The sequence below is a fragment of the Pleurodeles waltl genome, chromosome 10, assembly GCF_031143425.1.
Source record: "Pleurodeles waltl isolate 20211129_DDA chromosome 10, aPleWal1.hap1.20221129, whole genome shotgun sequence".
Lineage (NCBI taxonomy): Eukaryota > Metazoa > Chordata > Amphibia > Caudata > Salamandridae > Pleurodeles > Pleurodeles waltl.
In genome coordinates, this window is record NC_090449.1 from 20515157 (window position 1) to 20659335 (window position 144179).

General features: G+C 46.8%; 1 protein-coding gene across 6 annotated transcripts; it reads right to left on the reverse strand.

The window, feature by feature from the left end:
• Positions 1-411: 411 nt before the first annotated feature.
• Positions 412-82528, reverse strand: EMD (emerin). 6 transcript variants are annotated; one of them, XM_069209475.1, is made up of 9 exons: positions 82393-82528; positions 74557-74672; positions 70503-70595; positions 69138-69227; positions 59204-59305; positions 32606-32695; positions 26217-26284; positions 10099-10130; positions 412-6507 (listed from the first exon to the last, which is right to left on the reverse strand). In XM_069209475.1, the coding sequence occupies exons 2-9, from the start codon at positions 74636-74638 to the stop codon at positions 6249-6251; spliced, it is 816 nt and encodes a 271-aa protein (XP_069065576.1). In that variant the 5' UTR covers positions 74639-74672; positions 82393-82528; the 3' UTR covers positions 412-6248. The 6 variants fall into 6 exon arrangements, with proteins under 6 accessions (XP_069065576.1, XP_069065577.1, XP_069065578.1 ...); XM_069209476.1 differs by having other exon boundaries at positions 82319-82399; XM_069209477.1 differs by lacking the exon at positions 59204-59305.
• Between the last annotated feature and the right edge of the window lie 61651 nt (positions 82529-144179).

The window sequence follows — 144179 nt, forward strand, 5'->3', positions numbered from 1 at the left end:
AGGCAGATATGCATGGTCAGAGCTGTGTGCAGGTCTAAAAACTGGAATAAGATGGGTGCTGTAGTTAAGGACTGAGGTGCAAGGCCGACTGAGTGTAAGACTCTGTACAAGAGCAGTGGGCTGTATTGCAGGTTATGCTTGAAGTGCATGGCAAGGCTGTGTGTGCATCACAGCACTGACATAGCAGAGCTTGTATCGGGTCAGTATTAGAATGGAGGGGGCTGATATTCATGCAGCTCAGTATTTGCACATTTCTTCCAGGACAGAAATAGCACGCAAGGGTTGGTGCTAGAAGGGAGGGGGTACCCCCAACTCAGAGTTGAGGTGCATCACATGCCGGTTAATGTTCAGAAACAGCATATGGACTGGCAGAGAATCCAGAAAAGAAAGTATAAGGAGAAAACACCACCATTTAAAAAGGTTAAAAACATTTTATTTGCTTAAACACAGTATTCGACATTAAGAAAGTAGGATTTCCTTATGAAATCATTGTATAGGTAAAAGCTGCAGACACCACCGTCCCGCTCCCAATCACCCCCCCGCCGAGCTGGTACCCTAAGTGGATGGACCGCTTAGGGAGAAAGGAGTGCAAAATCCTTTAAATTAAGCCAAGAAGTCACCCAACCTTACATCTGGCCACAAGCCCGATTACGTCTAGTGTCCATAAGGAGGTGCTTTACCACAATAAAATATGAGTTTCCCCTCAAATCATATCATTTAAAAGAGAGTAAACCCTGTCCCATGACCTCGTGCCTCATTGGAGCAATGTCAGCCGGTGGACTAAGGCCTTCCAGGTAAACCAAATCCATCCTGTGTAGTTCCTTTTATTTTTGTGACCATATATTATATATACACACATATGTATATATTATTATTATTTTAATTTGCCCTCGGCTGATGTTCTGTGCTGGTAACAGCCACAGTACACCAGTTCTGAGCCCAGTTGTAGCCAGACTGTGTTCCCAATACAGCTTTGGCACAGAGGAATTCCAGGCATCCCTCGTGGCAGCTTTCATTTCTGTGTCATGAATTTGTAGGGCCAGAGGCTCCCGGTGTCCCGCGTCATGGTAAGGTGTGCCAGGTGAGTACCGAGATCTCTCAGGGTAATTCAGCAGCAGAGGACAGCCATCCTATCCTTCCACTTCCTTTGAAAGTGACATCTTCTACATCTCTCTCCACCCCCATCTAGTCTGCAGGGAAGGCAGCTCATTAGTTCTTGCACATTCAGTCCCATAGGGAGGACCCCAGCAGAAGAGGACATGTTGGAGGGCTGCTTGAATGAATGGTAGTATTTGTAGAGCGCACAGCTTCTCAGGGTGTCCCGGGGCTGGAAAAAACAACAGAGATTGCAGAAGACGATCCACTATGCTGATTCAAAAAGCCAGGTTTTCAGCAGCTTACAGAAGTGCAATTCATTATTGATGTTGCAAAGATTGAACGGACAGCGATTCCAGGTTTGTTCAGCTAAGAAGGTAGAAAACCCTTTCTTTTATTCTGATTTTTGAGATCACCACCAGAAGTGCGTCTGCTGAACAGAGTACTCTAGATGGCCGATACGGAATAAACCTGCCACGTGGATACTGCGGACTCAAGCCTAAAAGGCTCAACAAGTCCGCACCAAGGTACCATTTTCTTGATCAGCAACCACTGTGGGGCCGAGAGGTGATGAGAGATAGAGGCGAAGGACTTTTACTAAAAGGCGGGTAGCTGCATATCTGTACCACCTGCAGGCGTTGGATCAAACAGCCCTGTAGACCCAGATACAAGATATTTGTGTAGCCCAGTCTTGAAGTGATAAGTGCATGGACAACGGTTTTCCTCGATAGAAGTTGCAGAAGAAAATTACTTTTTTTTAAAAGCCTGTATCAATGCCCAGCAAGAACCGACCCCGGCAGCCACTTGAGGGTGAAATGATAGCTGATGGTCGATCGTCAATCTCAGGCTTCTAGCCGCTGCTGCAGGTGGGGAGGTGGCAGCAAGGATGGCCAGAAGTTCATCCGTCACTTGGAAGGAGAAGACCTAAACAGTCAATTTCCGTCTCGTCAGAGGTACACTGAAGGTTGCTAGCGCGCATCCAGTTCAACACCAGACTCCTGAACAGCAGACTACCCATTCTCAAATGAGAGGAGCAGGTATGCCATCTTAGTAAGAGACTATCTTAAAACCAAATGACTCCACTAGGTGGGCCAGTGGAGACATACAGATGCTGAATAATGTGGGGCTCAAAGATGAGCCCTCTGGCACCCCCGGGTCGAGAGCCCTATAAGAAGAATATGGTGCCATGCACAGAGACTGTTCTCTGTTTTCCAAAAATGATCAGATTCACTTAGGTACCTGACCCGCACTCTAATGCCCAAAAAGGATGGAGTGTAAGACTTAGTCAATGCCACTGTTTCCCCTTGATCTAAAGCAACCTCCAGGACTACTGTCTTGGTACTTTGACTACAGGGAAGGATATAATAGCCTAAATTGTTCCAGATATTCTAATAATTGGGTATTAAGTCAGTAGTGAGGAGTTGAGAAGTTCATTAAAGATTGGACTGACAATCTTAACAGTCACTGCAGGATCAAAGGTGGACGAGGAACTACTGGAGAAACTAACTTATAGCTCAGGATGGCCTTTTCTGACTTGGAATGATGTTGAACTGAGAGAGGACACAGTATTCTAACAAGACTGAACTGGCCAAAGCAGCACCTGGTGAGGGTACCTCCGGAGCACTCTGTAGATTAATCTTATTTTTTTGTTTGTTTTTAAAACACCTCTTCAAGGAAATCCGACGGTTTGGTACAAAGCTCCGAAGAGGCAGTGAGGGGCTTACTGCACATCCTCAGATGCAGAGTTTTTTTGCAATTCTAAAAATTTCCTGTAGCCTGATTGAGGCAGCACATATTTTTTTGCACTAAAAGTAGTAGGCTTGTGCTATCTTTACAGCAGCATGATATTGTTTAAAACATCTTAATAAAGCGCCTCACCTGGCAGCAAATAATGTCTACGCCAAGCTCGTTCAAGTTACTTACAACTCCTATTTTCCATGGACAGGTAGAAAAACAAAAGACACTAAAATAGAGTCTGCCGAAAACTCGATTTTTTTCTGCATCACTGATCAACAACGTGCTCTCAAATATCATCAGATCAGCGTAGGAGTACTCTCGAAAGACATGTACAAAGAATTACGACAGCGCACTAGAGCCCAACTGGTCCAGTGACAAGCCACCCTTGCAACATCACCAGAGCACTCAGCCGAAGGAGACCTGCAAGCAATCACAAGCATGATGCAAACTGGACTGAGCAGCCATCTAGACCTACCCGAGAGGAGTTCCACTAAACCTGGTGATCATCTTGAAGACAGGAAGGAATATATATCCGCAAGCTCGGGGACCATTTGAGTGGGAGAGCTCCATCATTGAACCGCACAGACTCAAAGAGTACCAGCCTAAGGCAAGACTTGTCTACTCGTGGTCTGCTGACCATTGCAACCTTCGCCAGCCCTGCGGCGGCTCCCAGGCTGTGCTACCTGGGCACGACACCTTGACATTCGGCTTCTAGCTTGCTGTCTAGCGTCAGATGGACTGACAGACGGGGTACTGAGGAGAACCAACTTCTCTCACCTACAGTTGGACAAGTCAACTGCTATGGGAGGGACCCAAGAGACTGTTTTAACTATAATATTGGAAATGAATGATTTATAGCGCTTTGTGCTCCCAGAGTACAGATCCCTTTTCATCTTTGGCTGCAAATGTCTTCTTAGCACCAAAAACACTGGTCGCCCAACCCTTAATGGATCAGTCCCTCCAGGCAAGGAGGAAATACTGGTTGGCATTCAGTCTCCCCATATAACGTCAACCAACTGCTACATCAGGGTGGAGTCATTCCTACCATGTTCTTTGTATTCTGCCAACTGCAGGCCTGACTCCTCCTCTTCGTCTGCTATAAATGCAGGACTGCAGAGGCAGCAACGGGAAGAAACAAACAGGAGCCGATGAACATCTGAAATCTTACATGGGATAACCCACAGTCTCTGCGCAACAGAATGGGGCTTTCACTGAGCAAAGTAGAAAAGGAACACAAACTTTCTACTAACAGTGTATTTTGTGAAGCGAACAAGGGAAGTACAGCAAAGCTGCTGAGAGCCTCGGCTTAGCCTGTGGCTCCATGAATAAAGATTTAAATACAAGCTTATTTGTACAGTTTTGAATGAAGTGCTGGTAAATATCCCCAAGCAGTCACACACCCTTCTTGAGTCACTGCTGGAGGGTGCAGGATCTAGAATCCTAGGTTGTCGCAGAGTCTGCGTGGCTGCCTTGCCCGTGGTTAATTCGTACCACGCCTCTGACGCCACATGTCGTGTCAGTGCTAGCTGCAGGGAGACATTAAAACAGTGTCTACGTACCACACCACTTCACCGGTTCCGTGGCACCCCAAATAAGAGACAAGCGTGGCATGCAAGGACTGGACCTCTTCCAGCCTGTGCATGCAGACCTCTACCCCAAGTTAATATGTATGCAGAGGGCACAGGTATATCAAGAGACACAGATCTTACTCAGGAGCTGTATAGCAGTTTATGGATGCACCGGGATCTCCAGCATTGCAAGGACACCCCTGATCTAAAGGAGTCGATGGACACACAGACTACCCGAGGCCAAGCCTGGGATGAACATGCTGAGATCTCACATTAGCCCACAACATTTACTTGTGGCTTGAGGTTTGTGTGAAAGGCTGGCACATAAGGCAGTTTGTCGATGTGTTGATCCGAGAAAGAATTCTGAATGCAGTAGGCAGTGAAACATTTGGCGGACAAACACAAAGCACTGAATTCCCACTGGAGAACCCAAGAGAAGGGACTAGTACGCTCAAATGTTATGCCATACATATTGATATGGTGTGCATTCTGCTGCTGTGTGGCTTTGCTGCACCAACGTACAATTCCTCATCGGTACTAATTTGTTTGGTCCAACAAAAAGTCTCAGTAGCTACACATTCAGAGTTACTTTACTGCACTTTTTAGCGGTGTGTAGTAAAACATTTCCCCACGTTTGATTTCGCTTTGCCCTGGCACCGCCATAGGGCTGGCTCTTGGATGCTGGATAAGTGGCTGAAACGCACACATGGTTTTCAGATAAGCTTTAGGTCTATAATCCAAGTATCACTCCAACCCCAAGTGAAACTGGTGCACAGAGGTCTCTACGGAAACCTGCCTGGCACCAGATCACCAGCCAGGCTGTAGGCTGTTGCTTTTACAAGTAGCTGCTAAGCAGCAAATTTCTTGCAGCCAGCTTTGTTCTTGCTTCTGTGCATTCTGGGATTTGTAATCCAGCTGCAAAGACAACTAAAAGGGTCTGTAATCCATATGTAGGAACAAGTGATTACAAATCTTTTCTCTTTCTATTTCCCTGCTTGCCATAAAATGTTTTACAACAGAATACCTGCACCTCCTCAGGCCCCTTGGAGTGGTGGCACATGTTACTAGAAGCGTGTTGTGCGCGGAGGAGATACTAACTCACACAAGAGAAAGAACCAGCCTAGCCCAGCTAACATGCTTGAGTTGTGTCAGTTGTCAGGCTACAAGAAACGTACAACCATGTCCCTAAAAAACAAGACAATGGAAAAAATAAAAACAAGACCACAGCCACTCCCTTAGCTTGTGGCCGCGTAAAGCTCATAATAACCGAATTACAAAGATTAACAACGCCATCTTTCTGTGTACCTGGTTAAAGTATAACAAAAGTAAGATTTTGTCAGTCGTCGGGTATGCTTGCAGCAACCTAGAGAATTTTGCAGATAGACTACAGTATTTCCTGTCCTGCAAGGACACCCAGAAAACAGCATTGGAGACTACTGAATCAGAGATCTGAATCTTGCATTGTGGCAACTCACAGGGAATCCTGCGTTATGTACAGTGAGCGCCACTCTCTCCGGTTCTGTGCGATCCAGAGACTCCCAGAATCCTGCTTTAGGTACAATGGATTTACCCTGTCTTGTGAATTTTGTAGCACAGAACAGAAATCTCCAATGGTCAGAGTGGAGTTAAATTATCGCCTGTGTGGTGGGACCTGCCAGGACTGCGGAAAGGCTGTCTTAAATAGTCACACAGTCTTATAAGGGCTTTTTTCAGAATTGAGGTTGTCTATTTGAACTGGAAGATTCGGGAAGAACAGCCAAACCTCTGTACACTGCAACATCCAGGGCAGAAGTAAGAACCTTCCGGCACTCAGTATGGCTTTCACGCATGAAGCTGAAAGACAGGACCTTAGTTAGGAATTTCTTTGAAGGGGTTCTCATCCTCTGGCTGCACAAAGAAGTAGACGAAGGCCAGGAAACCAATGATGAGGAAGAGCAGGAGGAACTGCAGCCAGAGTGGGCAGAAGCGTCGCGCCGGGGTCTGTTCCACTTCTTTCGGCTTCTCCCGGATCCCTCGGCGTGGCTCGACCGACAGGGACGACCCAGAGGCTGAGCTGTACTGCGAGACGTTCTGGTACGCGTTCTCCTTTGAGTAATACTTGCTCTCCCTACAAAAGAGTGAGAAGGGTCAGTGACAACGGAAAAGGCAAACACTCAGGATTTAACCTACTGAAGGTGGCATTAAGCAAAACAAAAAACTCAATTCTTCTGTAAGGGAACTCCATCACAACCTCAGCCCCCATATAGAGACTCAGTGTTTCTAGCACACAAAGACTGTACTAGCATATGGAAGGTGCAAAGCAGTTGACAGCATCTTTTAAAGTGTTTTATAGGTTGCAGAGTTAATCAACTTTGTATGCTCAGTTTCTATCTCTGACAGAAAAGGCTATTTATTGATTAGAGACCACTGAGACCACTAGAATCCTGAATCTTTGAGCTAACTCCCTTGATGAGATATACAGAGGACCGAATTTCCAACTACCAGTTTACATCATCATATGTTATCAAGACAAACCTTACTTCATGACAGCACTGTACAACGGATGCAGGGACCTTATTCCGTGAGTCAAGCCTTGAAAAAGCCACAGGCCTGCGACCCAAGACAGAAGAACTTGTGGTGGCTGTCTTATTGTATGTACAAACAAAAGGAAAATAAAGGAAAAGAACCAATCCCCCACTTGGAAATACTTTTCTTTATTGTTTAAACTTTAATATAAAGCATATTATTGAGATTTGGGCGGTTTATGGGTTAATGAAGAAACACAAAACTTAACGTTTTGGTGACATAACCATAGATAGGCGAAAAAAACTGAGCATATTAACCAAAGGTGATCAGAACTCTGCAACCTATAACATTTTAACCCTAGGAGCAGTAGGACCTCAGAGTGCATCCGCCACCAAACTACTTTGTAAGAACCATTGTAAGTACAACACAGTTTGCAGGGCCTCGAAATTCCACTTAGCGTTTAATGTGTATTCTCGATAGCAGTGCCAAACTTCAGAAATGTCAAATCTAAGACGGAGTCCCGAGACCCTCATCCACCCATAACTTGAAAAATACCTTTAAGTTAACGTCCAACCTGTTTTTTTTAAAGAATCAGTTTCCCACCGACATTTGTGTGTTTGTACAGAGACCATTCTTTCACTATATAGTTGGTTACGTTACCATTTAGATTAAATATACTTTTTACCATTTCTTCTCTCAACACCATAGAAAATGAAACACATTTCTACAACTTTGCACACTGGCCGCAGTTTAGGGCTCTGAACAGATTGGAGACTCCCTGGATAAACTGGTCTGTGTTGGGTGTGCACCTGTGACCTAGCACAATCTAGATTTAGAATTCTTTACTTTTTGTTTTTAACTATATTTAAAAGTACAATACTTAGCAGCATTAGTTTTAAACCGTACACTCAATTATTAGCACCCCTAACCTTTGCTAACGTGCAATGTGTCTAAAACCCTCTCTCGCTCGGATCCTTGCCTCGGTCTAGCCACGCCTACAGCAAGGCTGGCTTTGAAACTGGGAACGCCTCAACTGCGTCTCCTGCAAGATCCCGGCGGCACTGAAACAATGTAGAACTGGAATTTCAACTCTGATCCCGGTAGGTAAGCAGGGGAGTTGCCAAGTGGCATTAACATGCATTGGGAACATCCTTCGAGGCACGCCATCGTGCATTCTTCCTGGCAGATGCTGCAGAACCACAACACCAAGGATGCCGCAAAACAGAGCTCTGAGCCACAAGCTGGACGTGAATCTATGGCCTATCCTAGAGGCGTATGAGGTATACCTGGGATCGTGATGATGAAATACAGTCATGTACCATGGTCTTGTGCAGCGTTTAAAGATTATTATATGGCTTGCATTGCGGGCTCTAGTGGTTTAAACTATTATACACCAGATACCAATAAGGTCTGCTAATTACATTCAGCAGGTTGTGCAAATCTGCAAACACAACAGTTAACAGTTCCATTTATTTGCTGCGCTATCTATTCCCCAATCCAATACTGCCATCTGGTGGCTAGGTTTTGAATCGTCTGTTTCAAGGGATTGGAGGAAAACACAGACCTAGTATATTCACTGGAATAACAAAAATGGCATAATCTAAGATTTTTCCACAAACTTTCTACAATCCAAAACCAAGCAAATTAGGGAGGCAGGCATAATCAGAGCTTTTGCCGGTTACGTACATAATTTCACTTTTGCCAATAGGTTTCACTACGAGTGAACTGTAGCAGCACGATCGTGCTCTTTTTTTGCATATTTTTTCCTACCTGCATGTCGTCTTCAACTGTCCGTACGAGTGGACTGTAGCAGCGCGATTGCGCTGTTTTTTTTTCATTTAATGTGGCAAGAAAAGTCCGGTTGGGAGTTTACAACTGCAGAAATACGAGACCCTATTGCATTGCAAATGCTTGTTATATCTTGGCGTCCTGATCCTTTAACAAAGACAGTAGGTACGCCCTCACCATTCATTGCTAATTACCTCCCATATTACATTACTCATCACATGTTCTATGACATAATTCATAACATGACAGCAAAAATCTGAAATGACATCACTGATGTCAAGACTATGCATGGTGGGGCGGAAGTTATAGTTACTTTAGGGCAGGAATCACAGTAACTTGTGAAAACTATAATTGGTGAATTTCAGCAGTTTTGTTAGATTAAACAATAAAGGGTATTTCTACTTCAAAACTGGTTTCAACGTCAACCGTTGTATTAGCTCCGAAGAGCCTATTGATGCCATAACTGCAGATCCAGAGGGCGTAGAGGGAGTGCTCAGATTAGAGGAAGGCTGTAATTTGAGTGACTGGCTTGCAGGCAGTGGTTGGAATGCAGAAGCAGAGGGTTGTTGCCCTAATTATGGTCTAGACGTCCCCAGAGGGGCGTTCGGTGACCCAATGGTGACAGCAGTGAGGAGCTGTACTGTCGATGTCGGCCTCGTGGGGGCAGAGGGTCTGCTGCCTCAAGAGTTTGAAGGCAAATCCGGGCTGAAGGTGGCCACTTGTTTGACATCCGCCTCTCCTTTGACATCCTCCCCAAAGATGTCAGGAGTTTCTTCATCTTACTGCTGTCTCTCTGTGCATTGACTTTTTTTTTTAGGTCTTTTTGGACTGGAAGACGAGGCAGGAGGACGCACTGTGCTCCAGCCACAAGTAGAAGTCATAGACCGTGTTTTTTCCCCATCGCGGTGTACGCATTCTCAAGGGCAAAACCTACTGGAACAGGCCTGGGATGGGCAAAACCAAGGGGCGTCAAAGAAGTCTCTAAGACGTGGAACCGATGGAAGCACCACAATAGATCTTGCAATGCAAAGACTCGAGAGGCCCCAACAAGGAACATCACATGGTGTTGTGTCGGCTCAGAGCCCTAGCAATGCACATCAACCTAAAAAACAATATTAACAATGGAGTCGAGGTTCATAAGCATTAACTGACATAGGAGTCCATATACCTTGTGACTTGAAATACTTCAAAGAAAAACAAGGTTTACACGCCCAAGCCCAACACTAGATGGCAGGAGTATGCAGACCATTGTTATCTACAGCTACACCTGCCACAAACATATATTTCTTTTACCTCTGAAAATGAATCAAATCCAGTTCTGTGCATACCCACCCACTCTAATCATCGTATATTTAACTGTTCACACAGTTTTACCCAGAGAAAAATCACTGCAGCTTCTACTTACGTGTTTGAAGAGCTCACAAACTCATCTCTCAACTGAAAGGGAAAAAAGAAGACTGTTAACTGTTTTTTTTTTTTTAAAGCAGTCCATTACAAAAAGCAGCACTCACAGCGCATACTAATTCTACAAATTACAAGAAAAACTAACTAGATGCTGTCTTGGTAACATTCTTTCTGGTGGATGCTATATCTAATATGAGAATCTTCACTTTGTAAATATTCCCCTAGACGTTAGAACAGATCTGAAAACTCCAAAGAAGTACTCCTGCAGTACCTTCCTTGCTGGCGGGTCTGTGGAATGGCCCACACCAAAAAATCCTGCAGGACTGAAAGGGCAAAACCCCCACCCCGACGGACCTTGCTTTGCACTGGTGCCCATGCAGCAGCCTGACATATCCAAGCCAGGTACTCCATGTGCTATTGCAGGCGTAGGAGCCTTGGATCGAGTGGAATGAGCCTGCAAACTTTCAGGTGGCTGCTTCTTAGCCAGCATGTGTCAGATTTTTATGCTGAGAACTATACACCTGGAGATGGTTCTTTTCTTCTCTGCCTTGCCCTTTTTTGCTCCTGAGAAGCCCATAAGGAGTTGGTAGTCTACTTGAAGGTCCTTGGTACGATCACTGTAGGAACAAAAGGCTTGTTTGGGGTTCAAGCAATGGAGTGTCACCTTCTCTTTTGAAAGGTGAGGCAGGGTAAAGAAAGTTGGAAGGATGATAGCCTACCCAACAAGGAAAGGTGTTACTGTCTTTGGCAGAAACGCAGGTCGAGTTCTCAACACCAAAAGATCTAGAAATATTTTTGTGTAAGGCAGGTGGAGCGAGGGGGTCTGCAGCTCACTCACACGACAAGCTGACACAATCACAACCGAAAATGCAATTTTCACGGTCAAGAGATGTAATGGACAGCTGTGCACTAGCTCAAATGGGGTATACATAAAAAAAATTGAGAATCCAATTAAAGTCCCACTGTGGCATCATGAAGGGCTTCAGTGCAAACGCACCTGGGTGGCAATTCTATGCGGCCCCACTAATCACTTTTGGAGCGGAACAGCAGTGGTATGGAGCAACACAAAGCTACCTACTGGCCTGCAGGAGAACTGCTTTTGAGTTTCCAAATCCAGTTTGACATCTGGGGGAATATTCACAAGGTAAAGAATCCGCAGTTAGAAAGACTATTGTAGGATGTTGGCTCTGTATGCACTATTTCAAAGTAAGGAATAGTATGCACAGAGTCCAAGGGTTCCCCTTAGAGGTAAGATAGTGGCAAAAAGAGATAATACTAATGCTCTATTTTGTGGTAGTGTGGTCGAGCAGTAGGCTTATCCAAGGAGTAGTGTTAAGCATTTGTTGTACATACACACAGGCAATAAATGAGGAACACACACTCAGAGACAAATCCAGCCAATAGGTTTTGTTATAGAAAAATATATTTTCTTAGTTTATTTTAAGAACCACAGGTTCAAATTCTACATGTAATATCTCATTTGAAAGGTATTGCAGGTAAGTACTTTAGGAACTTTGAATCATTACATTAGCATGTATACTTTTTACATAAAACACAATAAACTGTTTTAAAAGTGGACACTTAGTGCAATTTTCACAGTTCCTGGGGGAGATAAAGTTTTGTTAGGTTTCACAGGTAAGTAAGTCACTTACAAGTTTCAGTTCTTGGTCCAAGGTAGCCCACCATTGGGGGTTCAGAGCAACCCCAAAGTCACCACACCAGCAGCTCAGGGCCGGTCAGGTGCAGAGGTCAAAGAGGTGCCCAAAACACATAGGCTTCAATGGAGAGAAGGGGGTGCCCCGGTTCCAGTCTGCCAGCAGGTAAGTACCCACGTCTTCGGAGGGCAGACCAGGGGGGTTTTGTAGGGCACCGGGGGGGACACAAGTCAGCACAAAAAGTACACCCTCAGCAGCGCGGGGGCGGCCGGGTGCAGTGTGCAAACACGCGTCAGGTTTTCAATGGTTTCTTATGAGAGATCAAGGGATCTCTTCAACGTTACAGGCAGGCAAGGGGGGGGCTCCTCGGGGTAGCCACCACCTGGGCAAGGGAGAGGGCCTCCTGGGGGTCACTCCTGCACAGGAGTTCCGTTCCTTTAGGTGCTGGGGGCTGCGGTTGCAGGGTCTTTTGCAGCCGTCGGGAAATGGAGTTCAGGCAGTCGCGGTCAGGGGGAGCCTCGGGATTCCCTCTGCAGGCGTCGCTGTGGGGGCTCAGGGGGGACAACTTTGGTTACTCACAGTCTTGGAGTCGCCGGAGGGTCCTCCCGGAGGTGTTGGTTCTCCACCAGTCGAGTCGGGGTCGCCGGGTGCAGTGTTGCAAGACTCACGCTTCTTGTGGGGAGTTGCAGGGGTCTTTAAATCTGCTCCTTGAAACAAAGTTGCAGTTCTTTTGGAGCAGTGCCGCTGTCCTCGGGAGTTTCTTGTCTTTCTTGAAGCAGGGCAGTCCTCAGAGGATTCAGAGGTCGCTGGTCCCTTGGAAAGCGTCGCTGGAGCAGGTTTCTTCGGAAGGCAGGAGACAGGCCGGTAAGTCTGGGGCCAAACCAGTTGGTGTCTTCTGTTCTTCCTCTGCAGGGGTTTTTCAGCTCAGCAGTCCTCTTCTTCTTTTAGTTTCAGGAATCTAAAGTTTTAGGTTCAGGGAAGCCCTTAAATACTAAATTTAAGGGCGTGTTTAGGTCTGGGGGGTTAGTAGCCAATGGCTACTAGCCCTGAGGGTGGGTACACCCTCTTTGTGCCTCCTCCCAAGGGGAGGGGGTCACATCCCTAATCCTATTGGGGGAAGCCTTTGAGGCTCACCGCCAGGTGTGACAGCTCCTGCCTGGGGGAGGTGTTAGCATCTCCACCCAGTGCAGGCTTTGTTACTGGCCTCAGAGTGACAAAGGCACTCTCCCCATGGGGCCAGCAACATGTCTCGGTTGTGGCAGGCTGCTGGAACCAGTCAGCCTACACAGATAGTCGGTTATGGTTTCAGGGGGCACCTCTAAGGTGCCCTCTGGAGTGTGTTTCACAATAAAATGTACACTGGCATCAGTGTGCATTTATTGTGCTGTGAAGTTTGATACCAAACTTCCCAGTTTTCAGTGTAGCCATTATGGTGCTGTGGAGTTTGTGTAAAACAGACTCCCAGACCATATACTCTTATGGCTACCTTGCACTTACAATGTCTAAGGTATTGCTTAGACACTGTAGGGGCACAGTGCTCATGCACTGGTGCCCTCACCTATGGTATAGTGCACCCTGCCTTAGGGCTGTAAGGCCTACTAGAGGGGTGACTTATCTATACCTGCATAGGCAGTGAGAGGCTGGCATGGCACCCTGAGGGGAGTGCCATGTCGACTTACTCGTTTTGTTCTCACCAGCACACACAAGCTGGCAAGCAGTGTGTCTGTGCTGAGTGAGGGGTCTCCAGGGTGGCATAAGACATGCTGCAGCCCTTAGAGACCTTCCTTGGCATCAGGGCCCTTGGTACCAGGGGTACCACTTACAAGGGACTTACCTGGATGCCAGGATGTGCCAATTGTGGAATCAAAAGTACAGGTTAGGGAAAGATCACTGGTGCTGGGGCCTGGTTAGCAGGCCTCAGCACACTTTCAATTCAAAACATAGCATCAGCAAAGGCAAAAAGTCAGGGGGTAACCATGCCAAGGAGGCATTTCCTTACACAACCCCCCCCCCCCCAAACGAAAGAGGGTGAGACTAACCTTTCCCAAGAGAGTCTTCATTTTCTAAGTGGAAGAACCTGGAAAGGCCATCTGCATTGGCATGGGCAGTCCCAGGTCTGTGTTCCACTATAAAGTCCATTCCCTGTAGGGAGATGGACCACCTCAACGGTTTTGGATTTTCACCTTTCATTTGCATCAGCCATCTGAGAGGTCTGTGGTCAGTTTGAACTAGGAAGTGAGTACCAAAGAGGTATGGTCTCAGCTTCTTCAGAGACCAAACCACAGCAAAGGCCTCCCTCTCAATGGCACTCCAACGCTACTCCCTGGGGAGTAACCTCCTGCTAATGAAAGCAACAGGCTGGTCAAGGCCATCATCATTTGTTTGGGACAAAACTGCCCCTATCCCATGTTCAGAGGCATCTGTTTGCACAATGAATTGCTTGGAGTAATCTGGAGCTTTTAGAACTGGTGCTGTGCACATAGCTTGCTTCAGGGTATCAAAGGCCTGTTGGCATTCTACAGTCCAGTTTACTTTCTTGGGCATTTTCTTGGAGGTGAGTTCTGTGAGGGCTGTCACAATGGATCCATATCCCTTCACAAACCTCCTATAGTACCCAGTCAAGCCAAGGAATGCCCTGACTTGAGTCTGGGTTTTTTGGAGCTGCCCAGTCCAGAATAGTCTGGATCTTAGGCTGGAGTGGCTGAACTTGGCCTCCACCTACAAGGTGTCCCAAGTAAACCACAGTTCCCTGCCCTATCTGGCATTTGGATGCCTTGATAGAGAGGCCTGCAGATTGCAGAGCCTTCAAAACCTTCTTCAGGTGGACCAGGTGATCCTGCCAGGTGGAGCTGAAGACAGCAATATCATCAAGATAAGCTGCACTAAAGGATTCCAACCCAGCACTTTGGAAGGTGGCAGGGGCATTCTTTAAACCAAAGGGCATAACAGTGAACTGATAATGCCCATCAGGTGTGGAGAATGCTGTCTTTTCTTTTGCTCCAGGGGCCATTTTGATTTGCCAGTACCCTGCTGTTAAGTCAAAGGTACTTAAGAATTTGGCAGCCCCTAATTTGTCTATCAGCTCATCAGCTCTAGGAATGGGATGGGCATATGTCTTGGTGACAGAATTAAGACCTCTGTAGTCCACACAAAACCTCATTTCTCTCTTTCCTTCTTTGGTGTGAGGTTTGGGGACTAAGACCACTGGGCTAGCCCAGGGGCTGTCAGAGTACTCAATTACTCCCAATTCCAGCATCTTGTGGACTTCCCCCTTGATGCTTTCCTTAACTTGGTCAGACTGTCTGAATATTTTGTTTTTGACAGGCATGCTGTCCCCTGTGTCCACATCATGGGTACACAGGTGTGTCTGACCAGGGGTTAGGGAAAAGAGTTCAGCAAACTGCTGCAGGACCTTCCTACAGTCAGACTGCTGTTGGCTAGAGAGGGTGTCTGAGTAGATCACTCCATCCACTGAGCCATCTTTAGGGTCTGATGAGAGGAGATCAGGGAGAGGTTCACTCTCAGCTTCCTGGTCCTCATCTGTTACCATCAACAGATTTACATCAGCCCTGTCATGGAAGAGCTTAAGGCGGTTCACATGGATCACCCTCTTGGGGCTCCTGCTTGTGCCCAGGTCCACCAGGTAGGTGACCTGACTCTTCCTCTCTAGTACTGGGTAAGGGCCACTCCATTTGTCCTGAAGTGCCCTGGGAGCCACAGGCTCCAGAACCCAGACTTTCTGCCCTGGTTGAAATTCAACCAGTGCAGCCTTTTGGTCATACCACAACTTCTGGAGTTGTTGGCTGGCCTCAAGGTTTTTACTTGCCTTTTCCATGTACTCTGCCATCCTTGAGCGAAGGCCAAGTACATAGTCCACTATGTCTTGTTTAGGCTCATGAAGAGGTCTCTCCCAGCCTTCTTTAACAAGAGCAAGTGGTCCCCTTACAGGGTGGCCAAACAGAAGTTCAAAGGGTGAGAACCCTACTCCCTTCTGAGGCACCTCTCTGTAAGCGAAAAGCAGACATGGCAAGAGGACATCCCATCTCCTTTTAAGTTTCTCTGAGAGCCCCATGATCATGCCCTTTAATGTCTTGTTGAATCTCTCAACAAGGCCATTAGTTTGTGGATGATATGGTGTAGTGAATTTATAAGTCACTCCACACTCATTCCACATGTGTTTTAGGTATGCTGACATGAAGTTGGTACCTCTGTCAGACACCACCTCCTTAGGGAAACCCACTCTGGTAAAGATACCAATGAGGGCCTTGGCTACTGCAGGGGCAGTAGTCGACCTAAGGGGAATAGCTTCAGGATACCTAGTAGCATGATCCACTACTACTAGGATGTACATATTTCCTGAGGCTGTGGGAGGTTCCAGTGGACCAACTATGTCCACACCCACTCTTTCAAAGGGGACCCCCACCACTGGAAGTGGAATGAGGGGGGCCTTTGGATGCCCACCTGTCTTACCACTGGCTTGACAGGTGGGACAGGAGAGGCAAAACTCCTTAACCTTCTGGGACATACTGGGCCAGTAGAAGTGGTTGACTAACCTCTCCCACGTCTTGGTTTGTCCCAAATGCCCAGCAAGGGGAATATCATGGGCTAAGGTCAGAATAAACTCTCTGAAACCCTGAGGCACTACCACTCTCCTAGTGGCACCAGGTTTGGGATCTCTTGCCTCAGTGTACAGGAGTCCATCTTCCCAATAGACCCTATGTGTTCCATTTTTCTTGCCTTTGGACTCTTCAGCAGCTTGCTGCCTAAGGCCTTCAAGAGAGGGACAGGTTTCTTGTCCCTTACACAACTCTTCCCTTGAGGGTCCCCCTGGGCCCAAGAGCTCAACCTGATAAGGTTCCAGCTCCATGGGCTCAGTTCCCTCAGAGGGCAGAACTTCTTCCTGAGAAGAGAGGTTCTCTTTTTGTTGTTGTGTTGCAGCTGGTTTCCCAGCTGACTTTCCTTTTCTCTTGGTAGGTTGGGCGCTTTTTCCAGACTCCAGCTCTACTTTTTCACCCTGTGCCTTGCACTGTGCCCTTGTCTTGACACACACCAGTTCAGGGATACCCAGCATGGCTGCATGGGTTTTTAGTTCTACCTCAGCCCATGCTGAGGACTCCAGGTCATTTCCAAGCAAACAGTCTACTGGGATATTTGAGGAGACCACCACCTGTTTCAGGCCATTGACCCCTCCCCACTCTAAAGTTACCATTGCCATGGGATGTACTTTAGTTTGATTGTCAGCATTGGTGACTGGATAGGTTTGTCCAGTCAGGTATTGGCCAGGGGAAACCAGTTTCTCTGTCACCATAGTGACACTGGCACCTGTATCCCTCAGGCCCTCTACACTTGTCCCATTAATTAAGAGCTGCTGCCTGTATTTTTGCATGTTAGGGGGCCAGGCAGCCAGTGTGGCTAAATCCACCCCACCCTCAGAGACTAATGTAGCTTCAGTGTGACACCTGATTTGCTCTGGGCACACTGTTGATCCCACTTGGAGACTGGCCATTCCAGTTTTAGCTGGATTGGAGTTAGAAGTGGTATCTTTCTTGGGACAGGCCTTGTCTCTAGTTTGGTGTCCAGACTGACTACAGCTACGACACCAGGCCTTTTTGGGATCAAAGTTTTTACCCTTGTACCCAGAATTGTTTTGTGAAGAGGCTCTGGGCCCACCCTCCTGTGCAGGTTTTTGGGGGCCTGTAGAAGACTCTTTACTATTTTTGTTTTTGGCTGTCTCACCACCCTTCCCCTGGGGAGGTTTTGTGACCCCTTTCTTTTGGTCACCCCCTGTGGAAGTCTTGGTCACCCTAGTCTTGACCCAATGGTCCGCCTTCTTTCCCAATTCTTGGGGAGAAATTGGTCCTAGGTCCACCAGATGCTGATGCAGTTTATCACTGAAACAATTACTTAACAGGTGTTCTTTCACAAATAAATTGTACAGCCCATCATAATTACTTACACCACTGCCTTGAATCCAACCATCTAGTGTTTTTACTGAGTAGTCTACAAAGTCAACCAAGGTCTGGCTCGAGGATTTTTGAGCCCCCCTGAATCTAATCCTATACTCCTCAGTGGAGAATCCAAAGCCCTCAATCAGGGTACCCTTCATGAGGTCATAAGATTCTGCATCTTTTCCAGAGAGTGTGAGGAGTCTATCCCTACACTTTCCTGTGAACATTTCCCAAAGGAGAGCACCCCAGTGAGATTTGTTCACTTTTCTGGTTACACAAGCCCTCTCAAAAGCTGTGAACCATTTGGTGATGTCATCACCATCTTCATATTTAGTTACAATCCCTTTAGGGATTTTCAACATGTCAGGAGAATCTCTGACCCTATTTATGTTGCTGCCACCATTGATGGGTCCTAGGCCCATCTCTTGTCTTTCCCTTTCTATGGCTAGGATCTGTCTTTCCAAAGCCAATCTTTTGGCCATCCTGGCTAACTGGATGTCCTCTTCACTGGAGTTATCCTCAGTGATTTCAGAGAGGTTGGTCCCTCCTGTGAGGGAGCCAGCATCTCTGACTATTATGCTTGGAGTCAGGGCTTGAGAGGCCCTGTCCTCCCTAGATAGGACTGGTAGGGGGGAATCATCCTCCAATTCACTATCCTCATCCTCTGTGTTGCCATCCTCAGAGGGGTTGGCCTTTTCAAACTCTGCCAACAGCTCCTGGAGCTGTAGTTTGGAAGGTCTGGGGCCCATTGTTATTTTCTTTATTTTACAGAGTGACCTTAGCTCCCTCATCTTAAGATGGAGGTAAGGTGTGGTGTCGAGTTCCACCACATTCACATCTGTACTAGACATTATGCTTCTAAAAGTTGGAATACTTTTTAAGAATCTAAAAACTAGTTCTAGAATCTAATTCAAACTTTTACCAAACTTTTAAACTCTAAAAGAAATGCTAACAGGGACTAACAAAAGGCCCTAGCAGGACTTTAAAGAATTTAGAAAAATTTCAAATTGCAAAAAAATCAATTTCTAATGACAATTTTTGGAATTTGTCGTGTGATCAGGTATTGGCTGAGTAGTCCAGCAAATGCAAAGTCTTGTACCCCACCGCTGATCCACCAATGTAGGATGTTGGCTCTGTATGCACTATTTCAAAGTAAGGAATAGTATGCACAGAGTCCAAGGGTTCCCCTTAGAGGTAAGATAGTGGCAAAAAGAGATAATACTAATGCTCTATTTTGTGGTAGTGTGGTCGAGCAGTAGGCTTATCCAAGGAGTAGTGTTAAGCATTTGTTGTACATACACACAGGCAATAAATGAGGAACACACACTCAGAGACAAATCCAGCCAATAGGTTTTGTTATAGAAAAATATCTTTTCTTAGTTTATTTTAAGAACCACAGGTTCAAATTCTACATGTAATATCTCATTTGAAAGGTATTGCAGGTAAGTACTTTAGGAACTTTGAATCATTACATTAGCATGTATACTTTTTACATAAAACACAATAAGCTGTTTTAAAAGTGGACACAGTGCAATTTTCACAGTTCCTGGGGGAGGTAAAGTTTTGTTAGGTTTCACAGGTAAGTAAGTCACTTACAGGTTTCAGTTCTTGGTCCAAGGTAGCCCACCGTTGGGGGTTCAGAGCAACCCCAAAGTCACCACACCAGCAGCTCAGGGCCGGTCAGGTGCAGAGGTCAAAGAGGTGCCCAAAACACATAGGCTTCAATGGAGAGAAGGGGGTGCCCCGGTTCCAGTCTGCCAGCAGGTAAGTACCCGCGTCTTCGGAGGGCAGACCAGGGGGGTTTTGTAGGGCACCGGGGGGGGGACACAAGTCAGCACAAAAAGTACACCCTCAGCAGCGCGGGGGCGGCCGGGTGCAGTGTGCAAACACGCGTCGGGTTTTCAATGGTTTCTTATGAGAGATCAAGGGATCTCTTCAGCGTTGCAGGCAGGCAAGGGGGGGGGCTCCTCGGGGTAGCCACCACCTGGGCAAGGGAGAGGGCCTCCTGGGGGTCACTCCTGCACAGGAGTTCCGTTCCTTTAGGTGCTGGGGGCTGCGGGTGCAGGGTCTTTTCCAGCCGTCGGGAAATGGAGTTCAGGCAGTCGCGGTCAGGGGGAGCCTCGGGATTCCCTCTGCAGGCGTCGCTGTGGGGGTTTCAGGGGGGACAACTTTGGTTACTCACAGTCTTGGAGTCGCCGGAGGGTCCTCCCGGAGGTGTTGGTTCTCCACCAGTCGAGTCGGGGTCGCCGGGTGCAGTGTTGCAAATCTCTCGCTTCTTGCGGGGAGTTGCAGGGGTCTTTAAATCTGCTCCTTGAAACAAAGTTGCAGTTCTTTTGGAGCAGTGCCGCTGTCCTCGGGAGTTTCTTGTCTTTCTTGAAGCAGGGCAGTCCTCAGAGGATTCAGAGGTCGCTGGTCCCTTGGAAAGCGTCGCTGGAGCAGGTTTCTTCGGAAGACAGGAGACAGGCCGGTAAGTCTGGGGCCAAAGCAGTTGGTGTCTTCTGTTCTTCCTCTGCAGGGGTTTTTCAGCTCAGCAGTCCTCTTCTTCTTGTAGTTTCAGGAATCTAAAGTTTTAGGTTCAGGAAAGCCCTTAAATACTAAATTTAAGGGCGTGTTTAGGTCTGGGGGGTTAGTAGCCAATGGCTACTAGCCCTGAGGGTGGGTACACCCTCTTTGTGCCTCCTCCCAAGGGGAGGGGGTCACATCCCTAATCCTATTGGGGGAATCCTCCATCTGCAAGATGGAGGATTTCTAAAAGTTAGAGTCACTTCAGCTCAGGACACTTTAGGGGCTGTCCTGACTGGTCAGGGACTCCTCCTTGTTATTCTCATTATTTTCTCCGGCCTTGCTGCCAAAAGTGGGGGCCATGGCCGGAGGGGGCGGGCAACTCCACTAGCTGGAGTGTCCTGCGGTGCTGGCACAAAGGGGTGAGCCTTTGAGGCTCACCGCCAGGTGTGACAGCTCCTGCCTGGGGGAGGTGTTAGCATCTCCACCCAGTGCAGGCTTTGTTACTGGCCTCAGAGTGACAAAGGCACTCTCCCCATGGGGCCAGCAACATGTCTCGGTTGTGGCAGGCTGCTGGAACCAGTCAGCCTACACAGATAGTCGGTTAAGGTTTCAGGGGGTACCTCTAAGGTGCCCTCTGGAGTGTGTTTCACAATAAAATGTACACTGGCATCAGTGTGCATTTATTGTGCTGAGAAGTTTGATACCAAACTTCCCAGTTTTCAGTGTAGCCATTATGGTGCTGTGGAGTTCGTGTAAAACAGACTCCCAGACCATATACTCTTATGGCTACCTTGCACTTACAATGTCTAAGGTATTGCTTAGACACTGTAGGGGCACAGTGCTCATGCACTGGTGCCCTCACCTATGGTATAGTGCACCCTGCCTTAGGGCTGTAAGGCCTACTAGAGGGGTGACTTATCTATACCTGCATAGGCAGTGAGAGGCTGGCATGGCACCCTGAGGGGAGTGCCATGTCGACTTACTCGTTTTGTTCTCACCAGCACACACAAGCTGGCAAGCAGTGTGTCTGTGCTGAGTGAGGGGTCTCCAGGGTGGCATACGACATGCTGCAGCCCTTAGGGACCTTCCTTGGCATCAGGGCCCTTGGTACCAGGGGTACCACTTACAAGGGACTTATCTGGATGCCAGGGTGTGCCAATTGTGGAATCAAAAGTACAGGTTAGGGAAAGAACACTGGTGCTGGGGCCTGGTTAGCAGGCCTCAGCACACTTTCAATTCAAAACATAGCATCAGCAAAGGCAAAAAGTCAGGGGGTAACCATGCCAAGGAGGCATTTCCTTACAACTATCCATCAAAAAGTAAATGTATTCACAGTTAAACTTTCCTATCTTAGGCATGAGCTGTATCCTTGTTAGACCTGGTTTCATGGGCACCAGGGCACTCAGGGGCTTCTTCGATCCAATCGCATCAACTGGAGTGTTCCCCACTGGTGTCCTGGGGCCTCAGTACTAGTGGACCTAAAACGGGATAACCAAGTAATCCTTCCCAGCACTTGACTCTTATCAGGGTAGCGAGACAAGGAAGTCCAAGGCTTACTCAAGGAGATGAGGTGGGTTTAGACATTCAGAATACAGGGCACACTGTACTACCAGCTAATAAGATCAATGTCCAAAAAAGTACTTTAATACACATAAGAGAAATATACTACACTTAAAACTAGGATAAACCGTGAAAACCAGACATCTCTACAACACCCTGGGACTGAGTTCTGACCGCAAACAGTATTATAGCACCTAGACGGTAAGCACTATACAAACACAGCTAGCATGTAGACACACAAATTGTATTGTATATTACAGACCATGCTGGACATGGTTGCTCTAGTTTTCTAGAGCCAGGATACAAATCCTTGTATGGCAATGGTGTTGTTTCAGCATATGATGTGAAGTCAACTGTTCCAGATCAGCCCTAGAACCCACCACCCAAAAAACAGAAGTGCCCTCCCGTCCTTAGCAAGGACACAGCTCTGGTGGTGCCAGGGATCTGATCACATGTGTCTGATGTCTTGGCACAGTTTATAGGAGTCCTACTAGACCAGTAGCCACTGGCTAGCTGTAGAAGGGTAGCTGTACGAGGGTATTAGCTAGCCAGAGTGCCAGTACACCCTGGTATCCCCATGTATCACAAAGAGAAAGGTAGGAGGCCTGTACCACAGGATACCCTTCCCCCGCTACAGAAGGTAACTAAGTAACACGGGCTGCAACAGCACAGGGGAGGGGTCTGGGCAAAGGTATCTCATCTTCAAAGGATTGGTGGAATCAAGCTTTCCCCGACCCTCTGTCTCTGTTGATGTGCTGCACACTTCCTTTCTTAAGCAGCTGTTTGCAATTTCCTTGTCTTCCAAGCTGATGCTGCTCGACAAGCCTCACAGACAGCTGGTCCTCTGCTTCAGCGTTCAGGCTGCTGATTGATCCTTTTGCTCTTTCGCAGCAGAATCCATCCATCACAGAGAAAACGCTCAAGTTCAGGCGTGGTGAGTAAGCTTCCTTGCCTTTACACTGCAGGCCAACAGTTGGCTTCTATAGATGCTTGTTAAAACCGAAGACCAGTCTTGAACAACCACTGAGCACTCAGGCCAGACTTTTAGCACCTCTGATTGATAGGCTGATCCAATCAGAGGGTCTAGTACTTTGGAATCCTGGGTGCCCCTCCAATCATGAGGCCTATCTGGGTCATGCTCACTGTGTGTACAAGGCATGTATAGGCTGAGTTACTGGGCTTCAGGACAGGCTCTTGGTATCAGTCCAGGCTATTCCCCAGAGAGGAATTTTAATTAACTCCAGACTAAGAGGCACTGACTATCACCAACCATCAAGGAGGGGGGGGAATCACTCCTAGCAATTACTGCAGCTGAACACAGATAAGAGCCAGTGACTACCCCAGCCCACCAAGCTTCTCCAAGGAATAGGCAGGGGCAAGGGGGAGCTGGAATGTCACGCAGAACAGCTCAGCTCATTAAACACAATGGCTCACCTCACCATTCTCCCCTAGGTAACATAATGGCTTTCAAACACACAACCCAGGTAGACAAAGGCAACAGGACCACAGGCAAAGAAGACTGCACAGACTTGATCAGGATGGTGGCTAGCAGCCATCTCAACCACCCCCTACCAAGGGTACAAGGATAAAGGTATCTGACTATAGATTTATTGCTGCCACCACTGTAGTCTACCACCGCCTTGGTAGAGAGGGCAGTAGCTGCTCTCTGTGAAAGAGGGGTGCACTATGCATGCCCTCCTCAACCTCAGAGCTAAGCTCTAGGGTTTCATTCCATGTAAACCGGGAGATCCTCAGTGGACATACATGTTTGTTATGTTCACTGAGGTAGGGATCCAGAAACCATAAAGTAACTTTTAAGTGACTTGCCTGTAGATCACCATAGGGCAGGGGAAGCACGCTCTCCGGAGACATGCAGAAGACTTACCGTCCCAACAATACAGGGAGTGCAGAATTATTAGGCAAGTTGTATTTTTGAGGATTAATTTTATTATTGAACAACAACCATGTTCTCAATGAACCCAAAAAACTCATTAATATCAAAGCTGAATATTTTTGTAGTTTTTAGTTTGTTTTTAGTTTTAGCTATGTTAGGGGGATATCTGTGTGTGCAGGTGACTATTACTGTGCATAATTATTAGGCAACTTAACAAAAAAAAAATATATACCCATTTCAATTATTTATTATTACCAGTGAAACCAATATAACAGCTCAACATTCACAAATATACATTTCTGACATTCAAAAACAAAACAAAAACAAATCAGTGACCAATATAGCCACCTTTCTTTGCAAGGACACTCAAAAGCCTGCCATCCATGGATTCTGTCAGTGTTTTGATCTGTTCACCATCAACATTGCGTGCAGCAGCAACCACAGCCTCCCAGACACTGTTCAGAGAGGTGTACTGTTTTCCCTCCTTGTAAATCTCACATTTGATGATGGGCCACAGGTTCTCAATGGGGTTCAGATCAGGTGAACAAGGAGGCCATGTCATTAGATTTCCTTCTTTTATACCCTTTCTTGCCAGCCACGCTGTGGAGTACTTGGACGCGTGTGATGGAGCATTGTCCTGCATGAAAATCATGTTTTTCTTGAAGGATGCAGACTTCTTCCTGTACCACTGCTTGAAGAAGGTGTCTTCCAGGAACTGGACTGGGAGTTGAGCTTGACTCCATCCTCAACCCGAAAAGGCCCCACAAGCTCATCTTTGATGATACCAGCCCAAACCAGTACTCCACCTCCACCTTGCTGGCGTCTGAGTCGGACTGGAGCTCTCTGCCCTTTACCAATCCAGCCACGGGCCCATCCATCTGGCCCATCAAGACTCACTCTCATTTCATCAGTCCATAAAACCTTAGAAAAATCAGTCTTGAGATATTTATTGGCCCAGTCTTGACGTTTCAGCTTGTGTGTCTTGTTCAGTGGTGGTCGTCTTTCAGCCTTTCTTACCTTGGCCATGTCTCGGAGTATTGCACACCTTGTGCTTTTGGGCACTCCAGTGATGTTGCAGCTCTGAAATATGGCCAAACTGGTGGCAAGTGGCATTGTGGCAGCTGCACGCTTGACTTTTCTCAGTTCATGGGCAGTTATTTTGCGCCTTGGTTTTTCCACACGCTTCTTGCGACCCTGTTGACTATTTTGAATGAAACGCTTGATTGTTCGATGATCACGCTTCAGAAGCTTTGCCATTTTAAGAGTGCTGCATCCCTCTGCAAGATATCTCACTATTTTTGACTTTTCGGAGCCTGTCAAGTCCTTCTTTTGACCCATTTTGCCAAAGGAAAGGAAGTTGCCTAATAATTATGCACACCTGATATAGGGTGTTGATGTCATTAGACCACACCCCTTCTCATTACAGAGATGCACATCACCTAATATGCTTAATTGGTAGTAGGCTTTCGAGCCTATACAGCTTGGATTAAGACAACATGCATAAAGAGGATGATGTGGTCAAAATACTCATTTGCCTAATAATTCTGCACTCCCTGTACTCATGCTGAAAAGTCAGTTTTTCAGGTACGTAGCTTTAACTACATTTGAGATATTGACAGCCATTCATGCATTAACAAAAGGTTGTTTATTGAAATTACTATCTTCTGCTACACATGGACAGAATTCACATTTAGTTCCAGACACTTGGAAACAAAAACTCATCTATTCATGACCTTATTGACCATTGGTCAAAGTCTGAAAAGAACTAAAGGTTAAACCTTACAAAAAGGTACAACTGCTGTGCGTCTCAAGCTTCCAGTACATGATCTATCAATTTCATTATAAATGCTCAACCACTTACATTCTTATAATTCTACAATTCCCTTCCAGGGATATTACTACGGCAAGACAGATATTCCCAGTCAAAGCAGGAGCCAGTTCCCATCACAAATCAACAGGTCCTGGACAGGTTCCAGGTAGTCTTCACTCCATGTGGCAGTCAGCCCTACCATGTCTAAGGAGGGCCTGTAACTGAACCCTACCAAGAGTCAATCCTATCTACTCCAGGTAGTTTAAGTTGATATAGCATCATTCCCCTTGTCCTTGAACTTGAAAAGCAGCCCCCCACATGCCCGAACTATTGACATTCGTATCACACATTTCTTTTGTTGCATGTCCAGTGAATCACTTTTCTTGAATTGCCCACTTCTTTCAGTCTTTTTCCAGTCAATGCATAATGTTGAAGGGTCTTGATGACTTCCAAACCAAATAGAATGTACTATGTAGTTAATTAAAACCTTCGCAAGCTTTAAAAAGCTTCATGATTCGTCGATCATCTAAAACGAGAGGTTCCAGGTTTTTCTGCCCGTTCTCCCTGTTACTTTTATCCATCACCATCTCCCAGTATTCTGCTAGCTCTCCCTTTCACAACACCTGAAGCTGTTGGAAGAAGACCATAAGCAACTATTGCTCTGTGACACACTGCAAGACTTCCTAGATAGAGACTTGTTGGCACGAACAATCGCTCAGAATTGGGGAATTCAGAAGCAGTCCTTACCCGCTGGCGCACCGGTGGTTCACTGTACGTCTTGGTGGTGGAGTAGCTTTCAGAATAATAATCATCTCCTGCAAAGGAAGGGAGGCATTAAAAAACAGTTTGTGAATCAGGAATGCAGAGTACAGTCCTTCTTTTGTTGTATTTAGTTGAAGGCAGCATGGCAGGGTAGATGACTGAAGGCATTTTTTTTACAGTTTATTCCAGTTATTCTTAACATTCAAGTATATATACAACTCCCCACAGAAGTCTCTCTTGGTAGACCTTTGATCTCACTACCTCATCTAACTGAAATACAAAACTCCCAAAACACCTTATAAGGGAGGACAATGTCTGCATGACACATTTCAGGAAAGGAGGAAAAAAACCTGAAGGACACAGACAAAGAACAGCGTCACATGACGTAGCATGATAATCAGAAAGGTACTTCCCACACCTGGGACACTGAGCAGATGCCAGCTATATTATTATGATTGGCAACTATAGAACAAGAACCACCATTATACCCATGGGAACAATACCTTCATATACAATGGTTCTCGTTGGTTTCAGAGGGTGTAATGACTCCTCCCCCCCAATTTCCCCACCCACCCAAAACATGACCTTCTATTCTGGAGCCATTACAGCCTCTAAGTAAGTACTTATTATCCCCACACAGCAGATCACTATCACGTCAACTGAATTTTTGGTCCAACACCATTTTTCACCTTTTGCCCAGTATAAATGTCCCATTCTCCCTCTTGTCCTGATGAGACCCCTGTATCCCGCTGAGAGTTAAAGGTCATCAACACGCATAACACAAACTGCCCTGTGACACTGGCCTATCATGCTGAAAATATGGTGTGGTGTTCTAGCTCACTAGGACACACTACGCTAATTTATTTCTATGGAAATCATAAAGAACATTGATTATTCTTGTACATGACGCTTGTTTGAATGAAAAGGTCTGGTCAGTAACTTTAATGAATAGTTTGGCACCGCCTGCAGACAGCTGTCTTGGCTGATCATTGTAATAATATATGAATAGCTATTCTGAAAGACCAGCTCTCACAATGGATGGTGCCATCACATGGAGAAAGAGAATTTGCGCCAATGGATTATTAAGAATATATTTTTAAAGTAGTGCAAAAATACATTTCTCAGCACCCTCATATCTGCTTAGGACATCAGTGGCAGAGAATACTATATTGTGCAGTATGTAGAATCTAATCTAATCACTAGACAAACAAGTACAGAAGTGCATTTACAATTTACCTGAGCCCTTCTGAAACTAGTGAGTTTTGGAGAAATGTATTACAAATTACTTTTAAGAAATTAAAGAGCTCTTGACCTCAGATGAGGTCATTTGTAGATAAAAATGGAGGTTTATCCAGTATTGGTCAAGTAAAGTTACATCAACATAAATTCTTATTATCACCAGCAACACCAGAGATACTCCCCATCAGGTGCATAACAGCAGCTTAGCCCACGCTCTAATAAGCTATCACAATGGGCTGTAGCTCCCACGTACGTCACACACTCCGAGCCAAATTACATCACTAAACATGTACAAAGAACTAAGGAAGATGGGACATAAAACCTCTCTTTTCACCTTTCTTTACCACTCTCTCCCACCGGACGCAAATGAACAGGGGTTACTCCTCTGCAGTGGCAGAGGGGTGTTGCCCCCCTGGACGAGCCAGCAGATGAAGGGAGGGGTGGGGGTTGGCCACGGGGAGGTGGGAGAGTGCACTATATGTGCAAGTGTGTTTGGCCAGCCGTTTCAGGCCGGCCAAACATACATGCACACATAGGTTTCTCCACCCCGGCTGTATACAAAGCTGGGCTGGAGAAACAGCACAGGCCCCAGGCTTGTGTCTGAGTGGCAGTGACTGCCACTCAGACCAATCCGGACGCTGCTTACATGCTATTTTTAGCATGTAAGCAGTGACAGGATTGCTGGGGAGCCAGTGCTGGTGTACCAGCTAATGCTAGGACACCAGAAGAGGATTAAGGCGGCAGGAGATGGAAGACCGGCAGTGTAAGGTAAGTGTTTTTCTTTGTAACGTTTCCCCCTTCCTTGAAATATGCAGCGACCGCTACTGCAAATGAAGCCTCATGCAACCTAAAATGCTGGTATCCAACTGCGCTGACAACGTAGCCCCCTGAGGAAATCAACAGGTAATCGACAGAGAAAAACACCTAACTGGATTACCGCTGTCCTACAGGAATCCAAGCGCTCCTGCAGACAAGTGGAACAGAAATGGAGGATCAGCAAATCAACCGAAGACCGCACAGCCTACAAAAATGCGGTCACCACCCACCACCAGAACAGTAGAGCCACCAAAAAAGCCGCCTTTGAAGGACGCCTCAACTCCAGCACTCACAACACCAAAAAGCTCTTCATCGTCAAAGAATTCATGACCCCCGGGACAGACACCTCATCCATCCATCCCTCCCTCCCAAGCCTTCTGCGACAACCTCTCCACCTACTTTCACCATAAAATCCAGGGCATCTACGAAGGTTTCAGGAACCAAAACCTGCCAGAACCGCTCGCCACCACAGACCTAGCTCCTCACCAGATATTGAACTCCTGGACCCCCATCACCAAAGAGGACACCCTTAGACAAGTAAACTCCATCCACTCGGGAGCACCCTCAGATCTGTGCCCTTATCACATCCTCAACCTGGCCAGTGCCACCATAGCACCAGAACTCTACCGAACTATCAACCGATCCTTTGAGACTGCCACATTCCCCTTAGACAGTAAGCATGCTGAAATCAACCCAAGGTAACGGAGAAGGCAGTCAACCAGCAACTCACCGAATTCCTCTGGACACACCACAGCCTAGACCCATCCTAATCTGGATTCAGAAGCAACTACAGCACTGAAACTGCACTTTTAGCAGCCACCAACGACATACGCATCATACTGGACGGCGGAGGCACGGCCGCACTTATCCTACTCAACCTCTTCGCTGCATTTGACACAGTCTCCCACTTCACCCTCTGCGACAGACAACACTGCGCTGGCATCCAAGATAAAGCCCTGGATTGGTTCAGGTCCTTCTTCACAGGAAGAGCACAGTGTGTCAGACTACCGCCATTCACGTCAAACCCAAAGACACTTGCTGCAGTGTGCCCCAAGGATCTTCACACAGCCCAAACCTTTTCAACATCTACATCACCCGCTTGCCAAGATCAACAAACAACACAGACTAAACATAGTCTCCTACGTCGACGACACCCAACTGATCCTCTCCCTGTTCGAGGACTCTGCTCAGGCCAAGAGAAATTTCCACAATGGGATGAGAGCAGTTGCCGCCTGGATGGAGGCCATCTGGTTCAAGCTTAACTCGGACAAGACAGAGATCCTCGTAATCGGCTCCACCCCTTCTGCCTGGAAAGACTCCTGATGGCCTGCCGCTCTGGGAATAACACACGCCCCCCAAAGACCATGCGTGCAACCTGGGCATTATCCTTGACTCCTCACTATCCATGACCCGCCAAGTCAATGCCGTCTCTTTGTTATGCTTTTACATCCTCCGACTCCTGCAGAAGATTTTCAAGTGGATTCCCTAAGACACAAGTTAGACAGTCACCCACACACTCAGCACCAGCAAACTGGACTACAGCAACACACTCTATGCCAGCATCACCAAGAAACTTCAGTATAAAGACTTCAAAGATTCCAGGATACAGCAGCCAGACTCATCCTATATATTCCCCGACACAGCCACATCTCCTCCCACCTCAAGAGACCTACACTGGCTCCCAGTCAACAAGCGCATTTCATACAAACTCCTGATCCACACCAATAAGGCACTGCACAATATAGGACCAGCATACCTCAACCACCGCCTTGCCTTCTATGTACTAACCAGATGTCTCCGTTCCTTCCAGCTCGCCCTTGCAGCCGACCCCAAGATCCAGAAAAGCACAGAAGGAGGAAGATCCTTCTCCTACCTAGCAGCCTGGACATGGAACGTGCTACACCTTAAGCTCAGACAGACTGCATCACTGAAGCAGTTCAGGAAGGACCTCAAGACCTGGATCTCTGACTAAGCAACACGCCCACAAACAGCGCCTAGAGACCCTATGGGTGATTAGCTGCGCTTTACAAACCCATGGTTGATTGATTAATGAAGGAATATAGAAAATATATTACTGCAACTTTAGAAACATGCACCATACCACACACCACAAGATTTGCACCCTAACTAAGCAGAATGAAATAGGTGAAAGACACCCATGTCACAAGCAAGGCTAAACAGAAGTATAAAAAACAAACTGATGAGCCCCAAAATATAGATATTTTATAGAAGTTCACATACCTGCAAAATGCGAGAATTTATACGTGTGAAGGCCACTAAATAATCTGGTGTGACAGAATGACATCTATGACGCCCTCACCCCCCACCTTAAAGTTGGCTATCCCACCAATACAATACCCAATATGTGTAGAGTATCACAGGAATTATGCAAACAAAAACCCAAATAAACTGTGTGTGGTGTATCGGTATACAAATACTGACACACTAAAAATGCACACATAAGGCCATCCAAATAGCATGTGATGTGTGATTCAGAACGTACCTTATGAATCACAGAACAGCCTTCCAATTCCACAAACGTACACAGGACCATGCAAGATGGCACGCAATCCAGGACACAAACAACATCACTTAGTTTAAGAAACAAGCAACTCGCATACAACTAAAATTCTCAGGCACTGGTGTGTCGAGCCCCTGCCTCTTTCAAACAGCCATAAAACATTAACATGCCTGAAAACATTGGAAAAGACCCAAGCTCCAGCCAATGAGGTGAGACTAAATTGAACTACAAACTCCCCTGAGACCATCATCTCACAGTCCTTGGCAGTGTAAGTGTGAAAGGGTATAGAACTGATGAGGCTTTAAATGGGAACCAGTGGGCAGTACGTGAATAACTTTATGTGTCCATACATACTGAAATCTCAAATAAAAATTGTATCAATTGGCCATTTCTGGAATACACAATTATTTTGCGAAACATACACATGATATGTCATATACGCAGTCAAGGTCAAATTCTTTTCAGGATTAATAAATTATGAAATCTGACTAAATGTAAAAAGGAATGACACTCCCTGCTCTTTTAAATATGTATTCTCCTCACCAAATCCTACGGTTCACAGATTAAGAAGATGGCATGCAACTAGGTGACCTGGGCTCTTCATTTCACATTTCTTTTTACAACACTGAAAATTACACCAAAAGGCGAAACCTAGGATGGTGGGCACAGATATGTCGTCAGATGCCACATAATGAGGGAGGAATAGGGTACCGCTTTCTCTGCAATTCTTAGAAAGGAAGATGTATTATGCTCAAGTTAACCATCTTACAGGCTGCCGGTGCTCAATTAATAGAGTCTTCAGTCTGCAGGGAGATTAACTACAACATTCTCAATGTTGTCTTTTGAGACAAAGTAGCGGAAACCATCCATGCCGTGGTTTACTCTTTGCTCAGCACTCTCCAAAGACTAGACCGTGCTGTAAAAAGAGTTGGTACATTTTCATCAGTGACCGATTTATTGAGGCTCCATGTGGCTCTTAGTTAAAAAAAAAAAAAAAAAAAAAGGCCACTAGGGGCCAGATGTATCAAGGTTTTTTGCATTCGCAAACGGTGCGAATGCCAGTTTGCGAATGCAAAAAGCCAGTTCAGAATGTATGAAAGACATTCTGAATGCAATTTTAAGGAATCGCAAAAATAGCGATTCCTTAAAATTGCGACCCCGTTTAGAGAGTCCTTATTTGCGATTTCTTTGCACATGTATGAAGGCATTCCTAAGTGCGATTTGGGCATTTAGGAATCGCTATTTACCACCAGGTTGAACCTGGTGGTAACCATGTGAAAAATTAAAAAATGCATTTAAAATGCATTTTTAAAATGTACATGTAAAGCACACATGCCCTTTTGGCATGTGTGCACCTTACATGTCCCCAAAAAATGTTTTGGGGTGCAGCAGAGGGGGCCTTAGGCACCCAGCACCCTGGGGTTTTGCATTTCCAAAATTGCAATTTCTGGTTAAGAAATCGCAATTTTGGAAATGCAAAAAATTTGCAGATATGGCCCAACAGGCCCATAGGTGCGAATGGGGACAGATTCTCTATTTGCGATTCGGTAATAGCATTTGTGATGTTTAAGAAATCGCTATTACCGAATCGCAAAAATCATACATACCTTTTTGCATTTCTGAAATAGCGATTTCTTAAAAATCGCTACTTGAGAATCGCAAATCGGTTGTATGATACATCTGGCCCTAAGTTCTCACAGTCTGCATTTTTCAGTCAAACTTTTAGCAGGAGTCTTTAAAGGCTTGGCTGTAGAAAAAATTAGAACTTATGTCATGCCCAATATTTTCAGGATCTTACCTTTGTCCTGGTAAGACACACGGCCACTGATGCGATCCCGGTCCCGAGGCAAGTCGTACTGCTGCCTCTCACAGAACTGCGAGTCTGACTCTGTTAGGGAAAGAAGGGCAAGTAAGCATGGCACATCTTCTTTCACAACAATACAGACAGTGATAGTCTCCCACACTTGCACTCAAGGTGGGGTCACTGTAAGACAAGAGACACGCTGGCACTTGTTAATAAACCTTCTAGAGCCCTACTGAGGTCCTCCATGGAATATACTGAGCCCCACATACTGCCCAATATCCTGCAGGAGCTCAAGAGTAAAAAGGAATCAGATATGCCTTCCTCTCGGTCTCCTCAAGGTTGCTGAACAGATATGGTGGGAGTGGTCCAGAGAACCTGACCCAAAGCTTGCATTCAGTACTCCCGATGAACAGAGCACCTACTTTGAAAGTGAAAGAAACTGGACTTCTTCCTGTCCCTTTTTCTTCCCTAGTTTTATTCTTAGTGCTAAACCAGGTTAGAAATAGTCTCAAAAATCCCACTCCTAACACAAGAACAAATGTCATTATCCAGAGGCTGGATCATGCACACAGGCTCTTGATGTGACCCTTGAGGCCCTTTCTGAATGAAAGGAGGGTTGGTCAATTCTCCTGTTGACAGGGATGTTGGGAGTATGGCTGCAGAAGACCCATTGCCTGGATTGCCCTTTTTTGAGCATTTATTTGGCCCAGTCTGTCTAGGTTCTGCTTACCAGTGTGGCAGTACTCATAGGAAATGGTTTCTCAAACAGGTACACATGGGCTGCAGTTTCTGGTGGTCCTACATGCGACTCATACAGTCTTTAGGACGATGAACACTTGGAGCAGAAGAGAGAGAGGTGGTTGCTTCAGGATTTTTTGGGGGTGGGGTCGGGGAGAGGGAGATACAGTATCACGTCTTTAAGTCTTCGATGAGTTGTGCTGCAGCGTGTTAGATTCTCTTCAGAGGAGCCATGTGGTGTGTCTTATTTTTCCATCATAAATGCTGCTGCTGCCCCTGCCCTCAGCCTGTAATTCAAAACTCTGAAAGAAATTCTGTGGCCATTTTGGGAACAAATACACTGTTCCCCTTTGTTTCCCAAATTATGGGCTCCACAGATATAGGAGGACTATATATCTACGTAAGCCCTAGTTTGCATCTCTTCAAATTATCCGTTCTTTATTCACATGCAAAGCTAATAAGTGTGGCATTCTGCAGGTCAGTTTCCCTATGTATACAAGAATTTCATTTTCATATGAAGTGCCTGTATGCAACATATCCTGCACATGGAAGCTGCCTCTGCACAGCAGTAAAGTACATGACTTTCAGGATAACAACGGACTATGTTAATTCCACTTAGATTCATTGAATGCCAACTGATCTTATGCGAGTACACAAAAAGACATCTAGCATAAAGCTGGCCACCTTGATCTCTTAGAACTGACGTCAAAATTACCTGACTTATTGTAGGGCAAAGGCACCAGTTTACACACCTCCAACAACCTCTTGGTGCACCCAGTAGCAAGACTGTCCAAATCTTATGAGGTTTATCTGGTATTGTGCACAACACTGAATGCACTCAGACTACTCTGTAGAAAATTGCTTCTATTGGGGGCGGACTCAAATTCCTACAAGTCAAACCATCCTGTGACCGAGAAGATGGGTTCTTATTCACTGGTGTAGGTGCCTATACTGAGCCCAGGATTGTAAGCATCACCAAAGCTGGCGACAAGTGGACCGTCATTAGGCAGTAGGAGTTTTAATACCTATTCTGCCCGCTGGACAAACCAATATTCTCTTTAGCCCTCCTGCATCTAGTAATACAAAAACATAATTTCAGATTTTAATCGGAATTGTTAGACCTATGATTAATGCCACAGCTATGACAACCCTGAACCATACACCACATCCAGGGGCCAGAAACAGCCTACAGTTTGCAGGGTATGGAACATTGCAGGTTTGAAGTGGAACCTCTGGTGCTCACTGGCTTTGAGGCACAAAGAACTGTCATCAGTCAGTTCTCAGTCCTTTGGGGAGGAAAAGAGCAAACAGGTGTGGTGAGTTCAAGTGACAAAATTACAAAGCCTTGCTAGCATATCAGCCTTCATGGTGATGTGGGAATCAAACTCGGAGGCAGTCCAAAGGTAAAACATGACACCCCGTTGTTGAAGATGGCCAGAAGGCGCACTCAGGGTAAGCCTGGGCGGTTAGCTGAGAAAGGGTGATTGCAGAAGTGGAAGTCAACCTGCTAATTTACCCAGCACAGAGGGTACTGGCTAGACTACAGTACGGAGAAGGCCCACAACAGCTACAGAGAAGCATACCAAGAATGGACGGAAACAGATCAAAACAAGGCTAGATACTACTCAAGCCTTCCCATCATTGTAGTACTTGTTCGTATCGGGCAGCGCCTTCAGCGTCAGCAGGCCCCTTTGTGGATGAGAAGTAGAAGACTGAAGAACAGAAGTGGGTCGGTAGTAAATTGTTCACCTTGGAAAATTCCACACTGTCCATGACCCACACCTGCTAATCTGACTTGGGTATCAAACCAAAACCCTCAGGATAGGAGTCAGAGGCTAGAGATATGCTTCACACAAACGTGTTGCTAACTGGAGTCAAGTGCATTTTAGAGAATTACATCACGATATTTAGGTCAAAGTCACAGATTTTACAGGCAGTTTCCAAAGAGGTCAATATTAAGGAACAAACATTTCTCTGCTGGGAAATATGCTGCATGTGTAATAGGAAAATAATATGCACCCAGAAGACACACCGTGCAAACAACATTTTACCTGAGTAAATCACACAGGGGGTCATTACGACCTCGGCGGTCTTTTTGCAAGACTGCCGAGGGACCGCCGTGCGGAAGACCGCCTGTGCAGGTGGTTTGCCGCTTGGCGTATTATGACTGTTGGCTGCTCTCCGTCGTTATTCCGACGGAGAGCCGCCAACAGCCATAGTGACGGGCGGCGGGGATGTGGAGGTTGCTCCACCTCCACCGCCACATCAACAGAACACCGCCCACCGAATCACGTCCTGTGATTCGGCGTGGCGGTGTTCTATTGGTGGTGTGGTGTCGGCGGAGCTGCCCCCATGGCTCCCGTCCCCTTCCAGAGGATCGACAGACCAGGTAAGTCGATCGTCCGTTAGGGGAGGGGGGGTGTTGGGTGTTGTGTGCGTGCATGGGGGTGTGTGTATGTAGAGGGGGTGTGTGAGTGCGTGTATGCTTGCGGGGGTGTTGTGTGTATGGGAATGAGTGCGTGTATGTCTGTGGGTATGTCTGTATGGATGTGTGCGTGTATGTTTGAATGTGGGTGTCCGTGTCTGACTGTGTGTGGATGTAGGCATGTATGTCGGGGTGTGTGCGTGTGTGTTGGTGCCTGCATGCGTGTCGGGTGTGTGTGAGTAATGTTATGTTGGGGGTCGGGGTGGGGAGGGGGGCCCTGCCACCTTTGGGGGGTGGCAGGGGTGGTGGGGGGTGTAGGGGAGGGAGTCGGGGTATGGGTGGGGGAGACCCCTATCAGTCCCAGGGAAGGAATTCCCTGGCACTGATAGTGCTTACTGCCATGGATTTCATGGCGGTTGAAACCACTGGAAATCCACGGCGGTAAGCCGGGTCCAAATACCGCTGGCGGTATACTGAGGGCCGCCGGGCTGGAGACCTGGGTCTCCAGCCCGGCGGTCGTCTCCGCCCTGGTGGGCGGGACGGAGAACCGGCGGATGACCATGGCGGTAACCGCCATGGTCATAATACACCAAGGTAAGACCGCCAGCCTGTTGGAAGTCTTACTGCCGGTTTTCCGCCATCCGCCAGGGTTGTAATGACCCCCAAAGTTTTTAACTGGCAAGCAATAGTGTACAGTATGAAGAACTCTTTAAAGTAAGCAATTTATGACTGGCTTGCAATTCAGTAATCCTGCACACTATATAAATGTTTGTTATTCATGGATACTAACAATACAGGGTTTGGAGCCAAGATGTCTAACCCTAAATTCCAGACTTACTGGCCTAGATTTAGTTCTTGGCTTCCTGGGCACTTGTCAAAATTATGCAATTCTGTGCACATAACTTAAAGTCCTCACCCTGGGCTTCAGTGTCCTAGCAAAAATGTGGGCACTCCTCCCTTGAAAAATGTGCACTGTACACAAAATAATGCCCACGATGTACTGGATCAGTGGTTCCCAACCTTTTGACTTCTGTGGACCCCCAATTTATAATTACTGAAACCCGGGGGACCCCCCCCCCCCCCCCCTGAGTCATTATTGGAATCTCCCTTCCCCCCTCCCCCGCTCACTACTGGAAGTTGGAGACCCAGGCCTAAACACAGTTGATGCAGAAAGTATACAGAACCAAGCATTCTATCGAACACATACACAAATGATAACACATTTTATTTATTTTGCAAACAAATAAAAAAAATAATAATAGGGAGTTTGGGCTTTTCTAAATTCAATTGAAGCCACATATCATCTATATTATATTTTGTTTAATGCACCTGCACTGCTCCCAAATTAATCTGAGGACACTGATTTAACTTTTAGACTAGAATTTCAAATTCCATGACATTTACAATATGTTTTGAAATTTTCAGTTCTACATTTAGCCACTTTATTTATATACACTTTATTAATCTGTTAATATTAGTTAATTTTCTAAGCAATCACGGACCCCCTGAGGAGGCTTCATGGACCCCCAGAACACAGGTTGGGAACCACTTTATTGGAGAATTTGAAGTGCAGTCCTACTGAATGGATTACTTTGACTCATTTCCGCTTTAGGAGTCATTCTCCACTCAGACTTAATTTCCACCTTAAGAATCATCGTCCACTTCAAGATGTCAGGTGCTTAGTTTCTCGAACACCCTCCTGCACAATGTGTGACCGCTACTCAGGTTCACAGTTGTGCTGTGCTCTATGCTGACACCACTTATGTCCTTTTCTTTCTACCTTGCTATTCATCTCTGTTGTCACCACTGGAGAGTCAGCTACATCTACCACATTAGCTGAGAAGGAGACGGTTCAAAACCTCTAGACCCCAAAATGAATATTGCAAAGGCAAGAACATTTACGATACTGAAAATCTGATTCGCTGTATCTTTTTCTTTCAGATTGACACAATCACACTTTAAGACACCAGTGTACAGGAGTTGGACGTGGAAGGATAAGCCTTTTGTGGTAATGGGGAAATCTCCTGGTGAGTTGTGGTGTGATTACATCAAACTATGTAAAATCAGCAACTCAGCTCTTCCTTATGTAGTGCTAAGGACTAAAAGGCCTCCAAAAAAAGGTTAAAGAAAATGTATCTGACCGTAAATTTATCCCTGCAACAGCTCAAATTCTACTATCACACTGCTTCAGTCGCCAAACACTTTTTTTTATCATGAACATGAGGAAGAACATCTCCTTTTGGCTTCAGAAGGTAAAGCAGTTGCACTCCAGAAACGTCTAATAAAATAAAAAAGAAGTAGTGGATACTACAACCAGAGCAAATAGTGTGCATGCACAGTTCAGTCGGGCTCAGGACATGGTCCCTACATGTAGAAATACAAAACAAGGTCATAGATTTGCCGGTTGGAAACAAAAGCCTAGTTATCGCCAATGAATGATGTAGATCTGGAGAAATGTAAAAGAAGAGTGAGGGCCATTACTTCTAGCCAGCAATAGAGCACATACAAGTCTATTAGACTTCGAAACTAAAGCTATTATTTCTTAATACCTCTTTTAGGCAGCAAAGAATGTGTCTCAAATACAAAGCTGACACCCAAAGCGCTGTCACATGAGAGACCGTCAAATAAAGTGGTGTGATAGGCTCAGTGAGTTAACACCTGCCACTAAGGGCTGTTGTGATATGCAGGTCAAGAGTTTGAATTCCAGAAAGGCCTATTAAAATGTCCATTCTTTCAAGATCTGTACATTGATAACCATTATGTGGACAATGGCAACATCTGTTATTTACCATGGAAATAGCAGAAGTGCAGAATGAAGTGATTTTTAAAACAACAGGGACCGGAACTCCTTAAACAGGCATTTGCAATCCAAAGGGTCTCAGATTTGCTCGAGTTAGAGCTATTGGTCTGTAAGTTCAGAACCGGACTTTTCTTGCAACATAAACTGGTCAGCCCTCCCTTATAATTTGGTATTTTCCTTCCACATAATTCCAGTGGCCCTGCATATAACTAAAGCAGTTCCATTTATCTTCTTCCTCTGTCTGCAGCAAAAAAATAAAAATGTTGCCATTTAGCATCCTAATTTAAATCAGCCATGTTACTTCCAATAGATAACCACTTTCACCACCCCACCATCAGAGTGACTGGCTGGCTAACACAATTCTCAAAACAAGACAGCCAAGTAGGAGTAACGACAAATAAACTAGAAGGGTCACCCAAACATATTAAGAGTGTTCAAACAGTCATAGTGTAATAAAAATGTTAAGTTAGCCTGAATCATGATCATACTTACAATAAGGAGAGATTATTAAAACATATACAATTATCATATATACCCAATAAAAACCTTTATGAGAAATAAACTTTTGGCAATAGCCTGTAATGCTCAGAACAGCCGCTAGAGGACACCACAATGAAAATAGCATTTGTAAGAAACATGGTCACGTTACGTCATAACAACATGAAAGGAAAATTACTGAAATTATGGAAGTGTAACTACATATTTAGCCTCTGGAGGCCGTTGTTCATTTCACATTATCAGGGCTAGCATGCCTACTGCAAATTATATTACAAACAAGACCCTTAAAGCACAAACTTCTCCCTGCTGCAAATCAAAAGTTCCAGCCATGAGGAATATTAAAAAGACACTGAATGGAGGGAGGGAGTATTATTTAGGGGTCCCCACTAACTTAGGACGGGGACTCAGAGATGAACTAGACAGAAAAAACAGGTTGTGGTGAAAGTTTTGAAGGTGGTCCCATTGTCCTAGGACCACCACAGGCTGCGTTATAAGCAAAAATGTTTTGTAAAAGAATGCCCTGCAAAGCATTATGGGACGACCGAGTGCAGCAAGTATTGCAGTATATTGACTGTAATGCTCAGAACAGCCCCTAGAGGACACCAGAATAAAAAACTCATTTTAAGAAACATGATCATGTAACCATATATTTAGCCCCTGGAGGGCATAACTACATGAAAATAGAATGGCACAAAGTAATGTAGTGCAACCATATATTTAGCCCCTACTGGGCATAGTGCCCTACACATTTCAGACCTAGCAGACCTACTGCGATACTAAGGGCCTTAGAACACAAACTACTACAAGCTGTAAAATAAAAGTTCCAGCCGTATGAGAACTTAAAAAAGGGGACTGAATGGTGGGAGGGGTTATTATTTTGGGGTCCCCACTAACCTAGTGTGGTTACCCAGAGATGGCCTAAACAGAAAGACTGTGTCTTGTTGAATGTTTTCGTGGTGGCCCTATTGTCCTAGGACCACCAAAGGTTTAGTTATGGGCAAAAATGTTTTGAAAAAGAATGCTTGCAAAGCATTATGGGGCGACTTTTCCCGAGTGCAGTGAATATTGTTGTATCGGCTCTCCCGCTGTGAGGGCGAGCAGCGTTGCGGATTTCTGTTTTTTAGTAAAGCATTTATAAATTATAAGTGTTTTGGGAAAGTTATAGCGCGTGTAGGGGAAAGCCAAAAGAAATGACTGATTAGGTAACAGTGTGAACAATGTGACCAGCGCTCCAATACCGCTGATGGAGATTGCACTGATGGAGCTCTGAGGGCCATTGCTGCCATGGAGCACGAAATGGAGAGACAAAAGAAACTAAAGTTCACCCACGCTGAAGTATATCAGCAATTGTGAAATTATCCATGTAACATGGTCAGTCTGCAAGGCGGTAACAAAACCGGCTCAAGGCGGGACAAACGTAAAGCAATTACCAATGACATCAAGGGATTTTTGAAAGGTGAGCCCAAAAATGAGTGAAAGTTATGGGCGTGAAATGGGTGTGGTTAAAAGCTCTCAATACTTACAACAGGTGAAAGCGATTGCATGCGTGATCTAAAAAAATAAAGCTGGGAGAGGTAGGTCAGAATTCACCTCTCTGAACACAGAATACTTTGCTACTTCCCATGATCAACAAATTCTGAAAGTAATCTCAGCATGCCATGCCTTGAAACATACCCTACTCTCCTTACCTCCAACATACCTTTATTTAGTTACATAAAGTAGCTCTAAAGCTTCTGCGAGAGATTTGCTGGGGGAACCATCAAAAAAGCCCCATATCAAAGGAGTAACCACAAGATTTCACTCATGATACTTCATCATCCACAGAAAGACCAAAGATCCTCAGGCATACTTTAAATCCTGTATGACATCAATCAATTTCTCATTTTCACAAATACTATGGCACTACTCTTGGAGGTGTTACACTAGGGAGACTGGTAAGCACCTATAGCCATTGGGGATGCTCTATTCCCCATCACAGAAGGATTATTTGCAAGTAATCAAATTTGCCTAAAGGGTCAGCACCATTTGTACTAATGCACTGGTCCCAGCTCCAAGTAGTCTCAACACGCGCTCTTGTAGGTGCTTCACTTCTGTGCCTGCAAAGTATGCATCTATAATCTTAAGTGGACAGCTGGTTAAAACTGCAGGATCATGGAAAAGTCTGAAATGCAGGATTTTATGCCACACTCTTCACAATGTAGAATTTGTCAAAAATAACATGAAAACTCAGGCAGGTGATTAGCAAAGGTTTCATTTTGTGGGAGCTCTGCTCAATGTGTTTCTGGCTGTGCTCAATTTACATCAGCAGAAGTACTGGAGCAAACAAATCACCACTTCATGTTGATACCTTAATCTTCAACATGGTGGCTTAAAAGGACCGTACGCCTCTTGTTTTAAAACTATTGAAGAAACTCATCTGAGAATTTTAGCCTTCAGACCATTCGGATTACCCTACGCCACAACAATCACCTTTGTTCACCACATGCCTGCTCCAGCTGTACGTGGCATAAAAAAAACATGTGGCAAGAGGGTTGGGACAGCTGATGTCGCCTGGTAGGTGGTGAGGAAGCTTGTACCGAGGCCTCCTACAACAATTTTAAAATACCAGTTCCTTGGGAAACGCTTTTCTTTCCCTGAATACAGAAAAGGCATCCCAGACAACCAGAATGAGAGAGAGCAAAACATAATAGCACCAGAATCTTCCCTGAAGGTCTCATTTTAGACATTTGTTGAAGGACATTTCACACTAATTAACCAGTTGGGAACCTTTCTGTTTTTACTGAGTGCACAAAATTGTGACTCTGCACTGGACAAGTTCTCCCTCTGGGAATAGGTATTTTCCATGACTGCCTGGTATTCAGTTCACCAACTGGAACCATGGTTCAATTATAAATTACCTTGCTAGAGCCCACTGAGCTCTGTAGCAGTTTGAAAACTGAAGATGGCTCCCATCGTCGGATTCAGAGGCCCATTAGGAAAGAACCCTAACTTCCACAGCCGGACAAGTCAACTCTGCATCTACTCCTTAGGAAGGTGCTTCTGTAGCTGCTTCCAACTACTTGTCTGCTTGGGAGACACAAATGCCTGAAAGTGTCAAACTGACCTGTTACCTATGAGGCTATGTGGACCCAGAGACAGTGGTGGTCCCTTCTGAACCCGAGATGCTACTCATGCTTCCTGCTCATTGCCTGGCAGTGCAGAAAAGGCAAAAACTACTTGCACTTGCTGAGTTTCTTAAAGAATGCAAAAATAATTAGAGAAATTCTCAAATTAATCCCAGCCACTGCCGATTTCTCAGGCCACACCCCAAGCCATTGTGATTATCCTGTCATTCTGCTGTGAGAGCCTGGCCTTAGAAGCTAAGCGTTTTGAGCCTCCTTTCCCCAATCTGCCAGGTACGCTACTAATTAAATTATCATATAGTTTGACCAGAATAAACTAAATGGACCAAAGAAACAGCTTCCAACTGACTCCTAGCCACACCCAACCCTTATGTCCATGTCATGAGTAGAACTGGAAACATAACTCCAGAACCATCATGTTAAATATATATAGTGAAAGACAAAAATGAAGGAGAAAAAAAAATGAAAAATGAAATAAATGTGTCACAATGTGCATATCATGTGCACGTCAAGAAACTATTGACACTGCATCGTCCCCCACTCCTGTGCGCATCTACTAACTGCAGTGGTGTCATTATCTTTTTTAATGATCCAAGATGGAGGATGCCACTGGATCGATAAATAAAAAATAATTGTTACCTCTGTGAAAGCACCTTTTAACAAGTGGAGGGTATTTTAGTGCTTGTCAGCTGGTGGGCCTTTCCCAAAACTTTTTTTACTGACCTTGAGGGTTGGGAGCTTCGAAGAAGCAGATGGTAGAAAAGCAACAAAGTGGGGGTGGGGGGAATCAACGTATGAGGAAGAGGGTAAAATTACTTATTAAGCAAAAGAAAAAGAGCTGAGGAGGAGAAAGCAATAGATAGGGTGGGGATTGCTGCACAGCACACAGGTGGAACAAGCACTCGCAAGGCCGATAGGTCTCGCCTATACAAGAGCGATTGGCTGTGGCATAGTGTTTTGCCATGTTGTACATCAGTGTGGCTGCTGTTCAGCATTGCTAGCTGCTTAGTGTGTCAGAGTGGAGTGGGGGACTAGAGTGTCACAGAATCAATTTGTTGGAATGTTATAAAGTGGAATAGGAGAAATAGAGAGTTGTAGAGTTGAGCAGAGGAGAGCATAGTGGCAGCGTGTCATGGAGTGGAGTCAGGTGGAATAGGGTGGAGAAGGTTGGAGTGGATTGAGGTAGTGGGGTAGATTGGATTGGGGTAGAGTAGGGAGGACTGGACTGGGTTTGAGTGGGGTGGACTGAATGGAGTGGACTGATGTGGCATGGACTGAATTGGACTGGGATGGATTGCACTGAGGTGGTTTGGGGGGAGATGGACTGGAGCAGAGTAGATTGGACTGGACTGAACAGGATGTATTGGATTGGACTTGAGTGGACTGGATTGTAATGGGGTGGATTAGACTGGGATGAGGTATGTTGGATTGGAGTGTGGTAGATTGGGCTGGGGTGGACTGGATTTTGGTGGACTGGACTGGATGAGGTGGACCGGATTGGAGTGAGCTGTTTGGAATTGGAGTGGGTTGTTCTGGAATCGAAGTGAGTTAGGGTAGAGTGGATCAGGTTGTTTGGAATTAAAGTGGGGCAGATGGAAATGGATTGGAGTGGGACAGGTTGTTTTGTATTGGGGTCGACTGGATTGTAGTGGGGTGGATTGGGGCAGATTGTTTTGAAATGGAGTGGTTTGTTTGGGATTGGAGTGGGTTGTTTGGGTTTGGAGTGAAGCAGGGTGGAGGGGGACAGGTTGTTTTTAATTAAAGTGCGGCAGATTGAAATGTAATGAGCAGGGCAGATTGTTTTGGACTGGAGTGGGGCATATAGATTTGGATTGGAGTGGGGCAGATTGTTTCAGATAAGAATAGGGCAGACTGTTATGGAATGAAGTGGGGCATAGCAGGGTGACACTGGGGCAGAGTAAGGTGGATTGGAATGGGGTGAACTGGGATGGAGAGGGGTGGATTGGAGTGGGGCGTATTGTTTTGGATTGGAGTGGGGCAGATTAGAGTGGGACAGGTTATTTTGGAGTGGAGTAGGCCAGACTGGAGGGGGGCAGATTGTTTTGGATTGGAGTTGGACAGACTGAGTGGGGCGGATTGGAGTGGGACAAATTGTTTTGGATTGGAGTGGGGCAGATGGGAGTGGGTCAGACAGTTTTAGACTAAAGTGGGGCAGATTGGACTAAGGTGGAGAGGGGCAGATTGTTTTGTATTGGAGTGAGGCAGACTGGGAGGATTGCAGCGGGTCAGACTGTTTTGGATTGGAGTGCAGCTGACTGCAGTGGGGCAGACTGTTTTGGATTGGAGTGGGGCAGATTGCTTTGTACTGAAGTGAGGCAGATTGGATTGGGGTATATGGGAGTGGGGCATATTGTTTTGGATTGGAGTGTGGCATATTATTTTGGACTATAGTAGTGCAGATTGTTTTGGAGTGGTGCATATTGTTTGGATTAGAGTGGGGATAATTGGATTGGAGCGGTTTGGGAGGATTGGGTTGTGCTGGACTGGACTGGGGTGAGTAGTGTGGAGTAAAGTGGGGTAGATTGCAGTAGGGTTTAATGCCCGATGATGTGTTAAGCATAATTTCATAAACTACACATAATAAAGAAACAACATCACACTGCAATATTTCAAACAAGATAATCTTTTGATAAGAGCGCCCACGAGCAAATCTTTAAAAACAAACAAATAAAAAAAAATGAGTGGAGAGAAGACTTGGCAAAATAAAAAACGTTAGGCAGTGTCCTGGTGGGCATGTTTTTGCCAGTCACAAGCCTTCAGTTTACAGAGCACTAGAAGTTCAAAAGAACAAAATAGTACCTCAGTCATGTCAGGAGCAGCGGATGAGCACTGATTAAGTTCAATCAATCAGTGCTTGGTCCCTGCACCACAGAAAAGGAATGGAAATGATGCCAGACCTGAAGTGGACAAATTACAAGACTGTAAAGACGAGGGCCACGCAAGCCGACAAATATTGTGTGACAGGTGGGCTTCAAGCCCTTTACTGTACACAACAGTCTCGCAGGCGCAACCCTAATAAAAATCAGCAAACAAGAGAAAATGCAACTAAGAGGAGGATGGAGTAACACAGAGCATTCAAGGGCGAAGGTGCAGATGTCTTGGTAGGGAGGAAATAGACATGAGGGCGAGAACTTGAACATACATGCACTGTTGTAGATTGCCTAAACAAAAAAGTAGTTCCTCAATGAGAGCAGTGGAAGGATATAACTCAGTCAATTAAACGGATGGTAAAGAGGCTATGCTGCACAGAGGGAGAAGTACAAGAAGGAGGGCAAGCCAATGAATAATAAGCAAGTAAATAAGTATGACAATTGAGCTGACCAGTGATAAACAGTGTACACACTATACGTCCACAATAAGTTTTCACTGGTGAGCCCTAAAAATAAAAGGTGGGAGTGGCCAGGGACAGCTTAAAGCCCTGTTTCCAAACTGTATGTGAAATTTAGGACTTAATTACGAGTTTGGCTGTCGGGGGAAAGCCATGAGGGCGGTCCGACAGCCGCTGTGTTGGCGATTCGACAACCAAATTATGATACATTTGTTGCCTGGATGAAAAACCACCACCAGCAACACAAGATTGCAGCAGTGGCTTAACAGTCCTATGCGGCTCTTGGAGGGCAGACTGCCAGTGTTCGCGCTGGCCCAATTTAGATGTTGCTTACCACTGACATGACTGTGTCGGTCCAACCAACACATCTGAAATGGCGGAAACTGAGGGATATAAGGCAGGACTTCACCTGCAGGCAGCGTCACACATCCTGTGCTACCATGGAGCCCATCCTACAGGTCCTGGCGCTGCTTGATGGCACATAAAATTGACGCTGTCATGGATGCAACCAACGGTAAGCCAAACTCTTTCCTCCAACTCCACTGCAAATCAGCAGGCTGTCATTGACTCGTATGTGGGCTGTGCTCGTTGACCCAATTATATGTTGTGTGCCCCGGGTCGAAGTTGAACACAAGGTATGACCCAATCACAGCTCCATGAAGCCCCTTTTGACAAGGTCACTGACACTCCACCACCACACTCTATAAAACGTAACATGTGTGCACATCCCAGTTTCAAGGATAGTGATGTGTTCATAACATTGTGTGACACAACAGCAAATCCTAATCAAGAACACACCTAAAAGTTGAAGTGACACCCTGTAAGGAAATGCCTCCTTGGCATGGTTGCCCCCTGACTTTTTGCCTTTGCTGATGCTATGTTTACAATTGAAAGTGTGCTGAGGCCTGCTAACCAGGCCCCAGCACCAGTGTTCTTTCCCCAACCTGTACTTTTGTATCCACAATTGGCAGACCCTGGCATCCAGATAAGTCCCTTGTAACTGGTACTTCTAGTACCAAGGGCCCTGATGCCAAGGAAGGTCTCTAAGGGCTGCAGCATGTCTTATGCCACCCTGGAGACCTCTCACTCAGCACAGACACACTGCTTGCCAGCTTGTGTGTGCTAGTGAGGACAAAACGAGTAAGTCGACATGGCACTCCCCTCAGGGTGCCATGCCAGCCTCTCACTGCCTATGCAGTATAGGTAAGACACCCCTCTAGCAGGCCTTACAGCCCTAAGGCAGGGTGCACTATACCATAGGTGAGGGTACCAGTGCATGAGCATGGTACCCCTACAGTGTCTAAACAAAACCTTAGACATTGTAAGTGCAGGGTAGCCATAAGAGTATATGGTCTGGGAGTTTGTCAAACACGAACTCCACAGCACCATAATGGCTACACTGAAAACTGGGAAGTTTGGTATCAAACTTCTCAGCACAATAAATGCACACTGATGCCAGTGTGCATTTTATTGCAAAATACACCCCAGAGGGCACCTTAGAGGTGCCCCCTGAAACTTAACCGACTATCTGTGTAGGCTGACTAGTTTTAGCAGCCTGCCACAAACCGAGACATGTTGCTGGCCCCATGGGGAGAGTGCCTTTGTCACTCTGAGGCCAGTAACAAAGCCTGCACTGGGTGGAGATGCTAACACCTCCCCCAGGCAGGAATTGTCACACCTGGCGGTGAGCCTCAAAGGCTCACCTCCTTTGTGCCAACCCAGCAGGACACTCCAGCTAGTGGAGTTGCCCGCCCCCTCCGGCCAGGCCCCACTTTTGGCGGCAAGGCCGGAGAAAATAATGAGAAAAACAAGGAGGAGTCACTGGCCAGTCAGGACAGCCCCTAAGGTGTCCTGAGCTGAAGTGACTCTAACTTTTAGAAATCCTCCATCTTGCAGATGGAGGATTCCCCCAATAGGGTTAGGATTGTGACCCCCTCCCCTTGGGAGGAGGCACAAAGAGGGTGTACCCACCCTCAGGGCTAGTAGCCATTGGCTACTAACCCCCCAGACCTAAACACGCCCTTAAATTTAGTATTTAAGGGCTACCCTGAACCCTAGAAAATTAGATTCCTGCAACTACAAGAAGAAGGACTGCCTAGCTGAAAACCCCTGCAGAGGAAGACCAGAAGACGACAACTGCCTTGGCTCCAGAAACTCACCGGCCTGTCTCCTGCCTTCCAAAGATCCTGCTCCAGCGACGCCTTCCAAAGGGACCAGCGACCTCGACATCCTCTGAGGACTGCCCCTGCTTCGAAAAGACAAGAAACTCCAGAGGACAGCGGACCTGCTCCAAGACAAGCTGCAACTTTGTTTCCAGCAGCTTTAAAGAACCCTGCAAGCTCCCCGCAAGAAGCGTGAGACTTGCAACACTGCACCCGGCGACCCCGACTCGGCTGGTGGCGATCCAACACCTCAGGCGGGACCCCAGGACTACTCTAAGACTGTGAGTACAAAAACCTGTCCCCCCTGAGCCCCCACAGCGCCGCCTGCAGAGGGAATCCCGAGGCTTCCCCTGACCGCGACTCTTTGAATCCTAAGTCCCGACACCTGGGAGAGACCCTGCACCCGCAGCCCCCAGGACCTGAAGGACCGGACTTTCACTGGAGGAGTGACCCCCAGGAGTCCCTCTCCCTTGATCAAGTGGAGGTTTCCCCGAGGAACCCCCCCCTTGCCTGCCTGCAGCGCTGAAGAGATCCCTAGATCTCCCATTGACTTCCATTACAAACCCGACGCTTGTTTCTACACTGCACCCGGCCGCCCCCGCGCTGCTGAGGGTGAAATTTCTGTGTGGGCTTGTGTCCCCCCCGGTGCCCTACAAAACCCCCCTGGTCTGCCCTCCGAAGACGCGGGTACTTACCTGCAAGCAGACCGGAACCGGGGCACCCCCTTCTCTCCATTCTAGCCTATGTGTTTTGGGCACCACTTTGAACTCTGCACCTGACCGGCCCTGAGCTGCTGGTGTGGTGACTTTGGGGTTGCTCTGAACCCCCAACGGTGGGCTACCTTGGACCAAGAACTAAACCCTGTAAGCGTCTTACTTACCTGGTTAACCTAACAAATACTTACCTCCCCTAGGAACTGTGAAAATTGCACTAAGTGTCCACTTTTAAAACAGCTATTTGTGAATAACTTGAAAAGTATACATGCAATTTTGATGATTTGAAGTTCCTAAAGTACTTACCTGCAATACCTTTCGAATGAGATATTACATGTAGAATTTGAACCTGTGGTTCTTAAAATAAACTAAGAAAATATATTTTTCTATACAAAAACCTATTGGCTGGATTTGTCTCTGAGTGTGTGTACCTCATTTATTGTCTATGTGTATGTACAACAAATGCTTAACACTACTCCTTGGATAAGCCTACTGCTCGACCACACTACCACAAAATAGAGCATTAGTATTATCTATTTTTACCACTATTTTACCTCTAAGGGGAACCCTTGGACTCTGTGCATGCTATTCCTTACTTTGAAATAGCACATACAGAGCCAACTTCCTACATTGGTGGCAGCGGTGGGATACAAGACTTTGCATTTGCTGGACTACTCAGCCAATACCTGATCACACGACAAATTCCAAAATTGTCATTAGAAATTCATTTTTGCAATTTGAAATTTTTCTAAATTCTTAAAAGTCCTGCTAGGGCCTTGTGTGTTAAGTCCCTGTTTAGCATGGTCTTTTAGAGTTTAAAAGTTTGTTAAAAGTTTGAAATTAGATTCTAGAAACAGTTTTAGATTCTTTAAAAAGTCTTCCAACTTTTAGCAAAATAATGTCTGATACAGAGATGAATGTGGTGGAACTCGACACCACACCTTACCTCCATCTTAAGATGAGGGAGCTAAGGTCTCTCTGTAATATCAAAAAAATAACCATTGGCTCCAGACCTACCAAAATTCAGCTCCAGGAGCTGTTGGCAGAGTTTGAAAAAGCCAACCCCTCTGATGATGACATCACAGAGGAAGAAATTAGTGACTTGGAGGCCAATGTCCCTCCTCCAGTCCTAAATAGGGAGAACAGGACCCCTCAAGTCCTGTCTCCAACTGTGTTAGTCAGAAATGGTGAGTCCCTCACAGGAGGGTCCCACATTTCTGAAATCACTGAGGATGCTCTCAGTGAAGATGACCTCCTGTTAGCCAGGATGGCCAAAAGATTGGCTTTAGAGAGACAGCTCCTAGCCATAGAAAGGGAAAGACAAGAGATGGGCCTAGGACCCATCAATGGTGGCAGCAATATAAATAGGGTCAGAGATTCTCCTGACATGTTAAAAATCCCCAAAGGGATTGTGACAAAATTTGAAGATGGTGATGACATCACCAAGTGGTTCACAGCTTTTGAGAGGGCTTGTGTAACCAGAAAAGTGAACAGATCTCACTGGGGTGCTCTCCTTTGGGAAATGTTCACTGGAAAGTGTAGGGATAGACTCCTCACACTCTCTGGAAAAGATGCAGAATCTTATGACCTCATGAAGGGTACCCTGATTGAGGGCTTTGGATTCTCCACTGAGGAGTACAGGATTAGGTTCAGGGGGGCTCAAAAATCCTCGAGCCAGACCTGGGTTGACTTAGTTGACTACTCAGTGAAAACACTAGATGGTTGGATTCAAGGCAGTGGTGTAAGTAATTATGATGGGCTGTACAATTTATTTGTGAAAGAACACCTGTTAAGTAATTGTTTCAATGATAAACTGCATCAGCATCTGGTGGACCTAGGACCAATTTCTCCCCAAGAATTGGGAAAGAAGGCGGACCATTGGGTCAAGACAAGGGTGTCCAAGACTTCAACAGGGGGTGACCAAAAGAAAGGGGTCACAAAGACTCCCCAGGGGAAGGGTGATGAGACAACCAAAACTAAAAATAGTTAAGAGTCTTCTACAGGCCCCCAAAAACCTGCACAGGAGGGTGGGCCCAGAGCCTCTTCACAAAACAATGGGTACAAGGGTAAAAACTTTGATCCCAAAAAGGCCTGGTGTCATAGCTGTAAACAGCATGGACACCAAACTGGAGACAAGGCCTGTCCCAAGAAAGGTTCCACTCCAAACTCCCATCCAGGTAACACTGGTATGGCTAGTCTCCAAGTGGGATCAACAGTGTGCCCAGAGCAAATCAGGGTCCACACTGAAGCTACTCTAGTTTCTGAGGGTGGGGTGGATTTAGCCACACTAGCTGTCTGGCCGCCTAACATGCAAAAATACAGACAGCAACTCTTAATTAATGGGACTAGAATAGAGGGCCTGAGGGATACAGGTGCCAGTGTCACCATGGTGACAGAGAAACTGGTTTCCCCTGGCCAATACCTGACTGGAAAAACTTACACCGTCACCAACGCTGACAATCAGAGAAAAGTACATCCCATGGCAATGGTTACTTTAGAATGGGGAGGGGTCAATGGCCTGAAACAGGTGGTGGTCTCCTCAAATATCCCAGTGGACTGTCTGCTTGGAAATGACCTGGAGTCCTCAGCATGGGCTGAGGTAGAACTAAAAACCCATGCAGCAATGCTGGGTATCCCTGAACTGGTGTGTGTGAAAACAAGAGCACAGTGCAAGGCACAGGGTGAACAAGTAGAGCTGGAGTCTGGAAGAATGGCCCAGCCTACCAAGAGAACAGGAAAGTCAGTTGGGAAACCAACTGCAACACAGCAAAAGAAAGGGAACCTCTCTTCTCAGGAAGAAGTTCTGCCCTCTGAGGGAACTGAGCCTTTGGAGCTTGAACCTTATCAGGTTGAGCTCTTAGGCCCAGGGGGACCCTCAAGGGAGGAGCTGTGTAAGGGACAAGAAACCTGTCCCTCTCTTGAAGGCCTTAGGCAGCAAGCTGCTGAAGAGTCCAAAGGCAAGAAAAATGGAACGCATAGGGTCTATTGGGAAGATGGACTCCTGTACACTGAGGCCAGAGACCCCAAACCTGGTGCCACTAGGAGAGTGGTAGTGCCTCAGCTGTTCAGGAAGTTCATCCTAACATTGGCCCATGACATTCCCCTTGCTGGACATTTGGGACAAACCAAGACGTGGGAGAGGTTAGTCAACCACTTCTACTGGCCCAATATGTCCAACATGGTTAAGGAGTTTTGCCTCTCCTGCCCCACCTGTCAAGCCAGTGGTAAGACAGGTGGACATCCAAAGGCCCCCCTCATTCCACTTCCAGTGGTGGGGGTTCCCTTTGAAAGAGTGGGTGTGGACATAGTTGGTCCACTAGAACCTCCCACAGCCTCAGGAAATATGTATATCCTGGTAGTAGTGGATCATGCTACCAGGTATCCTGAAGCTATTCCCCTTAGGTCGACTACTGCCCCTGCAGTAGCCAAGGCCCTCATTGGTATCTTTACCAGAGTGGGTTTCCCTAAGGAGGTGGTGTCTGACAGAGGTACCAACTTCATGTCAGCATACCTAAAGCACATGTGGAATGAGTGTGGAGTGACTTATAAATTCACTACACCATACCATCCACAAACTAATGGCTTGGTTGAGAGATTCAACAAGACATTAAAAGGCATGATCATGGGGCTCCCAGAAAAGCTCAAAAGGAGATGGGATGTCCTCTTGCCATGTCTGCTTTTCGCTTACAGAGAGGTGCCACAGAAGGGAGTAGGATTCTCACCCTTTGAACTTCTGTTTGGTCATCCTGTAAGGGGACCACTTGCCCTTGTTAAAGAAGGCTGGGAGAGACCTCTCCATGAGCCTAAACAGGACATAGTGGACTATGTACTTGGCCTTCGCTCTAGAATGGCAGAGTACATGGAAAAGGCAACCAAAAACCTTGAGGCCAGCCAACAGCTCCAGAAGTTTTGGTATGACCAAGAGGCTGCACTGGTTGAGTTCCAACCAGGGCAGAAAGTCTGGGTTCTGGAGCCTGTGGCTCCCAGGGCACTCCAGGACAAATGGAGTGGCCCTTACCCAGTGCTAGAAAGGAAGAGTCAGGTCACCTACCTGGTGGACCTGGGCACAAGCAGGAGCCCCAAGAGGGTGATCCATGTGAACCGCCTTAAGCTCTTCCATGACAGGGCTGATGTGAATCTGTTGATGGTAACAGATGAGGATCAGGAGGCAGAGAGTGAACCTCTCCCTGATCTTCTGTCATCAGACCCAAAAGATGGCACAGTAGATGGAGTGATCTACTCAGACACCCTCTCTGGCCAACAGCAAGCTGATTGTAGGAGAGTCCTACAACAGTTTCCTGAACTCTTCTCCTTAACCCCTGGTCAGACACACCTGTGTACCCATGATGTGGACACAGGAGACAGCATGCCTGTCAAAAACAAAATCTTTAGACAGTCTGACCATGTTAAGGAAAGCATCAAGGTGGAAGTCCACAAGATGCTGGAATTGGGAGTAATTGAGCGCTCTGACAGCCCCTGGGCTAGCCCAGTGGTCTTAGTCCCCAAACCTCACACCAAAGATGGAAAGAAAGAGATGAGGTTTTGTGTGGACTACAGAGGGCTCAATTCTGTCACCAAGACAGATGCTCATCCAATTCCAAGAGCTGATGAGCTAATAGACAAATTAGGTGCTGCCAAATTCTTAAGTACCTTTGACTTGACAGCAGGGTACTGGCAAATAAAAATGGCACCTGGAGCAAAAGAGAAAACAGCATTCTCCACACCTGATGGGCATTATCAGTTTACTGTTATGCCCTTTGGTTTAAAGAATGCCCCTGCCACCTTCCAAAGGCTGGTGAATCAAGTCCTTGCTGGCTTGGAGTCCTTTAGCACAGCTTATCTTGATGATATTGCTGTCTTTAGCTCCACCTGGCAGGATCACCTGGTCCACCTGAAGAAGGTTTTGAAGGCTCTGCAATCTGCAGGCCTCTCTATCAAGCCATCCAAATGCCAGATAGGGCAGGGAACTGTGGTTTACTTGGGACACCTTGTAGGTGGAGGCCAAGTTCAGCCACTCCAACCCAAGATCCAGACTATTCTGGACTGGGTAGCTCCAAAAACCCAGACTCAAGTCAGGGCATTCCTTGGCTTGACTGGGTATTACAGGAGGTTTGTGAAGGGATATGGATCCATTGTGACAGCCCTCACTGAACTCACCTCCAAGAAAATGCCCAAGAAAGTGAACTGGACTGTGGAATGCCAACAGGCCTTTGACACCCTGAAACAGGCAATGTGCTCAGCACCAGTTCTCAAAGCTCCAGATTATTCTAAGCAGTTCATTGTGCAGACTGATGCCTCTGAACATGGGATAGGGGCAGTTTTGTCCCAAACAAATGATGATGGCCTTGACCAGCCTGTTGCTTTCATTAGCAGGAGGTTACTCCCCAGGGAGCAGCGTTGGAGTGCCATTGAGAGGGAGGCCTTTGCTGTGGTTTGGTCCCTGAAGAAGCTGAGACCATACCTCTTTGGGACTCACTTCCTAGTTCAAACTGACCACAGACCTCTCAAATGGCTGATGCAAATGAAAGGTGAAAATCCTAAACTGTTGAGGTGGTCCATCTCCCTACAGGGAATGGACTTTATAGTGGAACACAGACCTGGGACTGCCCATGCCAATGCAGATGGCCTTTCCAGGTTCTTCCACTTAGAAAATGAAGACTCTCTTGGGAAAGGTTAGTCTCATCCTCTTTCGTTTGGGGGGGGGGGTTGTGTAAGGAAATGCCTCCTTGGCATGGTTGCCCCCTGACTTTTTGCCTTTGCTGATGCTATGTTTACAATTGAAAGTGTGCTGAGGCCTGCTAACCAGGCCCCAGCACCAGTGTTCTTTCCCTAACCTGTACTTTTGTATCCACAATTGGCAGACCCTGGCATCCAGATAAGTCCCTTGTAACTGGTACTTCTAGTACCAAGGGCCCTGATGCCAAGGAAGGTCTCTAAGGGCTGCAGCATGTCTTATGCCACCCTGGAGACCTCTCACTCAGCACAGACACACTGCTTGCCAGCTTGTGTGTGCTAGTGAGGACAAAACGAGTAAGTCGACATGGCACTCCCCTCAGGGTGCCATGCCAGCCTCTCACTGCCTATGCAGTATAGGTAAGACACCCCTCTAGCAGGCCTTACAGCCCTAAGGCAGGGTGCACTATACCATAGGTGAGGGTACCAGTGCATGAGCATGGTACCCCTACAGTGTCTAAACAAAACCTTAGACATTGTAAGTGCAGGGTAGCCATAAGAGTATATGGTCTGGGAGTTTGTCAAACACGAACTCCACAGCACCATAATGGCTACACTGAAAACTGGGAAGTTTGGTATCAAACTTCTCAGCACAATAAATGCACACTGATGCCAGTGTGCATTTTATTGTAAAATACACCCCAGAGGGCACCTTAGAGGTGCCCCCTGAAACTTAACCGACTATCTGTGTAGGCTGACTAGTTTTAGCAGCCTGCCACAAACCGAGACATGTTGCTGGCCCCATGGGGAGAGTGCCTTTGTCACTCTGAGGCCAGTAACAAAGCCTGCACTGGGTGGATATGCTAACACCTCCCCCAGGCAGGAATTGTCACACCTGGCGGTGAGCCTCAAAGGCTCACCTCCTTTGTGCCAACCCAGCAGGACACTCCAGCTAGTGGAGTTGCCCGCCCCCTCCGGCCAGGCCCCACTTTTGGCGGCAAGGCCTGAGAAAATAATGAGAAAAACAAGGAGGAGTGACTGGCCAGTCAGGACAGCCCCTAAGGTGTCCTGAGCTGAAGTGACTCTAACTTTTAGAAATCCTCCATCTTGCAGATGGAGGATTCCCCCAATAGGGTTAGGATTGTGACCCCCTCCCCTTGGGAGGAGGCACAAAGAGGGTGTACCCACCCTCAGGGCTAGTAGCCATTGGCTACTAACCCCCCAGACCTAAACACGCCCTTAAATTTAGTATTTAAGGGCTACCCTGAACCCTAGAAAATTAGATTCCTGCAACTACAAGAAGAAGGACTGCCTAGCTGAAAACCCCTGCAGAGGAAGACCAGAAGACGACAACTGCCTTGGCTCCAGAAACTCACCGGCCTGTCTCCTGCCTTCCAAAGATCCTGCTCCAGCGACGCCTTCCAAAGGGACCAGCGACCTCGACATCCTCTGAGGACTGCCCCTGCTTCGAAAAGACAAGAAACTCCCGAGGACAGCGGACCTGCTCCAAGACAAGCTGCAACTTTGTTTCCAGCAGCTTTAAAGAACCCTGCAAGCTCCCCGCAAGAAGCGTGAGACTTGCAACACTGCACCCGGCGACCCCGACTCGGCTGGTGGCGATCCAACACCTCAGGCGGGACCCCAGGACTACTCTAAGACTGTGAGTACAAAAACCTGTCCCCCCTGAGCCCCCACAGCGCCGCCTGCAGAGGGAATCCCGAGGCTTCCCCTGACCGCGACTCTTTGAATCCTAAGTCCCGACACCTGGGAGAGACCCTGCACCCGCAGCCCCCAGGACCTGAAGGACCGGACTTTCACTGGAGGAGTGACCCCCAGGAGTCCCTCTCCCTTGATCAAGTGGAGGTTTCCCCGAGGAACCCCCCCCTTGCCTGCCTGCAGCGCTGAAGATATCCCTAGATCTCCCATTGACTTCCATTACAAACCCGACGCTTGTTTCTACACTGCACCCGGCCGCCCCCGCGCTGCTGAGGGTGAAATTTCTGTGTGGGCTTGTGTCCCCCCCGGTGCCCTACAAAACCCCCCTGGTCTGCCCTCCGAAGACGCGGGTACTTACCTGCAAGCAGACCGGAACCGGGGCACCCCCTTCTCTCCATTCTAGCCTATGTGTTTTGGGCACCACTTTGAACTCTGCACCTGACCGGCCCTGAGCTGCTGGTGTGGTGACTTTGGGGTTGCTCTGAACCCCCAACGGTGGGCTACCTTGGACCAAGAACTAAACCCTGTAAGCGTCTTACTTACCTGGTTAACCTAACAAATACTTACCTCCCCTAGGAACTGTTAAAATTGCACTAAGTGTCCACTTTTAAAACAGCTATTTGTGAATAACTTGAAAAGTATACATGCAATTTTGATGATTTGAAGTTCCTAAAGTACTTACCTGCAATACCTTTCGAATGAGATATTACATGTAGAATTTGAACCTGTGGTTCTTAAAATAAACTAAGAAAAGATATTTTTCTATACAAAAACCTATTGGCTGGATTTGTCTCTGAGTGTGTGTACCTCATTTATTGTCTATGTGTATGTACAACAAATGCTTAACACTACTCCTTGGATAAGCCTACTGCTCGACCACACTACCACAAAATAGAGCATTAGTATTATCTATTTTTACCACTATTTTACCTCTAAGGGGAACCCTTGGACTCTGTGCATGCTATTCCTTACTTTGAAATAGCACATACAGAGCCAACTTCCTACACACCCTCACATTGTTCACATGCCATGGCCTGATGTGACACAACATGTACATCTGTATGGCTGTGTTACTGAACACAAATACACCTTCCCTGCAAAATCCTTCTAATGGACTCTCACATACCACCCACATTGCAAGAGAATGTAAGGTAAATGGGATGCAGAATAATTTGTGTGACAAACATCTAAAGCTCACAATGTAAACAACCTCTACAGAACAGGCATGGCGGCATCAGGGGGACCCCAGGAAGGCTGTTGCGTGGGACACATTTCATTTTGCACATGCCTCAAAACCATTATTTGCACAGGAACTATTGCTTGATGAATATCAAGGAATAACCAAGTTCCATGCCTATGTGGCACATCTTTAGGTGCAAGTCTAGAAAGCAAACTTACCAGTAACAGCATGGGTCAAACATTTAGATAAAGTAGGTATAAGTACACACATTAAAATGGACACGTCTATTCAAATGTAAAGGAAGGTAGTACAATTGAACACACTGCACACATGATAAGAATGTCCAATTTTCAACAGCAGGAGGGGGGGCTGTGAAGTCACCTGCCTGACGTGGCCACTCATATACGCGCAGGGGTCTAGGCACATCTTGGTTTCAAGATGGCAGAATCATGTGACCACCTGGCGGAGCTCTGGGCACCACCCCTGGGGTGGTGATGGACAGGGGTGTAGTCACTCCCCTTTCCACTGTCCACTTTTGCGCCAGAGCAGGGACTGGGGGTCCCTGGACTGGTGCATACCGGTTTATGCAAGGAGGGCACCAAATGTTCCCTTCAAAGCATACCTGTGGATTGGGAAGGCTACCCCCCTCCCACCCTGAGAAAAGCCCAGAAGGCTAGTAGGAGCAATACTGGGGGTCCTCTAAGGAGCCCCCAGAGTGCATGGAATCATACAGCTAATACTGGCAACAGAATTGGGGTATGATTCCGAAATGTTTGATACCAAACATGCCCAGATTTGGAGTTACCATTATGTAGCTGGACACAGGTAAGTGACTTATGTCCAGTACACGGGTAAAATGGCTTCCCTACACTTATGAAGTCCAGTACAATGGAACTGGAGTTCGTAGGGGCACCTCTGCTCATGCAGGGATGCCCTCACACACAGGGACCTGCACCCTGCCCTCTGGGCTAGGAGGGCCTACCATAGGGGTGACTAACAATAAGCTGGTGAAGTGCCCTGTAGTGAAAAGGGTGCATGCACCTTTTCACGCAGGGTGCAATGGCAGGCCTGCAGACACATTTGACATGGGCTCCCATGGGTGGCACAATACATGCTGCAGCCCATGGAGAACCCTTGGTGCCCCAATGCCATGGGTACTTAAGTGCCATATACTAGGGACTTATATGTGGGCACCAGTATGCCAACTGTGGGGTGTGCAAAGTCCTAGTCAACCAAATTTAGAAGGAGAAAGCACAATCACTGGGGTCCTGGTTAGCAGGATCCCAGTGAATACAGTCCAAACATACTGATAGCAGGCAAAAAGTGGGGGTAACCATGTCAAAAAGAGGGTACTTTCCCACAGTTGAGATGGTGTCTGGGGATATGGTGTGAGTGGTGGCTGTGTCTGTTGGGGTGGTGTCTGGGGTATGGTGTGGGTGGCGTGTGGATCTGTGGGAGTGGTGTCTGGGCGTATGGCGTGTGTGGCAGTGGGTGCAGGTGGGGTGAGAGTGTTGAGTGTTTGCATGATTGTGTGTCCTGTGATGTTTGTGTTTATGTGTGCTGCTTGTGGCTGTTGAATGTGTGCGCGTGAGTGTGCTTGAGACAGGTATGGAAATAAGGATAGTGGATAAGACAGAGGAAGCTGGTGGGGTGGAGGATTGAAAGAGGGGTGAAAGGCAGCTGTTTGTGAGGAGGCAGGCTCCCCTCGCTGAATCGGTTCAAGAAGGACCTCAAGACCAGGCTCTTCGACCGATCGGCACCCCCATGACCGCGCCTTAAGTCCCCATGGATGATAAGAAGCACTATACAAATTGCTAACTGAATAATTGATTGAAGCCTGAAAATATCTTGGTAGGCCCGACATGGCACTGTGAATGCCTCCATGTATGCAACCATTGGTTGTAGCTGGATGTCCTGCACCAGGATGACATTCAGAGAGGCAGTCTGACCCACAGAGGGGCTCCTCAGGAGGTCAATAGCCTCCTCACTCGGGGCAACAGGGGCAGGGGATGAGGTGTCTGTCATGAAGGAAACAGCTGCCCTCTTGGGGGAGAGGGCCTTGCCAACTGGGTAAGGAGCAAGAGGGAGGGTAGAGATGGAACTGGTGGTGGCGGACAAGAATGAAACATGTGTAGGTCCTGAGTGTTACACCACCACAAGGGATTGTCCACTGGAGGTCGAATAGGAAGAAGATGATATAGACCCGGTCTCCTCACCTTCTGGGCCACTGGGTCCCTCTGTCTTTGATGTGTAGGTACCGTATCCAGCTGTTTCCCCAATTATGTCTGCCCGGACTCCTCCGCTTGCCTGGGATGATGCTGAAATGACAAATACAAATTGAGTCATTCCATGTGCCTGAGCAGACTTGGACAACAGCTTTTATTACAAAACATTACCATAATGTAAGTAGCCCCCAGCCACAAGGTCTCCAAAAGTGGTTTGAACATCTGCAACACCACTTGCATGGATGCAACATGAACTGTAAACATCTGCCCACAAGAAAGTCAGATTCACAGACAACTTCAATTGCATGAGTGAAGTTGACCAATCACAATACCCATGAATCAAGTAGGAGACCTTGTCACCTTGAATGGTTTTGCTCTTGTGCCACCCCTCAATAACCTGTTGACAGTAAATCCAATGGCAATGCCAAGTTCAGTCACACAAATTCGACCCCAGGTCCTGCAATCAGCAAATGTTTATATGCGTGAAACAACATCGTGATAAAATGATGGGCAAATAATCCAGCCATGTTGCAGTAAGTAGTAAAGTAGCTGGAAGTAAGTAACATGGAAACACCCATGTCACACTGTCAAAACTCACCAATGGTAACTTTGCATAATGTTCCCTTCCAAATGGTCTCATGGAAGTTGTACTACTGCTGCTTTGCTAGATAACAGATCTTTCTCATAAAAGTACACCAAAGACAATCTGGTCAAAATGTCTGGGAGATTTGTCTACAAATATCCACAGCACAATTAATCAGGTAGGCCTCTAGAACTCACCTGTCTCAATTGGCACTACTGAGAACACCCTCCTAACATTGCATAACTAGAAGGCAATAGGCCATTGAAAGTTGCTTTGGCTCAGGGAATCCCCGTTATCTGAAGAGGGCATATAACATGTTTCTCAATGGGAAGGCACATCACTGCACCTTTTTGTCATGAAAACATAGATTCCGTTTGGATTACTGAGTGTACACACTCATACAATTCCAACATTTTTAATGTCACTCCCTGGTGCATGTCAACAGCCAGGCAACGAACCATCACCAATTACCATGTAGAAAGCACTTACCCAAATGACCCAACATCTATGGTATGGAAATGCACATTGTGAGTAATTACTGTAGGTCTACATGTCATGTCCTTCATTGCTTCTGCAATTGTTCATGATGTCATGGAGTAAGGGGTTTGGGTATGTGTGACTCAATAAACAAATGTTGACACACTCTTGTCTGGTACCACACAAACTGTATACCCATCAAATAAAACTATTTCCCAAAAGGTTTTGACATGCACAAATGTGATGGAATCAGACATCATCCCATGAAGTCAGGCAGATCATGTATGAAACAGTAGTGAAAATGATACTACAAAACTGCAAGTTACACATGGTAATGCATAGGCACAAATATTGATGCCAACAGTGATGTTTCCCAAAATCATGCAACTGTACATTCCCTTCTTATCAAGGAAGGGTATAGATCTGTGACTGCACACAAAGGTCAATGTATGCCATGACACATGTATGATGGCCATCATCACATGAGACACTAGTGACGCACCAGCACTGTTGACACAATGAAGACAAGTGGATTGTTGGGTACAAATGACACCCACAACATGAAACAACGTGAGCTGATTGTCTAGAGTATACTGGTAGTGGATTGCACTCTGTTGTGTCTCTTGTCACTAGGACAATAGGTAAGGCACATCAGCATGCCCCAACTACCATACCTACACAGACAATAACAACTCTTGTGTATTGCACATCTCCCCAATATTCCTGGGGAGAAGGCTGCCTCGAACACATCAACCTCGCACTGTGACAGGGAGGAATCTGCCCCAGACTCACACCCTTGTAGCTGCTGTGCTCCCCTCAATCGCCCATCAAGCTCAGGGTAGGCCACCGCAATGCGGGCCATCGAGGGGTCAGGGTCCCGTGACCACCCCTCCCACTTTGAGAGAACAGCCCCAGCTGGACCTCCGCGATCTTCTGGGCCCAGCGTCTCAGGTCCTCTCAACTATTGCGACAGTGGGCTCTCCATCAGCGATAGACCCCAAGATCCGCACCTTCCAGGTGATGGCTCTCCTAATCCCTTGCTTCGGATGGGAGTTGACCTGCATGGATGCAACAGACAAATGAAGGTCACAATTGCATTTTTTTGTTGTTAGGGAAACTGGTTGTTTAACACACATTTTGAAAACACCTTACACAAGTATTTTGTAATTGTAAACACAATACATATCTAAGGCACATATGTTGATAAGTACAAGGACATAAATATACACGTTCGGAGTCATCAGCTGACTATACAGAGCCCTGATCATGGTCTACACTAAGTAAACCAACTGACATCACGTAGCCCAGGCCCAAGCAACATGTACTGTAAAATGAGCCACTACAAAACACAACACACCATTGTGACCTTCTAAAGGGTAAACTACTTGTGCATGACTGTACAGACACCTTTACATTCAGGCACATAGACTCGCTGCATGCTGTCCATACAGGCAACTAGCATGGTACGGACTACTCCCTACAATTTAGGTGACAATGAAAGGGCTGGCATGGGTGTCACTGAAAACTATCTTCTCTGTGGGTGTGTGGCCATGTGGTCTACCTAATGACTCTCCATACGACTTTTGAACTGGTTTGTGTGGTATGTAGTGGCCATCACGGGATGCACCTTTTATCATAAGTGGGACATCTACAGAGATGACATACAACATACCAAGGTATGTTTGGTCTGATTGGTTGCATGCAACAAACCTAGTGATTAACGTCATGATCTCACCTGATTTAACCAACTAGCTAATCTGTGGGTTTGTCACTTGTGCAATAGGCCTGTACTGCACGACCATGACTTACGGAACGGTGACAACAGACATGTAGGAGTAAGGGGCCTGTCATGAGTCAATGACACAAATTGACAGTAATGGTCAATGGAAATAAGTACCAGGTCATCTGGTTACCTCAGACCTCGTTTCTAATGTTAGTCAATATAATAGCATTCATGCCACATTTTGCCTATGAAGACTCATGTTGGCTACACCCAAGGAACTGCAGGTCTACGGAGACTGGGCCCGGTGCCTCAATTGCATAGCCACATTTACTGTGCTGCAGCCCAGCTTATGTCCCATACTGTGAAAAAGGCTTTGACAGGCCTTGCTCTCTGGAGGCTGAGCATACAGAACATCACACTTCCATGCATGACAGTACATCCTGCGGCCATCCTATATGGGTTCAGGGTTGTGTGGCACTCTGAAGGGCTCAGTGAGTTTCACATTGTACTCAACAACAGATTACCAAGGCCTGATCTGAGCCGAGTGATATGTGGTACCTTACCCATTGCTGAAAACATCCTCAACTCACTCACACAGTATACATACACAGCTCATGCTGTAATGCAGATACATTTACTGTGTCATTTACCATCATCGGATCATCAGGTATGTCTTTGTTCGGTTGTCATGTTCACTTGCAGATATATGAATGCAACAGAAGAAGGACCTAGGGCTTATTACGCATCACAAAACAAAATGGCTATTTGCAATACATAGAGTACAGGGGTCCACAAGCCACAACATGGACATCATATACATGGACCACAGATTGTGACAACAGGCACCCAAATAACTCACTGGGACTCAGAGGCACTTTGTGGCCTGTGAGGAAGGAAATGAAGGAAATGATGGTGTTGAACCGAGTCAAATATGCCAATGAGGTAGTTACCTGCTCCTCAGGCCTGGCCTTACGGGGAAGGATCTCTTCAACAAGCCTCTCCAGCACCCCTGCAGAGAAGGCACAGGCCCTTTCACCTGCTTGGCCTGGCATGATTGCTCCGAGAGGCGGCACAGAGCAGCTGAAGTTGTGCAGGTGTTGATGGCAGCAGTGTCAAGAGGCAAGTGAGTTATTTTTCAAACTGCGGCATACATGTACACCATGTACATGGTCATCACCATCGACTGGCACAGTCATTGGGCTGCAACAGTCACAGTCAAAATCATTAGCCTATGGCTGTGTCCGCTGCGGTTCACATATCAGATATGTTAGTCTGGACACAGTGACTAATGCTCAAACTCATTTGATTCCACAAATAGGTACCCTGGGAGAGGAAGAAGGCGACAACCCCCAGTCTACAGTCTATTTCCAAACCTTCAGAGCAAAAAGAACTAGACATTAATACAGCAGTTCCTTCTGAATAGGCAAACAATCCATGATTTATGTTGTTAGTTTGAGCCAGATCTCAAGCCACAAAACACTAATCCGAAGTGTATACCACCCAATGTGAGAGTCATGGAAGTATTACACTTACTGGCCACAGGGTCCTTTCAATATACTGTGGCTATATCTGCAATGTCACAACCTAAGTTCAGTGGTATTTTAAAATACGTGCTATTAGCAATGATGAAACACATTGACAGATATATCAGTTTCCCCAGGCGCAGGTATTTAGCCAATGTGAAGGCTTACTTCTATGGATTTGGTCGTCTCCCACATGTGGTGGGAGCCATTGAAGGTACCCATATTGGATTGGTGCCACCACATGCCAGTGAACAAGTCTATCAAAACAGGAAGAACTTCCATTCTATCAATGTGCGAGTTGTCTGCTTGTAATGCACAACAGCACCATTTCCCAGCTGATGTCAGAACGGCAACCAGAGAAGGCCTTGCTTGTTGGTAAGTAACATCTGTCCTAACTTTGTGTGTGCAATGTCAGGTGCTATAATCAGGAAGTGTGTGACTCACTGTAGCTCTTTCATCTCATTACAGAACAGGAGACTCAGCATATCCCAACTGTTACTGGTTGTTAACACCGCTGAGGAATCCTACAACACCAGCAGAAGTCTGCTTCAATGAGGACCATGGAAGAACACGGGGCCAGAGGAGCAGGCTTTTGGGCTCCTGAAGGCCAGATTTCACAGTCTGGACAAGACTGGGGGGAACCCTCCTCTACTCACCTGGGAAGGTATGTCAAATCTGCGTCACCTGCTGCATTCTCCATAATACTGCCCTGCGACAGAACATCTCTTACATTGCAGAGGAGGCTGAGCCTGGTGCCAGAGGTTGAGAATCCTGAAATGCCAAATGATGATGATGATGATAATGGTGAAGATGAAGGAGCTGACAAGATCACGTTGACAGCTTCTTCTCATGAGTGTATGTAATGAGATTTTATGACTTTTATTGTCTAGTGGACTAGTTCTGTGATGATGTGAGGAGTTTATTTGTTGTAAATGTTAGTAAGGTGAAGCTCTGTCAAAACCGTGCAAAGGTAGTTTGGTGAGGAAGGTTTTGCGACAATCTCAATTTCTTGATGTGGCTTTGTTTAGGTCAGAATCATCATGCACTGCGTTGTCCAGAAGTTCACTATGTGAATTGTCTTATATGTAGGGTTACATGGCTAATTCTTTGTGCTTGTGTATTTTAGGAACCTTCACCACGGCATCATCACTTGGACATTTCAGAGTTGTGATATTAGCAGGTAAATTATGCTATTGGGACATACGAAGTGGACATGGATTATTCCTGGGAATGTGTCACAGACTTTGGGTATACAAGACCTGTGCCAAGACAGTTTGCACAGTGATAGGATGGAAGTTTAGAAGACTCCATTGGACTGGTTGCTTGTCGTGTGGTGGCCCTGATGCATCATGTGTGTCGTCATGTTGTCAGAACATATGTTGTAGTAGGCCAAATTCATGTTTTTATCCCTTCACATTGGCTAAACAATCGTTTTGTATGAACTGTATGTAGCGGATGATGTGTTTCATCATTGCAGGCCAAAGTGCTTGTGACATATCACTAACATTTGTTTGTGTCATACCACCAGATGCAGAAACACTGGATTGGAATGACCTTGTGAGGTAGGCAATATGGCTCCAGCGGAGGACATCACCCATAATCATTTATGCCTATCCTACAGGACCATGTCTGATGTGTTCATTCCTTCAATGTTTATGGGCTCTCTACCTGTAAAATAGATCTCTCACACAGTATGATTCAATCATGTATTATTTGCTATGTTTCAGACATATTGACATCCGATGAGCTGACCAATATAATAAAATTCTTCTTTGACAAGACACTTGTATGTACGCTTTGTGTGGAATGGTTGTAATTCTGTGCTGGACAGTGTGGAAATGCAACATATCCCTGATCCCACAAATAGCTATTTTTTTTATTGTATGGTTCACATCTTCTTGTATATCTATATTGCAAAATGTTAAATTTAAGACAGCAAGCAGTGAGTTTGTGACTTATGAATTTATTATAGTGCTATGGGTAAACAAAGACTTGTGGTAAAAAAAGGTAACGAATGAAAAAATAAGATCAGTCATGGTAAATAAAATCATAGGAGTATATTCCGTAACATAGGAAGTCCAAAGTACACCTCCCATCAGACATGGAATGTGGTTCAGGATCAGTCCACAGAGTGAATATGTGAAACACAAAGGAGGAAACTAAGGAGGAGGTTTTCTAGCTGGCAGTGGTGGGTGTCTTGCCATCCACAGCGCCTCGATTTTTTGATGGACGTCCCAGCTTGCGAGGGCGGGGGGATCCAGCTGCTGCAGAGGCAGGGGTATCTGAGGGTGGGTGGTACTCTGGCAGGGCCTTACTCCCTGTGGCTGCTGCAGATTTACTTGGACTTGATTTAGTTGCCCCACAGGCAGAGGAAGATGGTGGTGGAAAAGCCCTGCCCAGGGTTGTTTGGATGTCCCTCAGCACTCCTGTTAGGGAGGCCGTGTTAGCATTGTGGGCCTCCATCTGTTGTAACATGTCCCTGTGCATATCCCTCTGCAGTTGCTTAATTTCCCCGAGTTCGGCTAGCAACTGGCCCATCATGCCTTGGGACTCCTGATGGACTCCCAAGACTTCTCTGATGGTATCCTTGCTGTGAATGGGCACAGTGGCCTCACTTTGCTGGCACACAGCATCCCTCCCACTGACCCTACTCCCACGAGTCTGTGCCCTTGGCACAGGGTGCCCTCTCCCATGGGGTCCTGGACCCTCAGTATCAGGATTGGTGATTTGCCCCACTGGATCCAGGACTGGGGGACACAAGATGGTAGCAACTGTGCTAGGTACACGGGTTGGGGGACACTTTGTTGGCTGTGATGTGGTAGCAACTGGGGTGGGAGGTGTTGTCGTGGGCACAATGAGTCTCACTGTTGTCCTCTGACCAGAGTGCCCAGATCGGCCAGGACCGTCATCAACAAACATGTGTCCAGGAGTGTAGGCATCAATGAGGGCTTCATCCAGAGGTGGATTGGGAGTCTGGCTGGTGAACAATATCTGGCCAGGTGCTGTGCCAGCTCGACCTGTTGAGAAATAGAGTAAATTGTTATTGGTTGAATTGTGAAACCAACATCCAAATGCTTTGTGTCACTATAACTTGAGACCTTGGAAAATCTTAAGTGGTATGTTTGGGGAGCGTGCTATGTTAGCATGGTATTGAATATTTTTGCCTTGACGTGTGAGCTTGCAGAAACTATTGGACTCAAGCAGCTCATTAGATGTGCTGATCAGCTGCACTTTAGATGAGGGAATGAACAGAACAGCTTACAAACAGTTGCACCAACTTAGTGGAGAGGAGACGTGTATTTGACTACTCCACAGCCTCGCTGTGCGAGATACAGGCAACCACACAACTTTGTTGTACATGTAGATGTAGACACCATATGATCAGTGCTGGGTCAATGTGTTAATTGCCAATACCAAGCCAATGAAGCAGCTTAATGCCTTAGAAATACTCGATGTTTACACTTGGTAAGGCGTCATTCATGTCCTCAACAGTTTCATCTTGGGATACAAGGACAAGGACAAGCTAGGTAGCCAGACATGTCTCTTAGTTGACCATGATATGTAGAATCCTCACTCCCAAGGGAGGGTAAATCATTTGAGAGATGGCACACAGGTGTATTCGGGCAAGTGCAGTATGGCCTGTTGGCTTCAGTTACAGAAACAGGGCCTCCTGGTAGTTTTAGGCATGTCAATTGCTGCGTTCCAACACTACACCACTGCTAAACTCCCAGGGGAAGGTAAATCAATTGAGAGAAGGCGTACAGGTGTGTTTGTGCAAGTGCAGAATGGCCTCTTGGTTTGAGTCAGAGAAACAGGGCCTCCTGGTAGTTGTAGGCATGTCACGCTCCGTACTTCCCAACACTTGACTAATGTTTAGTCTTACATATCTGTTGCCACACTGCAGTTAGGATGGAACATACATTTAGATCTTGACACATACCATGGGTCCTGGGATGATCTCTTGATATTGAAACGCTTACAGACCCCATTCCATTCTAACATATGGCATGTAATAGGGATTGATACATGTGATGTTATGTACGACAAGACACACTGACTAATTTACATCCCTGCTACTCTGGGTATTGCATGATAGGAATGTAGATAGACAACACAATAGAATGGCAAAAGCTGAGATGAGAGCATATAGGACAATGGAGTGTTGTGACAGTTATTGAGGTGTAACTTACCAGACTCTGCTCCCCCAGGTATTCCTGTCAAGCCCTCGGGATATAGGTTGACCAAGACCGTATTCTCTCAGAGAAAGTCTCGTAATGGGGCACTGGGAGGACCACCACCAGTCTTCTGGGCCTCCATGTGTTGTCTGGAGGCCAGGGAACTTACCTTCCCTCTCAGGTCGTTCCACCTCTTCCTAATGTCCTCCTTTGTGCTTTCCCTAATGAGAGGAGTATGCTGGACCTGAGCTCCAAACAATTGTGGTTTTACTCTTATGATTTCATTCGCCATGACTCAACTGATCTTCAAAAAACTGGGATTTGTGGGTGTGACAGATGTAAATTAAAGTGGGTGACTGGTACTTAACTAACAGGAATAATTATATAGGGAGTAAATGGTGTTAAAAAGGACGGTGAAAAAAGGGGTGTCTTATCCATAAAAAAAAATATAAAGGTGGTCTCTGGTCTCTTTGTAGCTGTGCTGTTATGGAAAGGCAAAGGATCATGGTCTGGGAAGGGGTGTGCTTTATAGTATATTTTTTGGGAGTGTGCACTGGGCCAATATACGTAAACTGTGTTGTTTTTTAGTCCATCCAAAAGGCACTTCTCTGTTGCTTTGCTGAATGCGTACCGTGGTGACCCCCCCGCCGTCTAACCACCACAAGGAGACAGACACGTCAACTGTGTTTTTGTAATGGACTCAGAGGTTCCCCGCGGGCATGCCGGCAATGGAATGTGCACCGCCAAGATTGCAGACCGCGGCACAGCTGGCCAGCCATTGTTCGTCTTGGCAGGTGGCAGTTCAGCCTGCATACATCGTAATACGGCGGTCTGGAGACCGCACCCGCATCGGTCCTTCTACGACTGCTGCTCTGGCAATCTGACCACCTTTCTTGCAATCGGACCCTTAATTTGTACATACAGCAGAAAATGAGATTACAACAATGGTTTCGTATAAATGGTTGAGGTTTCAAGACTTGTTGTCTCACTTAATGAGATGACAAGACCTTACAAGGATGGAAATTCCATCCTTTAAATGAAAATCATATTCTTAAGTATGTTGGTGCACCGTGGGCTGTTACAAACCATTCTTTCCTAGTTTTCAAATTTCACATGATTACTTCTGGGCTTATTCATTGCTAAAAGGGTCTTGTTATGTGACTGGGACTTCCTAAATTGACAATGCCTAACAAAAATGCCATGCCTATAAATAACATACTGAGCTTGGCGAGTGGTATTTTTCTCTAAACACAAAGCCTTGCGGTAGCATTACAGCAATCATCGTGCTCTTGTCTCAAAGTACATTTCTCCTTTATGGCTCCATACTGGACAGAAGTCAATGGAGACAACACAGGCTAAGATGATGCGAGGAGCGTTAACATTTGAGATAATTGTTACCTTTCCTTCTGGGACACCCCTCTTACAGATGCACACTTTCACTCACCATCAAGCTGGTAGGCTGGACTGCCACCGCTTCGGCCTTCCCTGCTGAGGACATCGTACCGCTTGCTTTCATATAGTGGGGAGTCAGAGTCTAGCAGAGAACAGAGACAAAGACAAAAAATAGTCATGGATGTGCGTAGGACTAGGGTAAGGGGGCGGTCTACAACATCTGTGTCAAGCGTTTAAATGCAAGAAGTTTGGCCCTTTCTCAGTCCAGAACTGCAGGACAGAAACCCAGTGGCTCAGCAATGAAGAGTGTGGGATATGAATAATAACTGAATCGTGAATGATGCTGCAGGTGTGGTCTGAGGGGGCTAAAAGCCAAGATTCTGGGACCACTCTGATGTTTGGAATAAGCTGCACATTATGCTGAACGAGTATCAGCATGTAACACAGTGCAAGGTTCAAAATACATACAATATGCCCTTAAGCCAAGTAACCTATGATCTTCTGTAAAATTTCAAACTACGATTTTCCAAACACAGGTCTTCTTGCTTTCATACATTTGACAGCCTTAAACGAACTGCAACTCTCCGTCCAGATGCTGGGCATTCTTCCTGATCACAGCCTGGCATCGCCCTAACCCCCACATGTGTACAGTTCAAGACTACCACACCAATCCATACAGGCAATACTGTCTGCTTCCAGAGTAAAGCCTAGCAATTTACTATCTGTTACACAAAGTCTTTCGCTGCATGGGTTGCTCCAGGAGCACAACCTGGCAGTGCACAGCTTAGACCTGCCACCCCCCCATCACAAATGCTGTCACTTCACTTCACGACCCGCTTCTGTAAGTCGTCTGTCAAATAAAGCTTATTCCTTATGAAAGCCAGCCACTTTTAACCCATTCTCTGGAGGATGTCTGCCACTGCTCCACTGGCTGCAAGCACAGAGATTTGCCCTTCACCGTACACTTACTGAACATAGGCTTGTACTGACCACCCATTCCTATGCCCAGCCTGGTGTGGGCCTACATATTCCGCCGAGCACAGCTTTGCACTGCAGGTAGTAGCCCTGCATGGGACTGCAACACCTGCTCCCTGTGTACAGTCCACTCCATGAATTCATCAATAACATAAAAGGTGATAGGAGGAATGCTTACAGATAGTCTAACCCATAGGCAATTGCTCTGGGTAGGATTGTGACCCATTGTTTTTCACCTACCCTAGCACAGTATACAGGAACCTGTCTTATGCAAATCAGTACTGATGCTGTTCCTCATGGAAACAGTCTATCCCAAGATTCCAGGCAAGGTCGTGTTACCTAATTAGGTGTTTGGCTGAGTGAATGCTTGCTATATGAGAATGTGTAGGTCTGAGTGGATGCTTGCGATATGAGTAGGTGTAGATCTGAGTGGATGACTTACCTGAATAGGTGTAGGTTTGCTTCGATGGGGAGTGTTTGGTCCTTTGGGTCTCATACTCGTAGATCTTCTTTTCATACAACTTGCGGGTGGTCCCTGCACAGGAGAGAGGAGATTTCAACCGAGTAAGAACAGATCAACAGTGAACAGACTTAAAGCACTGGACAGAACTACTGACATAATAAGTGGACAAATGATTTCATTGTGTCTGGAACACAAGCAGCTGGCTTTCTTTTGTCATGTTAACTCCTGTACCTCAGGTAGGTCACTTCATACAGGAGAGATGTAAGAAGAAGAATCAGGAGGCAGTATGACCCCCACCCAGGGTACAGCACTGATATACACTTGAAAAGGAATAGCCAGCAAGGCTTTTTAAAATCCTTATAAGGCTAATCCTTTCACCCAGTGGGGGGTCAATGTGGCTGTGTCACAGACGTGATCGAATGCATTTGGTCCCTTCTCTCTCCACCGTGGTCTCATTTCACTGCATTATTCTGATTGCCCTCTTGGGCACCAGGGTATGTTACACCCGTCCAAATGAAAACTGGCCAGTAAAGAACTTGGGCACTCTGCTGGGTTAGGGAGAATGTTTTTACACTGAAGCTGGACTGATGCTTGCCAGCTATAGCACTTAAATGGCACCCTCATAGGTGTGCTGCCCTGTTCTAGATTAAATGTGAACCAACCCCTAACTGGGATATTTGGATACTTAGTACCTCCATCATATCTCACTTTCCAGTGTATTTCTGGAGCCGCTCATACACAGTCATGATATCTGCTCTCCTATAGATTCTAATCTCCGTCATTTTTTTTAAATGTAGCATCCAGAAGTGGCCACAAAATTCCGCCAATTTTTACACATAAAACAAACCCTACCTTCTTCTGCAAGTGAAACAGTTTGCTCTGCCTGCCTGTGTCTCTCACTGTCCCACACCTACTCAATGACGTTTCACTAGCCTCTTTTCAAGACCATGTGCTTGTGAAAAAATTGAGCCACAGGGCAGAAAACTATTCCAATGTGTGTGATCTCCTTAAAAAGACTCATGTTGAGTAGCCACACTTCCCTGTGCTCCTGCCCTGGCTCAAGGATTGGTGACAGAGTAGACGGTGAGACTGAAGAGTGCCGCCATTTATCAAGACACCGTGGATGCAGGAATAGCAGTGGTAATCCCTTGTGGTTGGGGAAATAAGACAGCACAATGACTTCACTAGGCATGTCGTGTAACAGTCCACTCGTTCTATAGATCCTGTGGATTTTAATATTCAATAGGACACCTCATCTTCTCTCTCATTCTGAAGCTCTGGAATGATTTCAAATCGGTAAGGCTACAACTTGCAACTTTCCTCAACCAGGCTTTATGTTCCTCCCTGCCTCCATTTCTGAACAAAGTATTTTCTGGTCAAGGTCTCTACCACTCTCTCCCACCTACTACAAAGAAAATTGTATTTGGTATTGTGGGTAAATCAATATGTCCCATGGATGAGAGTGGTGTGAAGGACACATTAAATTAATGAAATGAGCATGCATCGAGATTACCAAACTCTGAGAATGCAAACATTCCATTAGACAGTTTTGTGTCAGTCTTTGCTATCAAGCTGAATCATTAGATGTTCATAAACAACTGCCAGCATGTCTTTAGTTCAAATCATACTCTGAGAAGGGCGTGTTAAAAGTATTGGACTTTATTTAGATATGGCAGAACCCAAGGAATATTTATGTTTTCTAAATATCTGATCTGTTGATTGGCAGTACCTCAAACTGTTCTTGGGGCTTTTTCAGTCCCAAGTTATTTTACTGAGCCACCCATGCATCTACTTGAACATTCAACTTTCTCAAGCTTCCTGTGCGGAGTTTGCCTCTTTTTTATCCAGAATGTCTCCACCCTAATATTTCTCTGTCCTTTGCAAAGAAAATGTGGTTTGGTATGGTTTACGCGCTTACTTGTGGAGTAACGCAAGGCCTTTTATGGTATCATTCAATGTTTACATGGTCCCTCTAACCTCTCCCATTTATGCTTTTGGATGCAACACCTTGTCCTAAGCAAACACCATTTGTTTAGACCAGCAACACACTAACATTGTATTCATTTTAAAGAACTGTTGGTGGTTCAACAAAGGATAAGTTGTAACTTCCTAAACCTACACAGGTGAAACTGAGAGCTTGGTCATCAGGAAATAAATAAATTAAAAAGAAAAATCATGCCTGCTGGACGGCTCTTTGTGAGATCTCTCTTCGGCTTCCAGAGGCAACATCCAAGGTTAAAACTCTGTGAGCTATTAAACATCAAGAGCTTACCTTGAGACAAAAACTCACAATGTATCAACAACATTAACACCTACAGAATCTTGCCAGTCTGACCACAGCAGTGGTCAATTGGGGTTTCTCTCACCCGGTATAGGTTTGGTAGAGCTGCTTTTGGTCTGCCCAGCTAAACTGTGGTTTTACCTTCAGAGCTGCATAACAGCCCTTACTCATGTTTTATGAGTGAGTATACCTAAGAGTAACTTGCTTTTGTAAGCAATAACAAAGTATACAAAGGTGGTGACATGCAAATGTGTGTATACACCCTACAGCTCGGGTGACGAAGATGCAAGTTCCTATGACATTTTTTGGCTGTGGAATGTACCCTGCTGAGGAAAGAGTAGCTATGCATGGTCTACATCTTTGCTGACAAACTTAAGATACAGTACAGTGACAAAGAGCAAAGAGGAAGGAATGATCTCGGTTTGCTTATTGCATGTAGAGGTCATGACACAGCACTGCAGTCTGCATGGAAGCTTTTGAATCAGGAGTGAAACGAATTTACATACTATTTGCTCTCTCATAATAGTACAGGTGAACAAGAAAGCAATAGAATGCAACCCACAGGGTAAATTCCCAGCTATACCAAAATGCATTTTCCTTTTGAAATTCCCTACTTCTCACTGCCTCAGATATCTTATTTATTTTGGGGTACATGCATTTCAGGAGCAAGCGATAATTCGAATAATTTGTATATTTTTGCACAAATTTAGTTTTTTTTTTCCTATGGACTATATTTTGTAAATATTTTAATGGAATATTTTCTGTTTTGTATTGAGCAGTTTTGTGTGGTGTTTTTAAATTACATATGGTTTAATTCCCTGTTAACGGCCCCCAACACCTTAGTCCTGAATTTGCAAAACAAATGTGGGTGAAATCAGATTACAAGGCAGAGGTACATACATTCCCAACCATTTTGCATTTAAAAAGGAAGCCTGCCATGGTGGCCATATATATTCTCAAATGCATTTGATTAATACAGCAGAGGGCCTCGCACGACACACTGAGTCAGACGCAGCAAAACAACATCTGCCATTAAATCGAAAACACAAAAAATTATTGTTTGCAACACGTCTATAACCTAGCTTAGGACCTGACTTCTTTAATGGCTCTGAGGCACAAGCAGTTCTATGCCCATCCCCATTTTTATGGGGTAAAAGTCTAGTACGTAAGCATAAAAAATAAGTTCTTAAAGATATAAGAAAATGCAAGCAGGCCAAAATATTAAAATAAATAACAAAATCTGTGAATATCCCATTTTATGGTACTATGCTAGACCCATCATAGTAGCTATACAGGTTTGAAATAGCTAACCCAGAAAAGGCATCTGTCTAGCCTCAACGCTGACCTTATGACCACACTAGGAACTACTATGTAACTGATGCATCATCTGTGACAAGCTTGCAGACTACACTTCTCCATCTTGTTCCCCGATACAAAGGAGTAGGCTATGTCAATGCTTTTTTGAAAAACCAAACCATTCAAAAAACATATTGGCAAGAGTATATTCAGTTCAGTGTGTACCAAAAACATGAAGTATATCTAGTAATAATATAAATTGTGGGTCAACGTTTTAATTTCAGCGAGGTGAACACGCTGCAACTGGTGAAAATAACATAAGTGACTACCCTTAAAGGTGTTTTCATATCCCAAAGGGGTATTCAGGTCACATAAATGTTGTAATCAAGCCAAACTGACTTTGTTCACTGGGTCAGGCCCATTAGAAAACTGTACATCTGTGCAAAGCTGACATACCAACAACAGGGCCGTGGGGGATACTGTACTTCTTCAGAGCGCTGATCAGCTCCTCATCTGTCATGCCTTTGAATTGCTCCATCTTTCGCTGTAGGTTCTGCCCAGGATCACTTCACCTAAATGGAGAAAAGCAATTGCATTAGGAGAGGCTACAGTACCAAAGCCTTCACCCAGACATGTCTTCCCATCACTTCGCAGCTCATGCTGGAGTGAGGCTTTCATTAGAGGAACGGATACAAATCTTCAGACACTGATTTTCTTGGTTGCCTTCTGACACCAGTGGCAGTGTACCATGCAGCATCCACGTTATCTGCTTCCACCGTGAAGAACTCAGCAAGGCAAGTGCCTGAATATCCATTTCACACAGGACGGAGACAAAAAGATCTTGACTTATTACAAGATTAAGACTGGGAGAATAAAAGTAAAAGTGAGAAACCCATTACAAGCAGTTCTAACTGCAGATTCAAAAAGATAGACTAACTTTACATACCTTTGGCTACTTACATATTGGGGAACAAAGTTTTTTTGTTTAGGTTTTCACTATTTGGGGCAACATCGTATGCTACATTCTCTCTGAACACATTTTTTTTATAAGCAACGTGTAGTGACGACTTGGATGAGGGGCAAGACGTAGGGTATTGGACTTGCTGACAAATGCTGCTTTCTGTATTGAGAATAAAGAGACATCTCTAGCAGACATCCGTACACCATGTATGCCGGCCCCTTCGTACATTTCTGTTTGATACTGGTACTGCGCTGTGTGCATATGGGGTGACCACCGATGTCATGATAATTCTTCACTTTGTTTGAAGCTGCCTGCTATTAAGTCTGATTGTCTTTTTTCTGCATGTTCCTATGAGTTGCTACAGTTGCCTGTCTGCACATGTAGGGCAGGATTCTCTTTAATGTCTTTAACCTGTAGAGAACATGGGGCAGATTGGGCTTGTCTGTGTATAGGTCTGCCTTCGACAATGTTCATTTTATTTGTTTGCACCTCCTAAGATTTCAATAATTAAATTTTTTAAAGGGAACATAATCTCATTATTCAGTGTGCCTGGGCCTCGGTTTATCTGGTTATGGCGAAGTAGCTTACATAACCCCTCTTTTTGTGCACCACAGATTTGCTTTATGGGAGATATAGTCTTGCTCTATGAATCCCATACACACATAAGTGTGACAATCCTGAATGGGAACTTGAAAAACCATGGCAATGAGAACATGGAATCCAGAAGGATGCAAATATCTGGTGCACAATGAGATGCACTAAACATTCACAAAAGATGTAGGTCTTTCCAATTAACCTGACTAGCTAGCGCTCTCTTGCCGCCCTTAAATAGAGTTTCAAAACTGATACAAACAGACCTTGCTCTCCATGCTTCCATGGTAAATCTTTATTGGTCTTCTAAGGAGCTGAACTTTGCACACAGAAAGCATTTTGTCCAAGTTACAAGGCGGGGTGGATATCCACAACAGGAAGCACACCACTCACCGTTAAAACCTGTAAAATAGCTCAGTGGATTAAGCTGAAGTCAGTAATTGGGTTTGCCACCTCAGCCTTTCGTATCATCCAGGGAAGTAACAGAAGTACTGCTGAGGGGGGTAACAATAATGACTTACTAGAACACCTAGAAACAAATGCGTTTCTGGACAACTGGTTTTATTGAACACAGTATTTGACGGAGCAGAAATTGTGTGCTTCCACTGAAAAAGAGTGCTTGAACAGCACGTGTTGCTTGTGGGGACACGTATGCTCAATACAGGAGGACTGACTTGGTTAAGGTGACAAGCCAATGATCTGGCTTATAGCCTTGATTTATCATGAACAGTTACAATAAAAGTATTAGGCACCACATATTTTTTGCGCATACTGTATGTTTAAGTCAACAGGCATTTTAAATGTTGATAGTTATTAATGTGTATTAAAGCCTGGTGAGAAGTATTTTGTTACATGGAATCTCGCTGATCACCGTAGTAGGCAAAGACTTTGGTATTGTTTACTTCCTCTGACTATGGGGATAGGAGATCTGCACTATAATAATCCTTATTATGCCATTTTAGAAGGAATTATATAGTATTTAGACAACTGTAATTTTGTACATAATTGTAGTTGTATTGCTGCATGCCCAACAGTTGACTTCTGGGAAAGTTGATGCTCAATACAGTAGGTGTGGGTTGGTTATGGTAAAAGCCAACGATAAACGGTATAGGCCTGACTGGTTCATTTTTAGCATGTTTGCGAGATACCAATGGGCTGATCTGTTTATTATATAAGATTATGAGAAAGGCAGTAGGCCTGGCTTATTTATTGTGAAAGGCAGTTTGTAAAAGCCAATAGTCTACAACTGTGGATTTTTATCACGCTGTGGACAAGTATTTTGTTGTATAAAAACTCACAGATTACTGCAGTAGCCAAGGAGTATGGTGTTGATCACTGCGTGACAAACTCAGAGGGTCGAAGCTTTTCATGGTGATGATCCTTGTTATACCCTTTGGCGAGAACCTGTATATTCATTTCCCAACTGTAATACTATTCATCTGTGTCATCTTATACCTACATGCATGATGGTTGCCAGTTTAAGAACATTTCAATAGGGTGGTGTTGGTTATGGTGTCAAGCCAGTGGTAAAGATTATTTGGTGCACTGAGAAACTATATATCAGATTCCAAAGACATATTTTAAAACCCATAAGTCTTTATGGGTCTCTTGTTATAGCGCCAGGTTAAAGTGTGAAGATTAGTATTTTGTTATATAAAATTATCTTTGGTGGCGTTGATTTGGTTTTGATGTTGAGTCCTCCTGGGAGCAGAAGATCTGTAGTGTAATCAATCTTGCTTGAATATATTTGGAAGCCCAACAAACAGGCTTAGATGTCTGCCAGGATGTTGTAACAAAACAATTATTTAAAAATACATACATAGAACACAGGGCCAGATGTAGCAAAGGGTTTTACCCATTCTGTCTCTATGGGGAAATGTGTTCGTACATATGGCCCATAAAGACTAGAGCCAATCACTAAATCACTTCACTTCCTTTCATGATAGCAAACGGTAATGGGTCAGCCCCCACCAAGACATTAGCTCTTTTGCCCTGTAAATGACAGTGTTTGTCTGGTCATATGTGCAGATTTAGCTGAAAATAAGTGAGCTTCAGTGCCAGGGTTGGTGGGCCATGTATATCGTTTTCCAATCTTCAAAGGTCCACCTTGAATCATTTCCTATCTTTTTAGTTTCATTTTTATATAGTTTACTACAGATAGCCAAATACTGTTTAAGGGTGTCTTGCTTATCGCTTATTTCCTCCAGTGTGCCACATCCCACAAGGCTGCGGCCTCAAAACCAGGTGACCATCATGGAATGGCATTCTCTATAATGTATCATTGTTTTAGCATTTCAAAAAAGCCAACCTGTTGGTTCTAAAAGTGGTGACAATATTGGAACACTCAAACAAGCACTGTAAAATACTACTGCAAGTTGGTCGCCTGCTGTTACGTTTAATTGTATTTATTTCAAGCAAATCCGCACCAGGTATAGGTATCTGCTGTTTTTTTTCCTACTTGTATTATTTGAGTTTATCTTGCATATATTGTTAAGTTTGTGTGCGTTTTTTTTTGGTTCTGTAAGTGGGTGGATGCAAGAATGAGTAAGTGATTAGATGAATGGTTCTGTGAGTGCAAGGCTGACTGACTGAATGCATGTTACAAGGACTGTGTGCCTAAACCAGTAGCAGCTCACAGGAGGGAAAAGGGGCTGGGTGGCGTGTGGCACGGGAGAGGGGAAACACTGCATAAAAAAAATCTATATAATGAAGAAAACAAACTAACCTTTTTGTTCCGTGCCGCACCTCGCCGCTCCCATCCACTCAAACTGGACTGCAGGCACAGGCTCCCAGCCTGCCTTGTGTCCAATCCTAATGCTGCGTTGCAGCATGAAGCGGTTTTAGGACCGGACGGAGTGCCCAGCTAGGGCGCTCCATGGCAGAGTCGACGTCTCTGCCTCCTGTCTCCAACCCAGCAACGCAGTGCCTACGTTGCTGGGTTAGAGAGAGCCCAGTCCGCGACGCCCAGCCAAACATACAAGCCCACTGAAGGGGAGTGCACTCGTCCCTGTCACAACCCCACTCCTTTCACTATAAAACAATAATAAACGTTGTTTATTATTTTATGGTGAAAGGTTTGCAGCTGCTGCTGGCGGGGGCGACTCTCCTCAGTCATAGAGGAGCCGCCCCTGGCCTAAACCCATTAGTGACCGAAGAGACACTTTCATTTAAAAGTTATACCTATTGGCATTGCTGATGATTGCTTTTTGATGAAGGTGATATGTTTTGGTTATACACTAAATGCATGAAGAAGCAGCCTATCTGCCTTTAAAGCTACTAGCCTTAAATATACAGTAGTCTAATAAAAGTTACACCTCTTGTAATATTCTGTTTTTTTTTTTTATTTTTACATTTTAATCCAACCCCAGTGTATGATGAAATTAACCCGTTTCTAATTTGAGGGTGAACAGGAAGGAAATTCTCTCTAGCAGATTTCTGAAAGACATGTCACCCATTTCCTGACATAGTATCGCTTGACATTTATTTATAGCAATGGTCGTGTACATGAGTAAAACTGAAAGAGAGGGAGAGAGCTGAAAGCCAAAATGGATGGATTTGTATTTGACGTAACAGTTACTTGTGTTGTTGATGGTCAAAGACAGGAAATGGCACCAGTGATTTACCATACTTTGTACTACATTCACTGTCGCAATACAACAGAAACTACACTAGAAAGAAAACGAAACTAGTAAATGTTTCTATTAAACCTATCTAGCCACACCTTAATCACCCTGACAGATAACCCAATTACAAATATGGTATAGTCTCAAATAGTAAGAACAGTGACAAGCCAGCAAACTGTTAATTGCTTGCCTTAAATCTTCATTAAACATAGTTCCATGCTTTCTTTGCCATAGCCCTTGTAGTCCCTCCAAAGCCCAAAGTGAGTCAGCTTTTCAACCATGAAAGCCCTCAGCTTGAGTGAACTAAACAGAGGGACCACTTTTTAATAGATCTCCCAGCAATGGATTCAACACCAATAAGGAACGACCAGGATGAGGAAGGACTGCTGGGATAAACATATAAAGGATTGCAGGCAAACATTCAATTTAAAGATCCACACATTACAATCGCTCAAAAATCTAACTTTAAAATAATTCTAATTTTCAGCACACATGCTGTTATATGCAATAAATCCCTACTACCTGCATCATTTGGCGATAAAATTAAATACAAACCTGAGGCAGATACATGGCTAAGGATGTTTGTCAATTTACAGAAAGGCACATTAAACAACTGTAATTATCCCAAATGTTTCCATAACCCAAGCGCATCTATTCTAAAGGTGTATTTTAACTTTGATATAAATAAAAATAACCCTAACTCTTCAAAACGTTACACCTAAGTTTGCAAATATTAGACAATTACTAGCTCTTACAGACACAACTCTTTCTGGTCTGCCAAACAATGAATTCCTCACAATCAAAAAACACATGCAGAATGGGGTTGCCACCACTTGCACAAAAATGCTTTGAAGTTTTACAGAGATGCCCTATTAAACAATCATTTACAATGCAATGGTTCTCGAGTTTGCTCGAGTTAGAGCTATTTGCGCTGTAAATTCCTAACTGGACTTTTCTTGCCACATAAATTGAAAATGAAAAGTAAAACAGTTGGCATTAGCGAGACAATTCAAAGCGCCACGGCCACCATAACAGCAAAGAAGAGACACAAAAGGGAAAGAAGATTGCTCGCTGTCATACATAACACCATATATGCAATTATCCATGTAAAAGGGTCAATGTCAAAGGCGGTAACAAAACTGCCCCAAGGAGGGACAAACGTAAAGCATTTACCAATGATAAAGGATTTTTGAAAGGCAAGCCCATGAACGAGTGATAGTGATGGGCGTGGCGTGGTCGAAAGCACACATGGATACCAACACGTCAGAAAAGCAGTGCTAGCGCCGCTATGCTCGACATAAAAATTAAAGGCGCAAGAAAAAAAGGAAACTACCAGACAAATATAAAAGACTTAAAAGCTGTCATGTTTTTCTACAATATAGATAATCTCCGACACTCCTCCACATCCAAGGTGGTAAATTTAGTACAGTTAAAGGGTTAATGGCAATATCTGGTATAGTAGTTTACAGAACTTGGATCTGACAGAACACAGCACTATTTAAAATAAAAACAGATTCTAAATAAGGATTTTCAGGATATGCATTAAGTAACTGATCCAATTTAGATCTACTGCCTACAAATTAATTTTGTGAGCATTAATTGCATAACTGGGAATTGGCCAGTTGAGTTAATCTCCTGAACAATGTATGGGTTGCCACCTTGGTGGCACTTTACCTGTCTGGACTGTATTTTTAAGTCCATTGCAGAAAAAAAAAGGAAAATTGGGAAATCTTGAATGCTTTCCATTCTGAAATATAAACTTAAAACAGTAAACAAATAATTTGGAAGATTGTTTTGAGGGGTCTAAATGTCTAAGACATGAGTACTGGAGCAAACGCAGGGCTAATTGCCATGTTATAAATATTGAAAGCTTTAGACAAAATATTTATCCCTTCTTTTGGCCTTTCTGGAATAGCAAACGTAAAAAAACATGCTTGGGATTTTTTTCTGAGAAACATGGCAACACTAACGAGGATTCATGATCCGCAAAATTAAGCACCAAAGACTTCCCACTAAAGTATTTGGGCTTACTTGCAGTAGTCAAAATATACATGTACGTCATCTATTTATTTAGCAGTTCTCTATTATTTATTTCAAGAATTGCATGTTTTATAAGTGAGAATGAAACCACTACCGGGGTCAGCTGAAGTTTTTTAAAATTTTTAACAAAAACTGGCACTTTTTGCATGAACCTAATTTGTCAGGTCTTTCAAAAGGCAAAAAAAATATGTTTTTTATAGACCTAACAGTATGCTGAAGCTGACAGGGTGGCCATACAAGCATCGAAAGCAGGTCAAGCGGAGGTAAAAACTTTTATTTCACGGGGGGCGGGGAGGGTCTTTATTTCTCGCCGGACCCTCGGGTAGGGTTATGACAACAGGGAGCTCCTGTCAGGCCCCCATCTGCGCCTATCTCCCACTGCTGCTCACACACCAGCTTCCCGACACCTCACGGTCAGTACTCCAGGCACCAGCCACGCAGGGAAAGGGCACACCCGGGATGCCACCTCATACCTTTCAACTTTAGTTTCTTTATCAAAATAGGACTGTAATTTAACTATGTTAAAACAGTGGGCGCCACTTCGCGAGCTAGACGAGGGCGGATGCTGTTTTTACATCACTTCCTCCCAACCCGCCCCTGCACGCGCACGTAGCGGCTAACGGCCAGCAGAGGGCGCGTGCGGTGCCCGCATTCCTCAGAGCGACCGAGGACCGCCGTGTCCGCATAGGGGCGCGCTGTGGTCACGTAAAAGAGAAGAGGACGCAAACTTTAAAAAAAAATAATAATAACTAAATCCGTTGCAACAACAGTATGGAAAAAGCTACCGTTGGACAACGCGAGAACAAGGTCGTCGAAAACAGAAAGTGCAATGTTAAATGAGGCTCATTGGAGGGGGGGCGGCCTGGAGGCGCGCGCCTCGTCTCGGGCCATGTCCGCGCGCGCAGAATTCGCGCTTTTTTTCTTTTTGGGTCACGAGAGCCACCGCCTCCGTCACGAGCGAGAGGAGGGGCTCCCCCTCTGCAGGTCTCCCTCCCTCCCTCACCTGCCGCGAGCCGTTAACGCCCCGCGGGAGCAGCCGTCGCGCGCGTGCTTCTTCCTCAGACGGCGGTCACTCACCTCACACGCCAGATCGGGGAGTCGCCGCTCCTCTCGGCGGGCGTTGTAGGCAGGGCTCGGATGGGTGCCCGCGGCTCGGACCGGAGGAAGGCGGGGGCTCGGCTGTGACAGACTCCGCTGCTGCTGCGCATGGACTGTGGAAGGAGGAAGCGGCCCCCGCCAGGCCCGACCTCTTTTATTATAATGAGCCGCCTCTGCCAGTCATATTGAAGTAGTAAACTTGCACCGTCCCCTCTCACGAGCGGTGCTGTTCGTTCAAACCCCGAACATAAATACCGCGCCTCAAACGAGGCCAGTGCGCCGAGAGCCCAAAATCCGCCCGCTCTTCGAACAATGCCAGCCTGCAAATATTTGGACCGTTCAGCGGCGCCGGTGGCCTTATTCTTGGACATGTGTGTAGGTGGATACGTTTTCTTGGAGAGAAATACGCGCGTTGATACTTTTGAGTGAAAGGCAGGGGTCGGTACTTTAACTTTGAAGTTCTGATTCTGCCTTAATAAAAATGCAGCAATAGTTTCGATTATTCTAATCGCCCTTAAATTGAATTTCCCCTTATATTAGATGTTTCGGGCATGTGTTACAAACGAGAATACTGGCTGTGCCTGATTGCCCTTTTTTGCTGGCATTGACAAACAAACTCGGCTATGTCGGTAACTTTATCTCTGCCCACTGGCTAGAAGTTGGTGGCTTTAAGATGGTTCCGTAACAGATTTTATTTCATCCATTATAAACGCTTCCTTTTCTGGATTTGTACCAGCCGTTAATGAAAAAGGTGCTTTCCCCCCTCTTGTATCACTGTATGCCAGATATTTTTTTTGGCTAGTTAAGTGCCTTGATGGGCACAGGCGTAAGACACTCGACTACATCTGGATGCTGTAGCCTGGACGCCTCCTGAGTTGCAGGTTGACTGAAACACTATCAGATGAAAGGTGTACACTTTTAAAAGTAATCAGGAAAGGCGATTGTTTTCCACTGTAATTCTCAAAAAGGTGCGTAGACTAACAGCAAGAGTGCAGGAATTGTTGGAAGATGTGGCGCAACCCGTTGTGAGGGTAGGCAAGAACGATTTTTTATGAATGTCTCACATGGAATATATATTGTGTGTGTATATAGGTCTATATTAATAATTAAACCAACGATGGCCAGATGTCCAATCAACATAAAATGGTTGGTTTATTGGTACATAAAATTAGGGTTTAATTACGTTCTCAACTTACCATCTCCATAATATGCCGTAGCTAACGGTGGTGAAATGTCTATTTGTGCCATCTGCACTACAGGTAGGTCCTATCCACAAATACGTTACTTAATACGTTTTCTTACATGATTGAATAAAAATGTTTGTTCACCCAGTAAGCTCTTATTACGATACAAGTCTCGGATACGCAAACTAGGACGCACTGCTCTTAAGCAGACACATGAACCAACAGTACTAGTTTATCAGCATTGCAAGTTCAGATTAGCAGGATGCACAAGATATATACAGTACACAGTTTAAACTCCTGTGCCAACATTACACATGTGTAGTAAAGTACCCTCTTTTTGGCATGGTTACCCCCATTTGTTGCCTGCTGTCACTGTGTTTTGACTGTGTTCATTGGGATCCTGCTAACCAGGACCCTAGTGACTGCTCTCCCTCTAAGTTTGGTTGCTTAGGATTTAGCACACCCCACAATTGGCATACTAATGCCCTCATATAACTATAGGATACCAGGGTATTGGGGCACCAGGGGTTCCCCGTGGGCTGCAGCATGTATTTTGCCACCCATGGGAGAGCATGCAAAATGTCTGCAGGCCTGCTTTTGCAGCATGCATGAAAATGTGCATGCACCCTTTTGCTATAGGTCACTGTAAGTCACTCCTATACTAGGCCCTCCTAGCCCAGAGGGTGGGGTACAAGTACCTCTGTGTGAGGGCACCCCTGCATGAGCAGAGGTGTCTCTACGAACTCCAACTCCATTTCACTGACTTTGTAAGTGCGTGGAATCCATTTTAGCTGTGTACTGGACATACTACCTGTGTCCAGCTACATAATGGTAACTCGGAACCTGGGCATGTTTGGTATAAAACATGTCGAAATCATACCCCAGTACTTTTGCCAGTATTGGTTGTACGATCAATGCACTCAGACCCCCAGCATCGCTCCTACTAGTCTTCTAAGGTTTTCTGCGCAGCTGCCACCCCTCGGGACAGTTTTCTGCCCGCCTGTTGCTTGACTAACTCATGCAGATGAAGGCCGAACAAAGGATTTCCTGTGGGAGAGGGAGGTAATACCCTCTCCCTTGGAAATAAGTGTTGCATGACTTGGGAAGAGTAGCCTCCTTAAGCCCCATGTATGCTTTGAAGGGCACATTTGGTGCCTTCCTTGCATAAACAGATTTTCACCAGTCCAGGAATCTCCCCCCCGCCCACCTTTCCCGGTCCCTGCTCTGGTGCAAAACTGGACGGTGGAAAGAGGAGTAACCACTCCCCTTCCCATCACCACCCTATACTAAAATGGTGGAATGCAAAGTTAGGTCCTCCCCACCCAAGGATGTGGAATAGTTAGAAGGGAGCTGGGAGAACTCGGGACCCCAAGAGGTGAGTAGCTAGGTAACCCCCAGCGACCAAGAGAGCAGAGGTAAGTTACCTGGTCTTCCCAAGGACTAACCAGGGGAATTGGAACATTGCAAGACAAGGACCAATCTAGTGGAACCCAACGGTTGATTCCGGAAGAAGAGGACCTGCAAGTGAAGGGAACGGAGTCCAGTCCACGCAGGAGTGTCTAGGTGGGGCAGGAGCCACTACCCACCCTTCTGTGGATGAAGATCTGCTGTGGAGCCCAGGAGCTCCTTGAAGTCATGCAGACAATGTCTCACTTCGGTCCCAGATGGTTACTGGTCAGGAGGACCAGTAACAAGCCTTGGCAAATGCAAATCTGGGCAGAAGAGGATTTGCAGAGAACAGGGCCAGTAAGAAGGACCCTTGGAGGGGAGTCTGGGCTGACCCTCAGCAGTCAGGAGAGTCAGCAGTCGCAGCTCCCATGGGCAACCCACTGGCAGCAAGCACAGAAAGTGGCCGTGAGGTCCAGTCAGCACTCCTGGAGAGGAGTCGCTGGAGCAGCTGAGGAGAGACTGTCTTTGCAAGGATGAAGTGCTGTAGTCTGGGGCTACTTGCAGCCTGAAGATCCTTTGGAGCAGGAGTCAACAAGCTTGCTGCAAGAGTTGCAGTGCACAGGGGTACTGTCTTGCAAGGAGAGGCAAGGACTCGCTGTCTCCAAAGTTGGACAGTAGGTAGAGACCAGGGGTCCAAACTGTTCATGCAAGGTGGGCACCAAATGTACCCATTAATGAAAGCCAGTGGTGCAAGGAGGCTTCCCCTTCCCAGCCTTGTAACCTCTATTTCCAACGGAGCAGGTGTTGCCTCTCTCTCCTGCAGGAAATCCTTAGTTCTGCCTTCCCTTGCTTGAACTGGTTAAGCAGCAGGCGACAGAAACCTGTCTGAAGGGCTGCCGGCAAACCCTGAAAGATGGGTAGAAGTAATAATAGTGGCCCTTTAAGGAGCCCCCGGAGTGCATGGAATCATGCTACCTTGACTTGTATTAATGTTGGGGTATGATTCTGACATGTTCAATACCAAACACCTGTTGCCAGTACACAGGTAAAACTGCTTCCCTGCACTTTTGAAGTTCCGTACATTGGAACTAGAGTTCATTGGGACACCTCTGCTCATGCAGGGTTGCCCTCACACACATGAACCTGCACCCTGCTCTGGGCTAGGAGGGCCTACCATAGGAGCGACTTACAGTGGCCTGGTGCAGTGAAGGGGTGCATGCACCTTTTTCACTCAGGCTTCACATGCACCTGCACCATTTTCTTACCCACAATGCCCTGCAATCTTCCAACTTTTTGGGAAATTGCACATTTTCCCCATATTTTTGTGATGGAACCTTCCGGAATCTGCAGGAATCCACAACATTCCTACCACCCAGCATTGTTGCCTCTACACCGATTAAAAATTCTGCCCCACTTGTCAGCCTAAATTTTTTTTTTCCAAACTGCCCTTTTGGACCCGCTTTGGTTTCCCCCTCAATTCAACATGTTTTTGGCTCTTCTCTGTCACAGGCACTTGGCCCACCTACACAAGTGAGGCATAATTTTTACTGGGAGACTGAGTGGAATGTTAGGTGATAGGAAATTTGTGCCGGTGCGTTGATCCCACACAGAAATGTGGGAAAAATGTGATTTTATTTTTCTTAGCTGAATTTTAGGTTTGCTGAGGATTCTGGGTAAGAAAATACTGGGGGATCCACGTAAGTCACACCTCACTGGACTCTCTCGGGTGTCTAGTTTTCAGAAATGTTTGGGTTTGGTAGGTTTCCCTATATGGTTGCTGAGCTCAGGACCAAAAACGCAGGTGTCCCCTCATCTCCCCTCCCAAAACTGGTAGTTTTGTATTTGATAACTTTGATGTGTCCACATAGTGTTTTGGGGCATTTCCTTTTGCGGGCACTAGGCCTACCCACACAAGTGAGGTACAATTTTTATTAGGGGGAATGCTGGGTGGAAAGAAATGTCTGGTTCCTCTCAGATTCCAGAACTTTGTCACCAACATGTGAGGAAAAATATTTTTTTGGGCCACATTTTGAGGTTTTCAAAGGATTCTGGGTAACAGAACCTGGTGAGAGCACCACAGGTCACCCCAACCGGATTTCCCTGGGTGTCTAGTTTTCAAAAATGCACAGGTTTGGTAGGTTTCCCTTGGTGTTGGCTGAGCTAGAGGCCAAAATCCACAGCTAGGCACTTTGCAAAAAACCTATCAGATTTAAGTGTAAAAATGTGATGTGCCCATGTTGCATTTCTTGTCGCGGGCATTAGGCCTATCCGTGCAAGTGAGGTACCATTTTTATCGGGAGACTTAGGGAACACAGACTAGAAGAACAAGTGTTATTGCCCCTTTTCTTGCTCCACATTTTTGCCTTCCAAATGTAAGACTGTGTGTGAAAAAGACATTGTTTTGAGAAATGCACTGTAATTCACTTGCTAGTATGGGGACCCTGGAATTCAGAGATGTGCAAATAACCACTGCTTCTTAACACCTTATGTTGTGCCCATTTTGGAAATACAAAGGTTTCCTTGATACCTATTTTTCATTCTTTATATTTCCGCACATGAATTGCTGTATACCTGGTATAGAATGAAAACCCATTGCAAGGTGCAACTCATTTATTGTCTCTGGGTACCTAGGGTTCTTGATGAACTCTCAAGCCCTATATATTCCTGCAACCAGAAGAGTCCAGCAGATATAACGGTATAATGCTTCAAAAAAATCTGACATAGCAGGAAAAAGTTGGAGTAAAACATGGAGAGAAATGGCTGGATTTTTTTCACCTCAATTCCAATATTCTTTTACTTCAGCTGTTTTCTTTAGGAAAACCTTGTAGGATCTACACAAATGACCCCTTGCTGAACTCAGAATTTTGTCTACTTTTCAGAACTGTTTAGCATTCCGGGATCCTGCATTGGTTTCACACCCATCTCTGTCACTAACTGGACAGAGGCTAAAAGTACAAAAAATAGTAAAAATGGGGTTTGTCCCAGTACAATGCCAAAATTGGGTTGAAAAATGTGGTTTTCTGATTCAAGTCTGCCTCTTCCTGAAAGTTGGCATTTTCAGGGAAAGAAACACAAACCTGCAGCCATTCTTTCCCCATTTAAAAAAAAAAATAATAATAACATTTTGCTGTATTTTGGCTAATTTCCTGGTGTCCTGGGAAACCCTCAGTCTCTGGGTACCTCTAGGATGTTGGAAAAAGAGGACGCAGATTTGGTGTGGGTAGCTTATGTGGACAAAAAATTATGATGGCCTAAGCGCAAACTGGCCCAAATAGCCCAAAAAATGCTCGGAACAGGAGGGGAAAAGGCCTGGCAGCGAAGGGGTTAAGAATTGGGTCCCTAATTATGTCTGGCGTCAACAGACATTTTGTTTTTATTAAACTTCTATCCCTCTCTCGGCTGGCTTTACTGTAAGTTATATAATTCTGCTCTTCTTCAAGGAGCATATTGGCACACAAAGTAGTTTTGTTCAGTGCCAGAAACTACTGTAGCAATCAGTGGTGTAACGAAATTGGAGGGGACCCCCTGTAAAGAACAAGGAGGCCCTCCCATCCAGACTCAATCAGAGCAGGTGCTGTGTGAAGGGGCATGCGTGGCATTTGTTACACCACTTGTGGCAATTTGTGCTTTTTGAGACCAAAAACATTTATTTCTTTTTGCCATTGTTTGTTACAGTGGTGAGGGCTTGGCGGTCCCACATCAATAAAGTGTTACAAAAACTATGTCAAAACACAGGCATTGGCGAAATCAAGAGACAATAAAATGTCAGATCTGCTGGCTTTGCCACTGCTGGTTTATTTTCATGCTTCCCATAATTGTGTTGAAAATGGTTACACTGATTTTCCATTATGAATATTTTTCGGAAATACTAGCATGCATCAACGCGTTTTACTAAATGACACACCAAAGAAATAGCACCTAAAATTTCATGGCAGTGAAACTTTTTTTTCCCCTACTTTTTTTAAACATTCTATTTTGAAACAGAATCATCACTCTTGCTTACAAGCTTTCGCAAACATTAGCATCTAATCAGAGAGCATTCTGGGAGCATTATACTAAGCCCCATATTGTTAAACTTCTCAAACGTGTGCATACTTGTTTTTTTTTATTTTTTACTGAAACCACTGTCAGCAATAAAGTGTGAACTTAAAACATTTATTTACAGCGCTCCCACTAATACGGAAGGCTTCTCATTAATGAATCATAAATACAAGTTGGAACAACATTAACATCTGGGCACACATATTACCTATACTGCAGACAGTTCCCTTCTCTGTAAACTGGCAGCCAAAAGGTTTGTGCTGCAGGGGGTTGGGCCTACTTATCCCAAGGACAAATTAAACATGAAAACGTGTTGCCTCTGACCCCAAACAATATGTCTGGGGCATAGTAATTCCACATCCCTGCCTTCTGCCTAGCCCGATCTAAGGGATTAGCCCCAACCCCATACCTGGAGACCGTGTCTGGAGTCAGCCTATTGTGTAGTTGGCAAACTTCTTAGGAGGCTGAGAGATTAGCACCAGCAAGCTGCATGTTGCATAGCTGGTATCCCAGGATGGTTGTGGCTGGAATGCCCTCTGCCCCTTCTGGGTCATTGTACCGTTTATACAGTCATACTGTGTTGGAAATACAGTCCTGATGCAGTGGTGTTTCTAGGTGTTAGAAGCTGCCTCCTGAACGGGCAGCACAAACTATCATATTGTGTACAGTTTTCTTAGCCTTGGACAGAAAGGTCTGATTACATGTCATGCAAAGCAAACTCGTACCACCGATTTCTAGAAACCTATCATGCAAGAAATGCGTGCAAATGTAATTGCTAAAAGCAGGGATGGATGACTCTGGTTCAAGAGGTTCTCGCAGCAGTAATGTGTAAAGAAATGGCTCCCTGTTGCAATTACCCCCCACTTTTTGCCTGATACTGATGCTGACTTGACTGAGAAGTGTGCTGGGACCCTGCTAACCAGGCCCCAGCACCAGTGTTCTTTCACCTACAATGTACCTTTGTCTCCACAATTGGCACAACCCTGGCACCCAGGTAAGTCCTTTGTAACTGGTACCCCTGGTACCAAGGGCCCTGATGCCAGGGAAGGTCTCGAAGGGCTGCAGCATGTCTTATGCCACCCTAGGGACCCCTCACTCAGCACAGACTCACTGCCAGCCTGCTACTGAGAGACGAGTTTCTGACCCCATGTGGTGAGGGCCTTTGTGCTCTCTGAGGACAGAAACAAAAGCCTGCTCTGGGTAGAGGTGCTTCACACCTCCCCCCTGCAGGAACTGTAACACCTAGCAGTGAGCTTCAAAGGCTCAGGCTTTGTGTTACAATGCCCCAGGGCACTCCAGCTAGTGGAGATGCCTGCCCCCTGGACACAGCCCCCACTTTTGGCGGCAAGTCCAGAGGAGATGATGAGAAAAACATGGAGGAGTCACTGGCCAGTCAGGACAGCCCCTAAGGTATCCTGAGGTGACTCTGACTTTTAGAAATCCTCCATCTTGCAGATGGAGGATTCCGCAATAGGATTAGGGATGTGCCCCCCTCCCCTCAGGGAGGAGGCACAAAGAGGGTGTAGCCACCCTCAGGGCTAGTAGCCATTGGCTACTAACCCGCCAGACCTAAACACACCCCTAAATTGAGTATTTAGGGTCCCCCAGAACCAAGCAAGATAGATTCCTGCAAGCTGAAGACGAAGGACTGCTGACCTGAAAGCCCTGCAGAGAAGACGGAGACACCAACTGCTTTGGCCCCAGCCCTACCGGCCTGTCTCCCCACTTCAAGAAAAACTGCAACAGCGACGCGCCACCGGTGTCCAGCGACCTCTGAAGCCTCAGAGGACTACCCTGCATCTAAAAGGACCAAGAACTCCAGAGGACAGCGGCTCTGCTCCAGAGAAGAAACAACTTTGCAACAAAGAAACAACTTTTAAAGGACTGCACTTTTTCCGCCGGAAGCGTGAGACTTGCCACTCTGCACCCAACGCCCCCGGCTCGACCTGCGAAGAAACACTACAGGGAGGACTCCCCAGCGACTGCGACCCTGTGAGTAGCCAGAGGGCACCCCCCTGAGCCCCTCCAGCGATGCCTTCATAGGGAATCCAGAGGCTCCCCCTGACTGCGACTGCCTGCTTCTAAGAACCCAACGCCTGGTAAAGACACTGCACCCGCAGCCTCCAGGACCTGAAGGATCCGACCTCCAGTGCAGAAGCGACCCCCAGGTGGCCCCCTCCCTTGCCCAGGTGGTGCGACCCGGAGGAGCACCCCCCCCCCACTCCCCCCTTGCCTGCTTCGCTGAAGAGACCCTTGGGTCTCCCATTGAACTCCATTGCAAACCCGACGCCTGTTTGCACTCTGCACCCGGCTGCCCCCATGCCGCTGAGGGTGTACTTTTTGTGCTGACTTGTGTCCCCCACCCGGTGCCCTACAAAACCCCCCTGGTCTGCCCTCTGAAGACGCGGGTACCTACCTGCTGGCAGACTGGAACCGGGGCACCCCCTTCTCCTTTGAAGCCTATGCGTTTTGGGCACCACTTTGACCTCTGCACCTGACCGCCCCTGAGCTGCTGGTGTGGTAACTTTGGGGTTGCCCTAAACCCCCAACGGTGGGCTACCTTGGACCCAACTTTGAACCCTGTAGGTGGTTTACTTACCTGCAAAACTAACAAATACTTACCTCCCCAGGAACTGTTGAAAATTGCACTGTCTAGTTTTAAAATAGCTTATTGCCATTTTTGTGAAAACTGTACATGCTATTTTGCTGATTCAAAGTTCCTATGATACCTAAGTGAAGTACCTTTCATTTGAAGTATTGATTGTAAATCCTGAACCTGTGGTTCTTAAAATAAACTAAGATAATATATTTTTCTATACAAAAACCTATTGGCCTGGTATTGTCTTTGAGTATGTGTTCCTCATTTATTGCCTGTCTGTGTACAACAAAAGCTTAACACTACCCTCTGATAAGCCTACTGCTCGACCACACTACCACAAAATAGAGCATTAGAGTTATCTCTTTTTGCCAATATCTTACCTCTAAGGGGAACCCTTGGACTCTGTGCATGCTATTTCTTACTTTGAAATAGTACATACAGAGCCAACTTCCTACACCCACCATTTCTCATTTGCATACGCTTGGCTTTACGGATGGCAGCCTTGTAAGATCTTCTGGCTATATCTTTAGTTTTGATAGCTTTGATTAGTGGTTTCTTTAAGGCCCGGCAGTCCTTATTATACCAAGGATGATTCCCTTTCATACTTTTGCCATCAGGGTTACCACCTGCCATGAAATGGGCCGCAATACTTTCAAAACAAAGAACATGACATACAATCAATTGCACATTATTAGTTCCTGAGCCCATCTCTACTTGCGCCAGCCAAGACCTCAAGACCGCATCAACGGAACTTAAAATATTAGGCCGGGCTACTGATTGTTGCCACTTCAAATGTCTTTTGTCGGCGGTTAATTCTAATTGCTGTTAATGGTATAGAGGGAATGCTAGGCACAGACAGTTGGTCTGATACGGCAATCATTTGGACAGAGAGTGGATTGTGGTCACACTTTATCTTCTCGACAACTATCATGTCAACAACCAAAAACAACAATCTCAGATCAACTAAGCAATAATCAATTCTGCTTGTATGGTTAGTTTTGTTATAAGTTTGAGAGCCCTTAGCATCTGATTTGGTTCTGCCAATAAGTGCTCTAAAGAAAACATTCCATAGTCAAAGCTTTTAACTGCACAGTTGCTTGCGACCACCTATTGATAGGATGGATGTCTAGGGATGGAACACACCACATCTGATCTTCCTCGTGTAGAGCTGAGATCATCCCAGTGTAAAGGCTCGAAAGTGACATTGAAATCGCCTGCTACAATGATTTCAAAGTACCCGGGGCACTGCCTAAGAAAAGCTTCCAGCACATGGAGCGTGCTGGAGGACAGGCCCCCGCACCCTCTTTTACATAGATCTTAATAACAATTACTCCGGACTTTGACCCAAATGATAACTGAATACCTAATGTATCAAGAGAGTCAATGGGTAACTGTGATGTGCGACAGTTTAATGTTGTTCTAACCCATGTGGTTAGACCACCAGAGGGTCTACCCCTCTTGATAGGAAGTGCTGGAATATGAAAATTCAGAAACCCGGACTGAAAGAACTGATCTACTGCCCATGTTTCCTATAAAAGGCAGATATTGTAATTCTCAAATTCTTCAAAAGCTGGCGAGGAGGAAGAAGAACTTAAACTAGCCACATTCCAGGAGACAAGAAACACCCCATCATTGTGATGCCGGGTGCATCTTGATGTAATCGTGGCATAATTGGCTGGGCGATTAACTGACTAATTTGGCAATGTCTAGCAAGAGCTGTCAAAGGTAGGAGAACTACTAGACTTAAGAGCACGGAGAGCACTAATGCCAGGACTGGCTACATTATGCAAAGCGGGAACCAGTGGTGAATGGGCTGGAGCAATCTCAGAGGAAGCACTGAGTCAATCATTGTCATTTAAACCTGATGAACTACCCCTTGAAGGAGCATTGTAGTGCGTAGAGAGCCTGAGGTATTTGAACTGGATACAGGAGTTCCATGGTGGACATGTTCTTGCATCTTAGTCCACCAGATCATCTACCATACCCTTGTCCTTGAGTGTCAGCTCAATCACATCATAAGGTGCAGCAGGATCTGGTCTCCTAACTGCCCTAGTTATGTCCTCAAGGATCACAGCCCGACATCCTCTCACATAACTTATCCAACGAATTGCCTTGTTTTTAGTGGCTTCTCCGCGCTCTCTAGATGCAGCAGAGTGTAGTTTGGGTAAATTGACCATTAAAACTGTATTTGTAAATTTGGGCCTATAAAAAACAGAATTTCCCACACAATTAAAGATGCCATTATCTAGAGGCCTAGAGGGTTGGCAGTAGTCTCTTGGCTCCTTAACCATGCCTGTGTTACTACAATTGGAAGCCTGGCAAACATTCCCTAGCCTCCCGCCTGCTGGCCTTTTGCCGACCCAAGGAGCCAAACTAGCACTAGCAGAGCCAGGCACGGGGATAAGAGTCTTACTTGTGACTGCCAAAGGAAAATTAGGCAACAGATAATGGATCAGGAGAACTGGACGCAAGGCCATGGGCACCAGCCAGGGGAGTCATCACAGCTGATGCAGTCATCTGCCTAACCATAGAGATTAATGTGGATATCATAGATTTGAGCTCAGTCACCTCAGCCTTTAAATCTTGTATATGAGAGAGATGTTGAGACTCAGCGAAGTTGGGGAGGACAGTTGTGACTATGGTCTCACCTGCTATTGTATTGGTGACAAAATTGTCATGTGTATCTAATATGTCTCTTAGAGGATTAAAACAATTACTGTGAAGCAGGACATTACTGTCATTAAGTGACAATTTGTTTGCCCACGTTGATGTAGTGTGAGTGGCATGACCCACATCCCACTTTCCCTTCATGCACACACCCCTGCAGGTCTCGTACTTTAAACATGTCAGGGATTTTCTTGCACTTAACCCCCAAATTTACGAAAGAACACACACCCTGAGTATTTTCAGGGGCGTTGTCGGGGGGAGGACAGTATTTCTTCCCATTCAACTAGAAGATTATCAATCCTTGTCATCACAAAATTGTGTGCTGCATGCTTCCGGTTTTTAAGTTTTTTTTATTCTGCACTGTCCCAGCCCTTTCTTCTGCCGCCTTTCTTTTACCCATATGCGATATCACTTGTCAAGAGTAATAAATAGATTGGCCCCGGCAAGGCCTGCCAGATCAGTAACCCTCCTGCCAAAATACAGCAGCTACAGCTGCAGCCTATGAGGCCAATTTGATGATGCAAATGAAGCAAAAGTTAGATGGTGGCCCAGCCCAGTCTCTATCGGGCTCCGTCTGACATGGATCGGCCCGCCCCTGGCCTGGGCTTTGCCTGCGCACGTCCCACGCAGCGGTGATCTTGGTTGTAAGCGTGAGAAGCTGGGCAAGTAAGATGGCCGACTCCAGGGTCCAAGAGCAGTGTGGGATGTGTAGTCCCCCAGGCAAAGTTCAGCGTGTCCCACGCAGCGGTGATCGTGGTAGCGCTTGTCGGTGCAAATGTGAGCAGCTGGGCAAGTAACATGGCCACCTCCAGGGGCCAAGAACAGTCTGGGATGTGCAGTCCCCCAGGCAAAGTTCAGCACGTCCTGCGCGGCGGTGATCTAAGTAGCGCTTCATAGTGTTCGTCGTTGGAGCAAGTGTGAGCAACTGGGCAAGTAAGATGGCCGCCTCCAGGGGCCAAGAGCAGTCTGGGATGTGTAGTCCCCTAGGCAAAGTTCAGCGTGTCCTGCGCAGTGGTGATCTTGGTAGCGCTTTATTGTTCTTGTCGTTGGTGCAAGTGTGAGTAGCTGGGCAAGTAAGATGGCCACCTCCAGGGGCCAAGAGCAGTCTGGGATGTGTAGTTCCCCAGGCAAAGTTAAACACGTCCCACAGGCGTGGGTTTAAGGCATGCCAAACGTCTACTGCCTGTACATTGTGTGCCCATTTTAGCTCCTTGGTGGTAGTGTGTGATTGGGGCCCCTGTACAGGTGGAGTTGACCTGTCACACACAAAGGGCCTGATTCCAACTTTGGAGGACAGTGTTAAACCGGCCCAAAAGTGGCGGATATACCACCTACCGTATTACGAGTCCATTATATCCTATGGAACTCGTAATACGGTAGGTGGTATATCCGTCACTTTTGGGACGGTTTAACACCGTCCTCCAAAGTTGGAATCAGGCCCAAAGTCTGGAACACAATTAAAAAGCCCACACCCAGAAAATCCGGGGTAGCTCTGAATGTAGGAGCGTCGGTGTTGGGGAGCCAAAAAAAGGGGTTACCTCATATTCAGGGCATATGCCATCCCTGCGAGAGGCTCACCACCCAGGGTGCCCTCCACTATAACTTAACAACCCTCTTGGTCTATCAAGGTATGCTCAATTACTAACGGGCCCCTGGGTGCTATCTAAATTGAGCATATTCAGCATATCATCAGTGAGGGGCATTAGTGGTATAGTCAGTTGCACCTCCAAGAGAACATAGTACACATGGGTAAGGAAATATTCTGAATCAATACGTTGGGGTGGTGCTATTTGATATACTATGCCCTGCTACCAAAAGGCAGTGATAGCTGAAAAAGCTTCACTGTATGTACACAAAACGAAAGATACCGCAGCACTCAAAGAAGAGTCCATAATTGTAGTGAAGTCCTCGAAAATAAGGGTCTGTAGAAAACAGGTCAGTTTCAACTTGTTTATTGACATGCAGAAGCATCCTTTCTTCACAAAGCATGCATTATGACATTGACAGCCAACACATGTTTTGTCCCCCTCATGACTTTCTAAAGTATGCTTAGAACGTCGTAAGTCCCTTGTCTTGGTATATCTGATAGAGACTTCTAGCTGCCGATTGCTTACCTTTGAGTACCCTAGCATCAGCTTCGAATCTGGAATTTTTTGCTGAACAATACCCTGCGTGCGCCATCGGATGGGGTCGTTTGGTTCCGTGTGTGTCGTTTTGCTCCGTGTGGCATAGTCAACGTTGTTGAAGCCTTCTGTGACATCACGGTCGTCAATCAAGGCACCACCCCGGCGCCTTTACGTCAGTTCTTTTCCTTCTGCGCGGGTTAAATGCAGGTTTGGGATCGAGCTACCCTCTACCAGACAGGCAGGCCCTTTTTTGACCCTCTTGTCAAAGATTTTTTTGTCTGTCTGAGATGTCCTCCAGGAAGGTGGGGTTCAAGGCGTGTGCTGCATGTCATCTCTCCACTGTCGGTGATGGACCCCATCAGGTATGTCTCTGGTGCCTCGACAGAGACCACGACTTGAAGTCGTGTTCCGACTGCCGGACCATGGCCCTGAAAGTTATGGGAGAGCGGCCTCTGAAGCTCATGGCGGCCCGGCAGTCGACGTCGGTTGGTGTGACTTCTAGGAGGTCATGGTCCTGGTCGAGGGGGAGTTTGCAGGACCGCTCCAGGAGCCCCAAGTCCTCTTCTTCGCATTCAAGGTCCTCGGGCACTCGGGGAAGACTCACAAAAAGAACTCCAAGGAGAATTCGACTTTGCCATGCCCATTGGCTGACAAGGCGGCTCAGGAATGTTGACGTTCCACGCACGGTTCCGCTGAGCCGATGCCAGGGCCGACTTTGCTTCTCCCCGCCGCACCCCAGAACCAGAGCGAACCCGGCTCAATTTAAAGAATTTTACGAAGCCATGCCCTTGTATTTGAGCGGGCTGTCCCCGCTGGTAAGCCTTCGCACCCCGCGGGGTCGGCAGGGGACCCTTTGGATTTGATGCCGGCGTCTTCAGCCTCACCGCAGTTGGGGACTGCAGGATTCGATATTGGATCTGGATCGATGTGGGTACCACACAGTCAGCCTCCTCGGGTGTCGATCCTGAGTTCGACACTCCCACCAACGGCGCCCACCGGTTGTGCAAGCCCCATCCTCATTCCAGATGATCCGGAGCCAGAAAGACGACGTACAATGCCAGTTGCGACTTTGACGGTGCCGAAACAGCCCAGATCAGTGCCTGAAGCTTATTGCGAACAGCCAGGCACAGGTAAGTAATGGGAGGGGTCGGAGGACCCTTTAGAACATGGATTGGAGCAGGACTGGTCTGAGGATCTAGGGGAAGCCAGTAGACTGGTTACTTCTCTAGATACTGGCATGCTCTCACCTCCTTCTGTGGCTATGGAGGAGGGAGCTTCATACGCCTTGGTGGTGTGTAGAGCAGCTGAGGTATTGAACCTAGAGTTGCCTACGGTGCCGGTCAGGACTAACATCCTGACAGTGGTGCTTCAGCTGGTGATTTCCCCATCAGAACCGATGTTACCATACAACGAATCCCTTACTGATGTCCTGCTGGGGACGGAAATAGGGCAATCGGCCATCTCCAACGATCCGCTCCGTCTGATCATAGTTTCCTCACCCAACACCCCACCCCGGAGAGCTTGGTGGCCCAGGCCTCCACTTACCATGGTGCCTTCTCTTTCACTCCCAAAGAGGGAATCCAAGAGGTTGGATCAGCTTTGTAAGATGACATTTTCTTCCTTCAGCCTGGCATTGAGATCCGCAAACACCTCATGCCTATTGGTCTGTTCTGATGGATACAACTACTTGTGGATTCCTCACCTTATGACTTCTCCCACTGTGCCAGCATTCAACGGAAATGTTCTTCCTAGCTCCCCATGTCGACGAGGATGTCACAGTTGCACGACTCCCCACGCAACTCCGTCTGACGTCATTGTGGCAATAAGAAGTCCTCGCCGGCGTGCTGATGTCAGTTCCCTTTTTTCTGCGCCTTTGACGCTAACGGTTTATTCCTACCTCTTGGTAGTTACTGTTTTGAGGAATTATTATAGAGCGTGACAATGTCTCGACAGAAAAAATCGCGATTTAAGCCCTATGCGGGGTCGTATGTCGGTGATGGATCCTCATAAAAATTCTTGTGCCTGAGCTCAGACCACGACGTGGAGGAGTGCGTGTTCTGCCAGCGGATGAACCTGAAGGCCTTGGAAGAAAGAGAGGCTAAGCTTTTCTTGGCAAAAGCTAAGGCGGAGCAGAGAGGTCACCGAAGATCAAAGACGAGGGAGACATCATCGCATAGATCCTCGAAGTCGCATAAGAAGCGTCGTCGACACGAATCTCAACATCGTTCTTCCAGAGATCGTCTCTGTCCGCTCTGAGACGGCGCCGCATGGCGTGGGAGATCAGCCCTACAGTGTCTCCTCAGCCTCTGAGTCCACAGGCTTCTCCGGCGCCGACTTTGAAATCTCCAAGACCCTGAAGAGCCCTCTGGCTCAGTTTTTTCCTGGGTGTACTCATGATCAGGAGTCGGGTGTGCAAGTATCAGAGTCAATTCAGACACCTCAGAAGGACAAAGGTTTCCTGCCTTCCCGGCTCCTGGAGCGGATCCTTCAGCATTCCACAATGCTATGTTTAGCATATTTAACAGATCTAATGCCCCTTCTGGTGCACCTGCTGGTCCCACGGGTCCGTTGGCATTCACACTGGGGTAGCCGGTGCCGTACAAGCAGGCTCCCTTTTTTCTTGGTGAATGGAGTGGCTCGGGCCGATGACTTCCCCTCCTCCACCCCGGATGATGGTGCCGACGGTGCCGTCTGAGTTGATACTGGTGCCAGATGAATCCCGATCGACCCACAGTGTCTCTCCTCCGTCCAGCGTCCTACTTTGAAGTCGACGTCGGCTAATTCTCTGTCGATGCTTCATTTGGAGTCCAGGCTGAGGTAGAGAAGGAGAGCCTTGAGACTCTTGGAAGATCAAAAGTATCAACAACAGCTGTTGGAGGAAGGGGAAATTCCTGAGCCTTTCGATGAATTTCAGGGCCTAGACTCTGCTAGTGGTGTGGATACATCCCCTGAGTGGGATTTCTCATCCCCTGGAGGAGAACTTGTAATGGAGACAGTTTCTTACCGCTGTGAAAGTCTGCTGAGTTTTTGGACCTACCATTACCGACATCGGAGATGAAAAGAAACATTTTAACTGAGGTGTTGCATCCATCTGGTACGTCCTCTGAGCCTCTCCTCCTTTTTAATGATGTCCTTACTGAGCCCATTGTAGAACTTTGGAGGAAGCTTGTCACGACTCCAGCGGTTTCCAGGACTGTGGCTAGGAGATAGAGTTGCTCCAGGAGATCCGCAGTTTCTGTCACAACATCCAACGCCTGAGAGCTTGGTGGTGCAAGCCTTTGCTCCTGGTTGTTCCCTCCGACTCCATCTGAAAGGGAGTCTAAGCATATGGATCAGACGGCTAAGAAGTGCTTCTCCTCGGGCAGTATGGCCTTGAAGTCTCTTAATGCTACGTGTGTGCTGGGGAGGTATATCATTGCCCTGATGGACTCGGCAAGAGCTGTTGTGCCAATATTGTCTCAGGATGTGCAGGGGCATTTTGATGAACTCCTGCTGGATAGTCAAGCGGCAGCAAAGCAGATCATTCAGTCTGGCTTGGACACTGCAGATTCAGTTGCCAGGGCTATGGGCCCTTCTGTAGCAACCAGGAGGTATGCATGGCTCAGAGATTCTGGTTTCTCCTCTGATGTTCAGGCTACGCTGATGGACCTTCCTTTTGATGGCGAGAAGTTGTTTGGGACCAAAGCCGACTCGGCTTAGAAACGATTTAAAGAAAGCAGGGCTACTTCAAAATCTTTGGAACTCCAAGTTTCATCGTCTGCACCCTTTAGGTCTTTTTGGGGAAACGGTTATGTATGCCCTTCCTTTTTGGGAGTTTCCCCCTCCCATCCCTCTCGGTCATTCGTTTTGTACAGAAGATCATCTCTTGTTGCTTCAGCAGGAGGTACAAGTCCTTTTGTTAAAAGGTACAGTGGAGTTGGTTCCAGAGCAGGAGAAGGGTCAGGGATGGTATTCAAGGTATTTCCTGATTCCCAAGAAGGATGGTCGATTGAGGCCTAACCTCGATCTGCGGATTTTGAATTGGTTCCTCAAAGAGGAGAAGTTCAAAATGCTGACCCTAGCTCAGGTGCTTCTTGCGTTGAACAAGGAAGACTGGATGGTGTCTATCGACTTGCAGGATGCTTATTTTCATATCCCTATTCTGAAGTCGCACAGGAAGTATCACCGGTTTGTGGTAGGGTCGCAACACTACCAGTTTGCGGTCCTTCCTTTTGGTCTTACTTCCGCACCTCGAGTCTTCACGAAGGTGATGGCAGTGGTTGCAGCGGACCTCAGAAGGAAAGGGAATACAGATATTCCCTATCTGGACAATTGGCTGATCAAAGCCGGGTTCCCAGAGCTTGTGCTGCATCACTTGCAAGTGACAACCCAGTTGTTGTTTTTCAGCCTGGGCTTTACATTAAATGTTCCCAAATCGCACCTGGAGCCCTCTCAGCGCCTCCTATTCATAGGGGCAGTACTGGACACAACATTGAATCTGGCCTACCCTCCTCCCCAGAGGATTTGGGACATTCAGGCATTGATTCCAATGTTTCAGGACTCTGAGTTTCTACATTGAGAGGACAAGAGACTTTAGAATTGATTATAAACTCTTTGTTGGATATGTCGGCAAGATGAAGGGCAAAGCCGTCCACAAGAGAACCCGTTCGAGGTGGGTCATTCTTTGCATAAAGATTTGTTATTCGCTAGCAAGGAAGGTTCCTCCTGAAGGTATTAGGGCTCATTCCACCAGTGCTAAGTCTGCCACTTCTGCTTTAGTTAGAGGTGTACCAGTTGTTGATATTTGTAAGGCAGCAACTTGGACTTCCCTCCACACTTTCGCAAAGTATTATTGCTTAGACTCGGAAGTTAGGCGGGATGGCCATTTTGTACGTTCTGTTTTGCAGGACTTCTTGGTTTGACCAACTGCTTTGGGATTCTATTCATAAAGTGAGAAATCCACAGGTAGTTGTATCCATCAGAAGAACAAGTTACTTACCTTCGGTAACGCTTTTTCTGGTGGATACAGTAGCTACCTGTGGATTCCTCATAGTCCCACCTGCCTCCCCGTTGCCTGTCTAGTCATACCAAGACTTATTTCATTTTAAATGTATATACATATATATATGTATATATATATATATATATATAATTTTGGTGTTTCTGTATAAAAAGATGTTGTGGTTTATATTTGTATTTGGATTGGCATATATTGTTCTTGTGAGGTTCGTATTCACCTGTTCGCCTTGAAGGCACGTAAAAAATGGTGAAACTGACGTCCGCATGCCGGCGAGGACTTCTTATTGCCATGATGACATCAGATGGAGTCATGTGTAGAGCCGTACAATTGTGACGTCATTGTCGACGGGGGGAGCTAGGAAGAAAATGTTCTTTGAATTCTGGCGCATTGGGAGTATTCATAAAGTGAGGAATCGTAAGGTGAGGAATCCACAGGTAGATAATGTGTCCACTAGAAAAAGTGTTACCGAACGTACGTAACTTGTTTTTTTTTCCCAATACTTTATGGGGAACAGTGGCACAGGGGCTGCTTAAGGTCCCAGAGGGCTTGGGGCACTCTCACTCAAGATGGGAGAGAGGCAACCAGGTTTATGATTCGATGTGGTTTAGACACAACCAACTCGCTGGGCAGGGCAATTTCATCAACAGTGGCCCTTCGACGCCACACCTGGCTTCATACTTCTGGCTTTTTGGGGGATGTCCAGACAAACCTCATGGATATGCCCTTTGATGGCTCACGCCTTTTTGAAGAAAAGGCAGACTCTGTGCTTGGTCGGTTCAAGGACTCTCGGGCTAAGGCCAGATCCTTGGGCCTCTCGCTGCCAGCTCATCAGCAGTCTGCCTTTCGCCCCTTTCGAGGCTTCGGAAGGGGTGGGGTACCACGCCACCATCAAATCAGCCACCGTCCTCCATAATCTCAACATCCAGGGTGAAGACAAGGTTGTGGTACCTTTAGACCCAGAGGGTCTGGCCAGAGGTCAGCAACCTCCCAGCCTCTCTCCTCCACAGCGCCCAAGTCCTAGTGTGATTCTGCAAGACCACACACGTCCAGTTTGAGGGAGGATTCAATTTCATCTCCCTCTCTGGTGGACCATAACATCGGACAAATGGGTCTTGCAGATTGTACAGAAGGGTTATTCCCTCCCCTTTTAGTCTTTTACTCCCTCTGTGCCTCCTTTAAAAGTATGGCTGAAGCAGGATCACTTAATTTAGTTCCACGTGAAAGTTATGGCTCTCTTGGCCAAGGGAGCTATAGAAAGTATACTGATGTCAGAAGTAGGCTGTGGTTTTTATTTCTGCTACTTTTTGATTCCTAAAAAAGAACAAGAGTCTTTGGCCCATTCTGGATTTGCGGGACCTCCATCTCTTTTCCTCAAAAAGGAGAAATTCAAGATGCTTTCTCTTGCTCAGGTCTTGATTGCCCTAGACCAAGGAGAGTGGATGGTAGCCTTGGACTTGTACGATACGTATTTCCATATCCTCATTCTGCCCGCCCACAAGCATTACTTGTGGTTCAAGGTGGGCCACGAGCACTTTGTTTACTGTGCTCCTCTTCGGTCTCTTCAGTGCCTCTCGGAGGTTCACCAAGGTGATGGTTGTGGTAGCAGCTCATCTGCACAGGTTACTGGTTTCAGTCTTCCCCCCTAGTTCGTCAACTGACTGTTGAAGGCTTCTACGCCCTAGGCTCTCGTCAACTACCTTCAGACTACAGCGGACCTCCTGCATTTCCTGGAGTTCACTATAAACGTACCGAAGTCACACCTGACTCCCTCTCAGAAACCCCCTTTCATCTGAGCCGTTCTGGACATGGTGCTGTTTTGGGCTTATCCTCCCGAGCAGCGAGTCCAGGATATTCAGGTTATCATACCGATGTTTCCACCTCTATCCTGGATTTTGGTGAGACAGACTCTGAGGCTGTTTGGACTCATGGCCTCCTGCATCATGTTAGTCAAGCATGCCAGATGGCATATGAGGGCTCTGCAGTGGGAGCTGAAGTTCCAGTGGGCACAGCATTAGGGGCATCTTACCGACACAGTTCAGATCTCGGAGGGAACTGCAAAAGACCTGCAGTGGTGGTTAGTGAACTCCGATTGGGTCAGAAGCAGACTCCTCTCCCTTCCCAGATCTCACAATAGTGACAGATGCGTCACTTCTGGGATAGGGCAGCCATCTGGGAGAGGCGGAGATCAGAGGTCTCTGGAGGAATCCGGAATCCATATCAACTCACTGGAGCTTCAGGCGATCCGACTGACATTGAAAGCATTTCTACCTGTTGTAAAAGGGAAGATAGTGCAGGTGTTCACAGGCAACACCACCTCAGTGTCGTACTGCAACAAGCAGGGCGGTGTGGGGTCGTGGACCCTTTGTCAAGAGGCACTGTGTCTTTGGACATGGCTGGAACAGTAGGGCATAACCCTGGTGGTTTAACACCTGGCAGGTTTCCTGAACGCCGGGGCGGACAAACTCAGCCGTCGATGCCTAGTGGATCACAAATGGTATCTCCATCCGGAGGTGGTGCAAGGACTCTTTCAGCAGGGGGGAGAGCCTTGGTTAGATCTGCTCGCCTCCGCAGAGAACACGTAATGTCTACTGTATTGCACGTTGAAGTTTCCAAGGCGGCAATTGCTCAGCAGCGCTTTTCATTGCGAGTAGAGTTCAGGCCTGTACGCTTTTCCACCCATACCACTTGTGCCCAGAGTTCTCAAGAAGATCAAGAACGACCGGGCCCAAGTAATCTTATTAGCTCCAGATTGGGTACGGAGAGTCTGGTATCCTGAGCTTTTGAAAATGAGGATCCGATCCTCCGATCAGGCTGCCCCTTCTGGAGGATCTTCTGTTGCAACAGCAGGGGAGGGTTCTCCAAGTGAACCTGTCAAGTCCGGCGCCTTCATGCGTGGAGATTGAGCGGCGGTAGTTGATGGCTTGTGACCTTCGTCCTGAAGTTAGTAAGTTTATTTTGACAGCCAGGCGTCCCTCAACTAAAATGGTATACGCCTGCCATTGTAAATGCTTGTATATGATCCTCATTCTGCTTCCCTTTCTAACATCCTTCTCTTCATTCTATCTTTTGCCCAGCAGGGTTCTGCCTTGGGTAGTCTCAAGGGCTAACTTTCTGCCTTATCAGCATTTCTTTGGCCGCCTGATTAGCCTTCACTTTTCAAATCTCCCATTGTTCATAGATTCCTCAAAGGGCTTGTACATATGTTTCCTCCTATGCCCTTTGTTATGCCCCAATGGAACTTAAATCTGGTCTTCACATTTCTTATGTATGCATCCTTTGAGCCCTCACACATCTGTCAGCTCTGGCTGCTCACCATCAAGGAAGCCTTCTTAGTGGCAATAACATCTCCCAGGAGGGTGAGTGAGATGCAGGCTCTTTCATCCAAGCCACTGTATCTCACCATATTTTCAGACAAGGTGGTTCTCAGAACTCGTGCCTCTTTCCTCCCCAAGGTGGTGACCCCATTTAATCTGGGTCAGAACATCACCCTGCCCACCATTTTTGATCCACCACATCCCTCTAAAGAAGAGCAGCGACTCCACCGGCTGGACCCAAAAAGAACATTGCTGTTCTACCTTGACTGCACAAAAGAGTTCCGGGAGGATGGCAAACCCTTTGTGGGGTACTTGAGAGCAAAGAAGCGTCAGGCAATACAGAAACGAACCATTTTGCGCTGGGTTGTTCTCTGCATTAAGTTCTGCTGCACATTGCCCAGGAAGCAGCCCCTTGGGGGCTCATTTGACCAGGAGCGAAACTGCTACCACTGTGCCAGCTCGGGCGTACCTGTCCTGGATATCTGTTAGGCAGCAACATGGGCATCCTTGCACACGTTTGCAAAACATTACTACCTGGACAATCAGGTCTGGAGTGATGGACACTTTGCCTGTTCGGTCCTACTGGACTTTTTAGTGTAAACGAGATTTTTCCGCAGCCCACTACTAGGAGGTTATGGCTTGGGTATCTATTCAACTGTAAGGAATCTGCAGCTAGAGGTCTCTATCAGATGAAGAAGTTACTTACCTTTGGTAACGCATTATCTGGTAGAGACTCCATCTAGCTGCAGATTCCGTGCACCCACCCATGCCTCCCCGCTCTACTCTGTAGGGTTAGGGTTTGTCCCTTCAAGGGCCCTAGTTTTTCACAGACAAACTGATGATTCTGTCAACTCTGTGTTTCTGGCGTGGAAGTTCGTGCGCCTCGGTGGTGCTTTTATAGGCGACCGTGACGTCACAGCTGGCTACGACAACGTTGACAATGCTACGCGGATCCGAATGACACCACTTGGTGGCACACGCAGAGTATTGCTCAGAAAAAGTTCCAGATTCAAAGCTGATGCCAGGGAATTCAAAGGTAAGGAATTTACAGCTAGATAGAGTCTCTACCAGATAATGAGTTACCGACGGTAAGTAACTTGTTCATCACGCCTACAGCGTTACCGTCTTTGGAAGTGAGCCTCACCAAGGTCACCTGCCTGTTTCTGTGGACTCATGACAGTTGGGACCCTCCCTGAATTCGAGTTTTTCGTATGAATGCTTAGCTGCCTTACAGTTGGCTCGGACAGTTACTATTGTTCTAAGACATTTTCTCTGTGCTCTTTAACTGCCAAGTACCTGCTCTAACCATATTTTAACAGACTCTCATTACTGTCCACCATATATCACCCTTGTCTGTTCTTATGACTCTAGTCCAGGGATCTCCAACCTTTTCTGTAATAAGATCTACTTATGTTTGAAGACAGTCATCTCGAGCTACTAATATAATTAGTTGTAATTGTGACCACATCAAATAGGATTACAGTAGTGGCTATCCTGTGCATGATTAGTAACCATTATCACCTCCGTGCATCAGGCAGGTTTACCAACAGTAATATAAAAACGGCTTTTTCAATTTGGAATTTCACTACATGGCTAATGCATAACAGCCACAGCTCCAATCCTTCTGGCACTAAGGTACTAATATTAGAAATAGTTTGCCCTGGTGCCACATGTTTTATTTAGTGGAATATCAGTTGTAATGAATTTTCATCATAAAACCATTTTTCCAAAAGCTTCAACTTACGAGTTATTTTCATTTCAAATTCAAACTCTCAATTTCCGTGCACACATTAATACAACAAAGCAAAATCTTCTACTTAGGCTGTACGATGGAGAGCTACTTGCAGGTAGATGGACACAGCTTGAGGTTCCTGGAGTTACTTCATCAGGGATGTGGAATTCCTATGTTTTGGGTCAAGGGCAACAAGTTTTCATGTTTATTGTGTCCCTGGGACAAGTAGGCCCAACCCCCTGCAGCACAAACCGTTTGGCTGCCAGTTTACAGAGAAGAGAACTGTCTTCAGTTGAGATAATGTGTGTTCATTTGTTGATGCTGTTCATGGTTCAATAATGAAATCTCTGGAAGCAAAACTGTCCAGTCAGTATTGTCAGTTTGTTTGTTATAAGGTATGCTCATTATAGCTGAGACTATAGAAATATTGCGTTGGAATGCTTTCTGGAACAAGAATGACAGATAATGTTTGCATATCTTATCTCAGAAGTGAACAAGGCATAGGGGGTGCACTTCATTCAAAAGACATAATGCAAAGCCAGACAATGTTCAATACTCTCAGTTAAAAATCAGAAAACCTGAAAACCAAGTTCGTAGAGTTTGTCAAAGAATGTGAAGAAAAATCAGAACTTTTTAAGTACAGGGGAAATGTTTTACACATGATAGCTCTAGTGAAGAACTTGGTATGCTTGGGAATGTGGTTGGGAGCTACACGTGAAGACTGTGGAGTCACTGATTACTGTGTTTTGTGAATTCGATGGCATAAACTACCCTAGGTATGGGTCCTGGTATTTGGAACAAGTGAAGAAGCTAGAGGTGGAAAAACCATACCTCTACAGAAAATTAATTCAGTCATTTTGTGGTGAAAGAAAAAGAGGGAAGGTTTAAAGGTGTGACTCCTGGTATGAAACTGGAACAGATGATCCAGAGATCACAGGAAAGCTTCAAGGGAATTGTTGGTCAGACACATAAAAGTGAATATGTTGCTCAGCGACAGCTAGTTTACCATGAAGTTCTTTCTATTTGCAATATTTTCAGAGAGATTACAAATTCAAAATTAATGGACCTTTGTGAAACTGTTCCTCACCACAAACTTGTGGAAAGAGACCGGAATGGTTTTATAAACATGTTGACAACCTTCTTCATTTCACGCAGCAGCAAGGAAATCCCTTTTAAATGACTGAGCCTGTGCGACTACACAACTTTGTGACCAAACAATATCTGGACAATGATACAAAGACAAGTCTACTAGATGTCCTGGAACATGGATCTAAACTATAGACAGAACTGAAGCAGGAAAGATTCATAATGAAAGAAAAAAAGCTCTTTGACATAATCACTAAAGCTTCACGCTTTAATTGCCATAATAAGAGTTTCATCCAACCAGCCACTATGAAACAGATTACAAAAAAACAACTTTCGCAATCACATACAGAGATGGATGTAGCAAAAGAAAGGGGTGAATTTATCAAAGACATTCTGTCACATGATCTTCCAACAAACATTATTTGATAGAGATGCAGCAACCAAACCATTGAAGCACAAACTTGTACAAGAGCTCGAAAAAAACTTTCACCTGAAGAGTTTCAGTTTGAAAAGTTGTCCTCATTGAAAACTGCTGTTGTTGTGGACTATATGTCTGAATTGCAAATGGTCAAGATTTCATCCATGCAAAATGTTGGGGAGGTCATTCAGACTGTTCTACAGATATCAAGATCAATGTGCACCTTGTAAGAACTGCACATTGTCTTTGACAGTTATCTTTAACTATCTGTCAAAGAATGTGAGAGAATCAGACGAATGTCAACAAGTTGAAAAATTGACTTTGACACCTTTACCTGTGCAAATTGGTAAATTCTGGTCATCAACATCGAATGTTTATGGAACAGGCTAGAAGAGACACCTAGGCCCTCATTACAACCCTGGTGGTAAATCCCGCTGACCGCCATGCAGAAGACCGCCAACATACTGCTGCGACCGCAGAATTTCGCTACAGGTATTACTACCCACAGCCCGGAATCCACCACAATACAGACACCCACATAAGTCCGCCACACCAAATGTCAGTGATAAACTGGCGAAAACAAAACCGACACTGTCACGCCAACAAGAATATGCCCACACTATCACGACCGCCACGCTCAAAATACACACACATATACAAAACACAACCACATTGGACAATTCCAAATACATACACCTGATACACACCCACAATACCCACAAACCCTTACTACCAGAAAATTGAAAGCAGGCCAGAGAGAGACACTACCTAAAACAACACCAGCATCCACAGACACACAACACCACCACTTACACAACATCCACGCACCGCAAACAACACACACCAACGCATCCCCTCACACATCACAACAGACACCACCTCACACATCACCCACACTACATCATGGCACCTCAACAACACCCCAGGTTCTCTGAGGAGGAGCTCAGGGTCATGGTGGAGGACATCGTCCGGCTAGAGCAGAGCTATTCGGATCACAGGTGCAGCAGACATCCATTGCAAGGAAGATGGAGCTATGGCGCAGAATCGTCAACAGGGTCAACGCAGTGGGACAGCACCCAAGAACTAGGGATGACATCAGGAAGAGGTGGAACGACCTAGGGGGGAAGGTGCGTTCCTTGGTCTCCAGACACCAGATTGCTGTACAGAGGACTGGCGGTGGACCCCCACCTCCTCCCCCACAACTAACAACATGGGAGGAGCAAGTCTTGGCAATAATTCATCCTGAGGGCCTCGCAGTAGTAGCAGGAGGACTGGACTCTGCTAAGGCAAATCTTTACTACCTTATCCCCCCCCACCCGCATGCCATCACATACTCCCACCCTTACCCTCACACCCATCACCCCAATAACCCACAGATACCCCACCAACACAACCCACACATCCCAAAACCAAGCCCTGCATGTAACACCAATGCATGGACACCCATCACCCAAGCATGTCCAGTACAGAGCATCACTCATGCCCCAAAATCACCAATCACACAATTACCAAGCCAATAATGCAAGCGCTGGAGTAGAGGGTCACTCACCCATTGCACACGATGGCACACACAGATACAATAATTATGCATTTACACCCCAACAGGATCCCTACCCAACGTCACCGGACAGGAGGTGCCAGACATATCCAGTACCCCCACAGAAGAGGCCCACAGTGATGACAGCAGCTCTGCACGCCTGGATCAAGATGACTAGCCCGGCCCAACTGGTACCTCGGGACATTTGGTTCCCCTGCCACTGGCACAAGCCACCACAGAGCCTCCCCCCTCAGGAAACACCACCACAGCACCCACCCACCGGGCCCATCCCTCTGTCCCCAGGACACGTCAATCAGCAGTGTGTCCACCACTACAGGGAAACCGGGCAACCCCACTAACACAGGACGATCAGGGACCTAGGGGCAGTGGCAGTGGGCACATGGTTCAGGGGACAGAGGCACAGGATAACAGGGAAGCTGGGAGGACTGCTGTAGGACGGGGGGCAGGCCTAGGGAACCCACTCTCCACGAGGCACTCTCCAACATCAGGGGAGCTTACCATCATTCCCAGGAGACGATGGCAACGGTATGGGGCAAGTTTCAGGAGACCCAGCAGCTGTAGGAGGAACACTACCTTGGGATCAGGGAGGACTTGAAGTCCATTAACACCACCCTGGTTACCATTGCAGGGGTGCTGGCAGACCTTCTCAACACCAGGAGGGACACAGTGGCACAACAAGGAGCCCCTGACACTAGCCTGGACGATGAACAGCCTTCCACCTCCACCGGCGCTAGTGGACAGGAGGCACCGCCACAGGAACAACAGGACACCAGCATCCCACCTCCTGCAGATGGAGAACCACCCCGCAAACGGTCCCTGAGATCCGGGAACAAGACAGAGAACATTGCCAAGACCCCCGCCAGGAAATGAGACCCCTCTGAAAGTCACCCTTCTGTCCCACTATGTCACCCTGTCCATCCTTAAACTGCTATTGATCCACTTCCTATGCCCCTTTGGACAGTGCACCTGTGAAACAAATAGACTGGACTCTACCATGGACATTCCTCCACCATCATCCCAGCCCATTTTACAACCCCCTGCACTTATTAGCACATTAATAAACACACTTCAATCACAAAACAATCTGGAGTCAGTCTGTGCTTTCACAAATGTGTAATTGCAATAACTATGGAATATAGCAATGTCAATGTACTTGTTCACATACCAATGTAACACAGCTGTAGGCCAGCAGTAAACATAGCAGAGGGCACAAAGTGGGAGCCAGATCTGTGAAATGGAAAGTCAAAGTGACAAGTCAGGTTCCATACACTAAAGGAAAATGACAGACTCATGCTAGCTCAAACAATAGTATGAGATGTGGGAAGAAGTGACATCTTCTTACCTGTGTCTCACTGGAAGTATTGCATGATGATGTTGTTTCGGTTGTCAATATCCTCTTCTTCTGCCTCCTCTTCTTCACTGCCCACAGGCTCCACAGCTGCCTCAAGACCACCATTTGGCCCATCCTCCTGCAGAAAAGGCACCTGCCGTCGCAAAGCCAGGTTGTGCAGCATACAGCAGGTCACGATTATCTGGCACACCTTCTTCGGTGAGTAGTATAGGGAGCCACCTGTCAGATGGAAGCACCGGAATCTGGCCTTCAGGAGGCCGAAGGTGCGTTCAATCACCCTCCTAGTTCACCCAAGTGCCTCATTGTAGCGTTCCTCTGCCCTTGTCCTGGGATTCCTCACTGGGGTCAATAGCCATGACAGGTTGGGGTAACCAGAGTCACCTGCAAATGTTGAGGGACAACTGTTAGACACACACTAACCCTTAGGGACAACCCCATACTAAGACACCTATGTCTGTATTGGGACCTTGGCCTCACCTATTAGCCACACACAGTGCTTCTGGAGTTGCCCCATCACATAAGGGATGCTGCTATTCCTCAAAATGTAAGCGTCATGCACAGAGCCAGGATACTTGGCATTGACATGGGAGATGTACTGGTCTGCCAAACACACCATCTGCACATTCATCGAATGGTAGCTCTTCCGGTTTCTATACACCTGTTCATTCCTGCTGGGGGGGGTACAAATGCCACATGTGTACCATCAATGGCACCAATGATGCTGGGGATATGTCCCAGGGCGTAGAAGTCACCTTTCACTGTGGGCAAATCCTCCAGCTGAGGGAACACGATGTAGCTGCGCATGTGTTTCACCAGGGCAGACAACACTCTGGACAACACGTTAGAGAACATTGGCTGGGACATCCCTGATGCCATGGCCACTGTTGTTTGAAAAGACCCATTGGCCAGGAAATGGAGTACAGACAGGACATGCACTAGAGGGATTCATGTGGGATGGCGGATAGATGAAATCAGGTCTGGCTCCAACTGGGCACACAGTTCCTGGATTGTTGCACGATCAAGTCTGTATGTGACTAGGATGTGTCTCTCTTCCATTGTCGACAGGTACACCAGGGGTCTGTACACTGGAGGATGCCGCCATCTCATCACCTGCCCCAGTGGACGTGCCCTATGGAGGAGAAAAGCGAGCAGAGAGCCATCCAACACTGAGGTATCACAGTGTGTTATTTGCAGAAACGTTATTAATCCGCATTGTGCCGGTATCTGTCTATATTCCCGGCCTAGATAGGTGTGACACAGTTAACATTCATCCCATGGGCGGTCGAAGACCGCAGCGCAATTCTGCATTGGTTAACATTGGGCCCTATGGGTCCCAGGAGCCAATGACGATGTACGCCGGCAGTGACGGTACGCACCGCCACGGATGTGACCGCCATTTTCTGTCTGTTCACTCACTTGATACCTGACCTTCAACAGGAGAGGACCTACACTGCAAGTGCTGCTGTGACCTGTGTCTGGAAGCAACGATGGCTCATGTGTCTGGGGAAAGGGCCTCTGCCTTCACTTCGGAGGAGTTGAAGAAACTAGTGGATGGGGTCCTCCCCCAGTACACGCAACTGTACGGTCCTCCAGACAAACAGGTGAGTACGCTGTGAGCATGCTGCATAGGCAATACCTGTTTTGAGTGGTGTGGATGGAAGATACATGGGGGAGGGGGGTTGAGGCCTGCATGTGCGGATGGGGAGTGTATGTGCGTCAGGGCATGGGTGGGAACTGGGGGGCAATGAGTATGACGGTCCGGACGGGTGAGTAATTTCCTTTCCCCCTGTACCATTCCTCTAGGTCAGCGCCCACCAGAAGAAGGGTATTTGGCGTGCCATCGCCAAGGACATCCGGACCCTGGGGGTCTACCACAGACTGAGCACCCACTGCTGTAAAAGATGGGAGGACCTGCGCCGCTGGAGCAAGAAGATGGCAGTGGCCCAGCTGGGGATAGCCTCCCAACGTGGGAGGGGTGCCCGTCGCACCATTACCCCCCCTGATGTTCTGGATCCTGGCGGTGGCCTATCCGGAGTTGGATGGGCTCTTGAGGGCATCACAGCAGCCACAAGGGGGTGAGTACACTCTCATTCAGCAGACTCCGCGCGCATTACAAGGTGTCTGGGTGGGGGAGGTGGGCAGTGGGTTCCCCTAGGCCAGGGCGAACTTGGTAGGCAAGGTCCCTTGTGAGGCAGGCCATGTTCCACCCCAAACCCACCAGTGGTAAGAGCCATCTACACCTGGTCAGGCTCCTGTGACTTCCAGGTGTGCAGTAATTGGGCTTAGGCCTCCTACCCCATGGTCAGCTGAAATTTATAAGGAACTCCCAGTGCATGGCGTAGTGCAGAGGGCTGCTCCCTGTGTGTTGTGTCCGCCAACGGTAGTGGTGTTGCATGCACTGAAAATGTCTTTCTTCTTCCCCCCCCTCCCCCCCCCCCTTTTGTGGTCTCCCTGTTCTTGTGTGCAATAGCATCATCAGGCGGAGGAGCATTGGCACCGGAGCAGGAGGGAGCTGCAACCCACTTGGCCCTGGATGGCGAAGCAACCGAGTCTAAAGCCACCAGTGGGATGGAGGGCGAGGGGAGCTCCACGGCGGGGACCGGAGCAGACAGCAGTGACAGTGACTCCTCCTCTGATGGGAGCTCCCTTGTAGTGGCGGGCACCTCTGTGACCACCGCATCATCCCAGCAGCCCCTCAGCGTGTGTCCCGTGCTTGCTCACCCAGGAGGGTGGGCATCTCCCTCGCCCCAGGCCCCTCAGGCCCTGCCTCAGTCAGCCCTGCTGCCCTCCAACTTCCTCCACCCAGACCCAATCCCCTGTACCTCAGCCTATCCCAAGCACACTATCACACTCATCAACACACAAGAGTGGACATGGCAAACATAAGCACCACACATCCCACAGGCACTCACACAAGCACCAGACCCATGCCGACACAGCAACATCCACTGCCTCCATTGTCTCCTCCTCCTCCACGTCATCCTCCTCCCTCCCTGTCTCATCTCCACTCACACATGCATGCACTACATTCTCAGACACTACCTCCATCACCAGCACGCCCATCACCACACACCGCTCACGTGCACTCACCACCCCCACTACCATTCACACATCCCCATTGTCCTCTCCCAGTGTGTCAGTGAGCCCTCCTCCCAAAGTACACAAACGCAGGCACACACCCACCCAACAGCCATCCACCTCACAATGCACCTTCACCCAAATTCAGCAGACGTACACCTCCTACAACCACTACCTCTACCTCCATCCCCAAACCACCTCCATCTTCCCGTCCCAGAGTGTCTAAAAAACTCTTCCTGGCTAACATTGACCCAGTGGGCAGCCGTCCGAGGCTGCAGGAGACGTTCTGCTGTGTCCCTCAGCAGGTGCTGACCCATGCACCGCCGGCAGCACTGCCGCCACAGACACTGCCGCAAGCACCACAGACACCGCCGCAAACACCGCCATCAGCCCTGCGGCGTCCTCCGACACAGGCACCACAGCTGACATGGCTACCATCCCCAGTGGTCAGTCGTCTGAGGGTAGAGGAGAGTGCCTAGACCCCGGGCAGCTTCAATGAGGCATGACATCCATCACTGTTTGCACCTGCAGGTGGAAGGCGCAGACGCAGCAGTGTGGGGTATGTCGCTGCCTCCATGGCGTATCATGCTACCTGAACCTCGCCAATTTCATGGCACCCACACCCAGGTGAGGGAATTGTACCGGCCACGCTGCACGTGGAGCACTCTGGGCACCATGCCCCCTCCAGAACCAGTGGAGACTGTTATCCACTTGAGAGACTGTGGCTTTGCACTCATCAGGATACAGCAATGGGCATGGAGCCCCTTGTGCAGCAGTGGCGTCGTGTGTTCATCAGGCTAAGGTGCCCCTCCTTCCCTTGCCCTGAAGTGCCTATGTATTTTCGATCTGATGCCCCAGCAGTGTTCTCTCCGTTTCGAGTCCGGTATCGTATGGGCTTCGCCCATGCATTTTGGGCCCAGTGGTACACAGACAATGATTAGTACACTATCCGGACTTGTGTAGTTGGTGTACGTATTTGTATATACTGAATTTGGAGTTTTGACTAATGGGTTTTTCATGATTACAATCGTTACAATCATTTCCTTTTTTCCTTGCGTTCTTCCAGGGGGTAGAGGGGTGTATATGTAATGTTGCTGCATGTATTTGTGTGTATGTTGTTGTGGGCGGTTGGAGTGTTAAAGTGGCTGTCTATGTTGGCGGTTTCCACCACGGTCGTAATCCCATTTTTTTTTTTCGCCGGCCTGTTTGCGGTATTACCGCCGCTTTAACACCAACCGCCAGGGTTGTAATCAGGGCCTTAACCCTGCTTTGTATTCTGTACAAGAAACTTGACACAGAGATGCCCAGTGTTCTTAGCAAGGCATATATTGTTACGGTGATGACAGTATGAGCAAAATTGGAACAGAGCTTGGAGCTTTAACTGCTGAACCTGTGAAGTTTCTAAAAGGATTTGCTGAGGCTGAAGAAGAATGTGACTTTAAAGACATAGAGAAATACCTTCTGCGTGTGTGGAGAACGAGTTCTGATTGTCATACATTTGATGATCTTCAGTAAAGTGTTCAAGTGATCAAGTGTGCTAAGTGACCTTCCACCGACATCATATTCTGTCGTGGACACATTAAAAGAGCGATCTACTTGATCAGAAGAGGTTTACATTTTTTTGATAATGCATATGTAGAGAGAGAGCCATGTGAATTTGGTTGGGAAGATATTGTTTGGGATGCTAAAACCTACAAAATTTCAATTAATTTTATTAGTAGATGGAAGGTGATGGAGTTGTTTTAGAAACTAATGCTTCTATTGCAGATGTTAATTAGAAAGACAGGCCGCCTATACCCGGGGTAAATATTAAACCCAGAATGTCACCTAGCACCCAATTGGACAACAATGCACATAAAAAAAAAAACAGAGCCACACAAATAGACCTCCAGGTGATCTGCCTGCTGCTGGTGCAGCTGCTGGGCTATGAAGCTCTGCAGCCACACCTATAAACGTTTTGCTGCCAATGTTTCCTAAAACATACAAATTGAGTGCCTATCAATAAAGTCTCCCCACTTGCTATCACTTAGTGTAGATTGTATCCCTGCAACATTCCAGCTCAATATTTATATAGTAATCAAGCAAAGAGGGTCATTTGAACTAGCAGCCTCTCTAATCATTGACAGTGCTACAGCTCTAGGAACCCTAGATATTGGTTCCAATAGGTTGCTGCCATAGTTGGTGTAAAATGGAGTAGGGGGTCTTAAAAGTCTGCGATGGTAATTCCACCCCTGGAATGATAGAGCAAGTGAACCTGGTGAGTTCCTGACCGTTACTACTAAAAGAGGAAACTCATTCCTATCCGTACCATGAGTTGGCTTTTGGTTACAGGCTAAAAATGTATTAGAAGGGGTGATTGGGGGTCAGTCATTATCCATATATTTTGCAGGTGCTAAAAAATGATTTGTCGTGGGAATGGCTGGAGGGGAACGGAATACAGCGTAAGTCTGATGTAAACTTCTTAGGCCCTGGGATGACAATAGAAAAAGCCCAGTAGAAGAAGCTTAATTGTACCAGAATAAGTGGTAAGCTGTCCTTATTAGACAGTATTTCCTTGGCAATGCTAGCACACCGAACATTGATAATGGCAACAATCACCAATGCATCATTTGGTCATAGGCCACACCCAAGCAACATTACGAATCATTAGAATATTATGTTTAGCCGCCAAAGAAAAATGAATGTTTCAGTAAATCCAGTGGAGGGCCTAGCTTTTTAATTGGTCAAAGGATTCGAACCCGTTAGGAGGTAAGGATGAGCCATTGACCAAAACGACAACACAAGGGCAGGTGGCTGCGTTGTGGGGGGGGTATAAGGTGTACTGCCAACGGTGGCCCTTCACATCTGTCAGTAACAGCCGCACCTCCATCGAGCCCCACCCCCTCTTGGGCCAGCTCATAGATTTGCCAACATCAGGCAGGGCATTGTGAACCCTCATCCCACCCCTCCTTCCCCCTCTGCCCTTGCCACTCCAGCTTGTGATGTCATGGCTCTTGAAGAGATGCAATGTTGCGCTGTGGGGTGTCTGTGTGGCGCTAGTGTTATTTTGGGTGGGGAGGGAAGTGTAGGAAAGTGCCATCTTTCTAGCATAGCTACCCTCACTTTTTGCCTCATGTCAGTACGTTTAAGCTGCAGTTCACTGGGATCCTGCTAACCTGGACCCCAGTGACTGTGCTCTCTCCCCTAACTTTGGTTGCTGATAAATGTTTTACATCCTCAGCTGGCATACCGGTGCACCCATGTAAGTCCCTAGTATATGATACTTGGTTACCCATGGCATTGGTACACCGGGGGTCCCCCATGGGCTGCAGCATGTATTGTGCCTGCCCTGGGAGCCCATCCAAACTGTCTGCAGGGCTGCCATTACAGCCTGCGTGAAATGGTGCATGCACCCTTTCACCACCGAACCTGGTTACTGCACTTAGATATTATAAGTCACCCCCCGGTAGCCCTTCAACCCAAGGGTATGGAGCATGTCTGAGTGTGAGGGTACCCCTTGCCCCTATGCCTTCTGGCCAATTCTTGGACTCTGTAAGTGCGGGGAAGCCATCTTAAGGTATGTAGAGGACACTGATCAACACAAGGGGTTTCAGCTATATAACGGCTTCTCTGAGCCTAGGCATGTTTGATATCAAACATGTTGGGTTCATGCAACTACACCGATTCCAGTGTTACTTGCATGATACCATGTATTCTGGAGGTTCCTTAGAGGATCCCCCAGTTCTGCCTATGCAGCCTTGCGGGTACTAGCTGCCAGCCCATGCTGCTGCTGACCACAGACACAGTTCTGCCCTCCTGGCCTCATGCTCAGGCCAGAGAAGCAGAAAAAAGGCTTTCCTGCAAGGGAGAGGTGTGACCACCTCCCCTGTGTTATTAGGTGTCTAAGGGCTGTGTTGAGGTGGCCTTTGAGCACCACCAGACTGCTTTGAAGGGCTCATTTTGTGCCCTCCTTGCATAATCCGGTTTGCACCAGTTCAGGTACCCCCGGGCCCTGCTCTGGCGTGAAACTGCACAAAGGACAGGTGAGTGACCACCCCCCTCTCCAGCTCCTCCCATAGCTCTGCCAGGTGGCCACTTGATTATGCCACCTTGGAAACAAGATGGACAGAAGCCACTGGGAGCATCTGATTGGTTAGGTCAGGAAGTTGACGTCCCTGACCCCCTCTGATAGGTGGGTCACTTCAGACAGTGACTAACCCCCTTTTTAGGGTTACTTAAGGGCTCCCTCTTGGGTGGGTCTTCAGATTCATCGAGCAAGACTCTCCAAGAAACTCTGCAAGACATCTTTTGCTTCTGGAACTGCTGCTGGTCTGATTTGGAACCAAAGCAAGTCTGCTGCTGGTGGGAAGGCTCACACTGCAACATTGTTTTTCCGGATCCTGCAAGAATGCTGCAACATCTAGGGCTGTGCCCCCTCCAGGGTCACAAGGACTCTGTTTGCAAGCATGAAGGAATCTCCCTTGAAGTGAAAGAGTCACTCCCCAGCATCCGCAGGCACGTCAAGACTACATCGACCAGCTGGTGGGGTCTGCATTCCAGCGCTCTACAACTCAAAGATAGACCCTGCCCTGCAACTCCTGTGACGTGGGACTTCCGTTTTGAGGTGCTTCTGAGGCCTCCTTGTGACTCCCTGTGTGCATCGCCTGTGGGTCATTACTGACTTCTGCTGGCCTTCCTCCGTGCTGAGGGCCATCCCTGACTCCCCCTCTTGGGTAGAGTCCCCTGGACCTTGCTGGCCTCAAGAACTTTGCAACCACTTCTTCAGCTCCTGTTTGCATTTGCCTGTGCTTATTGGTGACCTGGCTGGTCACTGACCTCCTGCAATCTGGCGACCATTGAGAGACAGCTGGTAGGCGACTCCTGGGATCTTCTGCAGCTCCTCGACCCCGCAGCTGGACTTCTTCCATCTACTTGCAGGAACTTCACCTTCAGCAGCGTGGGCATTGCCACCTGCACCACCTGGGCACCGCTAAGGTTGCTGGACTCTGTCCCCTTCCTTTGCAGGTCCTCCACATCCCAAATCAGTCCCTGGATTTCACTGGTCTGGTCCATGGGTCGTGACAGCGGCTGGACAATCCAGGGCTTTCACTGACCAGAGAGAGTCCCTTCTCCCCTCCGCATCTGGGTATCCTGGAGTAGGGCAATTTCTCGGGGTCCACTGGGAAGGGTCCTGAATTCCACAAACTCCAACCACTACTCCCTGTGTTAGCTTATGGGGCAACTGGGTAGGTAACTACCTTGCACCTGGATGCTGGGGACCCTTACTGTACTTACCTTTAATGGTTCTGTGTGTCCCCAGCCAACTATCATACTCACCCTGGTTGGGGTCACTATTTCACATTCCACTTTTTTAGTATATGGTTTGGCCCTCCCATAGGGCCCTTTGTACTTTTATGCTATTTCCGATGGTTATTTTGTGTACATATTGTGTGTAGATAGCTCTAAAAGGAGATATACCAATGCTAGTTTAGTTTTAGTGCTGTAATAAAGCATCCTTTATTTTTGCAACACTTGTGTGGCTCTTTCTTGTGAGTGAGTTACTGTCTGACTACTGTGGTATTGCGAGTGCTTTACATTCCCCCTGGATAAGCTTTAGCTGCTCGCCTCAGCTACTCCTTGAGAGCTTTTGCTTTCTGGACACCTGTTCACTATCACTAAGAGTTGCCTGGACTTAGTATAGGGTGCCACACCATAGGTGTACACCATAAGCTGAGCAAGCCTCCTACAGTGGGAACAACAATAGACTGGATTGAAACAGGTTGCTCAGTCTGGGAAGTCCAATCTTACGGCCCCATTCTAGGCAATTCTGCTTCTATCGTCTGCAACTGCTTATATATCAGGGGAGGCATGCTTCTAAAATGACAGTCAATTTGGTACATAGACTTTTCAAATACATGTGCGCCTGAAGAAAGGTGTCTATTAGAATTATGTTGGATATACGGAGTGGATGATTGGTTCTCATTAACCCTAGCTGAAAGAGGCAAATTCCTTTGTTTCACTGGTGTACCTACATCAGAGGGTAAGGGTAAGTTGGGCTCTCTAACAGAGTGAGAGGTGCGGCATGCACTATGTATATCTCAAGAAAAAGGACTTAGGGTACCCCCTCCACTCTTTACAGGTAGTAACAGTGGCACCAAGCAGTGCGGGACAGGGGCAGGAACAGCAAGAGGGACCGACGAGACTGCAGTAAGCGAGAGGCGCATTTCTTCCAATTCCATCTCTTTGACTCCCCCAGCTTACTTCAGGAACCCATTTATGGTCACACTTTTGTTTTGGGTGGATGTGTTGGCCCCAAATTTGCGATTTTTCTCATTATCACAGCTGCTGCACCAATTTAAGCAAATCTCAAATAATACTTTAGGATAAGCAGAGTTTCCGCAGGTGCTTTTGTCTGCTTTCCTCTTATTGGCAGCTCAGGTTTTGGCTCTTGGTATCGTAAGAACCTACAAATCCTAAATATCCTGTGACCAGAAAGGTCTAACAGATGTAACAGTATATTACTTTTGTAAATCCGCCATCATAAGAAAAAAAAATACAGTTGAAATCGTCACAAATGTCTATTTTTTCCTACTACACAAGTGACCTCTTACAATTTTGTTTTTTTTCAGAGATGTGCAACATTCTGGATCACCCATGGTTTTCACATCTGTTATTTGGTGAATCCTCTGGAAACAAATATTTCAGATATCGGATTAATACATTTTCCGTTGTTAAAGACATATCCTATTGTTCTAATGTTGACTTTAGCTCATCAACAAAGGGTACAATTTAGACTTGTTTTTAATTAACATTGACCAAAAGTAAACGTTTACTATCAAAATATTATTTTGACTCTTATAATTTGATTTTGAATAGATTTTGGTGCTTTTTAAACTTAGGGAATTGTATGTTAAAGATGATAATCTGCGAAGAGGATGATCCATAGAACGTTTGGAGGCCATGATTTCATGTAAATTGAAATCAGACAAATTGAAGGGGACAGTTTTCTATGTTTCTTGGAGGCAGATCATGTGATGATTATTTTAAAAGGTCATTACATTTTCCCCTCTCGAGTTGGTCTCTTCGTGCCTGCAGTATTCCTTGAACAAATCACTTGTTCATTCTCTTGTGAAATGTTTTTCCTTATCCTATTAGAATGAAGTGTAGGGGTCCATTCTTGTTGATACTACTGATCTGTGGTAGATGTAATAGTGACACGATGCTCAGCCAACTTGTTTTTATTCACATTAATGTGAATATTTCCATGCTCATTTGAACCTGTAGTAGTTTGTTTTATTCAGTAGCCAAAAAAGTGAACGTTGATCATGTCAATGTTCTGAATATCTTAATATAACTGAATATTTCGATTTAGCTGCCTTTGACACAAGAGTATCCCATGTTGCTACATCCATCCCTTGTGGAGATAGGAAACAGAACCTTAACTCCATCTTGTGAAGAGACTGTTCTGATGGATACAACTACCTGTGGATTCCTCACCTCATGAATACTCCCATGGCGCCAGCATTCAACGGAAATCTTCTTACTAGTCTCTGCACGTCGACGAGGACGTCACTGTCGCCCACGCGACGCCGTCTGACGTCATACAGGCAATAAGAGGTCCTCGACGACGTGCGGACGTCAGTTCCCTTTTTTCCGTGCATTCGAAACGGTTATCTTCGAGGGAGCAACTGTTACTCTTGCGGTTACAGTGTATATCTTGCTGCGTAGTCTTTCGCTGTGGAAATAATGTCGCAGAGAAAGTCTGGATTTAAGCCTTGTCGTGAGTGTGGAGGCAAGATGTCGGTGACGGATCCTCATTCCGATTGCCTTTGGTGTTTGAGCTCTGACCACGACGTCTCGACTTGTGATTCATGTCAGCACATGAATCCAAAGGCTCTTAAAGAACGTGAGGCGAAGCTGTTTATGGCCAAGTCAAAGGAGAAGCATCACAAGAAGTCTTCTCCAAGACATTGGCGTCATCGAGACTCCCGGCGCCGTAGAGAATCTCGGCGTCATTCAAGGGAGGCTCGTTCCAGGTCTCCGGATCGGCGCCGAAGAACATGGGAGGTCAGCCCCACGGTTACGCCGCATCCTTCGACGCCGTTGCCTTCTCCGGCGTCTCCAACTTCACCTGGACAGGCGTCGGTGATTGAGGTATTGGAGCCTCAAGTGTTTTCTCCGGCGCAGACGCCGAGGCCGGCGTCTGGGTCGTCTCCGAGACAGGCACCCCAGTATCCGGCTTTTCCCACCCCTGGAGCCGATAGTTCCGCATTCTTGAATGCGATGTATGCCATCTTCCAACAGATGGCTCCAGGGGGTGCTCCGGCTGGGCCTTTGGCCTTTTCTTTGGGTGATCCTGCGCCTCTTCGGCCGGCACCCTTTATGCCCTTTCTCCCGTTTGGGAACGTGGGCTCGGCGCCAGTGTCGGCGCCGGTGGCCGCTCCGGTGGCTTCGGAAGGATTGGCCCCAGGGATTTCCATCCCGTCGACGTCGAGATTTCGGCCTGTGACTCCGGTGGGTCCATCCGTTTCAACTGCTCTTCAGTCGGCGCCGAAGTTACCTGTGGCGCCGGATGCGGCGTCGGTGGCTTCGGAAGATCGGCGCCGATCTCCGACTTCGGCGGAGGCATTGTCGACTCCGCGGATTGAGCAACGACTGCATTCAAGGAGACGTGCTCTCCGGGTACTAGAAGAGCAGGAGTACCAACGAGCCCTAGAGGAAGGAGAGCTAGAGGACTCGGGTGATGGGCTGCGTGGACTGGAGTCGGCCAGTGGGCTGGACACTTCCCCTGAGTGGGACCTTTCGTCCCCGGGGGAATATACTGAGGAGGCTGCTTCCTTTCATGCAGTGGTACGGAAGGCAGCTAGTTTTTTGGACCTGCCTTTGCCGGTGGTGGAGGCGAAACAAAACCTTTTGACAGAGGTGTTACATCCGGCCTCATCCGCGGCGGAGCCTCTGTTACCTTTTAATGACGCTCTGCTGGATCCGGTTTTAGAGGTGTGGAAGAGGCCGGCATCTTCCCCAGCAGTTCACAGAGCCGCGGCCAGGAGGTATCGGGCGGCTCCAACTGACCCTGGTTTTCTGTCCAGGCACCCTACGCCGGAGAGCTTGGTGGTGCAGGCCTCCTGTTCGTCCAAGTCAGCGCCTGGTTCTTTTCCGACGGTGCCTGGGGACAGAGATTCAAAGAAGCTAGAGGCGCAGTCAAAGAAGATTTTTTCGTCCTGCAGTCTGGCGTTAAAAGCCACCAATGCAACCTGTATCCTGGGGAGGTATATTCATGCTCTGATGGATGACATCTCCTCTTCGTTTACAGAGCTTCCCCAGGGTCTTTTGGATCTTGTCTCAAATGCCCAGGCTGCTGCGACCCAAATTATCCAGACGGGACTGGATACCACCGACTCGGTAGCCAGAGCAATGGGCACAACTGTGGTGGCAAGGAGACAGGCCTGGCTCCGTAACTCGGGCTTTTCGGCTGATGTACAGTCCACATTGTTGGATCTCCCGTTTGATGGGGACAAACTGTTTGGGGCTAAGGCTGATTCGGCCTTGGAACGTTTTAAGGAAAGCAGGGCCACGGCTAAGTCGTTAGGGCTCCAAGCTCCTTCTTCCACGGCCTCTTCCAGATTTTTCAGGAGGTTTCGTGGATTTGGGCGTGGCTCTTCCTCCTCTTCCTTTCGGGGAAGATATCAGCAACCTTCCTCTTCCCATCCCTATAGATCTTTTAGGGGGAGAGGTAGGGTCCGCACCAGAGGAGCCTCTCAGCAGCACTCTGCCTCTTCCTCATCCTCTGGCGGGGTGCAGCAGGGGAAGCAGCCTTAGGCTTCCACCATTTCCAACTCACGCCTCTCCTGTAGGGGGAAGATTACAGCATTTTCTCACCAAATGGGAGACTGTTACGTCGGACAATTGGGTTCTCAGTGTTGTGGGAAAAGGCTACACCCTTCCTTTTCGGGAGTTTCCGCCCCTCATCCCGCCCCGCCCTTCGTATTGTTCACAAGAACACCTCCTGTTGCTAGAACAGGAGGTAGAAGTCCTCCTTTTAAAGGGCGCGGTGGAGTTGGTCCCGGAGCAGGAAAGGGGTCAAGGAGTTTACTCAAGGTATTTCCTGATTCCCAAGAAGGATGGTCGTTTGAGACCAATTCTGGACCTGAGGATCTTGAATTGGTTCCTCAAGCAGGAAAAGTTCAAGATGCTGACCCTAGCACAGGTGCTTTTGGCGTTGAACATGGAAGACTGGATGGTGTCTGTCGACTTGCAGGATGCTTACTTTCATATCCCGATACTCAAGTCACACAGGAAGTATCTCCGGTTTGTGGTGGGATCGCAACACTATCAGTTTGCGGTCCTTCCGTTTGGTCTTACTTCAGCACCTCGAGTCTTCACGAAGGTGATGTCGGTGGTTGCGGCAGAGCTCAGAAGGAAGGGGATAGCAGTATTCCCTTACTTGGACGACTGGTTGATCAAAGCCAAGTCCCCGGAGCTTGTGTTGCGTCATCTGCAGTCAACAACCCAGTTGTTGTTCGACCTGGGTTTTTCGGTGAACGAGCCCAAATCTCACCTAGAGCCCTCTCAGCGCCTCCTGTTCATAGGGGCAGTACTGGATACAACATTGGGTCGGGCCTTTCCTCCGCCTCAGCGGATTCAAGATATTCAGGATTTGGTTCCAATGTTTCGAAATGGAGCGGTAGTTCCAGTCCTCAAGGTCCTTCGTCTGCTCGGTCTGTTTGCCTCCTGCATTCTGTTGGTCACGCTTGCTCGCTGGCACATGAGGGCTCTTCAGTGGTGCCTCCGAAGGCAGTGGTCTCAACACAGAGGGGATCTAGAGGGTACTGTCAAGATCTCCAGAGATGCTGCTGTGGATTTGAAGTGGCGGATTGTAAGCAACAATCTTTCGCAAGGAAAGCCGTTCCAGCAGTCGCCACCAGTGGCCACAGTCATAACGGATGCTTCCACTCTAGGGTGGGGAGCTCATCTGGGGGATCTGGAGATCAAAGGTCTTTGGTCTCCAGAGGAACAGATTTTTCACATCAATCTGTTAGAATTACGGGCTGTACGTCTGGCTCTCAAGGCCTTCCTCCCTTCCCTTCGTGGTCAGTCGGTACAGGTCCTAACGGACAATACTACCACGATGTGGTACATAAACAAGCAGGGAGGAGTGGGGTCGTACCTTCTCTGCATAGAAGCTCTTCGACTATGGTCCTGGGCAAAGGACCATCGGATTTGCTTGATAGCAAACCATCTGGCCGGAGTTTTGAACGTGCGTGCGGACAGTCTCAGTCGCCACTTCTCGGCAGACCACGAGTGGCGTCTCCATCCAGATCAAGTCCGTTTAATCTTCCAGAGGTGGGGGTTTCCTCGGGTAGATCTGTTCGCCACTCGAGAGAATGCGCATTGTCCGTTGTTCTGCAGCCTTCAGTATCCGATGCAGGAAGCGTTGGGGGAGACGTTTCAAATGACCTGGTGCGGCCAGTTGCTTTACGCGTTTCCTCCCATACCCTTGATTCCTCGAGTATTGAGGAAGATTCGCCAAGACCGGGCTCTAGTAATCTTAATAGCTCCGGATTGGCCAAGGAGGGTGTGGTACTCCGCCCTTCTCCAACTCTCAATGTGCCCGCCGCTCCGTCTCCCTTTCAGGGCAGACCTCCTCTCGCAGTCGCAGGGGCAGGTTCTACACCCCAACCTCCAGAGTCTGCACCTACATGCCTGGAGATTGAACGGGGCAACCTGAGTTCCTTCTCTCTCCCGCCTGAGGTAGTGGATGTTATATTAGCGGCCAGGCGACACTCCACTAAATCTATCTACGCTAATAGGTGGTCTAAATTTGTTGCGTGGTGTGGAGAGAGGCAGATTGATCCTTTGCATGCTCATCTATCGGACGTTTTGTCTTTTGCTCTATCTCTGGCGCAGAAAGGTTGTGCAGTGGCTACCATTAAAGGTTATTTATCGGCCTTGTCAGCCTTCTTATGTCTTCCAGACCAACCTTCTTTATTTAAATCCCCTATTGTTATCAGATTCTTGAAAGGTCTTCTAAATCAATATCCTCCAAAGCCATTCGTTATGCCGCAATGGGATTTGTCCTTAGTCCTGACTTTCCTTATGGGGTCCCCTTTTGAACCTATGCATTCTTGCCCCTTGAGGTATTTGGTTTTAAAAACAGTCTTCCTGATAGCTATAACATCAGCAAGGAGAGTGAGTGAGTTGCAGGCCTTATCAGTAAAACCCCCTTATACAACTTTTTATGGGGATAAGGTGGTGTTGAGGACCAAGGCTGCTTTCCTCCCGAAGGTTGTTTCACCCTTCCATTTGGCTCAGGCAATTACTTTGTCCACGTTCTATCCTCCGCCTCATCCTTCCAAAGAGGAAGAAAGATTGCACCGTCTGGACCCAAAGAGAGCGTTGAGCTTCTTTATCGATAGAACAAAGGATTTCAGGCTGGAGGATCAGCTGTTTATTGGATACGTGGGCAAGAGGAGAGGAAAGGCAGTCCACAAGAGAACACTATCCAGGTGGGTTGTTCTTTGCATTAAAATATGTTACTCTTTGGCAAAGAAGGATCCTCCTGAGGGCATTAGAGCTCATTCCACCAGAGCTAAGTCGGCCACTTCGGCCTTGGCCAGAGGTGTTCCTGTGGTCGACATCTGCAAGGCCGCAACTTGGTCGTCCCTTCACACTTTTGCAAAACATTACTGTTTGGATTCTGAGGTTAGAAGGGACGGCCATTTTGCACGGTCAGTGCTGCAGGATTTCTTGGTTTGACCATTTAGGCACCCACCGCCGGGCGTGGTACTGCTTTGGGACTCTATTCATGAGGTGAGGAATCCACAGGTAGTTGTATCCATCAGAAGAACGAGTTACTTACCTTCGGTAACGACTTTTCTGGTGGATACATTAGCTACCTGTGGATTCCTCACGGTCCCACCCGCCTCCCCGTTGCCTTTCTGGTCTTACCAAGTAATCCTTGAGTGCGCTCCTCTTGGTCTTTGAGGGTGCAATAGATGTATATATAATATATTTATATATATATATGTATATATCTTTGTGTATATACTTGGTGTGTGTATATATTTTAAAAGAGAGAGTTTTATATATATATATATATGTACATAAAAAGATTTACAGTTATTCATACAATGTGGTGTATTTTTACAATATAATGGATGTTGCCTTGCTCTTTCATTGCATTGCCTGGTTGTTCTCATGCACGTAAAAAATGATTGGTACTGACGTCCGCACGTCGTCGAGGACCTCTTATTGCCTGTATGACGTCAGACGGCGTCGCGTGGGCGACAGTGACGTCCTCGTCGACGTGCAGAGACTAGTAAGAAGATTTCCGTCGAATGCTGGCGCCATGGGAGTATTCATGAGGTGAGGAATCCACAGGTAGCTAATGTATCCACCAGAAAAGTCGTTACCGAAGGTAAGTAACTCGTTCTTTTGTACCACTCAACCAAACAAGATTGCAGAAAGCACACCTATAAAGTATGTGCTGTGCTCTGAGTTTAAGTACATAGATTAGTTACAAGGCAGAGACAGAACACAAGCAGAAGAGGTTGTCTAGAAGCAACAGAACACGCCCAGCCGAGGGAGTGCACGGCAACACTTACAAAAGAGATAAAGGCTGAGAAAGAAATAAAATGACTAATATATGTGCTTGCCGGATTGTAACATATGAATTAGCTATTGTATTCAATGACTGTTGAAGTGCATAAATATTGGACAGTCAGATGATCTTTGAAACTCTGCCTTGTACATGACTTCACATGCAGCACTACAGTGGGTCTCCCGGCTGTGAAATAGTCTGTCCTGAGAACCCCAGACAGAAGGCTGTGATAATTTGTAAGGGCAAAGGGAGGAAAATTGTCCAGAGTTGACATTGACGAGCCAGCCACAAGATCCCTTTGGGCTGGACCTGTCATGTTTGGGGACCTCCCCCTGTTGCCTCCCCTCTAGTGATCAGTGCGTATACAGGTAAGCAGATGCCTACGTTTATGCAATTGGGGAGACGGTGTGGGCCTCGTGGCTCAGTCAGACAGGGCAGTCTCCGAAGTTTTAGAATTGCCCTTGTTTTTGCCTCCCTCTTGAGGGTCTTAGATGGTACTTTAAGGTACAGATTTTGAGGAAGACTACGAGTATGGTCTTGTTAGTTTTCATCAGAAACATCCAAGTGTCTACTTAGAATTTAGCTGTAGGAAGCAAACCGTTTAACGCCATTGAAGGTAGGTGGAAATGAAGTTCATCCAGAGTGGTGGCAGTAGTATAAACAGATGAAGGAAGAGTTGTGATATCCTGATTCATGTTGTGTTATAAGTGAATGTGTATTTTATGTGTCTAATATGAATGGTTTTTCAATACAACTACTGAAGATGTCTTCTCCTTTGCAACACATTTTAAAATTATTTGTAGAGGGCTCAGATAGAATTGCTGAACATTGTGAGGAATGGTATGAAGGGATATGCCACAGTCAGTACCCTTGGTCACAGGAGGGATAATTCGACTCAGCAACACTTGGTCACATGCAGACATATATAAATGGGGCTTGTAAGGGCAAACAATTTAAGAAAGGGGATTATGATTTTAAACATGTGGAAGGCATTTCAGCCCAGTCAAAAGGAGCAAATGCCAGACGTTAAGTGGCCCCCGGCACGTACAGCACCTCCTCCGTATGATGATACAAAAGACTTGAAAACCCCTTATTAATAGGTAAAAAGCCTATTTTCTTTTTTTTTTTTAAAGCATTAGTGGGCATTCATACTCTAGGGCAATAAATGGGATCTTCCAATTCTGCCAGAGTAGAGGGTACAAGTAGTACAGATGGTAGTTTGGATAAGCCGCCTGTGAAAACAGTACATCACGGATAGGTCAAACGCAAAGATGAGAATGCACCACTAAAAAGATAAACAGGGCATGTCGAAGGTACGTTTAGATTAAAATTAGATGAAAACCAAGAATTACAGTTACAATGACACCAGCGTACATTCTTTTATGAGTGAAATAATGCCAATAGGGAGGACTCTACATCATGTTATTTTACACAAAACCCCCCACATTCATCCCAACAGGAGCTTATATTAGGGCCCACTAATGGATGTTAGAATCCCCATAGATGGCGTAAGGCTATGGGGTGGCAGTCATTTTGATGGGAATGGGTTAGCCTTGCCCCTTGTGACATATGAGGAGATTTGATCCTATTGGTTTTGCGGGGGTGGAGAGGAGAAATACAACAATGAGAGGGCACTTGCGTGTCAGCATGAGGAAGAAATAAGAAGTAGAGAAGAGTGAGAGAAGGAAGAACAGGAACTTAACAGTCATCTGGACAAGCATTTGCCTTGCCTGACAGAATGTTAGACTCATGTGAGAGGAAAGAAGTAGGAAATAGAGGGAGGTTGCAAGGGAACTTGAGTGGGATTATGAAAGGAAGCAGCTAAAGAAAAAGAGACAGAGTGAGGTACATCTGTAGAGGTTGGTAGGCACTCATGGAAATCCCAACCAACTGAAAGGTACTATAAGAGTAAAGGGAAATGTTACTTTTCAGGAAAACGACGGTGAGGTTGAAGAAGACGGCGATGACCAAGATGAGAGAAGTTACTCTAGTTAAAGTAGTATTGTGGTTAGTAGAAGAGTAAAACACTGAACATTGTGATCATTTTGGGGGGAGGAGTCCTCAGAAATGACCTGACCAAATTTCAATGTGTCAGCATAATCTTACAGTACGTTGATGACTTGCTTATAGCCCATCCTGTGAGGAGCGCATTCAAGACATTGTGAACTTGTTAACAGAGCTAGCACACAAGGGATGCAAAGTTGAGAGGAAACGTTTGCAGTTTGTTTAGGAAGAAGTGCAGTATTTAGGGGGATTGATCTCAGCAAATGGCAGATAGATATCAGAAGACAGAGTGATAGCTGTCCGCAACTAGCCACTGCCTCAAACTGTAAAAGAAATGCAAACATTTCTTGGATTGTGCAATTTTGGGAGACAGTGGGTTTTTGATTATAGTTCCAGGACAGCACCCTTATACCAAATGGTTAAAGGGAAGCACTCGCTGAGCGAGCCAATAAAGTTGGCACCAGAATTGATAGTTATTCAATGAGTTTCGGCATCTCAAGACTATTCAAAAGAGTTCTTCCTATTTTCATACACAAATGGAATGACAATAACGGCTGTCCTTACACAGAATTAGCCATTGGGGCACAAACCAAAAGCTTATTTTAGTGGTCAGCTAGATGACATAATGAGAGGACATTTTTGCTGTGTGCAGTCCCCAGCCGGAGCCTTTGCTATAGAGAAGGCATCAGCAATAACAGCTGGTAGCCCCACCATACTTCATATTGAACATGCCCCTCTTGCGGTTTTACAGCTAAGAGCACTCTAACAACTGAAAGGGCATCTGGATATGAGGTCATACTTTCCAATGATGCTATTAAAATAATGCTTGTACACTCTGTCAATCTTGCACATTTTCTAGTAGAACCTTTAAAAGAGACAGACCATTATTGTGCCACACGAGGAGCAAGACGTTGCCCTAGCATAACAGATGCCAATTGAAGGAAGCAGAGTACTATATATTGATGGATCCTCTGATAGATCAGGCAAAAACACGTAGGAACACAGATGCAGACACAGTGGAACAGACTGGTGCCTCACCTTATGTGACCTACTCAGTACTTACTATTGCCTTCACACTTCTTGTTCCAAGCAGTGGAACTACACTCCCTGGTACAGACACTACAATTGGTGTAACCAGGGGATGTGATGATATATACAGACTCAGCATATGTAGCCTCTGTTGTCCGTTTTGGGATAACAAGGTGGCAGAGAAGGTTTTCAGAAGAGTGCTGGTACCCTAGTAGCCCAGGTCCCCTCTCTACAACAACTAATAATAGAACTGGGAAGAGGGGGGAACAAAGCAGGAGTAAAATGGCAAGTGGACACATGGGCTTGGATGCTGTGTTACTGGGCAATAACATAGCCAACCAGGCAGCTAAGGAGGTGGGCAGATGGTTAATAACATTTACAGTGCAGACATTTGATACAGAGTGGGGTGATGTCCCCTAAATGACATTAGCAGCACATCACCTTCAAGACATACAAGAAACAGCTCCTCCTGAGGAAAAGGAAGTTTGGGAACAGAGAGAATGTTGGATATCTACTGATTTTCTGTATAGACATATAAATACGGGTAAACCAGTCATGCCTGAGACTGCTCCATTTAACATCAAACACAATTACACTTACCAACACGTCAATAAAAAGACATTGTTAGGCACCATGTCAGCAGACTGGCTTGTTCCAGACCTTCCATAACTGATTGATTGTTTTATACATCAATCTCTTATATGTAAACAATACAGTTCATCTAGACCACCAGCATTACCACCATCATCCATACCTAGGCCAGAGGATCCTTTAGAAGAATAACACATTGACTTTGTAGATATGGTCAACAGATGTAACACTATGAGGTAAATGATAGTGGAAGTTTGTCCTTTCTGTAGGTGGATAGAAGCAGGTCCATGCTTGGCACCGGATGCAAAAAGTGAGACTAAATTAATTCTAAAACAAGTAGTAACTAGATTTAGCATTCCTAAGGCCATCAGCTCGGCAGTGCCACACACTTTGTTAATAAGATCTTTGAATGCATTACCCAAATTCTGGGAATACAGCACACTTTTGTCTCTTTCTATCACCCCCAAAGTAATGGGATGGTGGAACACTTGAATGGCGCCCTAAAAGATAAATAAGGAAAATATCAATGACGCTGTACAGAAATTATTAGCTATGTTGTTTGCCCCTGGCATTATTCGCCCTTAGGAATGCTCCCTCCTCTGACCTAACGACATACCACATTGTCACAGGCAGAACAATGCCAATGGGAGACGCCCCAGATAGAAAAAATATGGATGCCCATAAAACTGTTGATGTGGTATGGCAAGAAAGTCCAGCAAATATGCCTGCCCTGCAAGTACTGTCAAGGTTCTTTTTTTCTTCTAAACAAGTTCATCTACAACAACCTATCTCCACTGTGCCACCTGTGGTACCACAACAACAACTTGCCCCTGGCTCCCAAATAACTGTCAATAATTTTGATTGACAGTGGAAGGAGCCATACTTTCTGGGACCCTTCACAGTAGTTCAGACTATTCCAACAGCAGTAAAGGGCCACGAGCTGAAATATTGGATATACAGGACAGATATCAGACTTGCTCAACACAACATCCTTCCACCTAGCTAGAAGTAAGGAAAGGGGGGTATGGCCTCCCCATTAAGAGTCTTAAAAGGCTATCGTCCCAGGCGTGGTAGGATCTTCATTGGGACAAGAAGCCCTCTATTACTCCAGTATTGGAACTTTCATAGATTCACATGCTTGAATCATTCCCCGTCGTCTAGATGGGAGTCACTGGTGTAATAGAAAAAATCATACTCAATTGTATATAAAGCTCAGAGGCTCTAGGCCTATTAATTTAGTAACATCTCATAGTCCTATTATAAAAAAGGACCAAAGTTAAGAGACAACCGATCAGCTCTCACCACCCTATGTGAGGAGCTGATTTCCCTCAGATTTTCCACCGCACATTGTGCTAAGGATTCTCCTCTGAGCTCTGCTCAGTTTTTCTCTCAAAAATCCTTTCTGAGTGGATTTGGATATTTTCTCTCTTCAGGAATAATTCAAGGTGGTTCAAACTGGCTACCATGTCAGAGACACTTAAAAAAGGGCTTTGTAGAGCCTGTGCTACCTGCATGAAGAAAAGGCTGCATGTTGATGATCAGCAGAAGGACTGCATATATTGTCTATATCCTAGCCATAAAACTAGAGACTGCAAGGTATGTAGAACATTTTCTACTAAGACTCTTAAGGACAGAAAGGGTCGTCTTCTCATCTGGCTACAAAAGTTGAAATCCAGAGACAATCCTGTCTCTGATGAAGACAGTGCCGCTTCTTCTGTTTCTGTGGTAAATACACCTGTCAAACGAAAATCTGACGTTTCTTCAGAGGAAAGACCAAGGATGAAGACTAAAGCTTCAGGCTTAAAGTAAAAAAAGAAGCCTGTTTCTGAGCCGTCCACACCACCATTCAAGGTAAACCATACCTTTAAAAAAAAAAAACTTCTACGGCGTCGACAGGATCATCGTCGATGACGACGCCATTGACGGCTCAAGTCCTGACGACGACTTCCACAGTTGCCACACTGAATGTCTCTAGGTCCAAATCCGGCTCTTCGTCGAAGATATGCGCATTCTCGTCAACGGCATGTCCTATAGTTTCACCATCGGCTTTGATACTGTTGACGCTCTCATCGACCCCGCCGGCCTCGTCAACACTGTTTCCACTGTTGACTGCCTCGTCGAAGCTGCTTCTACTGACAACGGGTTCATAGATAGACCATCAACCGTCGACGGCATCGTCGGCGACACTCCAGCTGTCAACGACACTCCAACCGTCGACGACGACTCTACCGTTGATGTTTCCACCATCGACGACAACCGATACGTCGATGCGCTCATCAACGATACTACCGTAGACGCCACCACCTTCGACGGCACATCTCTCGTCGACGACGAAGAATACAGTGAAGGTTCAGAGGCCATGTTCCTTGCCTCTGTTTTCATCAGGGGACCAGGATGCTCACAGGAGGGCGGAAAGGTATCACCTAAAGCCCTCAGTTACATCTCCTAGCAAGGTTTCTAGCCTTCTACCCTCACATCTCTTAAATGAAGATGATTCTGATGAAAAGGGTATTTTTGGAGTGGCCAGCAGCCCTTCCCAGTTAAGAGTTAAGCGCCAAGAATACTTGGATGATGATGCTTCATACTATACGCAGGGCTATTATGAGCAGCGGGCGCTGGTAGGTCTTCCCCCGGGCTTGTTTCTGACTTATAAGCAATGTTGGCGGACTATCAGGAATGTTTTCCAGCTTAGCCTTCGTTGATGCAACAGCCGATACTTCCGCCTCTGCCAGCAACTCCTTACTTGCAGCAGCCGCATCATACACCTCAACCAAGATCACAGCAGTGTGTTCTTTCCACACCAAGACATCAGGTATTCTCCGATGAGGATGCGGGGGAAGGTGAGATACAGCCTGATAATGAGTGGGATGATTACATTATACCGGCTCCTGCTTCTCCTACAGAGACCATGGTTGAGTCCCCACCTGAAGATACAGGTGGCTTCCATAACCTGCATGAGCGTGCCGCCACGCGGGTCAATCTTCCAATGCCCCCAACTCAGCAGGATTGCTTCCTATATGATTTTAAAGAGCCCCACAGGAAAATGGTCAGAGCTAGACCGATTATAGACCATGTTTGGAGCCAGGGCCTGAAAATTATGCAGAATCCGGCAACGGTCCCTGCAGTTCTGCTGAGACTGGATAAGAAATATAAGCCAACGAAGGATTCTCCGGCTGGCCTCTCAGGACACCCGAAGCCAGACTCTGTGATATTGCAAGCCGTCCAACGTCGCTTCAGGAACCCCTCAACGCCATTGACATCGCCCTCAGATAAAGAAGGGAGGTGCTTAGATAACATCAGCAAGCGTTTCTCCTCCATGTGCGCTATTGTGGTAAGGGCGGCCAATTCCCCTGCTCTGCTAGGCAGATATGATCGACAGCTCTGGTCGGATATATCCCATTCATTGGAAGAGCTTTTCAGACACTTCCAAGACAGAAGCTAGGAAAGATCTGGTGGCCAATTCCCCTGCTCTGCTAGGCAGATATGATCGACAGCTCTGGTCGGATATATCCCATTCATTGGAAGAGCTTTTCAGACACTTCCAAGACAGAAGCTAGGAAAGATCTGGTAGAGGGCCAGCAATCTTCAGCGAAGATCCTCGATTATCCAGTATTGGATCTTTCATAAATTCACATGCTTGAATCATCCCCATCGTCGAAGTGGGAGTCCCACAGTACATAAAATAGCAATAATTAACAAATAAAACTTTTTTGCCATAGGCTATAATGGAAACAGTTATTGCTCATATAGCCTATCCATGTCCTTTTGTGAAAAGGACCCAAACCTGCCTGCTGACCAATCAGGCACCAGCACCCTCTAGAGCACTCTCCAGAGAAGCTCCTTCCCTCAGATTTTCTACCGCACGTCGTGTGAAGGGAGTCTCCCTGAGCTCTGCTCACTTTCTACTTCTTCAGAAGCTTTTTTCTCTTCAAAGAATTTAAAATATGTCGGATTCTTCTAGAAAAGGCCTTTTCCGCCCTTGCAAGACCTGTGGAAATAAAAGGCTCCATGTGGATGATCCACATAAAGACTGCTTGTATTGTCTCTACCCACAACATCAGGTGAAAGACTACAAGATATGTTGTACTTTCTCCACAAAAACCCTCAGAGACCGTGAGGGTAGACTCCTGACATGGTTACAGGTTAAATCCTGTACTTCAGGTGAGGAGAGTGGGTCAGAGAGGCCACACAAAAGGTCCAAATCTGAGGACCTGGGCCAGACAAAAAAATCTAGAAAGAGGCAGAAATTACATTATGGAAAGGGCTTACAGACTTCAATTTCCTCTGAGCCATCCTCTCCTCTCCAAAAGAAGGAGTCCTACCGTCTTTCTCCTTCCTCAGAGCCTTCTACCTCTAAAAAGGTGACTATTAAAATCAAATCGACGACACCACCGTTGACGACCGTGACGACGACAACGGTACTAACAGCTACCGTCTCCACTACATCGTCGATGAGACCATCGTCAGCGACGACTACTTTGACATCAACGGTAAGGGCTCGTATCCCCTGAATCAAACCTCCGTCTACGAGGACTCCAGAACGGAGTGCGTCGTTGACATCATCGATGACAACATCGTCGTTGCTTATAACACCGTCAACTATAATATCAACGACAACAGCGTCATCGGCTGTCTCACCGTCGACGAGGACACCGTCGAAAAAGCAGTCGTCGACGAGACCATCGTCAATGGAAAAATCATCACTCAACACAGTACCGTCCACGGCATCTTCAACTCTGACACCATCTACGACTACACTGGTGCCTGTCAGGCAGATAGAAGCTACTCCTACCTCTTCCAGGTCTCCGGATCTCCGAACCATGGTCAGGATCACATCTCTGCCCAGATCAGACATTTATCCCATAGACACGTCTCCAAGCAAAGTGTCAACTTTAGTACCCAGTCATCTTCTTGACTGGGAGGAATCTGATGAGGGTCCATTCGGAGATGCACACAGCCCATCACAGCTCCACGTTAAATATCAAGAAGAAGATGACGATGATGAGTATGACCAATACCAACCATACTACTCACATCAAGAACACTATTACCAACCAAGAGAGCCTCAGCCAAGAGACTCTATACAGATGCCTTCTTCCTTAATCCAGGACTTACAATCTATGCTACAGGATTATAGGAGAAGGTTCCCAGTGGCAGCAGAAGATCAGCCACCACTGCCAGTTTCTCCTGCTACTCCAAACAATGTCCCTCCTCCTCCAGCTACTCCAAGAATGACACCCCACTCTGTGTTAGCTGCACCCCCTAGAGATAAAGGTTCCACTTCAGGGTAAGAAGAGGAAGAAGGAGAGATTTGTACCCCGCAACATCCTACTGAGGAATGGGATGACTACTTGGCCCCCACTCCTTCTCCACCACCTCCTCGCCCTTCTGATTCTCCACCCAAGGATATAGGTGGTTTCCACAATCTTATGGACAGAGCTGCTGCACGCTTCCACCTTCCAACATCTGTCTCCCAGTTGGAATGTTTCCTGAATGATTTTAAGGAGTAGTCAAGGAAGTCTGTACGGTCCTTTCCAATTATCGATTTTATATGGCGCGAGGGTACAAAGATTATGTGCAACCCAGCAACAGTCTCACAAAAACTGGACAAGAAATACAAGGCAACCCAAGATTCTCCGGCATGTCTTACTGGCCACCCAAAGCCTGACTCTGTTATTTCACAAGCTGCTCAAAGGCGTTCTAAGAACCCATCGACGCCTATCTCTACTCCTCCAGACAGAGAAGGAAGGAGATTGGATAATGTGGGCAAAAGATTCTCCTCCATGTCAGCAATCACTGTCAGAGCAGCAAATTCATTGGCAATCCTGGGTTGTTATGACCGGCAAATGTGGTCTGATATGCAACCTTTCTTGGACCTCATCCCTGAAAGCAAGCAAGCAGAGGCACAGAAGATCCTCCAAGAGGGTGAGCGTACGTCGGAAGAAATAATCAACTGCGCTCTTGATATAGCTTCTACTGGTTTTCGTCAGCTAGCTGGTGCCGCTGTCTTACGCCGCCAAGGTTGGCTCAAAGCCACATCTTTCAGGCCGGAAGTGCAGTCCTGTATCTTCGACTTGCCCTACGATGGCGAATCTCTCTTTGACAAGCACGTAGATGACGCGCTCCAAGCCATCAAGACCGACACAGACACTGCCAAGTCCCTAGGTACCCTGCAGTACCGGAAACAGCCCTTTTGGGGTGCTAGTGGAAGAGGTTTTACCTCATTTCGAGGTTTCACACCATCAACAAATCGGAGCAAACATTTCCAACTATATCCAGGAGTGGAAGAAAATAACATCAGACAAATGGGTGCTGGATATAGTGACAAGAGGTCATACCCTGGAATTCATACAAAACCACTGCATCATCCACCAAGAACAGGCAGACCTCTCCATCTTCGTCTGCTTCAACGGGAGGTATTCATTATGCTTGCCAAGGGAGCTATAGAGACAGTTCCAGTTCAGCAACGAGGTCTCGGATTCTACTCCTGTTTCTTCCTAATAAAGAAGAAGTCAGGGGAATGGCGTCCGATACTAGATCTCAGGAAACTCAACAAGTTCCTTTGCAAGCAATCTTTTCGGATGATCACACTGTCAGATATCCTGCACCTCCTCAATCCTGGAGATTTTATGACAACTTTGGATCTCCAGGATGCCTATTTCCACATACCAATACATCAGAAACATCGCAAATATCTCCGCTTTACTGTAGCCGGTGCCCATTATCAGTTCAAAGTCCTACCATTCGGGCTGAGATCATCTCCAAGAATCTTCACGAAATGCCTTGTCCCAGTCGCAGGTTTCCTCCACAGCAAGGGTTTCCAGGTGTTTCCATACCTGGACGACTGGCTCATAAAAGCTCCGTCTACGCTACTAGCCTCCAAAGCGACAAACTCTTGCTTAAAATTATTCCACAGTTTGGGGCTAACAGTGAATCTACAGAAGTCGGTCACACTTCCCTCATGCAGAAGAGTTTTCCTGGGTGCAGAATTAGACACTATCCAGAACAAAGCATATCTCACTCCAGCAAGGCAGCAGAAGCTAACCCACTTAGCTGTCAGGATCTCCATAACAGACTTAGTTTCAGTACTACTGTTCAAGTAATTTCTGGGCATGATTTCCTCAGGCCATCGTCCTAGTTCGACTAGCAAGGCTGAAAATGAGACCGTTGCAAGAAGAACTGCAACTCCAATGGACCCAGTCGCAAGGGTCCTTCGACGACTTAATAACTATCACACCAAAAATTCGGCAGGCGTTGAAGTGGTAGTCTCAGACCAACCACCTCTCCCAAGGTCTTACGTTTCTAGCACCAGTAACAGACTTTGTCATCACCACAGACGCCTCCTTGGAGGGCTGGGGAGGCCATTTGCAAGACATGCGCATTCAGGGCAGATGGTCCAATCTCCAGAAAGGAATGCACATAAACCTGCTAGAACTGAAGGCGATCTATCTCACGCTCAAAGCTTTTCTTCCACGCATCGCAGGGTCCTCAGTGTTGGTCAGGACGGACAACACAACAAGTATGTTTTACATCAACAAGCAGGGATGAACAAGATCCCTCTCCCTATCAAGGGAAGCTCAGTCTCTTTGGGACTGGCTCACACTGCACAATGTTCGCCTCAGGGTGGAGCACCTGCCAGGGGTCAACAACGCCCTAGCAGACTTTCTCAGCAGGACGGATGACAACTGCCACAAGTGGGAACTCAACCAGAACATACTCAATGGCATCTTCCAACAATGGGGTCAGCCGATCCTAGACTTGTTTGCCACCAACCTGAACGCCAAATGCCAGTTCTACGCCAGTCGATACCCACTCCCGGGGTCGTGGGGAAATGCTCTTTTGATGAGATGGGATCTTTGCCTACGCTTTTCCCCCCATCCCTCTGATTCCCGGGCTCCTCAGGAAAATGAAGTCCGAATGCTGCAGGATCATTCTCAAAGCCCCCAGATGGCCCAGACAGTACTGGTACACAGAGCTCCTACTCGGGTCCATGGCCAACCCAGTCTGCCTTCCTTGCAACCACAATCTTCTCACGAAGAATCAGGGTCTCATCCTTCATCCCGACCCAGCTTCTCTGCAATTGCATTCTTGGCTCCTGAGTACAGAGAGTTTCACGATATGAACATCGATCAGGAATGTAGACTGATCTTATCTAGGGCACGAGCAGAAAGCACAAATAAGACGTACAAACTCAAGTGGAAGAGATTTAGTGTTTAGTGCTCTCAGAACAACTTCCACCCGTTACAAATTAACCCTGAACAAATTCTTTCTTATCTTCTCTCACTCTCCAAGGCTGGTCTTTGCCATGCATCAGTCAAGATTCACCTAGGAGCTATAGCCTCCTATAGGCGATCGGCTGAGATGCCCTCAATCAGCTCATCCAGAATCATTAAGCAGTTTATGAAAACCCCTTTTCCGCACTTTCCCTCCGGTGCGGTTACCTCCGCCAGAGTGGCCCCTTAATATAGTCCTGTCTCAGCTCATGAAAGCTCCCTTCGAACCCATTCACAGGGCGGAACTCAAGTACATCACATGGAAAGTGGCAACCCTGCTTGCTCTCACTTCTACCAGGAGAGTCAGTGATATACAGTCATTCACTACTAAAGAACCCTTTTTAGTTTTTTTTCTGATGACTTTGTTATGCTCAGAACCAACCCCAAATACATTCCCAAGGTGCCATCTTCATTCCATCTCAATGAGCCCGTGATACTATGAACCTTTTTTCCAAACCCATCTACAATTGCAGAAAAAACTCTACACTCTTTGGACATCAAACGATGCCTCAAATTTTATCTTCAAAGTACCAAACAAATCAGAAAATCAGATCAACTCTCGGTATCTTATTCTCTCGGACGACAGGGAGCAGGAGTCACCAAGGCCACTATAGCCCAGTGGATTTCCTCAACAATCCAGTTCTGTCACACCAAGGCAGGAAGACCGTTGACTAGGCGCCCGAGAGCCCACTCCACGAGAGCAGTCTCCACATCGGCTGCTTTGTTTCAGGGTATTGTCCTGGATAAGATATGTCAAGCTGCGACATAAAAAACTACGCATTTCTTTACGCAGCACTATTGTTTGGAGTCATCACAGAGAACCGACTCTCTAGTAGGACAAGCTGTTCTACGCCATCTCTTTCATTAAGGTGAGACCTTTCCTTGGTTATATAGAAATGGTTTGATATGCAAATAACCGTGATTTCCATCATATATACTTTCATATGCTTCTATATAAGTATGTATTTAGTTATATATGTATATGTGTGTGTGTGTATATATATATATATGTGTATATATATATTTATATGAATATATATGTGTATTTATAACGCGAATGTTCAGTATACGTGTAGATGAGCTGATGAGCTAACTATTTTGTATTGGGTATAAAGGATTTTCATGCTCACACCCTCCATCCACTGCGAGTATAATGTTTATCAACAGTACTGCTGACTATTCAGATTCAATCATGTGAATTTATGAAAGATCCAATACTGGATAAGAAAACAAGTTACTTACCTGTAACTACAGTTATCCAGTATTGGTATCTTTCATAAATTCACATGTGACCCACCCTCCTCCCCTTTGACGCTCGCATTTCCTCTCAGGTTATAATCTTTCATTCTTGTGCTGGAAAATCTGAGGGAAGGAGCTTCTCTGGAGAGTGTTCTAGAGGGTGCTGGTGTCTGATTGGTCAGCAGGCAGGTTTGGGTCCTTTTCACAAAAGGACATGGATAGGCTATATGAGCAATTACTGTTTCCATTATAGCCTATGGCAAAAAAGTTGTATTTTTTAATTGTTGCTATTTTATGTACCGTGGGACTCCCACTTCGACGACGGGGATGATTCAAGCATGTGAATTTATGAAAGATACCAATACTGGATAACTAGTTACAGGTAAGTAACTTGTTTTCTGATGGATACAACTACCTGTGGATTCCTCACCTCATGAATACTCCCATGGCGCCAGCATTCGACGGAAATCTTCTTACTAGTCTCTGCACGTCGACGAGGACGTCACTGTCTCGCACGCGACGCCGTCTGACGTCATACAGGCAATAAGAGGTCCTCGACGACGTGCGGACGTCAGTTCCCTTTTTTCCGTGCATTCGAAACGGTTATCTTCGAGGGAGCAACTGTTACTCTTGCGGTTACAGTGTATATCTTGCTGCGTACTCTTTCTCTGTGGAAATAATGTCGCAGAGAAAGTCTGGATTTAAGCCTTGTCGTGAGTGTGGAGGCAAGATGTCGGTGACGGATCCTCATTCCGATTGCCTTTGGTGTTTGAGCTCCGACCACGACGTCTCGACTTGTGATTCGTGTCAGCACATGAATCCGAAGGCCATTAAAGAACGCGAGGCGAAGCTGTTTATGGCCAAGTCAAAGGAGAAGCATCACAAGAAAAAGTCTTCTCCAAGACATCGGCGTCATCGAGACTCCCGGCACCGTAGAGAATCTCGGCGTCATTCAAGGGAGGCTCGTTCCAGGTCTCCGGATCGGCGCCGGAGGACATGGGAGGTCAGCCCCACGGTGACGCCGCATCCTTCGACGCCGTTGCTCTCTCCGACGTCTCCAACTTCGCCTGGACAGGCGTCGGTGATTGAGGTATTGGAGCCTCAGGTGTTTTCTCCGGCGCAGACGCCGAGGCCGGCGTCGGGGTCGCCTCCGAGTCAGGCACCCCAGTATCCGGCTTTTCCCACCCCTGGAGCCGATAGTTCCGCATTCTTGAATGCGATGTATGCCATCTTCCAACAGATGGCTCCAGGGGGTGCTCCGGCTGGGCCTTTGGCCTTTTCTTTGGGTGATCCTGCGCCTCTTCGGCCGGCACCCTTTATGCCCTTTCTCCCGTTTGGGAACGTGGGCTCGGCGCCAGTGTCGGCGCCGGTGGCCGCTCCGATGGCTTCGGAGGGATTGGCCCCAGGGATTTCCATCCCGTCGACGTCGAGATTTCGGCCTGTGACTCCGGTGGGTCCATCCGTTTCATCTGCTCTTCAGTCGGCGCCGAAGTTACCTGTGGCGCCGGATGCGGCGTCGGTGGCTTCGGAAGATCGGCGCCGATCTCCGACTTCGGCGGAGGTGTTGTCGACTCCACGGATTGAGCAACGACTGCATTCAAGGAGGCGTGCTCTCCGGGTACTAGAGGAGCAGGAGTACCAACGAGCCCTAGAGGAAGGAGAGCTAGAGGACTCGGGTGATGGGCTGCGTGGACTGGAGTCGGCCAGTGGGCTGGACACTTCCCCTGAGTGGGACCTTTCGTCCCCGGGGGAATATACCGAGGAAGCTGCTTCCTTTCATACAGTGGTACGGAAGGCAGCTAGTTTTTTGGACCTGCCTTTGCCGGTGGTGGAGGCGAAACAAAACCTTTTGACAGAGGTGTTGCATCCGGCCTCAGCCGCGGCGGAGCCTCTATTACCTTTTAATGACGCTCTGCTGGATCCGGTTTTAGAGGTGTGGAAGAAGCCGGCATCTTCCCCAGCAGTTCACAGAGCCGTGGCCAGGAGGTATCGGACGGCTCCAGCTGATCCTGGTTTCCTATCTAGGCACCCTACGCCGGAGAGCTTGGTTGTGCAGGCCTCCTGTTCGTCCAAATCAGCGCCTGGTTCTTTCCCGACGGTGCCTGGGGACAGAGACTCAAAAAAGCTAGAGGCGCAGTCGAAGAAGATTTTTTCGTCCTGCAGTCTGGCGTTAAAAGCCACTAATGCGACCTGTATCCTGGGGAGGTATATTCATGCTCTGATGGATGACATCTCCTCTTCGTTTACAGAGCTTCCCCAGGGTCTTTTGGATCTTGTCTCTGATGCCCAGGCTGCTGCGACCCAAATTATCCAGACGGGACTGGATACCACCGACTCGGTAGCCAGAGCAATGGGCACAACTGTGGTGGAAAGGAGACAGGCCTGGCTACGTAACTCGGGCTTTTCGGCAGATGTACAGTCCACATTGTTGGATCTCCCGTTTGATGGGGACAAACTGTTTGGGGCTAAGGCTGATTCGGCCTTGGAACGTTTTAAGGAGAGCAGGGCCACGGCTAAGTCGTTGGGACTCCAAGCTCCTTCTTCCACGGCCTCTTCCAGATTCTTCAGGAGGTTTCGTGGATTTGGGCGTGGCTCTTCCTCCTCTTCCTTTCGGGGAAGATATCAGCAACCTGCCTCTTCCCATCCCTATAGATCTTTTAGGGGGAGGGGTAGGGTCCGCACCAGGGGAGCCTCTCAGCAGCACTCTGCCTCTTCCTCATCCTCTGGCGGGGTGCAGCAGGGGAAGCAGCCTTAGGCTTCCACCATTTCCCACTCACTCCTCTCCTGTAGGGGGAAGATTACAGCATTTTCTCACCAAATGGGAGACTGTTACGTCGGACACTTGGGTTCTCAGTGTTGTGGGAAAAGGCTACACCCTTCCCTTTCGGGAGTTTCCGCCCCTCATCCCGCCCCGCCCTTCGTATTGTTCACAAGAACACCTCCTGTTGCTAGAACAGGAGGTAGAAGTCCTCCTTTTAAAGGGCGCGGTGGAGTTGGTCCCGGAGCAGGAAAGGGGTCAAGGAGTTTACTCAAGGTATTTCCTGATTCCCAAGAAGGATGGTCGTTTGAGACCAATTCTGGACCTGAGGATCTTGAATTGGTTCCTCAAGCAGGAAAAGTTCAAGATGCTGACCCTAGCACAGGTGCTTTTGGCGTTGAACATGGAAGACTGGATGGTGTCTGTCGACTTGCAGGATGCTTACTTTCATATCCCGATACTCAAGTCACACAGGAAGTATCTCCGGTTTGTGGTGGGATCGCAACACTACCAGTTTGCGGTCCTTCCGTTTGGTCTTACTTCAGCACCTCGAGTCTTCACGAAGGTGATGTCGGTGGTTGCGGCAGAGCTCAGAAGGAAGGGGATAGCAGTATTCCCTTACTTGGACGATTGGTTGATCAAAGCCAAGTCCCCGGAGCTTGTGTTGCGTCATCTGCAGTCAACAACCCAGTTGTTGTTCGACCTGGGCTTTTCGGTGAACGAGCCCAAATCTCACCTGGAGCCCTCTCAG

What these genes read in the sequence shown, in the direction of transcription:
- EMD (XM_069209471.1), bottom strand. Translation starts at nt 74,638, where the DNA reads ATGGAGCAATTCAAAGGCATGACAGATGAGGAGCTGATCAGCGCTCTG. An exon ending in CCCCCACGGCCCTGTTGTTG is followed by an intron (nt 70,596 to 74,556) that starts GTATGTCAGCTT and finishes TCTCCTGTGCAG; the next exon opens with GGACCACCCGCAAGTTGTAT. An exon ending in TCCAGCCTACCAGCTTGATG is followed by an intron (nt 66,536 to 69,137) that starts GTGAGTGAAAGT and finishes ATTTCTCAACAG; the next exon opens with GTCGAGCTGGCACAGCACCT.